Raw genomic sequence first — 132,672 nt, forward strand, 5'->3', positions numbered from 1 at the left:
AGTAATATAAACAGTACTCCTCCAGAACGTGCACCCGCGTGAAGAACTTGTCCAGCTGAGGATCCTACGGTGGCGCAAACATTACAAAAATAAATGAGAGGAACTTCATTCAAAAAGGGAAATATTAACTAACGCCAACCCTTTCCAAACAGGCTCTCCCTTATAGCTCAACAGTACACGTGGGGAATCTGAAGTCATATCCCATCGTTTGACATGAAATCTTATGCCGAAGCTCCACTGCAGCCATCTGGCGTCCGTCAGCGTTGCGTCATCGGAGTGAACGTTTCCTTTTTAATCAATGAAGGGTACTCCACCTTTCACATATTCACCACGCCGAGTGTGAACAGTCTTTCTGTACCTGAGTGTGAACAGTCTCTCTCTGTACCTGAGTGTGAACAGTCTCTCTGTACCTGAGTGTGAACAGTCTCTCTGTACCTGAGTGTGAACAGTCTCTCTGTACCTGAGTGTGAACAGTCTCTCTGTACCTGAGTGTGAACAGTCTCTCTGTACCTGAGTGTGAACAGTCTCTCTGTACCTGAGTGTGAACAGTCTCTCTGTACCTGAGTGTGAACAGTCTCTCTGTACCCGAGTGTGAACAGTCTCTCTGTACCTGAGTGTGAACAGTCTCTCTCTGTACCTGAGTGTGAACAGTCTCTCTCTGTACCCGAGTGTGAACAGTCTCTCTGTACCTGAGTGTGAACAGTCTCTCTCTGTACCCGAGTGTGAACAGTCTCTCTGTACCCGAGTGTGAACAGTCTCTCTCTGTACCCGAGTGTGAACAGTCTCTCTCTGTACCTGAGTGTGAACAGTCTCTCTCTGTACCTGAGTGTGAACAGTCTCTCTCTGTACCTGAGTGTGAACAGTCTCTCTCTGTACCTGAGTGTGAACTGTCTCTCTCTGTACCCGAGTGTGAACAGTCTCACCGTACCTGAGTGTGAACAGAGGACGCTGCCGTCACCTCCACGTTAAACACAGCCTTGTGATTATCCACCCACTTCATGCCAGGGAGCTGAACCTGGAATGGAGACACACAGACATTCAACACCGTCACACTCTGCCCGCTGCAGACAAACAGAGACCATTATGAGTCACGCGTTCGTCCGTGCGTCTCTCTCTCTCTCTCCGTTCCCCATGCACGCATGTCGCACGCACGCACGCTCACACACAGTCACACACTAAGGGGTGAGGACTTGCGCGCGCGCGCACGCACACACACACACACACACACACACACACACACACACACACACACACACACATCAGGGGTGAGGACGTGCACATACACACACTCACATCAGGGGTGAGGACGGAGTAGCTGGGCGGAGGCTTCTCCACAGAGACGGGCAGGCTGAAGGATCCGGTGCGTAGTCGACCATGCTGCATCAGAGGAATCCACTGTGGAGGGAAGGAACCAAGGAAACAAAGAAAGGATGTCTTTAACCTCTGGCAAGGCAACATTTTGGAAATATATAAATGGGAGTCAGGATGTGGGTGGCGCTATTGAATCTAGCCCCTCTCGAGGGCGATGGCAACAGTAGTGTACTTACAGTAGGACTAGGCAATTAACCAAATATATGTAATATGTAACGAATCCACACAAAAAGGTTCTAATATAGACAGTTGTAATAGATTTCTTAATATCACCTAAATTGGTTAGTCTTATTGACTAACCACTTGTATTATACTTTGTTGTACAATGGCAGCATGCAAATATAGTGAAAATAGCCTACATTTAAAAGAAGATTAATGGTTTTAAATGGTGGTCGTTTCATATGGCCCAGCAGGCATAACTCACAGTGTAGCCCACGGGCGCCTCCAGGGGGGTGTTCTGTTTGGGCTGGCAGCTGATGTGATAGAAGGTGAACAGCAGGTGGTGGTTGTCTGTCAGGTTGGCAGGAATCTTCATCTTCATCTCCTCGTAGAACTCTGGAGACCTGGTTAGACGGGAGAGGAGACAGTGCTGATCTGACAGGGGGAAACGGCTCGGGAAGTCTTTAACACCATAGCTGCTCAGTTCTCAAACTGTTTCATGTCAAGGAAACCTACATTTATGTTTTTTGGCAGCAGATATTCTTTGTAGAGACGTCATAAGAGAGGATTCTTAAAAAGTATTGTTTGTTTGTTTGGAATGTTTTAGAATTCTTCAAAAATAGCAGATCTACAATAGTACTCGTTGCATCGTGAGATGTTGTGAGCTTGTAGATCGGCTATATGTTTGAATAGCCAAGTATAATAAAAGGGAATCTTCAAAGATACCCTTTTATTATATGCACTTTTGTCCTACGCACCAGTCACCAACCTTTTGAGGTGTGCTGTGCATCAGTCTTTTTCTAAAATATAGGGTAAAAGTGGTTACATTGACTTTGATGCCATGCAAACTAATAGGTCTCCACTAGGTGGAAAGCATGGGGAGAGAGTATGTTTTGCCGTCCGTCCGTCCGTCTGTGAACAGCTAAATTTCCAGAACGGCCTGTTATAGCGCCACCAGGAGGCCGACGTTTTTATATTACTCCTCCAGATTCTGTCCAAAGATCGTTACACACCATCTCTATAGTCATGTGTTCAAGATGGATCTGTCCGATATTTCAAATTCCAACCTAATTGGCTAACATTGGCCTTCAACGTTTGCAGGATTGGCCCTTTGGGGAAAAAAAGCCTCAAATCATGAATCATGAAATGCTGGATGTGTGAGAACGTTCTCAAGCTAAATGAGGATAAGACAGAAGTTCTCATAATCGGTTCTAGTGAGCAGAAAGAATAATAATAAGCTGACTTGGCAACCTGGCTGTAGAAAGTAACAGTACAGTAAAGAACTTGGGGGTCATTGATTCTGAATTGAATTTTAATTCACACATTAATCATGTTACCAAGATTGCCTTTTTTCACCTTAGAAATATTGCACAAATCAGAAAAACGTTTTTTCTTGGCTTGATTACTGCAATGCACTTTTTTCTGGACTGCCTAAGAAAACAACTGACAGATTACAACTTGTCCAAAATGCAGCAGCCAGAGTTTTAACTAAAACTAACGTTTTTTTTTTTAAAGCTCTCAATGGTCTCGCACCTTCCTACCTACATCATAATGACTGCCTGCCTAAATGTGTCCCTAAGGTCTTCCACTGCTGGCCTGCTAAAAAATACGGTGAAGCAGCTTTTTGCTTCTACAGGCCGACGGCGTGGAACTCCCACTGTACCTTCGACAGGCAGCCTCTGTAGACCTTTTTAAAGCACAGCTCAAGACCCACTTCTACACTCTTGCTTTGAATTGATCTTTACATTTTTTTGTTATTCATGTCCTCACTGTATTGCATTACTGCTATTCTTTTTAATGTTTTATGCCTTGCTTTTCTTTTCTTTCTTTCTCCATTGCTCTGTAAAGCACTTTGAGCTGCATTTCATGTCATGAAAGGTGCTATACAAATAAAGTTTAAATATTATTATTATACTTCCAAGGACACCACTTTGAGAACCACGGGTCAAATGGGAGGCACAATGAATCCAGAGCCTTACTTGTCATGGTAGATGACAGGCGTGTAGGCCTCTTTCATGAACTCTGCACAGCTGGACTTCCCGAAGATGACCTGTTGTGACGACATATAACGGTTATATAATCACCAGAGGGGGCTCTCTATTGCAGTTTTTTACAATGGCTATCAATCCGTTTTTCTGTAGGGTTAGGGTTGTCTGTGGGCTATATAATTAATCTCTTGTTCCTTTGAAAATGCTTGAACTTTTACACACAAGCTCAACCAAGATGAAAACAATGGATCTTTACTGCCAAATATACAAATGCTGTCAAACCCTGTCAGAACAGAACTCTCTCAGAAGTTCATGTTCTAAACGTAACGTACAGTATAGGCTGCTATTGTGAATAACTGTTTTAAGGTATGCAAATAGACCAATCACAGTACTGCCAGGGTGGAAAAAGCATGTCAAAAGATTCTTCTCATAGTGCATTGTCAGAGAAGAAGATATACGGTGTGATGTGGATGAGAACATGTGGCCATATGGCATACGCAGAAGATTAGGAGAGGACTTTTTTTAAAATTCAATGCATTTCTCTGTTTGTATATTTAAGTTCCCCCCCCCCCCCCCCCCCAACAGTGGTGAAATATTGCATATTTTTGTTCTCTTTCATTCATTTCAGATTGCAAATAAAGCAATTAATGCAGCAATTCTGTGACTTACTGTCTTGTCTTCTCTTTTGCAAACTGTACATTCTATAAAGAGACACTGAGATGTGTCATTCACTTCTATTGAACAAACCACTGTAGGGAGACGCACACTAGAGCAGTGATCAATGTTTAGGGCCCCAGACAATTTTAGCCTGAATGACATAACATCATGACATCTGTTATTCAACAGCCAAACTTGGCTGAATTCACTTAACAGTTTGACTGGTTTAAACGTCTAACCCGCATTTTAATCAAAGTGGCAGTAAAACTGGTACAACCATCAAAACACATTTGTTGTCCTTTACTTTCACTCTCCCTGATACAACTAAAGCCTGATTTACAGTATTAGTGAGCACACTATGGTGTCGCTCACCGGAAATAGCAGACCTAGAAGCCGTATCCGCGATGCCTTGTGAGCTTGTAGATCTGCTATTTTCAGCATGGCTCACGAAGGACATAGATTTGAGCATGTTAATGCTGAAGAGAGGACATCATGTTTCAGGCCCAGGGCTGTTCTTTGTTAGGTGGGGATGCCATTGTCCTGAGTCAGTACTGTTGCGTGATGTTGTGGAGCGTGCGAACGCATGGAATAAAGCAAAATAAAATCTCATCGACATGACTGAAAGTTTATTAATGATGTTTAGGTATTATCATTCTTTGTTGCTGCTGTTCCACATAACAGCCAACCATTTGAAGAAAACACAGATTGAGGCTTTAAACCTTTGCCTTAATCACATCCATAGACACATTTATGTCTATGGAAGATGTTTCTAAAATAATGTATTCTGTTGCTAGTTGATCAGTTCAAATACTCGTAATAATCTTAAAATAACTAAGGCTAATCTTCAAATAACTAACAAACGAAAATAGCCAATCTATGAGCGACGTGAAATCAGTCTTGGCGACTGAGAACTGTAATCCAGGCGAACGGACTCACCGGCATCGCCAGGCTGCTGTCCTCTCCTGCCATGAACTGCACCTTCACAGCGATGTTCCTCACTGAGCCCTGGCGACTGCTGAAGTTCAGACTTTGTGGATACACGTACAGAATGTTCCTGAGCAGGACAAAGAACCATACAGAGGGCATATAAAGTAAGGAGGAGAACAAGGTGAGAAACACCCTATATGAATAATATAAACAAAATCCAGAGGGTCACATCACTCCAAATAATATTTAGAATATAATGTTAACTGGCAAGACATCCTGTTTCAGCATAACAGAATTATTACTTCTCTCACAATGAAGGTCATTGTGAATGTGAGCTAAACGTCTGTGCAGAAATGTTGGGAGGGAGTTGTGCACGGTCTTGGAATTTGTTGATGAGCCTATACTACAGTTCATAGTGGTTTCACCTTGCTTTGACTGCCAATTCTGTATCACAAATACACATAAATCTACATGTTATAAGAGGATACACAGCCACATGTGTGACATATATCATAATAAACTTGTGTCATTACTGGAGAAGACTTGATATTGACCTTTGAGTGTGCAGCCATTTTTAATGACATAGCATTGGCATGTTCATGGTGAGACTGACCTCAACTCTTATCCAAGTCAAACAAGAGAGGACAACTGATGTTCATAGTTTACAATGTTCAGTTGATTTTACTTAGTGAGAGGAGGACTGCAACTAAATTAAAATGAACCGTTAACTTTCCATATCAAACAATCACATTAAAACACATTATAAGCCACACCAGGTGATTAATAATTATAGTCTGGAAACCAGATGAATCTGCCAGTGCAAAAAGCAAAAAAAGCCCTCGGCACATTAGGTCTGGCCCCGCTCGGTGTTGAATGGATTTAGCTGCTCCCCCGAAGATGTGGGGAAACAATCAGGGCCAGCATCGAAATACCCGGCGGGTTTATCACCAGAGGCATTATTTTTAATCCGTCCCTTGGAAATGCAGGTTCCACAAAGCAGCGATATTAGTCTGGCCATGCCAGGCTCATTATAGTATTGCTCAAATGAAAACTTAAAAGTGTATGGATTTAATATAAAGAATAATAAAAGGGAGATTGTTATGTATGTCATGGATATTTGGGACATGAAAGACAAAAAGAGTACTTCAGGACCAAGGTCAGTGAGTGATTGGACCACAGCTGAGCTAATGTTTCACTATGGAGACACACACACACACACACACACACACACACACTATAAAGCACGGCACCTATCATCCAAACACAGGAAATGGGTATTATCACTGTGCAAACATCTGTGTGACTGATACACAGATAACTAGGAAAAGCAGAGCCTTTCTTCAACACTCTTGCAGAGTGACTGCACCAGGCGATCATTCTCCAGGGTCTGCTGGAAAGGATCAATTGCTTTTGAACTACAGAGTCAAACAGACAAGAGTTAAGCTGTCGAAATGCATTGGGACCTGTGTTTGCTGGTTTGTGCAGCCGTGTGTCTGAGGCAAGTCCCTGCAAGCCCAGTGCGGACGTTTACCAAAAAGGCAAACAGGGCCGCTCCACAAGATCAAGTCAACCTTCTGACGTATGGCGTGATACAGTTCAGAGAGACACTCAGTCATGTCTATGAGACCACCGAGGCTAAGATAGCTCAAATCAGTACATCTGTGAGGAGCCAGGAGGGGAGTCTGCAGCGGCTGGGCAAAGAGACCGAGAAGGCTGTGGAGGTGGAGAGACAGATCAAGGAGGTGCTGGGTCGGCTCCAGGTAACAAACGTGCAAACGTGTCAACCAGATGTTTTTCTTTCCACAGTAAAGATCTGATTATGACTGCTATTCTTATCCGCCTAGTATATCTGCATTTCTACAGGAGCAGACAGATGCTGGTGCTTCTGCTATGCAAAGTATTTTTGAAATCCCTGTTAGATAAGCCTCTGTTCATCTGGGGCACTTAGAGAGGGACACAGAGAAACTGTACAAGCAACTATTTGGGGTTTCCCACGGTCAGAATGGCCAATTAAAAACAACAATGTCTATGCTACAGTATGACTTCTTTTGATTCCCATGTAAGTACTTTGTGCAAGGTAACAATTTACATTGTTTGAAAAAAGAAAGCTTACACTCAGTAGAGTGCATACCATGCCAATACTAAGTATTTGTTAAGATTTACCCATTTCATTTTCCACCCGATGTGACTTGTGTTAATTCTGCCCTTGCTCTCGATTATGACCATGTACTGTACTTGAACCTTTTCCACCCAAAACGTAATCATCTTTTCTGGGCAGCCTAATGCTTATTCCCATCAAGTTGCATGACGAAACTCCACCAATCCGTTCTCGATTGTGACCTTAACCTTTGGCCCCAAAAGTGAATCATCTCTTCGGCTAAGCCCACTCGATCATTATCACCAAGTTTCATGAAAATGCAATCCGTTCTGGAGTTACTTTATAAACAACGCTGAGGAAGGACCGTCAGGCCGAAATACGTCCGTTGTCATTCAGATGTAAATTGAGATAAATAGACATGGACCAAGGACATTTCTTGTGTGCTGGCTATTCCTTCATTCCCATTTGTACCTTTGAGCCTGCAAATCTAATTTGGAGTGTTGCAGGCTTTCTGCTTGTGCAGTTTCTCCTTCTCTCAGTTACTTTATAAACAGACAAACAAAAGTACATTTTATCCGTCCCAGTGCAGAGTTGGAGGACAGTTTCTGTCCTCCAACTCGGATAGTCGGAACTGGAGCGGATAGTGTGTTCCTCTGCATGCGTTACGCCGGTTACGGCCTCCCGGTGACACTCCTCACTGTCAGGTGAAAAGAAGTACACGTAGCTGGCGACGCCATGTGTATCGGAGGAGACACGTGGTTGTCTGTCTACTCTACACCCTCCCAACAGACCAAACAGTAGGGGTTGGCAGCGACAAGGACAATACAACACACAGTGGTTGTGGCTGCCAGCTCCATGTGGTCAGTGGGAGGGAGTAGATGATGTACTGGGCAGATGTTTCTGTCGACAGGTCCAGATGGCAGGACTACAGGCTCAGACCAACGTGACTAAGCACAGGCTGACCTCCGTGGAGCAGGAGGAGGCATTGCTCAAGACCAAGGTGACGGATCTGGAGAAATATATCAACAACCCCTTACCCACTACCATCATAGAGCTGCAGGTAACAGACAGCTGACCCCCCCATTGTCTCTCCACGGGACAGCCATCTCTAACACTTTAACTGACGTGCGTAAAAAACTGTGTTTCATGCATGCATGTCCACCACGACCACACCACTGACAAAACGTCTATCTGATGAGATTACTTTCCTTTTTTCCCCCCCAAGTTTTCAAAACATAGCAGTGCTTAAAGTTCACAAGAACGCATCACAATGCCAGGCCTTGTAAACTGGTAGATTGGCTATAAACTACACCTGGCTATAACACCGTTGTAAAGTATAGAATAGTGGATAAGTGGTTAATCAGACTAATCATTTTACAGCCCTACTTTTCAGCACAACTTCTGCTGCGTTTCAGAGACACACAGAAGACTTCTCAGTTTTATGGCTGCTAATGGAGCATTAGCACCACATATTTAAGCTCTCAGAGATGTCAAAGGACACATACAGAATAGCTGTGGTTGACAGATAATAATTAAAGTGGGTGCTTTACGTTTTACAAATGCAAATGCAATGCGGGCATGCGGCATTAACCACATGAACCTTAGCCTCCCTATTCTAGGGAGAAAAATCTGCAAAAACAGAAGACCTACAAGCTCACAACTCATTGTTCGCTTGTAGATAAACTATTTTCGATTTGGTGCGGAGGTAAAAAAAAAAGGGGGGGGGAAATAAATGAGTGGATCTGGATCAAGTATACCTGGGGGACCAGGGACCCCAGTTAACGAAGTACAGTAAGCAGTGGTTTTCAACCAGTGGTCCTTGAGGGGGTTCCAGATGGTCCCCAGCTAAATGATGTAGAGTTGGTAACCCTAACCCTCCTTGAGGGGGTTCCAGGTGGTCCCCAGGTAAATGATGTAGAGTTGGTAACCCTAACCCTCCTTGAGGGGGTTCCAGGTGGTCCCCAGGTAAATGATGTAGAGTTGTTAACCAAATAGGACCCCTATAGAGGGTATGTGCGTGACATCATCGTCATAAGTGGAAGTTATGCAGGCTACCGAGTGGAAAATAACTACTTTCTGGGCTTGACAGCCCATACTGTACATCCATACAGAAAAGTCCTAACTGATTGCATTAAATGACATTAAATGGCCTTAAACTCACTCGATTTGACACTCACTTTTTACATGCGCTCTATTGTTAAACATCTGCATTACATCAACACTTTTGAGTCGAATGGAAGGAAAATAAAAGCCTGGGTACCGAGGCTACATCAACGGATTCAACGCCTGTTGTCTCTCCTATGGTACCACATCAATACAGCATGGAAATATGGACAAGAGGTCTGAGAGGCTAAATCTCATCAAATGGTCCGTGTGGCTCAAATGCCAAATAAATAATGGACCTTTATATGAAAAGGGCTGAAAACCCCTGCAGTACAGGATGAATGGGGCGGTTAAAATAACAGACTGTACTTTGTTTGATTTGTCTTGTTTAGGAGAGGGCAGAGCTGCACTCAAACATCCTGAACACTCTGCAGCATTTAACCGGCAAACAAAAGCAGAGCCTTGAGAGTCACAGCCATCATCTTTCCAGACTACAGAAAATGGTGCAAAAGGGTCGGCATTTCAGAACTCATAAAAAGGAACAGCAGCTAATGTAATGTCTTTAATTAAGTGCACCATGTTCTCATCCTGATCCAAGAGGGAAGCTACGTCAAGCTGATGCAGCACAGCTGAGGTCTCCATATCAACAGAGCCCTTAATGAATGATGTCATCGTTCTATCTGGACTTTAATGATGTCATCGCCTTATCTGGATTTTAATTTAATTGCACTCCCCTGGCAAGCCAAACATCTGATCAACCAACTGGGCTACAACATGAAATATTTCATCATGCTATGACACCAGATACTTCAATATCTATTAATACTAATACCAAAGTGTGTGGCTGGTTTTTGAATGGTAAGGTTTGTTTTACACAATGAGAGTCAAATAAATCTGTAGGTGGTATGTACGCATAGTGAGCTTCATGCATGCTGACCTGTAGGTGGTATGGGGCGTGTACACATAGCGAGCAGGGAACTCCAGAACGTCCTTGGTGGGACGGACACGCAGGTCAGGGTAGGGTTTCACATGGAGCAGTTCAGGAGAAAGACAGTAGTGAGGAGAGTCCGGGGCTGGAGAGATGTCGATCTTTAATTGGGCTGAGAGAGAGAGAGAGAGAGAGAGAGAGAGAGAGAGACACAAAGAATGACAGTCATATGCTTAACCGGTTTTAATAGGTTATACGCTATGGGCCTTATTTTCGTCACTGCCTTACCCCCTTATACCTACATTTATTTTCTTATTATTTAGAAAAACATTTTTGAATAGTTCAAATAACTGATCTACAAGCTCACAATGTGTCTAAAATGTTTTTCAAAATAGTAAAAAAAGAAAAAGGCAGTGACGAAAAAAGAGCCATTATATACTGTGCAGTGTGTTGACCAGTGTGCCACATGCACATGAGTGTGTCTATGTCTATGCACATGAGTGTGTCTATGTCTATGCACATGAGTGTGTCTATGTCTATGCACATGAGTGTGTCTATGTCTATGCACATGAGTATCTATGTCTATGCACATGAGTGTGTCTATGTCTATGCACATGAGTGTGTCTATGTCTATGCACATGAGTGTATCTATGTCTATGCACATGAGTATCTATGTCTATGCACATGAGTCTATCTATCTATCCTTACCAAATCGTTTTGCCGAAAATGGCTGATCTAGAGATGTAGACCTGCTATTCCAGCCTAATTGTTTGGCTTGAATGTTCAACTTTTAGGAGTTGACCAGAACAGGTGCTAGGATTCTCTGACAAAGCAGTGTGAACATGTACGACGTTGTGAATGTGTATTATTATGAGAGCTGCTCACCTGTGACGGGCCTCAGACGACGTAGTACAGAGGATGGCCTCCTCATGTCCGCCAGAAACTTGTAAAGGTCCTCGTCACTCAATCTGTCACCCTCCTTCATGGAGGTAAAATTCAGGGTGGAGATTATAGAATTTAAAATGTTATATATTATTAGGAATTAGGAATTATTTAAAAAAGTATAAGCATATACATATTTTCACTGATAATTGTGTTTTCTGAGTGAAATAACAAGCTGTGAGAATGATGTTACTTAAGCTTTTTTTAATCAATAGATCAAATGGAATTGAGTGACTATTGAAGGTTTGGGTACTGTTAAGTCATTTTGAAAATAATTGTGCCCATCACTGATCTATATTGTTGAGCCCTAACCAGACTGAAACTAGATGAAGCATACAGTTCTGAGACTAATTATTTTGTAAAGTATTTATTTACAATATCAGACAGATATAAGCCAGATTGTATGTAGAAAATCAGATCTATGCCCACCTGAAGAAAACTTCAGGTGGGGAGAGCCATTGTTTGAGGCATGTGAAAACTTCAGAATGCCTCAAACAATACATTGTTTCTCTCTGTACCTAAGTGCAACATTCAAGGATGTGGCCTGCACAAAATGTCTAGTACACAAGCATTTCTATCAACACCTGTAACATTTAATTACACAGTTCTGCTAGAATATGCCGCTATAAAACAAATAATTATTACCTTACCTTTATAGCAATAAAATAATTATTGTGTAATAATAATAAAAAGGCAGACTGCCGCAAGTTCCAGTTTTTAAATTAGCCATTGATTGTGTTTCCGACATCTAATGCCGACCCCTGTATTATAGGATGGTTATCTTTTAATAATTGCAAGTTTTGCAAGTGTGTTAACATGAAATGTATCTGCAGCTCCCGTAAACAATCAACGTTAGTTAGTACATGTACATCATTATGGCACCGCAGGTGGTAAACACACATTAACAGCCAAATTAACAATCATGGATGACTTTAATCCCCATTACCAGTAAGATGCCTGAGGGCGAGAAGCACGCATCTGCCTGGGTGACAGCAGACTGCTGGGCGAGCACTGGCAGTTTGGCATTAACTATGACATCAGGGATCTCCATCCCTGATGATGTCACATGATGTCATGAGACCTGGGCACCATAAGCCCCCATAGGGGATTTCCTATGTATGGGGATGTTGAGTGATAGATACACTGACTGTCTGACTGACTAAAATGTCTGATTTCATAGTAAATGTGACCTGTGGTCGCAATCTTTTTTTTATTGAAAAGTAATCTACCAGCTCACAACGATGCGACACGTTGTGAGCTTGTATAGATCTGCTATTTTATGTATTTATATTTATATTTAACTCGCTTATAATGGCATGTCCAAAATATGGACACAGTCTGACCTGCTTGAAGAAGTTGGTGACTGTGAGGGTGGCAGGACGGAAGGTGGCAAAGTTACACATGTCTTCTCCCACACTCATCCGCTCGAATCCCTTCTTCTTCCTCTCATTCCATGTCCCGTGGCCTTTCCGCTCTGTGCAGTGAGATAAAAAACATTATTAAGGACAGGTATGGGTGTTGGATGCAAGTAAGCTATTTATTAGGTGTGCGCAATTAATCGGCCATCATATCGTTATCGGCAATATCGGTATTGAAACAATATCAAAATAATATCGGTTTTAGCAGATATTCTATTTTATGATATTTATGTTTAAATGCGATGCTAAGGCTGCAGATTGGAATCAGTGTTTTATGGTGAAGCTTTTAAAAGCTAAGAAAATGGTGTCTGACCCGTCCCATGTATTATACCCCGATTATAGGTTCATTATTATTCAAATATTTGTATTGAACTTTTTCAATATAGTATAGGTTAATGCCGTCAGGTAGGAGGTAGGCGGTCCATGCGTGGAAATATAAATAAATAGGTAGAAACACTCAATTATACGCTTTCCCTACTGAAAACTTTTATTGCAATACCGGAATTGGCCGACTGGCGATTTGACAACGCAATTCATCAGTATTCTGATATCGGCCAATATTTAAATATTGTCCATTAGCCAGATGCAGTGTGTGTACAGGGATGTGTACTGTGTACAGGGATGAGAAACTGATGTAATCTGTACCAGAGTCTGAGTCTGGATCGGAGCGATCCAGGCCGCCAACGCTGCTGACGATGTTGAGAAGGTGAATGGCCGTCCAGGCAAAAGGCATGCGGAATCGGCCCAGACGGCTGCAAGACTGCTCTGCCTGCAAACGCAGCTTTTCCAGCTTCTCCTTGTGCTTTGCAGGGACAAATACAGACAAATATATATATTTTGCCAATTCCTGAAAAGTTATGGTTTTGGACATACAAGGTTTCCACCCAACAGCGATGATATACTAGCCTGGGTCAATTTAGGCATCTAGGAGACACTCGTATCCAGAGCAACTTTCAAGTGCGAAGTTAGAATGAGCAGAGTATAAGCATGAGCTTTAGTCAATAAACAACAAGGTAGTCACAGTGACATAAATACTGTAGAGTGCAAAACAAAGAAGAGAACAAAGTAGTGTCTCAAAGAAACTAGGACACCAAACAATGAATCTAGCTTTTGTCAAAGTAACATGGCGTCTAAGTCATTTTCTCAACATCTGCGGTCGAGAACAAGCAACTCCAAGAAACAAAACATGAGAACAAGTGACCAATAAACCACATCAGGGAATTTCTACTGCTCTGAAAGGGACAGTTATAAAGCAAACATCTGATTAAGGAAACGTAGTGGACAAATGGACCTGTCAAAAACAAACAGGACCGAAATATTGCAGCTGTCGAGACAGAATTGAGTAATGCTTGCTGTGCCCAAACATAACACACACAGTCACACATACAGTCTCGCATGCACATTGGCTGCTACCTCCGTGCCACTGCGTCAGTAAAACAAAAAGAAAAGAGAAATACTTTAGAAGTCTAGTTACCTTTGAGGAATCAGACTCCTTCATGATCATGTACGGCTCACAGCATTCCCCAATGTCTCCCTGTTGAAGGACTTTCTCAAGCTGCAACACACAAACACCAGACCACAATGCACCAAATGTCATATACAGTATATCTGAATCGGAACAATTCCAGAATACAAAGTAACTGCCACGACTGATATAAGTGATATAATGACATCTTATATAACGAAGAAATCAATACTTCTAATATGAATAAATAATTAAAATAAATATAATATGCAACTATCTGTAACTATGTATAGCTACAGCTCTTGTCAATAACCATGTCACAAAGGGCTTTAAATGATTAGTAAGATCCAATCAAATATAAACAAAGCAATGGGAAAATGAACCTGAACAGGGAACGTGTATGACACCTTCAGTGTTGCCAAGTCTGCTTATTTACCATAACTTTTGGCTTGTGTAAAGTTATAATAAATAATATAAACATAAATTATTATAGACCTTAGGCTACATAGTAATTATAATTATATAAGCATCTAATATTATTTTATTAGGAATATATGATCATAGTTTCGGGGTTTTTTGGATTGTTGGTGAGATTTGGCTTGCTGGAAAGCCAGGACAATTGTTAAAAACACTGATACATACTGTATATAATCTATAAAAGTACCAAAGTAGCATAACATTGGCCTCGCCCCATCATATCTAAAGTATACTGAAGCGTTGGGGTGCATTCCGGTGTGAGTCAGATGAGAACATCTGCATTTGTTGTGGGTAATAAACCATGCAGTTCATACCTTGATGACCAAGAAGATATCAGCAGAAGGGTACGTAATGGAGAAGATGGCGGAGCGGGCCAAGGTGGAGATGGCTGTGTGAGGTGTGTGTGGCTTCAACAGACCTTTCATCTGATCCGAGTTCAAGTCAAAGTGGAAGTCCTCTGAGATCTGCGGGTGGGGGAGGAGAGCGTTGAGATGCAGGGGTGAAGCGGGAGCGCAGATGAGAGTGGAAATGCATGTCAAGAAATTTTAATTCACTTTTGACTCTGTGATTTAGACCACAAGGCCACTTAAGCTTTCTGGGTCTGGGGGGGTAATTCAATTAGTCAAGCATGAGCTCAGCATTACTTCAGTACTTTAGAAAAAGATAAACACAGCAGATAAATAGTCCCCAGACTCCCCACCCGTTTCACACCAAAAACAGTGTCATGAAAAAAGGTACCTTTTTCTTTTCTTTGACATCATACAGTGCAAGTGTCCCGAATATTGGCTCAATCTCTATTTCAAATCTGAAAAGAAATGACAAAAGTGTGATGTTTTAGTGCGTGTACACTAGGACCACAATGGAAACAAGCACCTAGGGATTGTTATCCTTTTAGCATCATTGTAAAATGGTACCACTTGTATTATTTGCAAACTGTTGATAAAGTATTCAATCAATCAGAAATGTGCGTGAAGAAAAGGACAAACAGTTTGTCACATTTCAGATGCTACTCACTTGAGGGACAGACATTTGACCATGATCCTCTGCCCACAGTGTTCCTTGGGCACCTCAGGGACAGAGCACCTCTCTACCGCTTCATCCTGACACACACACACACACACACACACACACACACAGATGTCATGGCAACATAGACACCCCAGGCCAGTAGTGTGCACACAGTGGTAAAGAAAGGCAAATGAAGCCTGCTTTATACGTTGTTGCAGACCGGTGTCGCACACTGCAAAATCACGAGACATTGTGATCTTGTAGATCTTGTTTTATAGGTTTTTAATGATGTCCTAATTTGTCTGTGCACTGATGGCCGCCATTGATGCCCCGTTTGTTTGCAGTTTGGTCAGCTTTTAAATGTACTATATAAATAAAGTTTGATTTGATCTGCTATTTTCAGTGCACGACGGCACGCAACCAAGTATAAATCAGGCATGAGGAATATCTAATGAGCTGGAAGGTGGGGGGTGTGGCCCTAAAGAGGTCCCTGGGCATTGGATGGTTGCCAAACCATATTGACATCGTCTTTATGGGAACAGTCAGTGAGCGTGATCTGAACAAACAGCAACCGCACGGCAGGCCGGATTACCGATCCGCAAACGTGTGATATACGACACCCACCTCATCGGGCGGCGGGTAGAGGCCGAGCAGGTCGGGATGGCGCCCCTGCAGGCGGGCTTCTGCGTTGCGGCGGTCCATGTCCTCTGCCGCCGCGCGCTCCAGAACGGACGGCAGGAGGGCGTCCGGGGAGGAGTTCTTCAGGTCAAAGATACTGGAGGCCCAGCTGCCACGCGGTGTGTCATCAAGGGAGACGGACCGCCGCTTTGCATCATCCTAGAAACAGGCACGCACACACACACACACACACACACACACACACAAGGGAGTGGGCTGAGCTCATAGTATACTGTATCTTCCAGGCAGCGCTGTAATTTGTAAGCGTAATGATGACTCAGACTAATACAGCATAAGATGTTTTCATAGATGATGGGGAGAGATAGTGCAGATCCCATTAGTCGCAGTCAGTCACGAGCTGTACTGTCCGAGAGAACAGAATCCGTGGTCTGTTATTCAGACATTCCCCCATAGGATCAGCTTGGCAACCACAGACAGGGAATTCCACCGAGAGTGTCTTCCCCATGCTGCTAGAGTGGGAACTAGTCTGTGACAGACAGAAAAGTGCTAAATCAATTCTAATCAATTTGAAAACTGTAGACTTGATTCAGCTTTTTGAAAACTGATACAAAGTCAAATAATGGCCTATGAATCGGTCTGCCTCTACGTAAAAGCCATACATGACTGTCTGACTTTGGCTCCTAAAATCACTGCAAATGCTGCCCACATGATCCCACATGACATGTGATTGTTATCACTCTAATGTTATTTGTTTAACAAACTGTTTTGTTTTTTGCTTTGTCTGTTGTTTTTAACCTTGCACTGTACAGCACTTTGGAACTGCTTGTCGGGACGTACTCTAGTTCAGTGAACCTTTTAAATGTCTCACACTCAAGCACAGCTTGTGGCAGGATTCCACGTCCCTTGCCCTTGCTGATCGTGTCTATGGTAACTTGGCGTAAAGCATGTAATAGCGATTCATCTTCTGTAGCCAGTCCACCCCCACCCACAGACACATAATGTGTGTTTCATGGGGTTCCACATAGCAGAGCTAATGGCCGTGTAGCTCAGCAGAGACTGAAACCTAAAACCGGAGCTGAGCAAACAAGAGCTTACCCTGCAAGGTTGGTGGATTCAGGCCTCCAGCAACACAATCAAATGTCAAGTTTGATGAATAACTATGTATCCCATTTCTATACCGACTGCCTGTGGATATGTAGTGGTTTACTCTTGGTAACCACACGTAGTGTACTGCAGTGCTTCTCAATGTGCGGTTCGGGGACTGCAGGGGGTCCCCAGATACATTTGGCAGTTCAAAAATAGCAGATGTACAAGCTCACAGCACGTCAATTCGTGGTGCGCTGTGAGTTTGTACTTATTTTCTTACGTATTTTCGAATATTTAAAATCTAAATTCCAATTGTGTGAAGTTAAAGTGAGTTGCCTTTGGAAGGCACCCACGTCATAGTCAAAAGTCCATAGACTTGGCTGCGACACACACTACGTGTGGGGCACACACTAGGTCATAGTACCAGTAAGACGCCCTGAGGGCCTGCATCCGTCTGGGTGATGGCAGACTGCTGGGTGAGCGCTGGCGCTTTGGCATGGGGGGGTCAGATCAACATATGGAATTAATTCTGTACTGGCCATAATGGAGCATTTCTTGAGTGTACAGGATTTGATGAGGACAGATCAACATATGGAATCATTGGAATGTCAGAACAAGTCAGCTCCATAAATGGAGATCTGAGATCTGGCAGTGGGGGTAGTGTCTTGTGTACAGGGTTTGATGAGATCTGGCCATATATGGAGCGTGTCTTGAGTATACAGGGTTTGATGAGGTACAAGCTCATAGCGCGCCACCGAGTGGCACACTACGAGCTTGTAGGTCTGCTATTTTTGAATATCGTGTAACATTTTCAGATGGGGGTCTGTGGCCAAATACATATCAATTTGGGGGTCCTTAATATGAAAATGTTTGAGAACCACTGGTATGTGAATCATCCCATGAGAGATAGGATCCAAAAGGAAGCACGCACATCTCCAGAAATTCTACAGGTGCTGAACAAAAATATAATGAAATGTATCATCCCATCCCTCCCGGCTACCTGATCGTCGTGGCGTTCAGCAGCAGGAGCACTCTCGTCCAGTTCAAAGGTCTGTTTGACCAGCCCTCGCTGTCTCTCCCGCTGGCGCTCAGAACTGTGGGGTGTGTACGTGGCGCTGTAGCGGTGGTACCTAGCAGAAAACAGGAAGGAGCATTCTACCACAGGTCGTTTCGAGGAAGCAATCTGATTGGTTGAAACAGCCTTCTAGCTGTGGGTTAAACCAGCACCGTTCAACACCTAATCAAAACAAAGATTGCTCGGAAGATTGCTTGGAAACAAGCTGCTCTGTTCTCCAAGAGCGCTAGCAAACTCAGTGGCTAGGCTAGCTAGTTTCTTGGGACATTTGTGGTCGTAGTGACTACATCTGTCATTAAAAATATATATTCTTTCAGCGATTTTCTTAGTTTTAAGGGTAACTGTGGTAGAATTGCAATATTACACTCGAGGGTGTGGGTTAACGTCATTACTTACTTAATAATCACGTTAACCCACACATTCTCGTGTAATATTGCTTAATTATGCCACAGGGATACGATATTACTTTATTATCAGCTCACACTGAAATTTGACTTGCGAGTGCGACCCAACAGCCATGTATGCAACACATACTATATAATACACACATTTGGCATAACACAGAAACGGAACAAAATAAATTACATACATACAGTAAAAAACATGAAGAGCAATGTCCACTGCTCGGCCTACCCCTGGCCAGACTTTAGATTAAGCCTCAAAGTCGACTGATGGACAAAGGACTTCTTCAGTCTAACCGTATTGTATATTGGAACGCAGAATCCTTTCTGAAGGCAACAAGTTAGCAACCTATATTCCCCACACAAAACATGGCTAGTGTTTGAAGTGATATTCCCTGCCAACCTTAGCATATTGTAATTAATATGAGAGTCTCTCAAATGGCTGCCCGACAATCTTTGAACAAAATGTGTTCAGTTGTTGCAGCAGTTGTGACTTTAAAGCAACAGACAAACATGCATACCAGCAGGTGGTACTACAGTACAGAAGAACACTCATAATAACAGAAGTGATCCTGTTACTGTCAATCATTTCACACTGGAAATGGGCCAAGTGGTGCGTTATCCTCATTAAACAATAACTGACACATGTGGGTCATTACTTACTTTCTTTGAATGATGAGCCAGTCATCTGTGTAGACCGCCAAGGCATCTCTCACTCTGGGGTCTAGAGTGCTAACACAGAAAAAAAGACACATTAATTATTAAGCAAAGCGGTGTGTTTAATATTTATGTCTATATGATGTTACAGACGTGGAAATGGCTTCCTCGTATGTGGTGTGATGTGTGTCCTCCATTCTGTGTTTTTGTGAGAGAGCGTTGCAGACAGTGTGCATTGACTAAAGCAAAATCGTCTGAAAAATTGTGTACTAATATGATTTGTGAAAATCATATAGTACACACATTGTGCCGTTTCCTAAAAAACACAATATGTAAAATTAGGATGTTTTAGTAATATCAGTCTTGCTGTTCTACATACTGCTGCCAACCAGGTGAAGAAATCACAGATTGAGGCTTTTTTAACCTTGCTTTAACCTGCTTTTATGAATTATCTCAGACCATTAGGGATTTATGGAAGATGCTTCTGAACATATTGCTAGTTTGACCATTTTAAATGATCTAATCTTAAAATAATAACCAAATAATAACACATTGAGAGCTTGTAGATAGGCTATTTTCGCTGCGCTACATGCTTCCATAGATGTCATGCTAGCTTCTATGGAATCCAAATGTCTGGAAATCAGTAGTGGCGACTGAGAACCGAGTGTGAGACTCACTCCTCCTCAGGCAGCGGCGGCTCCAGTGTAGTACACTCTTTCTCCTGCTGGAGGAGCTCCAGGTCGTCCTGGGGGAACTCCATCAGCTGCCTCAGGGGGCCGGGCTCCGGCCCAGGAGCGTGACTGCTCACATACTCCTCAAAGTCCACGGGCTCCACCACCTCCGTCAGGGGCACCTGCCAGTCAACGATAATAACAAGACGTTACTAGACATCATAAAAGGTCCCTACACACCGGACACGTTTTCAGATTTTTTGCTGCGTTTCTCCATCGGTTTTCCGAAAAACGCGTCCAGTCTGCAACCACCTTAAAGGGACACTTCACCCTTTTTGCAAAAAAATATATGTTAATGACGTTTAGAAGCTTTAGATCACTTTCCTGGGGGTATTTATGTGTGTAATATGTGGTTTTAGATATTTTAAATTGTAGCAGTGAGCCTGTTGTCTCTGATGTCATGGACACTGGTCTCACTACCTTCCTGGACTACAATTCCCATAATTCTTTGGTGCACTGCTCCCCCTTGTGGATAGGGGGGAGAGCTGTCTTACTGAGACAACATGTAGTCCAGGAAGGAAGTGAGCCCAGTGTCCATGACATCAGAGACAACTGCTACAATCTAAAATATCTAAAACCACATATTACACACATAAAGACCCCCAGGAAAGTGTTCTAAAGCTCCTAAACGTCATTAACATGTCTTTTTTTGCAAAAAGGGTGAAGTGTCCCTTTAAGGGTCCTAAAAACATGTGCTAAAAAGAATACACCTCAAACATGTTGTACAAAGAGAAGTAAAGATTTTTTGCAGTTTCTGTCCTGAAATAGTGCTTGAATCTTAATAATACATTCTAGAAAACTGTGTTCATTCGTTTGTCATTTACTTCAAGAGTTATGGTATTTTCTGCTAGCTCCATTGTGTGGTTCATTTTGGGGATAGCTGCAAGAAAGGATTAAAAATAACCATGGGACATTAGTTTACCCGGGCAACAAGAAGAAATCATAACTAGACATCATAAGGATCCTGACCTAAAATAGGTTACGAAAACATGTCACTCGGATGCTGTGGGAGCCTCTCCCGTGCCCAACTATAATGCTATTAACGCACCAGTAGCTTTATGTGACATTCATTCACCCAGTTCATCTGATCTACAAGACTGAGCAGGCTTAGACTTAGCGGGAGCAACAGAGAGAGACGACGCTCTCATCTGTCAGGGATAGATTATTTTAATCTGATTAATGTGAGCGTCTTGGAACGACGTCGTTTAGCTGAGTGTCCATGTGAGCAGTTTGCTGAATGTCTGCTGATGACGCGCAGACCAATGTCAAATCTGTGTACGCACAGTCAAATAAATCTCTGTTGATTAAAGTCCAGGCACCTCACATAATACTTCCCCTTTCACTCTGCCCAGTTCTACCTAGGTGCCCCATCTCATGACATTGTGACAATATCAATTTCGTGACATTGTGACAATATCAATTTCACACCAACTCCATCTTAGAGAGAGAATGCTCCTGTGTCTCCATTTTATATTGGCTGAGCCACGGTCAGATTATTTATGAATCTGATAATCTGTCATGACGATAAAGCCTATTCTCTAGTTTTTAGACAATGTTGTAATTGGATTAGAAAACAGCAACACAATTATTTTACAAATGTTGCTTAATGTTGTTGAGCCAACAACAGCCTGCTGCTTCATGCAAATGGAGACTATCTGGACCATGGATTGCTGCTGGGCGTCGATACCTCAAATTATTAGTCTGCGTTTTGCAGCCTGCCTTCAACCTGTCAGTCTAATTTATAACAGTGTCATTACACAGCACTGCTCCCTCCACATGCTCACAATATCACAGCAACATGCTGAGTTCATATAAAGCTGCAATCTGCAAATTATTTTAGTGCACGAAATATCATTTTAATTAATCTGTATTGTATTGACATAGTATGTTTATGATGTTAATACAATATACAGTATTATATAACTAGAAGATCTGCAGTGGTTGGAGGTGGTCCCCAAGGATGGGACGATATGAAAATTGCAATAATACGATAACTGTGTCAAAGATAATGGTGATTAATGATATTATCACGATAATAAAAATTTGCTTAAAACTTAAAATGTCACTTTTGTGCACTTGACCACCCAGCTTCCCTATTCTGGGTGGGAAAATTTGCCAGAAATAAACGATCTACATACAAGCTCACAATGTGTATTTTTGGCGAATTGATTTGTGTTTAGAGTGAAATAGGAGTGTAGCAAATGTGATTTTTACAGTTCCGTTTTATCAAGTATAGAGTGGTACTGAATTTGCAGCTCAACAATTCCTCCTAGGCCCTGGTATGATGGAGGATTTATCACGATATTATCGTCTCATCCCTAGTCTCCCTAGTACTCTTCCACCCATTGATTCATTTAGAGACCCTGGTATCGGATAGGACACCCGCTGATTGACAGGTAGTACGGCATGAAGCTCATAAGAACAATAAAATAATATCTCCCCAGACACACCAGAGTACCCTCTTGAAAATGAGCCGTAGATATTCGGTTACCCATGTGGGATACATCTGTAATTCTTCTTCCTTTGGGTCCATGTTTACACTCTCAAGAGTTAAGTTATCACTGAGGTATCATCGCTAATGGTTACACAGTCAAGAAGTAAATTAACAATGAGGATTTGTACTATGTTTAAACTCGGAGTTAAATTAATTAACTCTAAGGATTTCACTGTGCACAATGCACAGCCATGACTTACAGACTGGTGTCCTCCACCTCGTTTCTTCGTCAGCTGAGGGGACCCATATTCCCGGGACACTTGCTTCCGGACCTCCGCAGCAACCGTCCTATGGGACATGGAGATTAAGATACTTTATTATGCAATCGAAAGGACATGATTGAATGCTGAGTTTAAGTGGATACCATCTCCTACGTATGTGATGCTCAAGGTTTTGAGGTCAAATTAAACCCATTTCACTGCACACGTTCTAGGCATGCGTACCTTGAATAATACAGCATGTATTCTCCTCTAAAACCAGGATCCAAAAAATAAAATCACTGCCAATACCATTGTTGGCTTAAGTGCAGCATTATTATGATGCACAAGTACTCCCTCCCTTCCAGCACATTCATCAGCAGTAGTGCCTATTACAACTAAGTCCAACATCTAAAAAATTGATTGCTTTGCACAGCAGTACATATACGGCCGTTAACTCCAGATGCTGAGCTTGCACCTCCTCGCTTCAGAGCTATGATGTCTTATGAAATGTGGGATGGCTTGGTTTCAGATTTCATCTTCCGAACCCTCTTAGCCAGGCTTCAACAGCAGTGGTGCTGAAGTCATTGTGAATGAGAGTCAAGTGTAGGACTTTAATGAGTCCGGCTCCTAAACGATTCCCTCTTAACGGTCCAATTCCACTTAACAGATTCCTATAGGAGGTTCTAAATGGACCCTTACAGGTCTGTAACTCTGAGAGTGTACAAATGGAAATCAAATGGACCCTCACGGATCCATTTGGTTCCATTTGTACACTTTCAGAGTCATATGGTGGTCGTGGTCCTTGAAATAAAAACAAATATATGAGAACCGCTGGTATTGTAATTGTATAGCAGAATCAAGCAGATGTGTCGTGAAGTCCACATACCAGCTCCAGAAACGGTTCTAAATGTGATGGAACCGATTTCGGTTCCTTGACATTGGATACGGTTTGTACGGTTCAGGATCCCAACCGTATCTCTCCGAGGTGGCGGGTCGGCTGTAGTGACTAGTGAGAGCCAGAACTCTTTCCATGGCCTTTATGGACCAGTGGCAAAAGACTGGCTTGCCGCTTAGAGGGGGACAAAGCGAAACAAACCCCCCAACCCTCTCACAGAGACAGCTTGCAGCTGCTCCTCTAGAAAACACTAAATGGCTGACCCTCACGCATGCACATAATACAGCTGCAAGGCCTTCAAACGTTCCCATGTCACCATCATCCTATAGAAAAGACCCATACATACACATACACCATGGTTGAAAAGACCCTACTACTGCCTACTGATTCCATACATACATACACCATGGTTGAAAAGACTCTACTGCCTACTGATTCCATACATACACATACAGTACACCATGGTTGAAAAGACCCTACTGCCTACTGATTCCATACATATAATACAATCGGATATCATACATCTAATCTCTAATACAGAGTTCAGCTATTTAGCCCTGCTAGAGGGGCACTCCCAATTATGTGACGTACTGCCTGCCATTACTACTTGGTCCCAAGCCACACAATGATCTAAAGAAATCGCACCTGTGTGAACTGAGCGGTGCAACTATACGTACTTATTAGCCCTCCTCCCTGGCCATGCTATCTAAGTCTACATAAAATGCTATCTAGTGCTCAGACATACAGACATACACAGAGAAAGACAGACATACTGTACATACATACACACATACACACATAGCTGCGTAATGGAGCGGTTAGGCACCGCTCAAAAACTACTGGCTGAGTTGCTATGGAATTTGCTGTGCCTCTTGCTGCTCCCAAGAGGATTGAACCCTACTGATATTGTTGACAGACACTATGACATTTCCTCTAGCACCATACTTTGGCCAAATGTTCCATGTCTTGCATACAATACAAGATATTTCAAAATCTAATGGTTGGATTGCAGGATGACCCCCCAACTGATGTTGGTGACCCCAATTCCTTTCCTTTAGTGTCTCCTTTACATTGAATATATCCCTGTCCCCAAAATTCTGGCTCGAATGCTGGATCTGCCTCTATTAATTATTTCTTTACGTGCACTATTATAGTGAGAGCGTGAGGCTCCAACAATGACGATGTCAGACGATTTAATTTAAACCACTTAAACCACTGGTATGCAAGGAGCAACACAACCTCTACGGGCCGGAATTTTAGACTTTTGGTCTCGTTACCTTCCCGATGAGGACATAAGTTGATTTGATTCACATTTATATTAGAGGCTTTTTACAGGCCTTTATAGTGACAGTGTAGACAGACAGGAAACAGGGAGAGAGCAGGGGAGTGACATGCAGCAAAACTGGTCCGCCCCGCCTGGGAGTCGAACCGGGGTCAGGCATTAGAACCTAAGTGGTACGCGGCTAACCATTGGACAATCAAGTGCCCCGATATTAGAGTTTTTTAAACTATGAGCTCACATTATCTTCTCACCTATCTTCCAATTTCAAAACAAAGATAAGGAAACTAGCATTTCTGTAGCTCCATACACCTCCCATTAAAACAGGAAAGATTTGCGCTTTCGACTCCAAGGGCAATAGCTGAACACCCCTACACACCCTTTCCTGCATCCTGGACTGGACAATGGACTGTGTCGTCCATTGAGGACTGGACAGGGTCAGGGAGGTATGAGGGAATGTGGCATGATGAGACTGCATAAGAAGTTGCAAAATAGATGTTGAACTTGTCAAGGCCGACCGTTCAGCTAAGCTGAGCATCAAGTTACTTTGAATAGTAGTGAATACCTATGGCATATAGCCAGGACATGACTGCTGAACTGGTAGCAACGATGGATTGTCCGTCAGAGGCTCTGACCATCCATCCGCTCAGAGCACAACTGTACTGTATTCCATCACGGACACCAGCACGAAATTGTGCAAACTTGCATGAAACTGTTATATGGCTTTATGGCTTATGATGAAGATGAAGCCTAGCCGACTGTTGTTTATATATCCTATTTATTACAGACACTAGAAACTTCACTATTACTATCACACTGTGACTGGAATAATGAACAGTCACTTACATGATAGTGACAAAAACACGTGTTAACTAACTGTAGTTCTGAGTTCTGACCAAATTCTGAAAATACTGAAAAAAGAGATGTAACCTTACATCATCATTAATTTAATGTGTTAAGTAATAAGTAGAGTTTGTGTCAAGCTGAGCTTCATCTCCCACAGGTGTCGATAGATACTGACAAATATCAACACATTTCGTGCACATTGTAAGTGACATGAAAACATTCAACGTGTTTCATTGTTTCTTGCTTTGTATCATTTTAAAATGTGTCTTCAATTTTAGTATGTGCACTTCTATGTCTGACGGAGTCTCGTGTTTGTCTATGTACAAAAAAACTAAAACTAAATAAAAAAGAACATTCAATGTTTCCACGTCACTTAAACTGGCATGTGCCAGGAAATGTGCCAGTCAAGGGGGCATCATTCATTGAGCTTCCTAATAGAAGCATGGTTGTACATTTTGTTTTTACAACCTGAAATCTGATCATCAGAAATTCAGAATGGAACAACCTGCTTTACAGGCTTCATCTCTATCAATATTGCAGTGGCATTTCTAGACATCATCAACATCATCACCACCACCACCACTCTGGTCAGACGTTGGCCCACACACACACACACACACACACACACACACACACACAAGCAGGGCGTACAGCATCGTATTGTTCGTGTGATTTAATCGGTGCAAGAATGTTGGGACCCATTGCCACTTGTTATGGTGTTTAGGACACAAGATTAGATTAGACCGAGCAATCGGCAGTTTGACACATTGGGAATTAGCCTCATGTTTTCACAATGGACGATACCATGGCAATAGTTGGATTTAAAAAAGCAAGATATTCAGGGATGACGGCCATTCTAAAAGCAATTTAACCTTTTCTAATTTATTTCGATTGTTACCCTACAGGGTTTCCCGGCTAATACATTAATAATAAAGGAGAAAAAAAACGAAATACTAGCACAGGCTACCCGGTTCCGTCAGTCCACTCCAGCGCGTCACGCAAAAAACTGTCGGCGCCTTAAAAAATATATACACACCACTTCTATTATACAAAATATGTCTCACCGGTTAATTTTGTGCGCAAACGCTCTCCTTTCGCTCGCTGTAGATGTCATTTTGTGTCTCCATGTAAAGGCGTATTCTCTTCGAACTCCAGTCCACAATTTCAAAAGTGTAAACTCCTCCAGTAGTCAGTCCTGTGGTTGTGGTGTGTTCACTGGCTGTGTTGCCAGATTGTGTGAGAGAAATAAGCAACCAGGTCTATGAAAACAAGCCCAAAAGAAGCCTGACTGGGCCATTTTCAAACAATCATGGAAAAAAATGTGACAAAATGTGGAAAATTCTTTGAAACATTTTAACAAGGTGCGGGGTCCCTGGCACAAAACAATTCTAGGTGTAGGGTCCGTATAGTTGTGAACTTGTGACAAATACATTAATCTGGAGGTCCTTGACATGAAAATGTGTGAGAATCACTTCACTGGTTACTAGGAAACAAGCCCAAATAAGCAACTACACTTTAGGAATAAGCCCAGAAAAACACAACCCACAACTACCACTTCTCTCTTGCCTACTAGTTCTCGGTCTGGGACCGACCCATGACCCATCTCTTCCCAACCCATTTTGACAGTCTAAACTGGCTCCGGGTATGCTCCGGGTAGAAGAGCCAGTATATACATATCAGTACCCGCATACCTGACTAACTAACTACCTCAAAAAAGTGAGTGACACCCACAGCCATGCACAATAGTAGAGGGAGCGGAAACAATAATCCAGTACCACGCACTTTCAAAACAAATATGGGTAAATTCTCCTTCTACAACACAGCCACCCATGCAGGCATGGGATGCCCCCCTTCCTCAAAAACTGCAGATCACTTACATCTTTATTTAAAACAGGCCTAAAAATCCTCCTTTCAGCAGGCCCAAGGGAGAGGAAATGATCCTTCCCCCTTTTCCTTATACTTTTTCCTGAAATGAAAAAATGATTTTGTTGTTGTTACTGATGTTATTATTCATGTCAAGTCTATGGCATAGGGCGGTTAGGGCCTAAATGGAAACAAGACGCAAATACTTTTTTGGTGCCTCCCTTTTGAACTGAGTGTTTGACTGTACTCTAGCTGTTGCTGTTTGCTGTTGAATAAACTATTCAAACAATCAATCAAACCAATATTTACATGCCCAAAGTCGCTTATAATAAGCCAACATGTCAACACTGGTCCTGGTGGAGCTGCTTCCTTTTCCACGCCGCCGTGCGTGGAGGAACCAGGAACACTGGAGTGATCCCCGTGTCCCCCTAGTGGCCGGGAGCTGCACTGCACCCGCACCACTGTACTCGTAGGCCTGGCTACTGTATGTTTAAGTAGCACTGTAAACTACGAATTATAAATTACTAATTTATTAGACAACAGACAAGTTACTAGTACATTACCTACTACTAGCCTACTAGTGTGTCCCGCACGACCGCACTACTATATAACCATGAATTGAACATGGTGGACCCTGTTGTAAACAATTAATGCTTAAGCTTAATTGGGTCGTCCACTCACAGTTAGCAGTCTTTGTATTGAGTTTGTGCTTGAAATGTACTGTAATTCTGCAAACTGTTAATAAATATTTCAATCAATCAATCAAACCATTGAGAGTGTCCGGCGACTCCCGCCTTATCTGTAGCCTACAGAGTAGACCTCTAGTCTAGAATAGCTCTGGTCCATACAATGCCGTTGCTGCTCTAATACTAGTACTAGTACTCCACTAGTAGACCAAAGTAGTAAGCTACCAAAGGACCCAATGGAAACAAGCCATATGCTTCTTGGGTTTAAATTATCTTAGTAGACCTTGTATTGAACTGTACTTTTCTCTGCAAATTGCTAATCAATCAATCAATCAATCAATCAATCAATCAATCAATCAATCAATCAATCAATCAATCAATCAACCTACTGCACATGATATAAACAGATAGCTGCTATCTTAAAACGCATTTTAAATTTGAGGATTTACCCCTTCTACAATCTGTTAATACACATTTCAATCAATCATATAATGTGACATGACATACACAACATTTATGCGCACTGTACCGTACAACTGTACTGACACTTGCTTGCTTGTGTGTGTGTGTGTGTGTGTGTGTGTGTGTGTGTGTGTGTGTGTGTGCGTGCGTGCGTGCGTGCGTGCGTGCGTGCGCGCGCGTGTGTGTGTGTGTGTGTGTGTACCGTGTACTGTCATGCACAGTTCTCAATCTCACCTGACCGGTTTGGATACTGACAAGTGACAACAGAGCAGACAATGGCACACATCCTCCTCTGTACTAGTTTAGGGTTACACACACTATAGTTTCATTTCAGCATAAAACGCCACAGACCATGCAGCTAAAAGGTTGCAGATCCCCCTTGTTCAAAAATATCTTACTTTGCTTTATGAACAGATGGAAGTCATACCTAGGCTTACACAGTTCATTAATCACTTATTGCAACTAAATAACATCAAGTGTTCGATTTAACGGCTTATATTTATATAGTTTATTATTTTCAACCTCTCGCAAATTAGGCCCTACTTGCCTACTTATACCTAAAATGCACTATATCACCATCTAGCGTCGAAGGAGTTGTACTGTACCTGGAGAGAGCAGAGAAGGAGACGCGTGTCACACCACCATTTAAACAGCAGATGGACCTGTTCACCGTGGATCGTTGAAGGAAAGCCTATATTTCTTTAATCCCCAGAGCTAATTTAAGATGCAGTCCTTATATATGACCTCTTGAAGGACAGTATGAAGCTAAAACCTTGTGTACCCTACTGCCTGACTGATCATTTTCTATGGATATACTGTAGATATTCATAGATCATTTTGGTGTTATGTGCAAAGCCCATATTATCTACATATCGCTATCTGGCATGCAGAAACCATGTATTTCCACATTGTTTTATTGTATTTTTGTTAAAATTATTATGAATGCCCTACTTTATCATACAAGTATGAAGTATCCCATGTACAAGTTCACAAAAAATGATTTTGAACATACAATGTTTCCACCCGACACAATGATAGGCTATAGATAGGGGCATAGTATATTATATATATATAGTATATATAGTGTATATATATATATATATATATATATATATATAGTATATATATATATATATATATATATATATATATATATATATATATATATATATATATATATATAGTAATTCACAGATTCTACATCATTCTTCTGTAATATCACTGTTGCACCTCCCCTCTCTATGCCCACCATTGCTCCCTACCCCCATGAGGAAATGCTAGCCTGCGCAGTCCCACCCACCCCCACTGCTCGCTCCCCCTGCCTGGCCCGCGGTCTCCTCAGCACCCTGGAGAGCTGCCGCAGGTAGTCAGTCAGATCAGACCAGCCTGTACTGCAAGATGGCTGAAGACTGGCGTGTGCCGTACACGGGACAGATATGAAAAATGGAGAGAGAGGGGGGGGGGGACTGAGGGGAAATTAACCTTGTCTGACAGAGGCTTGGCTGCTCCTCGGGAAGGACAGACATCTCAGGGATGTATGTTTATGCACAGAGCAGCACTCAGAGCAGCCCCAGAGCTCACACAGTAGGCACGAGTCTGGTCTATAGACAGTGTTAATGAAGATAAATGATGCTCAATTTCTCTTCTCTCCTCTATATAGGTCCACTGCCACTACCATGCCCAAAACCATCCCTCATTTTCCCTGCCGGCTCTAAAGGCTCTGCTAAGCAAAGCGTATTCTTACTTCTGCTTACATTGTAAAGATATGCGCTTGCTACATTAGAGCCAGCGAAAGACACATTATAACTGACATAAATGTCGCATTTTTGCAAATGTCAAATTTGTCTGGAGCTTTATAGCAGATAAAGCGGATAGCAGCTTTATTAATTGAAAAATGTGTTTCTATGTTGTCGTTCATATGTGCATACAACCCAGACAACTCTACCCACCTGACCTATAAGCAAATCAATATTTTGATGCATTTCTCAATGAAAGAACTATCAGTATAAACCGTGGAGTGAGATGTTTTCCTATGACATTGGGGTGTCCTTGCATTGTTGTGAAACCCTCCTTACTGTATGTGGACGCCGGAAGTCATGCAATAGCATGTCTATCCTCCGTTTCCCCACCTTCTGTGGTCTGCCTCCCTTCACGCCTCTCTGTTCATCGAAGGCTTTCAGTTCCTAGATCGGCACTATTGTCTGAGTGCCCAGCCCCCACAGCAGAGTACCCCCCTCACACCCCCCCCTCACCCCCACCACCACTGCTGCGTTACCAAAGAACAAAAGGGAGAGTGTCAGACACCACCCACTAGATCTCTTTCACACTGAAGCCCCCACCTCAGTTCCAGATGGGGCTGTGTTTTTTCAGGGTTTCTCTCAACCCCAAGAGTCCTCCAAAATGGATCCCCCTCCCCCCGAAGCCCACTCCTCAGCTGCCCGTCATCCACCTGCTCGCCACGCGCCCATGCGCCCACCCCCTCCCCTCTCTATCCCACCCCGACAGGGAGTCCCATTAAAATCATTAACCACTCTCTCAGGCTGTGGCCTGGCTCTAGGACATTGCTTCAGCTGCAATGAGGACTTTAACAACATCAAAGAAGGACAAGGAACACACACAAACTATATACTGAAAAAAACAAAGGTGACAGATTGCTTGGGTAAAACTGAGAAACACCTTCCCAGGGACCCAAAGATGTTCTAAAATAAAACAGGCATAATTCTGCAGATTTCCTTATGGTGCTGGCGGTTCAGCAGCTGTCTGTTGAGGGTGGAGGAATTACCCACACTGACAATAGCAATCAATAATGCTAATGCTAATCTCCCCTCCCTGTCATGGTGCATGGTGCCCTGTATGAGGGCCAGGCAGGCAGGCAGGCAGGCAGGCAGATGCCCATGTTAGCTGCCCTGAGAGTAGCAACATGTACCATCTTCAGGAGAGATTCCTCTTTAACCTCCACCCCTGCACTGACCTTTCCCCTCGAGGGACAGGGGGTGAAGTGTAGTGTCAGGACACATCTGCTCTGAGGCAGCTGTTGGTCTCCTAATGTAATTTATCCTACAGTTGAAAGGGTAGGGGGTTGATGGTAATCACTGTTGAATCATTCAAAATCAGCTTAATTCCTCTAGAACATCCAAATCTATACCTCTGGGTAGTGCCGGGCACCCACCCCTCCACTACACCCCAAACAGAACGTTGTGCTAATTAGACATTGAAAGTCATGGCTCATTACTGTGCAACATCTCACATCCTGTTTACAGATGATGCCTATTTGCTGTTGTACTGAAAATAACCTCACACCGATAAAATCCACGGTGCATCTTCTCAATGACGTCAGACAGTGCTTCAGTTACAGACCGGGCTTTGAAGCAGCTACCGATATGAAGAACCAGTCTATCTCCTGACTACATTACATGCATGGATGCATACAGTATATATATGCTACCCTGTCACTTACTAAACAGGATCCATGAACATATTCATTCCCAATTCCTGTATACCTCACATGAGCTATTTAAACAGTGCACTCCTCAGATTGCTGCATATTGCTGCTGCAGGAAATGACCAACACCCCCCCCCCCCCCCCCCGACCCCCCCCCCCCCCCCATATACACACATATTCGCCATTAGCACCACCCCATCCTCCTGCAGTCCCCGAGGGTTCAAGCACCCAAATCAATTGAAAGAAAGAGAAGTGCACTGTGTTCCTCCCCCTACATCTGTCAGGGAGGGAGAGCAGGAGGGGTTGGGACTCATGGGCCGTATAGGGGAACAATATCACTCCATCTGTCACAAACCGCCTCATCTCAGCTGAAATATAGCTCACATATTTATCTGCCAGTATATCATCTGTGTGTATTAGCTTACTGGTACCCAAGCCACCGGCAATTCCCAGCAGCATATACTGGCATTCTGTTTCACTTCACCCACCAGCCAGCCAACCAGAGTTCCCGACCACTGTTGCAAAATAATGCTTTTAAGCAAAGCAGCATGCGGAAATGGGAATTATTCCACTTTACATAGTGAATCCGGTTAATGAAAATACAGTAAGTAAGTAAAGTAAGTAAAGTACAGTAGCATGTGAAAGACATTTGCATGGAAAATGTCCTTGGATTAATGTACAGAGCAGTGGACTGGACAGCTTAATGAAAAGGACAGAAACACAATGTGCACAAAGGAAATATTGAAAACAGAAAGATGCAATCTGTTAACAACCAGAGAGCTCTTTCATATTCAAATGGATGCTGCTGTCTCTGTGTTTAGAGAGGATGGGTGTGGCTGTTATGATTCTCCTTGCCTCCTGAACCGTCGCATCGTTGTGACGTGCAAAGCGTTGTGAAGCGCCCGACCTGCCCGTCAACATTTGCCATGGCGCACACCGGCAATGATAAAACAACAATGGGCAGCCCAGTGGTTCCATATTCAATATTGCATTGCCAGAATTTTGAGTCTGATGCCGATCCTGATTTTGGGGAGTCCATTGACCACTGATTACCGATTTTGACCAATATTTTGTCAAAAAGTGCAACATGTTCTAAGCAATTTAGAAAAACATGTTTTATGATTTTCAATTTGATTTAACTATACATCTATTTAAACATGTACTACACCACTACAACATCAACAAGCTACGGTATTTTTTTAATGTTTTGAAAACTTTAAAATAATATTATATCAAGAATTTCGCTGAAGAGGTTGAAGGTCATTAAAAAATCAGGACACATTGCGGCATAACTGCATAAAAATGCAATAATGACCGATATATAATCAGAATGGCCTGTTTACTGGGAGAACAGCTAAACAAAAAAACATACATCCCAGTGGGCCGTCATGCATCTCTCACAGTATAGCAGGTACAGCCGCAATCTCAGTCATTCATATTTAATTCCTCTGGAGTTTCCGGACAGACTAATGTGCTATTGATTTCAAGTCTCCTATTACAGAAACAGGGGTAGGGCTGAGTGGGGGAGTGGGAGGAGGGGGGGGGGCAGAGAGGGGAGAGGGAGTGGAAGCAAAAGATTGAAAGAGGAGAGGAGGAGGGAGGAGGATGGACAGAAAGAGAGAGAAAATAGAGTGCAGTGGCTGAAATCTCTAGGAAACATTACCATGTTCCATCTCGCATGGCACTGTGTTCTCTGCGATATCTGGGTGATCTACTTTTTCCTGTTTTGACCACCATTTTGGATAAATTCAACATGAAAGTACAATGAGAACACATTGCAGGAAAGGTGTTTTTGGTATATAGTTTATTTCATTATCCACTTAAGCCCCATTTTATACCTCGGCGAAATAACTAAACATATCGACTTTCCTTTTTGTGTGCCTATAATGGCAAAATAGGGAATCCATGGTTAAATTCATATTTACACAAGCACTAAATCTCAATAGCCCCATCATTTTCTTGCACCCCTTCCAGTATAAACTTGTGTGCCAGAAAGGGGAAAAGGGAAGCAAAAGAAACACAGAAAGATTTTGTAAGAGCTTTGTGCATTTTAAGGTCACTCTCTTGACATCAAATCAGACGGGACATAATAAAAGATTGATAACTACATCTTTGTATTTAACGAGGCACAGAATAAAACATGTTCTCTGTACTATCCATGTTGATTCTCACACCATCTAAAGATAAACCTGTGTGTGCGCAGCCACTCTTGAACATGAACATGCGCACACACATATAGGTATATGTAGTGTTCTGAGCAGCCTATGGAAATGTTTACATGCACTATTAATGTGTGATTTCAGATACCGTACCCGTGAAGCATATGAACTTGATACATGTTATGCACTGATACATAAACATAAACCGTAGTAGCAGCACTCAACATACAGCTCTGCACAGGGAATTAAACAGCAACATGGATGGAAAGCAGATGATAATCAATAAGTAAAAAGATGACAAGAGGTGTCTACTTCATGCTCTTCCACCCACCAGTCTACTCTACTCTAATAATAGACCAGAGACAACACATCCAGACAGAGACAGGAGACAACACATCCAGACATAGAGGAGACAACACATCCAGACAGAGAGAGCGAGAGGGACAGAAGGAGACAGACAGACAGACAGACGGACAGACAGACGGACAGACAGACGGACGGACGGACGGACGGACGGACGGACGGACGGACGGACGGACGGACGGACGGACGGACGGACGGACGGACGGACGGACGGACGGACGGACAGACAGAGGGACAGGGAGAGGGACAGACAGGGAGAGGGACAGACACAGATAGAGGGAGAGACACAGGGAGTGAAAGCTAAAGAGAGGGGCGGCAGAAGGAGGAAAAAGAGAGAAAGAGGAGAGAGAGTGAGAGATGGAAAAGGAGAGGGAAAGAAAGAAAGAAAAGGTGTGAGAAAGTGAGATATGAGAGACAAAGAGAGAGCGGATTAGAAAGAGATACATGTATACGGGAGAGGAGGAGCGGGAGAGAGAGGGGGCGGGGGGTATCCACGAGGGAGAAAACTAGAAAAATGCCAAATAAAACATACAGGGTTGAATTAGGCCAGCAGCCATTATCAACAAATGTCCCTTTAAAAGGGAGGAAATGTAATTTTGGAGCCATTCCTAAAAGCAGTAGCCTATAACTGCTTCAGTGCATGCTGCCATACAATCCTAAATTGCCTAGAGCCAAGCCTAGATCACTGGATTAACCTGGGGCGTCCTGCACAGTCAAATCCTCAGTGTTCATACAACTCTGCATGGCAGTGTAGAAAATCTACCCGGAAGTTCATTTTGACACTGTCAGAGTTAAATTAACACTGAGGATTTTGTTGTGTATTCTTTCCCATCCCCCAGAAACATCCTCATAGTCTCTCTGTTTTACATGCGCGCCTGCACACACACACACACACACACACACACACACACACACACACACACACACACACACACACACACACACACACACACACACACACACCACAAGGCAATGGGTGTTGGTGAAATCCTTGCTATATTACACTGTTCAAGTGTAATAATGAATGCAACACTAATCAAGTAATTTGTTTTGTTATATAATAATCCCACAATTAGTATCACTTTGTGTGACTACAGCGTACCCCACCTTGTGCCAACATTAAAATCTATAAACGGATTTTCTCAATGCCGTGTCAAGTATTATAATTCATCAGTGTTGCTTACTGAAAATAGCAGTGCGGCTACTTTCGGCGGGCAACACTGCCGTAAGTGGAAGTATACGCTAGGCTACAAAAGCCAATGAGATTCTGTGATATGACCCGAGTAACTGGAAACCAACGCGTTAACCAATTATTGTAAGCCCTAGGTTATACTTTGGCTATTCAAAAAGAGCAGATCGAAAAGCTCACAAGTTGTGAGCTATTTTTTGTAGCTACTTTTATGTTTGAAAACATTCACCTATGACATGCCCAAAACAGGGATGCCAGGGTTAAAGTGGAAGAGCAGGAACACACTAAGGGATGCCAGCGGGTTTCTTCAGAACAAGAGGAATCACTAATCACCACTAGTGGTATAGAACCCCTCACAATAAGAAGATAATCAGTGGAATAACAAATAGGTTTTTAAGCAAAACGCAATGCTTGATCCTTTTGAGTCAGAATTGTACAATAGGTGCTTCAGATGCCCTTTTATCCACATGATAGATTCAGATGCCCCTGCTACCAACCAGCACTCTAATGAGGGGCCGCAATTAAGCCCATTTATTCACACCAAGTGTGAACTGTAAAGTGGGTGCTGCAGTCAGTTGAAAGACCTGGCCGCCTTTTGTGTTATAAGAGCCACTTTCATTCAAATCATTCTGTAAACAAAGCAGAAAAAAAACTACACAAGCACCTAATGACTAAATCTTGTGTGTGTGTGTGTGTGTGTGTGTGTGTGTGTGTGTGTGTGTGTGTGTGTGTGTGTGTGTGCGTGTGCGTGCATGTGTGCGCGCGCGCGCGCGCGTGTGTGTGTGTGTGTGTGTGTGTGTGTGTGTGTGTGTGTGTGTGTGTGTGTGTCTGTGGATTTTCACGTATAGCTGCTATACATCCACAGAAAAACACACAGACACACAAGGTAAATTCCCTATAGTGTTAATTGATTTCCTACCCTGAAAGTGTACAAATGTAACCAAATGGTCCGGTATATACACAGGGTCCCTTTGGTTACCATTAGTAGAGTTAAATGAACATGAAGGGTTTTAGTGTGCAGACTCCCTCTCGCTCAAACTAACTAACACACACATCCTGGCTGAGTTGAGTCAGTGCTTGACAGAAAACGTGGGGGCGGGGTTAAGACGGACTGACAGTGGGGCTCCATCTCTATCCTCTTATTAACGCTTAACGAGTGCTTTCCTCATGCAATATTCATCGCCACTAATATCAGCCGAGCTCCGCGAGTGGAGCTAGCTACTTATGTAAGGCAATTATGTAAAATATCAGACAGGGGCTCACATTCAGAAACTGACTGGGAGAGAGCTTCAGGACAACGACAAAGAGAAGCGAGAGGTAGACGGGTAGAGGGTGATTAGGTGGGGGGGGGGGGGGGGGGGGGGGGGAGGTAGAGCGAGAAAGCAAACATTAAAGAGAGATAAGAAGAACTGGAAAACATCTGGAGCTCCACGCTGTACGCAGGAAAGGAGTGTTGGGTGTAAAAAAATGGATCTGTATGGTTTTTCCCCAGCACGCCAAACTCCAACGTGCAGCTTTTCACATTCCCTGGATGTTGCTGTTGACATTCACATACAGTATGTAAACACCCTCACAGACATCCATCCATTCCACGTGTCCCAATACTCAGAGGCAAATACTTCACTGCAATTATTTGAAAACTTTAGTTACTAGTTACTTTGAAGATTTTGATTATTATTACAAGCTCACTGTACTTTTGGTACTTTAAGTACATTTTGATACCAATACTTTTGTACTTTTACTCAAGTACATTTTTAATTCCAGACTTTTACCTGTAATAGAGTATTTCTATATCAGTATTGATACTTTTACTCATGTTCAAAATGTGAGTATTCTTTTCCACCACTGCCAATACTTGACCAGCCAGCGGGGTCAATGATGTGATGCAACCATCATTCTTCACAGCCAGAGACATCCGAGGACTCCTCAAGGTCAACTCAGGAGAACGAGGCAAAGGACACCATTGTTGATCGTAGGAGGCCTCGCATCAGCACCGCTTACAACCCGCCCACCTACCCATCGCACACACACACACACACACACACACACGCACACACACACACACACACACACACACACACACACACACACACACACACACACACACACACACACACACACACACACACACACACACACACACACACACACACACGCACACGCACATGCACAATCTTAAGCAAATAAATAGACACACTGATTCATACACACTTGCACGCACACACCCCCCCAGGTCAAGGCCCTATGGGGGTCTGTACAGAAATAGGTCATTTGTCACACATGATGACCGCGGGCAGAGGATGCATTATAGATGAGACCAAACAGCCTGTACCACACAGCCAGGGAGTAGGAGGTGGAGCAAGAGCAATGACAAAACCCCTCCTCCAAAGAGGAGACAACTTCCTATAGTGAGATCATCTTACTCTGAGAGTGTATGAAAAATGAACAGCATTTGGTTACGTTTGTACACTCTCAGAGTTGGAAATGACAAATACCAAGGATTCAGGATTTGACAGTGTACAGCTTGAATAACAGAAACAAGTGCTGTGTCCGCATTAATCACAAATGACCTCAGAATCGCAACTCCACGTGTTACAGCTCACAATGAAATGTTCTTCCGCTAGACGTTTTTTCACCCCCAGCCTCGCCAAACCCCAACCCCAGTGTCCATTCAGAGCCATGTATACGCGGGGAATGGTACGCGGGTTAACACAGAGTCTGCCTAATTTGGTATTCTCCATGTCTGCACCTGACCCTGTAGTCAGCCATCTGCCTAGCATGTCAGACAGAGGGGCTAATAGGAAGGTGTGGACATTATCCACTTATTCATTCACCCCATTAGTCCGCTTTGCTGACTTCATGTGTTGTTTGTGGGGGGCACAACTCACTCACCAATTGTGCTAATATATATATTTTTCCATTACTTCTTTTGTTCCGGTGTTGCGTCAGGCAAATCAAAAGTGTGGCCATAAGGTGCCCACTGGTGTCCTCACACACACACACACACACACACACACACACACACACACACACACACACACACACACACACACACACACACACACACACACACACACACACACACACACACACACACACACACACACACACACACACACACACACACACACACACACACACACACACACTTTCATTTCTAAAGACAAAGACCCAAGTAGTGAATTTGTTTAGCGCCGCTCCATGGAAAGCGTAAATGGCGGACGAGGGAGAAAGGAAAGCGAGAGAGTCAGTCAGTGTGTGGAGAAAGTGTGTGGAATAAGAGACAAGGCTGCTGTCTTCTGCTGCACCCATCTGTTCTGAAAGTGCAGGTGGAGCCCTATTCACTCAGCTCTGCGTGCATGTGCGTGTGTGTGTTTGTGTGTGTGTGTGTGTGTGTGTGTGTGTGTGTGTGAGAGAGAGAGAGAGAGAGAGAGAGAGAGAGAGAGTGTGTGTGTGGGGGGGGGGGACAGGAAGAAAGGAAGGGCATGAGAGAAGAAGGAGGGAGCAGCGAGATGGAGGGGCAGGGATGGAGGAGGGGGCTCTGGGTGCTCTCTCTCTCCTGAAGGGGATAATGGGAGAGGAGCGCATACATATAGCAATGGCTGCCATGTAGTACCCTCCCTGCACAATTAGCCAATCAGCAGCCCGCTCTGCCAGCCAGAAGGACGCATAAAAGAAGAACATTGCAGCAGCGGCACATAAGGAGACTGCGAGAGTAGCAGGGAAATTGCACACGCACTCAACACACACACTATCGCAAACGCAGCCGAACCAGAACCCCCTCCCCTGGACACACCCTGCCAAGGATCACTGCTTCTTTTTTTTTTTTTTTCTTTTTTTTTCTCCTTCCTCCTCCTCCTCTCATCTGAACGGTCGCCCACGCCGCTCGGAGGAGAACGCTCTCCCCTCATCATCATCATCATCTTGAAGAAAAAGAGCCCTTTTCTCCTCATTTTCTCCCTACAGAGGACACCTACAATCTCAAAGGACTGAGATCCCCTGGCGAAGATTGTATTTTTTCCTTTTTTTTTCTTTTTTACCTTTTTCTTTTAAACTGGACACAACAACCGTATACGCAGAGCGTATAGGCCATATACACTAGGCCACATACAGACTCAACCTACAGCTTCAGGACCAGTGCAAATAAGGCGGACCTAGACCACTTTCATTGTACGTCAAGAATGGTTACTGTACGTATGCCTTTATTTCTCTTCTGTTTTCAAGGGGGATGTTCTAGCATTAGGGATACAATCTTCAATCCAGAATCTCTGTCTTTCTTGTATATGTGCAGTCTATATGTGCCATGCTACAAACATAATATATTTCATGTCTAAAGTCTACAAATATTTACATAAAATAACATCTAAAATAGGACTCAAGCTTCTTGTATTGAGAACACCAGCCAATTGCTTACACAAACAGCATAGATTGGATTAGGGATTAGTGGCCTAGGTTTTTGTCCAGTGCTGTATTACTATGACAAGATTAACGATCAATAGAGGCAATTGGTAATCTTATACTGAGTGATGCGCCAAGCGCGGCTATACACATGCATGCAGTCTGCGTTCAGCATCAGCGACCGCGATAACGACTTTCTCCTTCCATTTTACACAACACTTCACGTTTCTGCACCATCCAAATGTCGCAGTTTTGTAACGTTTGACTAAGCCGGTGGCACACGTAGGCTACACGGCGTCAGCGAAGGTGACTGCATTCCGCAGGAATAAAAGAGGAGGCATGAAGGGAAGGGCGTTGGGGCACATTGAGGCTCTGAGGCCCAATGAGCGACAGACAGAGGCGGAGGATACTGGCGCAGGCAGCACACATGAGCACAGGGATGCCGGAGACGGCTTTCAGAGACAAAACATGATGCCTTGGAGGCTGAGTGAGGGCCCATCGAGAGTAAAGCGAAGAAAAGGGTCGAGTCACTCAGAGATGGGGGGAGGGGGTGGAGAGAGAGAGAGAGAGAGAGAGAGAGAGAGAGAGAGAGAGAGAGAGAGAGAGAGTGAGTGATTGAGTGAGTGAGTGAGTGAGATTACGCATCCGATGGTTGGATTGAATCTGGCAAGTCAAAATTCCTAAGGGTTTCCCGTTGCGATGCAACCGAGTAAATGGGCTGGAAATTTCACAGGCTGCGAGATTAAGGACAGATATGGCCTTGTATCTCTGCAGTTTCGGTTTGTATATGGGGAACATTATTAAAGCACACATAGCAGTGATAAATGAGCGTTGCTCGCTCTGTGCCGACGGCTGAACTGGGCGTGTCTCTGCTCTGATCCTGAGCATCACATAATGATGATGGCACGCGCTGGGCTTCGGCCTCAGAGCCGATGTGAACAAACGCCCTACACAGGATTGACTAACTTGTAGACATAGAGGCCTATATTAGCTGCAGGTGGAATGCTTTATTTGGCTAGTCTAGACCTTGTGTTAAGGCTAAACTAAAAAGCACACTCCCAGTTACATTAAATGAATCGTTGATTGTTCAGCCACGGACTGAAATATCAACAAAGCGTGTGTTCACTGTTGTACACCCAACCACAGGCTGGCATCAGGCCTATACTGTGTTGGCTAGCGAATAATGCATGCTATTGCAAATAATTGCAATATATAGTAGCCTAAATCTCATGTGTTATATTAACTTCTTGAGGGGAATATCCAAATATACATTGGCAAAATAGAGTTGTGTACGATGCAAATAATCTTCATTAAGTAGGCTGCGTGCTACTCCATTCTGAAATAAATGCTATAGAATAACAGACTACAAAATGTGATTGAACAAATACGCATATAGAGTAGGCTTTTGTAGCCATGTAGGCCTATATAGGCTAACTTAAAACATGACTATTTTCAGAAGGTCATAAAACAATTCATATATGTGCTAGTGCTTCGATACTTGGAATGCATTGAGGCATTCCACTGTTCAACCTAAATGTATACAGTTAATTGTTGTATTCTAAACAGTAAACACCATATGTATGTTCTTTTGTCGCACCTCGCTTGCCTTCTTGAAGGCCGAGAGTGTCAGTCAGACGGGCATATCTCTGTCCACATGGTCCGCAGTCCTCCTCCATCGTGTCTGTACCGCAGTGCCAACAAATAAAACCGTTGAGTCAGACAACCTTTCCGAGGCACTTACACAACCCAAGGACAAGGACATGCAGCACACACATGCCATCAATGTAAACGGCTCAAAAACACGTCTGGTAGGCCGATCCTCCGCATGGAATCAATCATTTTTTGAGTGTTATTGCCAGGGTAGGCAGCCGATATTAAATGGCCCATGTCTTATGCATATTCAATTGGATCGTGTAGCAATATGTTTTGCCTGGTATGGTATATTGAGTATGGACCTTCACACTTTGCAGACAAAGCTAGACTGTCTAACAAATAGGCTATTAGGCATAGCCTATATACAATGCTGTTATGTAAGTCTGTAATTAGTAGTGTTTTGTATAGGCCTAAAGCTTACAAAGGCAGAGAGATGCAGGCCTATAGTGCAATCGCAGAGACCAGTTCATTTCTAACCTTTTAGGCTAACGATGTTGATAAGCAAAACAAAACACAACGTAGTATAGGCCAGTCATGTTAATAAAATAGTGGTAATAATTACCCTATTAGCATTTTATTTTTGGGGGGCTTTTCGACTTTCTCAAGGGAATCAGAGCTGGCAACTGTACCATGCATTGTTCCCGAAGCGCCCTGTCCTGCAGCCTGGCCGGCCGCGACACAAAGCGCCACTGTTGACATTAATATTCATAGTGCTGCCATAGTCTGTGCGCGACAGAAGAGGAGGAACGGGTGGCTCTTTTGTTTGGCCGTTTCAATACGTTTATTCAGCAAAAAGGCGCTTCGGTTTGTGAATACCCGCCGCAGAGCTCTGGATTTATAGGCTACTCGTTTCCAGTAAGAGAAGTATAGCCTAGGATTATTATTATTTAGGCTATTAAGCGACGAAATAAGCATTTATGAACACGCTGAGAAATTAAATCGTGTTTCTATAAAGCGCGTGATAAAGTTGAACAAAAAAAGCGACTCGACGGTGTTGAGATTTCACGGGTTATTTCTGCTCTCGTACAAAATAGCCAGAAAGCCACTCCCTTTTTCTCCTTCAGCACGCTGGATAGCGCCCCGCATGTCGCCATACTACTACGACTAGGCTACATTCTTCCCCTCGTCTGTCTGACGACGCCGTCTGCTTTGATCTGATCAATGGCTGTATGGGGAAAATAGAAATCTCCTTTTCTACGGAACCTGAGCACAAAGCGACGCCGGTGACAGTGACACTGACACGAGCTGTGACTCCTGTTGTTTTACAGCTGCCTGCCACCATGATCCTTTAAGCTGCAGGGAGTGTGGCTAATGCCCTTTGTTTAGGATAATCCCCTAATCTGTGTTATTTAGAAGGCCCATTTACATTTCAGACTTGTTCAAATATCATTCATGCCTCCTGGAAAATAATGTAGAGTATAGCCATAATAATTGTAATGAAATTATGTTCTGATATGACTGAAGAATATAGGATGCTACAATAACTGTTAGAATGTCTGTCTGTCTGTCTGTCTGTCTGTCTGTCTGTGTGCGTGTGCGTGTCTGTGCGTGCGTGTGCACACAGAGAGAGACACACACACTTGAAAAATATATTTAAATAATATATTTAAATCCTCCTTGTCAATTGATATAATTTACAATCACCGAAGCTCACAATAAGTAATCAATCAATACAAATTGTTTACTTGGGTGCAGATAGAAGGGTCTCGATCCCGAAAAATTACACAATCCCGGAAATAATTCACAAAACCCTAATATTCCCAAAGTAGGCCTACTCCTTTCTGTCCTGGTATTGATAGTTGCCATCTCTCAGGGTGTTTCTTAAATAGCTACTTTGTGTTGTTCATCACTCTTACTCTAGTGACAGTGCTATGCTCCGAATGTCATGGGATTATAAAGCCACTGTTCAGATACTACTACAACATTTCAAGCATACCAAGTGTAAGACTAACTTATTTACAACACAGCAAAATCCATGAGCTGGGTCCATTTTTACACTCAGAGTTAACATTAACTCTCAGGATTCCGCTGTGCAGTCATGTATAACGGTCTTGTTTTGTAATTGAAAAGTGCACAGTGTAGGTGGTACAGTATGTGTGCTTGGCAGAGAGGAGGCAGGCTCTTGTTTGCGTGCGAGTCTGGGTTCATGCATTTGGAAAGAGACAGGCAGCGCTGTGGTTGGCGTGCGAGTCTGGGCCCATGTGTAGGCGATGATGCTGATGCAATACATTAAATATTGAGGGAGATCTCTCAGACCCCTGAAATAGAAAAAGCACAGTTGGACAAAATGGTTGGCCCAACTACCTGAATCTGTCAAGAATTTTAAGTTGGCAATTTGTGTGTTCTCCAGGGGTTTTAGTGTCTAATGTGGCTGCATCCAGTGCCTGTGTATATGTGAGAGTAAATCTGTAATGCCTTGTACAGGCTGGCGTTTTTCAGCCTGTTTTTCGAGATTTCTCACAACACAACAAACGCTTATCGTCCGTCCCTTAATGCTTATATACAACAGTACAAGCTGTATCCATGGGCGTTGACGGTATTTATGATTAGTTTGGAAGATGGATTGGATGCTGTTTAACGAAACTTCAGCACCACCCACCAGTCCTCTATTTCTACATGACAATCTGAATTTTAAATGCAGTTTGTGTCAATCTGTGTAGCCAGGCACCCGTCAACTGCATGGCTCTGTGAATTATATAACCTACACTGCTCTGAGGATAGTGGTTTGTCATGCTGTGGTTTATTTCAGTTTGAGTCACATAACATTTGTTCTATTGTGGAGTTGTCATGTTAGGGACACATTGAAAATGGCTCAATATTGCATATCGTTGCTGGCGGGTAGAAACCTCATATGTCCAAAACTGTTACTTTTTATGATTCAAAATTTAAAATGGAAAAATATGGAGGTTTCTGTCTGTATTAATCATACCATTTAGTATAAAGAGTAAAGACACCTGCATATTTGAATACCGTTGCACATAGATAAGCAAGCATGTGAGCTATATTCACCACCACATGATTAATAGCCGTTCTACTATTCAGTGCCTTTGTGCACAGGTTTTAGCTTAAAGCGTTTTATTTTTAGCCTTTTTAGTCATAATTCACACTGTTCCACTTCTTTTCTCTGTGTGATGTTCTCACCATGTCAACATTAATTTGACTTAAAGATAACCCTGGTTCACACATACAGTACATACATACACACACACACACACACACACACACACACACACACACATAGATACGGGCACACATACATGTATGCACACGCACGCACTCCAACAGACAAGGACACTGCGCTCATTCAGGCATTAGAAATAACGCACCCTTTGTGGAGGTGTTACCTGGACAACTTGAGTGGAGAGGTCATGCTCAAAGCGAGAAGGCAGGTTAGAGCCCTGCAATCCACACAGGGATTTGAGAATAGCTTCAAAGCAACACAAGCTTTTAAGGCGCATGTGATCATACCACGAAGTGGAGATGGAAAATATTGTCAGATGGTTACAACAAAGAGACAGTGCATCAATTAGAGGAAGCTAAACTCAGGTAGACGTGATAGACGTGAACCAAAATGTAGAAATGTTATCTGCTTGTATTCTTCTCTGCACTGTTTGTATGTGGTAATTTGTAGCTAGAGGGACTACTGTCATACCTCCAAAAACAAATACAAAAAAATTAGACTATTCACTGTACTGTAGGTGTAGACATGCTTTAATGATGTCTGGGTGCCAGACATCAACTCAGTGCTTTCCTTCACAACCGAAAATCTTAAATAATTCTTCTATAGAAGACGCTTTAATTAAGTCCCTGGACTAAAGATACCTTTTGAGTGCCCATGAGATTCATGGGAGATTCATTTAGCCCCACTGACAGACATAACCAACCAGCTGTGAGACAGCAGCCACAACTCATTTCTAGAAACCAGCATAATAATATTATTCACCTTTGTGACCACACTATGAGTAATACACTGTACAGTACACATAGACACGGTATTAACTATGCAAAATAGTATAAGGCTTAGCACAACCGGGTCACCTTTACAGGTACTCGCCCCTGCATCATCGGTGAGTCAGTCTCCTTTTCCCTCACTCAAGGCACATTCCTCCAAACTGGGCCTGAGTTGAGTGGCTTCTGCAGGCTTAATCAATGTTTAGTTGATTATATGCATTGTATGTATATATATATATATATATATATATATATATATATATATATATATATATATATATATATATATATAAAATATATATATATAAATAAATGAAACTGGCACATTGTTTCAAAGATTAAATGTATCTTACCCACAAATTCCATAGTTACGTTCAGTCAGTCATTTTGACAGGTAACATGTATCTACTTTCACAGCTATTCATTCACTGTTATATATTTATTGTATTAATAAATATATAACAGTAATATATAACAGTGAATGTATAGCTGTGAAAGTAGATACATTTAGATTAATCCATAAATGCATTTACATAAATGTATCCTTCTTTGTCTCTGTCAACATCAGAGAATAGAATAGTATACAACTAAGCACGGAAATATCATTGTTTCAACTATTCAGGCACTTTGTCCAAATTGCTCATTGGACTAAGTCTTCACATCAGCATGCTGTAGATATATATATTATTTTATAACTTGTTTTGAGGTTAAAGTGTTCTCCTCTCATTAATGTAAAGTGCCTTATAGTAGTGTTGGTTATCGTATGGTTAAATTATTCTTTTAAGGCGTTTGTCCCTGAATTCAATAATACACTCTACTTCGTTTGAAGGTAAATGGATGATGGATGATCCAATCTAAAATGGTGGCATGGAGGTGACATTAATACAAACAATAAAACGACATGTTTTGAGTTTGAAGGTTAAAGGGGTAATTCACAGTTTCATCACACTGAGCAGCCATATACCGACTGTCCAGTGTCGGCAATGACATCAAGGTTTACAATTAAATGAGCCATGGAGAGACAAGAGAACTGGGTGTTGAATGAGAGGTCTAGAAACGGGAAAGAAAAGTAGAGCAGGAAGTTTTGTTTCTGCCGCTGCACACAGACGTTCCCTGAGAATCCCCAGTGGATCAAATGAAGCAACATGGTGTACACCGAGGCAACGCATCAAACACACTCGCCATTGCGCACTAGCCCACACTCAAACACACTCGTGAGAAAAGTAAAGGAAACCAAACAAAACTAGCTGAGCATCCCAAAAGTATTCCCAAATGATTTTTATTCCAAAGTCATATTCCTTATTCATGAATTAACCTGATTGATATTCTGCTGCCTTGTCTGTAACAGAACACCCCCACTGACCCCATGCCTACGCCACCATTATGATCATCCCTTGGTCTGTATAATGATGCGATGGCGTTTGACCCTGAAGAGAGTTGGGGGAGGGGACAGAAAAAAAGGGAAAGGGACTGTGACATCTGCAGGACCAGAGGCAGGGAGTGAGTGAGGAGGAAAGAGGGGGAGATGGGGGCAGGGAAATGGTCTGTGTTGCGTGTATGGCAAATCAAACCCTGTTTCCTGCTCCCTGCAAGCAAAGCTGATTCCTGACCTTTTCTCGTCATGACAGTGACAAAGTGGAGAGGGCTGTGTGTGTATGTGTGATTTATGTACATGTGCCTGTATTATATATTAGCTCATTATCAAATAGGGCAGGTGCACATTTCCATTGCGACATAACCACTATTTCCCACTTCCTCCCGATGTGTATTAGTGAGTGAGATCTAATTTCAGCCTTCTCCTCAGCAGATAATCAGTACGATGGAAACCCAGGTGTCCAACGGTCCGAGCGGAACCAGTCTGCCCAACGGCCCAGTCATCAGCACCAACGGTGCCACAGACGACAGCAAGACCAATCTCATTGTCAACTATCTGCCTCAGAACATGACCCAGGAGGAGTTCAAAAGTCTGTTTGGTAGCATCGGAGAGATCGAGTCCTGCAAACTAGTTAGAGACAAGATAACAGGTGCGTGGATAATTTGATACACATATTTCACTGCACTGCTTTGTCGTGACAAATTGTAGAGAAACACTGATGTTCTTATGTAGTATCCTTGTCTCCAGGTCAAAGTTTGGGTTATGGCTTCGTAAACTACGTAGATCCCAATGACGCAGATAAAGCTATCAACACACTCAACGGTCTAAAACTGCAGACCAAAACAATCAAGGTAAGAGGCCCTTTATTTCTCCCCCTCCTTCATCTACATACTTGACTTCTCTCTATCCTCTCACCCTCGTACTCATCCTGTGATTCAACACAGTGTGGAAAGACGAAAGAAAGGAAGTGGGGATTTCTGTAGCGAGAGGCAGAGACAGACGTGACAGTGGGAAGGGGGGGGGGGGGGGTGCGTGTGGTTGAGGGGAGCAGTGGCATGAACAAAGGAAGCAACAGAATTGGAAGAAAGAGAAGGAGAGAGTGGAGGTCAGAAAGCAAGGGGCGGGCAGCACGCAGAGGTGATTGTGATGGAAATGTAATTAGGAAGCCTGACTGTGGGGCAGCAGGGTCAGTCCAGGTTACCCCATCTGCCTGCAATCTGGGCTAATTAGGGGGCGTCTTTGTCCCGAAATCAGATGAGGGGAAAAGGGCTGGGTGGGGCAGATTAAACACTGCTGCCTCCCCTCCCCCCACCTGATCAAAGTGGATCAAATATTGTGACAAAGCGCAGGATTGAGAAATCGAATCTCTGAAAGACCAGAGCAGGAGATCCTGAAACAGCTGTCCATGGACAAGGAACTTATTGACTCATATGGCTTATCATACAACAAGCAATTGACATGTTATAGGCCTACAGAAACAAATACAGCACGTCTATAGGTGTATTCGAGAATAGTAAAAAGGAATGAATGTACTGTAGATTATATATTTATGGATAAAATAAAGATCCAATATGATTATTCTAAAGTATCGGTGGTTAATTAATCAGGCTGGTGTGTCTGTTATTTCACCATTTCACTGCACAATTACTTTTTCACTGAAGCACAAACAGCCACATTTGAAAATGTCACCCTAGTCCTACGTGATGTTTGTATAGTCGTTTGGGTAGATTATGACAAAGCAAATATCCGATTGTGCGTGGAGCCTCAATGGGGTGCAGTCCAGGGGGGGCGTAGGTTGGGGAGCAGAATGCCAATGACGGGATTAGAGGCCATATGGGCTGCAGGCACCATCTGCACTGTGGGAGCAGCAGGGAGAGGGTTAATTATAGGGCAGTCTCTGCTCCCCGAATGCAGCAACTCCCTCGACTCCTCCAGAACACCCTAATCACTGCAGCACACAACCCTCCCTCTGATGCACAGTCTGTCTGAATGTCTGTCTGTGCGCACAATGCACACACTGGTGCTCACTCGGCAGTGAACCCAACCACTGCATTGTTTGGTTAATAAGTAATATGCATGTCTCTTCATGTTTATAACACCACGGCCCATGCATGTGAAAGTTAAAAACATGATCCCTAGCGCTGATATTCTTGGACTGGAACATCAAATCTACAAGCGTACGATGTGTTGCAAAGATATTTGGTGGCTGTAGAGGTAGAGGGGAAAAAGGCAGAAGCCTAGTATAGAGCCCTGGGGTACTTGGGTGAACTACGTCTAGGAGGTGGTTAAAATATTCTGTATCAGAATTATTTGAATTTTGGTACACTTGCATTCATCCCTATCATCCCTATCATCATTCATATCTATGGTCCAGTGCATGCGAGTCAGGTGGCGTTTATAAAATGAGCGAGCAAGCGTGTTTTTATGAGTTGTTGTCAAGGACCCTGGCTGTCTTGTGATGTATTTACATTGTTTGCTGGTTGCCAGTGGAGCTGCTCTCCCCTAGAGGTCGGAGACAAAGGCAGGAGGCACGGGAGGGGCGGTGGTGGTGGCGAGGGGGGGCAGATCAGCCTATCTCAGACAACACTCACACTCTCTTCCTCCATCAGACACAAACACAACACTCCCCAACAATGCTTAGAGTCACACTATCTATCATACACATGATCACTCACTCGTTCCCATTCACACACATGCATGAATATGCATGAGTTCACAAGCAATCACACTCACACCATATCCCTCTCTAGAACACTAAAAAATGTACTCAAAAGTAGGCAGACACCAACAATAAATCACAACGTGCAGAGACACAGTGGCACCAGAAAACAACATTTCACGAATGAAACAGGTAGTAATGCTGCTGATGTTGGATGTACATGTAAACTTGTACAGTATCATCGGTGATGGTGAAAGTAAATATCTAGGTTTCTGATTGTCTGTGACAGAGTGGGTGAGAGCTCAAAGACACTGGCAAACACTTAGTTTCCATTGGCTGGGGGAGAAAAATAATCATGGAGATTATTTTTCTGAAAAATAATGAGGACAAGACAAACATAGGATACACAGGAAAGGTTAAGTGTAAAAATAAAATGCCATTAATAATAATAAGCAACTCCTGGGAGGCCACCATGAAATGTAATGGTTAGAGTAGAGAGAGCAATGGTCCCGGTTTGATTCCGGGTTGGGGAACTGCATTGTTTTCCTGTCTCTCTCGACTGCCCTGTCTACTCTACAATAAAGCACTTTGTAACTTTGTTGAGAGAAGTGCTATATAATATAAATAATGTTTCATCATAAAGCAAACATGTCCAAGAATATAATTATAAGAATAAAATAAATAAAAAACTATTCCCTCAGAGAATAGAGAGGGCGAAGGATGCAACACAGGTCTCCAGATGGAATCTAACCAAAACAACTTGCAATGAAGTAGCCAACAGAGCTGGTACAGAATGTGTCTGACTCCTTGCTGTGCTGTAGGTGTCGTACGCCCGGCCAAGCTCGGCTTCCATCCGTGATGCCAACCTTTATGTGAGTGGTCTCCCCAAGACCATGAGCCAGAAAGACATGGAGCAGCTGTTCTCCCAGTACGGTCGCATCATCACATCCCGAATCCTCGTGGACCAAGTCACAGGTACAGCCTCTTTAACTAGCTCACATTGTATTCTACTGCAGGGGTGGGCAGCCACCTCCTTCTGATCTACCAGTTGATGAGGTTAGGTTATTGACTTGTCAATTCAGTTGATCAAAAACAACCAATATTATATATTTTTTTTTACTTACATTTTTATCCCACGGTTTTTGTAACCCAAAAACAACCATTATTAACCATTATTGTTTGATGTGCAAAAATAAATTCTACTTACTATTTGTCATTCATATAAAATGATTGACTCCTTCTTTGTTAGTTAATTATGGACTCATTGTATTTTTTTATTCTAATTCTAATTAGCAGCTTTGTTATTAATTATTAAGGTGATTTCACGGTCTGCCTAGCCAGCCTTAAAAATGGCTAAGTGACCATGTGCCTGAAAAGGCTGCCTACCCCTGCTCTACTGCCGGTTTCACTGGGGCATTACATTTAGCCCAGGCCAGGCATGCCCATGTGACTACATAGCCAGTGAGTCAGTTCAGTCTTACCACCACCAAAACACCTCCCAGGTACTAACATTGGCCTGTTTTCTGAATCGGAGCAGGCGTATCGCGAGGAGTGGGCTTCATCCGGTTTGACAAGCGAAACGAGGCGGAGGAAGCCATCAAGGGCCTGAACGGGCAGAAACCCCTGGGTGCCGCAGAACCCATCACTGTCAAGTTCGCCAACAATCCCAGCCAGAAGACAGGACAGGCCTTATTGACCCAACTGTACCAGACAGCTGCCCGCCGATACACAGGCCCTCTGCACCACCAGACCCAACGTTTCAGGTACTGAACTCCCAAACCTATGTATTACAGCCATGTCAATGCCACCCCATCCTCCTAACGAGAACTGCACTGTGAAGGATAGATGTTGTTGAAGCATGTAATCAAATGTAATTGTCCTGTGCTGGGTCTTCGAAGCCAAACCAGTCTGCTAATGCGAATCAAAGCCACCATGCCATCGTTTGAACTGTTTTTAGAGGTTGTATCTAAAAATGCATGTGGAGAAGGAAGATATTATGAAAATACTATAACTTATACCAATTAAATATGCTGTTTTGATATTAGTTGTGTGAACATCTCACAGTTGGCTCTACAGTTACCGGTACATATTTAACTTTAATATCTTGAAAGTTGCTTCAGATAAATCTTCATTTGTGCAGAAATAAGTCAAATTATGGACTAGACATTTTCACAGTATGGGGGATAATTTTATAGTAACTTTAAAAAAAAGTCACTCTGTACCATCTGAAATAACTTCAATTTCATCTGTCACTGGTTTAGTTAAGTGAATACATTTATAAACTGTGTTATTTCTTCACAATGAAGCATTGAAGTCAAAACTATGGAATGTAAGTCAACACGACTGATTGAGTTGTCTAAAAGACATTAGAAAAGTTCATGACATTTCTTCTTACAGTGATAGAGTGAGCTCTGTGGCACTTACTGTATCTTTTTCCCTCTCACTTTTTCTTTTAAATTGCAGTATCATCCCTCCATTTGGAAAGGGACCAGATTCAAATAACGGCACAAAACCAATGTAAGAGACCACATTTTGCCAACCCTAATAAAAACTAAAGTGCCACACAAATCTTGGTTTAAAAAGAAGCATACTGACCCTTCAAACTCTCAGAGTAGATGTACATGTGCAGCATATTAATTATACAATAATCACATCTACAGTGCTCAATTTAAGATGGTTTGAAATTGAGATTGAAATATGTGTCCAATATCAAAGATATCATGCTAGATGACTTGTGGTTGTAAATAAAAGATGGCACAGCTTTTACTGTTGGTATACTGACAAAATGATAACAGGTTATCACAGACACAGATTGTAACATTATTAAGGAGAGAGAGATACTATATTAACCACATATTAGAAGCAGCAGCTAAAGATATGTGCATGACTGACCACAACAAAAGGACACAGATAAAGAAATCTATCCACTATTGGGGATTGCTACACCATCACCTTGTGATTGGCTGATTTGGCGCTGTTTGCAGTGAAGGCTGCCCTCTGGAGGCCAGCAGGTGAAGGAGCTGCATGTTGAACTGAAAAAGCCCTCCCTTCCTTGTAGATCTCACTACTAACTTCTCCATCCCCTTCATTCTCCCTCTTGCGTTGCAGACTCGACAATTTACTAAACGCCAGCTACGGAGTCAAGAGGTAATTTCCAACGGTGTACTTTCAAAAGCAAAAAAAAAAAAAACAGTCCTCAAACAAAGCGCCCGGAATACCGCCTGCTGACTTCATCATCTAAAAATTAAGACATTTCCCTGTTCACATTGCCCGGTGCCCAATCACATACAGTAAACAAGCCAAAAGAACAAACTACCGCCGTAGGCTTCTAACAGCAGGGTATTCTGGCATGGCTTTGTTTAACCTTTTTTCGTTCTTTTCGTTTTGATTAATTGAACTGATTTCTATGTATTTCTTTTATGAACTAACATTGTCAATTTCAGTTGCTTTAATGTCTAATTTTCTTTTCCCACCAGCATGGACATACCAGATTCCGTTTGCGTCTCCTCTGTTTGCGCCAGTTTTTTCTGTATGATTTGATTCCAATTTGCTTTTCATCCCCCTCTCTAGGTTTCTGTGTTTTTGTTCGATATTGTGACTTTTTTCCGTTGAACATTGTGATGTGTCTGATTCTTGCAGAGGCTTTTGGTCAGCAGAGAATTATGACTAAAATATGCAGTATGTGTGTATATGTGGGCGTTTGCTGTGTCATTTCGGGTGAAAGCAGGTAGTTTGGAGCCACTGTGGCGCCCACACATATATCAATCTACTTGGGGATGGAGACTCCATACCCAACTCCAGAAAGCTTTATGCTTTCTATTAACAGACAGTATAGAGTGGTGAATGCGGCGTGGAACTTCAGAATGACACCCATGGTAGTTCTCCTTCTCTCCTCCCCAGATTCTCGCCCATCACCATTGACAGCATGACCAGCCTGGCGGGGGTCAACCTCACTGGGCCCACCGGAGCCGGCTGGTGCATCTTTGTCTACAACCTGTCCCCGGAAGCGGACGAGAGCGTCCTGTGGCAGCTCTTTGGGCCATTCGGGGCCGTCACCAACGTCAAGGTCATCCGCGACTTCACCACCAACAAATGTAAGGGCTTTGGCTTCGTTACCATGACCAACTACGACGAGGCGGCCATGGCCATCGCTAGCCTCAACGGCTATCGCCTGGGCGACCGTGTGTTGCAGGTTTCCTTCAAGACCAGCAAGCAGCACAAAGCCTGAACGAGCGAGAGAGAGAGTGTGAGAGAGAGGGAGAGAGAGAGCGAGAGAGAGGAGTTGCTGGTGCCAGCACTTCACCCTGCAGGGAGAGTATATGAGCTCCCTGTGCCAACACCTCTACATGGGCCTGGACTGACTCTCTCTGACACACATTCATGACATATTATACGATCACGTACACATGACGCATACACGGACACATACACGCAAACACAATCAAACACATCCATACGCAAAACATAACACACAAGACGTCAGAGTTTAAAAACAAAAAATACACTAGTAGAGTTTTTCTTTTTCTCTTTAGACAACATGCTAGTCTTTCCCTACATTTGCCTGGATTGAATTAGTAGGGCTATACGTAGTCGGGTTTTTCGGAGGCAGGGGTGAGAGACCGAAGCGAGGGAGACAGTCTAACGAATGTGACAGAGAATGTGTGCCGAGTGCTTTGATTGAATTCAGGCAAATAATGACAAACTGCTGAACAAAATGATCAAAAATCTAAATGAACGAATATGTGCAATTTACCCAAACACTTACCCTACCATCTCTCCCCATTATCTTGCTGGAGAGGATGTAGTCACTTTTTTACACTTGGGCATTTTGAATCAGTGATTTTTTTAGATCAAAAGAAAAATAAAATTAAAAAACAGTGTTCTCTTATATACGTATATTAAAATATAACTATATATTCAATATTTAAGGTGGTTATAATAGCCGAGTATGTAAGCATTTTCTAGAAACTTTGACTACTGTTTCCTGACTGCATTAGGTGGTGCCTAGTTTCTCTACCCTATGCGAGCTTATAAGCTCAGAGCCAATATTATTTAGGTTAGCTAATGGATACTGGCCACAGAAATTAATAGCCTGAAGGCCATCAGAATCATGCTTCATTTATACTCCGTTTTATGATGAGGTATAAATCAGGCTTCACTATATTTCCCTCACTTTATTTGGTCTCACACCAAAAGACACGGCGACAGTACGCATACTGTACATTTGTCATCAAAATGCACATTTAACATGGTTCAATTATCAACTATAAGTATACGAGGGGGGGAGGGGAAGAGCCCTGTAATTTCAAACTGTATCCATCTACAGAATGTTTCCACCACAAGCTGTCTGTGATCTTAAGAGCGTTGTGGCTGTATTCCCACGTTGACAGTGTTCAATCACGTATCTAGGGAGCTATAGGGAGTGCTGGGTCTAAAGGGAAACCCATTCACCAAAAGACAGAAAACTTTAAAGGAAAATACCGGTGTTACCATTTGATCAGTGTACCTCGATCAGTATTACACATCGGACCGTTCTCTTTTGCGTGGCTTTGATGTACTGATATGAGGTGAGGTCTCATAACACATGACATTCTGTAGCCTATAATGGCTTCCGTAATAATAAACAGATTCCAGTCCCAATGTAATCTCTATTGTTCCAACTGAATGCTATGAATTCAGAAATGCTGTGAACACTATGAACTTGTTCCTGTTTATTACCGGACACGGGAAAGAAATTCACAGTCCAGGATTATGGCTTCCAACTGACAAGGACATCTGTCAGCAGGATATTAGTTCCAAAATAACTGCGACGCAGTGTTCTGCAGAAAGTAGCTTCTGTGTCACATGCTCCAGGCAGGCCCACGGTAGCATAGAAATAATAGAGATGAGCACATACACCTATCGTATATATTCATCTACAACACCGGTATTTTACTTTAAACTAACGCTCCCAAGAAAAGGTCTACATTTCAGCAGAAAACATCACTTCTCTATAATTCCAACCTGCATAGAGCAGATAGAGACTGCAGTTCCAATTATACTGAACACTTGAGACTGATTTAGAGTCATGGGTGTGAGCAATGTTACCTGGCAATGATCTCATTATCATTGAGCCTTAGAGGAGTCTGTTACCAATTCCTCCAGCTTTGCTAAATGCTCCTTAGTTTCATTTAAACTCCTTCCACTCAATCAAAAGGCTTCCCAGAACAAGCTTTTAACTCACTCCTGCCGTCCTAAATAGATGATTGTACAAAATCAGACCTTCATATAGTGTCAAAAATATATTTGCTTTGGACGTTGTTGGGCACTACCACCAAAATAGCATTTCTCAAAATATCCCCAACCCAGTTGCATGGAAATTATTTATGGCACCCTTGATAAAACATTTAAGACCAACGAAAACCTGTCTTGCTGAACTGTCTGTTAGAGACCTGACTTAAAATGTACCAAGGGGAGAGCAATTGCCTTCTAATATTGAGACATCTGCACATGATAATAGATGAAATAAGGTCAACTGTAAGCCTAATTTATATTTGGCAAGCGACACCGTCGCGATGAAGTATAAATTAGACTATAGTCAAGACATTCTTGCTTTTCTAAATGACGCTGTGTTAGCCAAAGAGGATGTCGATCTCTTTGAAAGGATTACATTAGAGATAAATCTATTTTTATACATACAAAAGAACAAGACCTTGTGCTGAATTTTTACAGATTCTTAAGCTTGGAAAAAATTGGGACATCGCATGGCTTTATATGAAACCCTCTGATCTTTGCAGAGAGAGGGCAAACAAGGCATGTGGTGTGAGGGAGGGGATTTAGGGAGGGGGCGAAGGAAAGTTGTATCTCATACAAACTTAACTGTTTTACCATATCGAAATGATTTAAATTGTCTTAACTGAAAACAAATTTGATGTAAAAAAAACTAAACAAAATAAAACTAGGAAAAAAGGCAAAATTAAACAGTTAGGGGGTATAATCTGACAGACACATCTGAGTGTGTAGACACACTCGTATCTCCTGTGCTGAGGTAGTGTACAGTGTTGCTTCAATGATAGTGCAGTGAAGTCAAGTGCTTTGACTTGTGAGTCCCAGAAACAGCTGCAGTGAGTCAGGCTCATTGCCCAGCTGGAAAATAAAAATCAATGACTGCTTGCAAACAGAAACATTAAAGTCACTTATATTATCCAGATTCTTATTGAACATCAATTAAAAAGATATGTATGATTAAATTAAAATTGATTTTATTTTAGCCAAAGAATTGTTGCAAGCCAGAACCAAGTAGGATAAATTTAAATTAGCTATATTATCTTCCCCAAGTAATTGCTCTATGAATCTTTGTCATTTATTGAATGGGGACCCTCTATAATTTTGGTTTATAATTATTATTTAATATCTTAGTTGTGCATATCAGTTTACATTTTGTAGCCTAAAAATCACCATAGTAAACGGACTAATATCACTAGACTGAATTAAATAGAAGCAAGCAAACTCATTTGCATGTTTTTTCAGCTATGTCAGTTAATGGAAATGGCATATCTCAAAACCATAATGGTGATGGATCAATTCATATCTTGGCAAAGGAAAAATATTATGCATCCATAGTGCATTCGCTCCAATCCTAACATCATCAATCCTAATAACAATCTGTGAACATTGCGCCACCTCAAATAACAACCCCAGTTCCTTTCAATATCTGACCCTTCATTCCCAAATATGCTCCAAAACGTTTGTGGTGTGTCCAGTCCAAACCACAAGCAGGACCTGTACAGGTCATAGATAGCTAGATCTTACCACCTAGCTATTTGATTTTATTTATTTATTCAGTTCCGGCCATTTGCACGAAAAAGGTAGCACAGCAGAACTGAGCACTTGATGAGTGGTAAAAACCATTAGGAACAACCAAGACAATAATAGGCCACGTTCAGCTGCAGCTGGAGTCGTTGACCTAGCCATGTCCAGTCTAGTGTAGTCAAACCATACCCCTGACCAACAGCCCTACAACGTGACCCTTCTCCCACACGCCTACAGTACAGTAGAGAGCCAAGGACAACAGTAGTACAACTGCTTCAGCAACAACAATAATCATTAAAAAAAGACAAAAAAACTTTCCTATGGAACAGTAAGTGCAATGTGCTTTGTTTTTATATTGACTGAGAACAAATGAATATATATTTTTTAAAAAGAAATTAAACGTCACACTGAAATGGTTTGCGGAATAGTGAAAGGATCAAATATGTTCAGAAAAATGAAGTGTTAAAAGAAACGGATTCATTAAGAGAATCAAAAGCAATGAGAGTTCTGATTTCTAAATGTCCATAATCCCTTCCCCCAGCCCCTGATTTGTGCTCTCACCATGCAAGCTGAAACAAACTGCATATTTGGCTGACATAATAGAGCAATTCTAAATGACCTTGAAAGGAATACTGTCTAATATATCATCAGTTTTAGCCCGTGTCAATTTCAAATATAATTTATTTCCTGTAATTTATTAATTTCTTTTTACATATCAAGACTCACTTGTTAAATTAACGTATTTTGTGTTGTTGACGTTGCCATAGAGGACACACATGGGTCAAATATTTTCTTTTGGTTGCTTTGATTGGGTACAATTTGTTATTTTTTTTCTTCCATTATTTAATTAGTTCTTACAGTGTATGCCGATTTTAGACTTAGTTAGATTTTTTTATTTCAATCAAACTGTGTTCAATTGTGTTTGTAAAAGTCTGTGGTAGCTTTTGTTGCAACATAAAAATAATTTAAACAGAAAAAATTCAAGATAGCGCCAACAAACTTGTATTATTTGGGCGACTTTAAGCTTGTAGTTTTAACTTATTGTTAACTTAAAAACTATTTATTATGATTATTATTATTGCCTCGTATAAAGTATGTTTTGTGTATATTTATGGTTTATTTCATTATATTTGCAAGTTTAAAAAGATTTTAAGTTTGCCAAAATTGTGATTACATCATTTCTTTTCTTAAAAAGGGGGACACATAGATAAAAAAAAACTGCTTTAGAAGTTCGATTTGGAAATGTTCTCCATAGTCAAAGAATGCACTGCTATATTTAACTAATTGAAGTGTATAAACATACATGCTGTGTGCTAGATGTTATGCCTTTACTGCCTGTGTTCTGTTTGTCTTGTTAAATGAAAAAATCTTTTGATTATTTAATCTAATCACAGTCTTGTTTTTTCAACCACTCCCAACAACCCCTGAGAGGACATTAAAGCCTGATTTATACTTGGTTGTGTGCCGTGTCTCACACCATTAATAGCGGATCTACAAGCTCAGTGTACAAATTGTGAGCTTGTAGATTGTCTATTTCCAGCACAAGACACGGGCACAGAACTAGGTATAAAGCCGGTGTTAGCAGGGTCTGGGGCGTGGCTGCTGTGGCCTATAAAAGTGTACCCAGTAAACAAGCCAGAAGATTGGCCAATGTCCAAGATGAGATGTGCTCTCAAGATACTTTCCAGTCTATTCTGATGGGTTAACATATATCATGGGTCGATTATGGATTGTTGGATTTCCCTAAAGACATCAGTGCTGAGATCATCTTGGTTCCAATCTATGTTAATGGTTCAAAGATGTTCTTGGTACAAAGATGCTTTTGTTAGTGCCCAGGCCAAAGCACCTGTTTAAACTAATCCAGCACTCCTAACAGCAGTCACAAAGGATTCTTGGGTAGGCAATGGGGTGAGTGGTTCCTCTGTTTCTCAACCAACTGTATTTTGTGTCTATTTATTTAGAAGAGGGGACACAGTAACTTAGTGATGTTTTTCTTACATTTTTCCTGGAATGGTAGAACAAATCAAAAGTGAAACGATCAAAACAGACCCACTGACATCCAACGTCGGTGGGGAGAAAAAAAACAAAATCTCATACTTCCAAAACATGACCAAATGAACAATGACAAAATGTAACAAAGAAAAAAATAAACCTTTCAGTTTAGTCTAGGATATTTATTACTGGGATTTCAGCTGAAGACGCTTGAAGACTTTTTCATGGAATTGTTTAATTATTTGTACTTTACATGCCGGAAAAAAATAAAAGTTACAAATCTGAGTGACCCAATTTCTTTTTCATGTAGTACCATACATGGTGTAAATGTTTCCCTTACTTACTTGGAAGACGACCTGCATTATTGCTTAGTCCAGTGTTTCAACGTGAGCTTGTAGATCACCTATTTCACTACGTTTTGAAATAGAAATACAATGTACTGTATTTTTGTAAGTTTTAAGATGACACATGTCTTTCGGAGTAGCCTTAATACGGCTATGGCTATCCAATAAATGTATTGGATAAAGCATTTGTTGTTGCTCTCATATCATCCAACCTCAGCCAAGTGCAACAAGCGTATACTTGGTTGGATAAGATGCCCAGGTGAAAATCTAAATTGATCTCAACAGGATATAAATAAGTCTAGTATACCATCATCTATTCATATTTTGCAGTAGTAAAAAGGAAGCGAGTTTAGAATCTGTTAAAAAGGAACTTTATTCGAAAAGAATGGAATGACAGTTTTTGACAAAATTCTAGCCCAAAACAAAAGGTACAAGACAGGCAATGGAAGTGCAGAGAGACCAAGACAAATTGGAATTTCACTTCTAGTCTCCATTATTAATAAAGATGAGTGTAGAAACTTGTTACAGCAGATCAGTTGCAGGAGGTTGAAATGGATCTGGTCCCTTAAAAACAGCCTGAAAGAGAGAGCATATGAATCCACATGAGTTTTTTGCTGAAGAGAATTGCGTAGCTGTAGCCCCCCAAGGTTTGATTTCAAAAGGGCGAAGTGCTAGTAATTTGATTTAAATCAAATACAAATGCAAACATAATCCCTCCCATCTGAAAGGCATTTACCTATGAACTAAGCATGTAAAAACAGAGCTATTACATGCTTGTATTAAGAATAAGAAACTTAATTCCAACAAATAGTACCTTGTTTTTTCTGTTCTGTTCTTCTTCTACTGGAAAAAATGTCTTCGCTTTTATTGCTGGTCTTATATGCTGAACCTACATTTAAGGAAGCCTTTACATTCAATATTTCAATGAGTCCGACTCTCCCAACACTTATTTAGTGGATGACTTCGATCCCCAACTGAAGTGGACAGGGATCAAAACGTTTATAAGTATGTTTATTCCAAGTAAATGTTGGCGCATTACACAAGACCTTCAAGGCCATCTTTTGTATTTGGAAATGTGGCAGACACAGTTTGGCTCAAAAGTAGAGCGCAGCATATGTGCAAGAATGATCACAACCATTTCAATTAGTGCCATGTAGAAAATACTGTAACTGTTGCCAGTTGACGATACAGAATTGTACTGTACTGCCAGTCGGATAGGTGCAAACCTACATCTAAAAAGCATGTTATAATTTCATGTTTGCCAGTATACTAATACTATTAGATGTTACTGTAAGCTAGCTACGCTAACACCTGTCCAACAAACAATGCTTTCTTTGTTTGAGATCCAGTAAAAAGAACAGAAGCTGATCCATGGTCCACCATTACTGTCATCAGTGTGTAACTGCCGCCACATGGTCGTTTAGGAACCGATATGAACTTACCATAACGAGTGAAGCTAGAGCTCTGTGTGTCCGTGATGTGTGGAATCCAGACTTTCAGGCTCGTGGCACACAGCAGGAGTGATGAACTCCATCAGGTATTCACATCGACTGGGCTCTGAGGTGGACACCACTACGGTCTCCTTTCCACACGTTAACTTCACCTGAAACGCATAGTGTAAACACAAACATGGTCTTAACACAAACATTGAATGCCATTGACAATAAATAGCTTTGAGTGTTTGTGTACTGTAAACACAAACATTGTGTAAATACAAACATTGAAGACGAAAGTGAGGATGCAGAATGTGATTGGCCGGAATGAGATGATGTATCACTTCACACAGGTGTGATTATTTTCTTTGTTAAATAATCAAACAGAGGTTCTGAAAAGCAGACTTACGGTGGTGGATCTGTTAGGGCCTTGCCAGCAGCCTGTTCCATGATCATACTTCATTATGGAGTAGATGTCACCTTCAGGTCCCGCCCAACTTCCCCAGGATCTAGAGAGAGAAAATGGAAGGATATTGTTGAGTAAAACCACAATTCAAATTTGCTATATAGCAAAACATAGGGACACTGTTAAGACCTGGAGTGCATCTGTGTCACCATTATTGTATACTTTAGCTTCTGAAAAATAGCATATATATGAGGTCTGGATAGGATTCCCCCACACCTCCCCCTTCCCTCGTTTATCTTTTTTAACCCTGTTGTATCCGTTATGTTTTGCTTTGTTTTTTTCTTAATAAAGTCTGTTCCTAGTGTTTCTATGTTTAGAAAAGCGCTATATAAATTTGAGCTATTATTATATATATATATATATATATATATATATATATATATATATGTTGTTTGTTTTTTTATCATGAAAATGTGTGCAAATCTTTTAATATATTATTCTTTCACAGAAGAGATGATGGTCTGCGGCCAAATACAGATCATTCTGTGGGTCCTTGACATGAAAAAGTTTGAGAACCACTGACATAGAAACATGTTTTTCAGAAAGCCGTTATGATTTAGAAGACATTTTGTAGAATCAGGTCTCAGGCCTTAATGGTTTAATATTGAGCTCACCCGAGGTTGGTCTCTGATCCGCCATACTTGGGTTTCTGGGACACACGGTTGAATGGACAAAGCCTGTAGATGTACCTGAGAATGACGGAGAGGTTTCTCAGCACTGATAATTCATACATAGACAAACGTGCAGGTTTGTTTGACTTCAGTGTGCACATACTCGCTGGTAGATAACTCGTAACACTGGCTGTAGAGGTGGGCAAACTCAGCACTGGGCCCAAAGTCAAAAGAGATCTCCTTCTCAAGGCTCCTGCAAATAAATCAAAACGGTTAAATTAGATGAGAGGAATCAGAACAGAATCAGATAGTTCTTACACAGACAATAAATGCTTCACATTGCTTTCTCATTTATAGCACCCATTACTCAATAAATATCTGAAATTATGGGCATTGTTGCATTCACATCAACTTCTACCCACTGCAGTGGTCAAAGCTAGCCTGTGAACTCCCTGAAACGATTAGTGGAAAAAGAAGTCTATTCACATTAAACTTACTTGATCTGATCATCTTCTTCCCTGAGACCTCTCTCAGCCTCGTCAAATTCATCCCTTGCTTTCTGAGCGGCTGAGAATGAGATGGATTTCATTGAGGAAATACTACTACTCCACAATAAAAATGGAAACATTGCAGGTGAGGGAAATAATGTTAATCGTAGGAGTTTCATTTACGTGTTTTAAGCTAAATACACGGGAGCTGTCCATGGTAATACATACTATAAACACTGATGAGAATTAGCATTCTTGTTAAATCCGGTGTATTTACATTGCATTTATGTAACGTCAATATGCATTATCCCGTCTAAAATAAACAAATAAAAGTAAACAATCATATTAATGTCATTGCCGTCAGTTTTGTTTACGGTCTATATACTCACCATCAATAAGCTTCTGTGTATCTTCATCAAAGGATGGCATAGCCTCGTCATCATCATCCTTCTTCTCTTGATGGAGGACTGGAGGAGGACTCTAAACACAGAGATGAGAGTTAGTCGCTAAGACAGACCATGGTTCTGTTACCACGCAAGCCCAGGGAGAGGAGAAGCTTGCCTTGTCATCATCCTCTTCTTGGTCGTCCTCATCATCTTCCTCGTCGTCGTCGTCCTCCTCCTCTGGGATGTCCTCCTCGGGATAGTGCTCAGAGTCACTGTCGGCGACGGGCTCCCTCGCCTCCTCCTGGGGCGGCTCTACCGCCACGGGGCTGTCAGCCTGAGTCTGTCAGAGATTGATGAATAGATCTAAGGCTGGCCCAATCGCATGCAGGGAGCACCCAAGAGAGGATTCTTAGATTATTCTTACCTCAGATATGTATTTTTCTTTGATGCTGCTCCACACCGTCTCAAATCCCACCGTGTCCACTTTGTCTGATCCCCCCAGCAATCCCTTATTAAACATGAGACACAGCAGCACCACGTGTTGTTTTATTCAGCTCCCAAAACCTTCTGTTAAAATTGCTCAAAAATAAAAAACTAAACAGCCAAAGGCTGCAGGAATATGTACTTGCTGCAAAATAATCTCTGCATTAAAGGAATAGTTCATTTCCAAAATGACTCTTTTTCCTATCGATTACTCACCCCATGGATTGGTCATTTGATGACCAGCAGTGGTTCCCTATGCAGACACAAAGGAGACTATTTGCGTCTCCATAGGGAACCACTGCTGGTCATCATGAATTCCAGTCTCCATGGGGTGAGTAATCTTTTTTTGGGGGTGAACTCTCTCTTTAACTAGGTACAATAACTGACATCCTACCTGCACCTCTGTCTCTGTCAAGGCCCCATCCGAATCTGGGTCGAGCTCAATGTGGGAGAGAAGCTCAGCCACTGAGACACTGAAATGGATACAAAGTACAACATGACTCACGATGATCACAATATGGGAATAAGCTCTGGAGCCTTTTTGTGTTTGATCCTTTTAACACATTAGCTGCCAGGTATTAATGAATTAATTCTTCCGCCACTGCCAGTCAGTGTTTTGCAACGAAGACCCTTATTTTGAAGGTGCACATGACCCGCAACGTGAACCTGCTGTAAACAAACGTTGTTTTGAGTGATGGACGAGGTATGAATAGGCCTTTAGCCTCGGCTACTGCAGTTTTCTCTCAGACAAATTCAAACCATTTGAGAGTTCAGGCAGTACAGTGCACGTGGGTCCCACTGAAACTAATGAACTAAAATTGTAAAGTAAGTAAGTATTGGCACAGCGGCCAAACAGTTCCACTATTTAAGGGCAAGACACAAGCAAGCTAAGTGAACTTCAATTAATAACTTCACATTATTGCAGGCAGTGACAGTACTGTAGCCTACCTGTTGATGGTTTTACCAGCATGAGACTTATACAATTAACTACTCACCTAATGCTGCAGCTCCATGTTTAACGTACTTCCAAAATGTGTACATTTTTTAAGTAAATATATTAAGTCATATTTTATATGAACTAAAAGCTTTAATCCATGTGGGTTCTTGTAATGTTTACTAATCTTGGTTAGACTACAGCGCTTGCCGACATCATAACAACTCTCATTGCAATTGACTCAATGGCTACAACCGAAACGGACTTCCTCTTCAAAATAAGAGCCACTTCTAATGATTAGTCAACACTAGTTTTATTTCTAAGTCTACTTACAGGACATAGATATTTGTAGAACCCTGAGATAATCTTTTCAATGGGCCTGCTGCCTGGCTTGTAAGGCGCGACCAAGTAAAGGTCTGTGACTGTGATCGTGATCATCTGGCAGCTGGAAGGCCAGACCCCAGGAGTCCCCAGGCCGGGAAACGGCCGTACGTCCAGCTCCCACTGACGGCCCGCCCCTGGTACAAATACTCCCCCCTACAGAGAGTACAAATACTCACAATCCATCTGCATCATCGTCCAGTTCCAGAAAAGCTTCGGCCATCCTAGCCTTGTCCTTCTCCTCCTGAATGAGAGCTTTTTGCTCTGAAAGAGAATGACAATTGTTATTCATTCCTTGATTAACAGTTAATAGCTTCCAATGTAGATTACCCTTCCTGCATGGCAGGGTCTGAAACTGAAACTGAAAATTACTCAAGAACGGATGGCCAGACTTTCATGAAACTTATATTAGCAGGAATTATCAGTAGGCTGCCTTGAAGAGAGGTAGCTTTTGCATTTAAAAGGTTGAAGTCAAAATGACAAAGGGTCATAGTAGGCTCCAATAGTTATGCTAAAGAAAGAAAAGAAAGCACCATCTCTATAGCATCCATAGTTCCATACTCAAAATGATCCAGGGATTAAACGGATGGGACGCCTACACACCACTTCATATTTACAGTTGCGCAAATTTGTCCTAATAATCGAAGCCTATATAAATTAGAAATGAAAATTCTAAAATAAAATGTAAATCTTTACATTCATTCAAGGTTCATTCATTCATACATTGGGAGGTGAAGCGGCGAACAGTCGTCGCCAGCATCCTCACTTCCCACATTCACTCACCAATGGTGGCAAGCTCACACCGACCAACTCATTGGAGGCAATGTAGTGTTCAGTGTCTTGGCCAAGGACACTTATGTGGACAGGAGGAGCCGGGATTCGAACCACCGACCCACAGATCATTGGACGACCTGCTCTACCTCCTGAGCCATATATACATATATACATACATAAATATATATACAATGCATATACATATATATTTGTACTAAGTGTGAACTTCCAGCATTCAATTGATTATTAGGCACTGTAAAAACATACAAAGGAATCCTCAAAGAATCAGGAACCCTTTCAGATGCATTACCTTCCCAAGCCTTCAGATGGCGATCTTTAGCTTCTTTCTCCGGGTTCTCTGCTGTCTCCTTTGCAGTTCTCAGAGCCTCCAGCTTTTCTTCCATGTTTTTCTTAGTAGCCTGATGCTCTGACAATTTGCCCTGTTGAGGTGTACAACAGATAAACTCTGAATATAGTCATATCGTAATTGAGTATTACATTGAATTGTTTATGGGTAAAAAATATATTTATGGGTAAAGAATATATACATTCCTTATCATATTATGTTAAAGAATATATAATGTATAATATATGAATTAAACACTATGCAATAAGGAGAACAGATTTAGCGTCATGCTTACTAGAATACTACAAACATTAACCTTGATTTGTATGTGGCATCTACTACTGGATGAGAGGTTCTAGCTGTAATAAGTCATTCATTATCAATTTAACTGCCAGATACATGTATTATCCATCTCTAAAACTGACATAAAACAGAAATAGCTTGCCAACAGTAGCAAGGTTGTCTTGCATTGGCTGCTGTATTAGGTATCACCCGATAGTGGCACATGCCAAAACAAACCGATTTTCAGCAATATAAATCAGGTTTTAATCATGCCAGAAAGAGCCGCAGGGGTTAGGGAAAGGACTGATGTGTTTTCAAACACAACAGCATGTTATAGAGGCTATGTGCGTGACATCATCGTACCAGGAAGTTATGCAGGAACTAAACTAAACTAAACTAACTAAACTAACCAACATGTCATGTGTAGTGTACAGAAAGCTTGAATTATCCTCTATATGCTATGTTTAATAGAAATCCACCATAGACATGGTCACCAGGTCATTATTCGTCAGAGTGTTTGGAAGCGCTCATCTTCAATAACACAACATCCTGATGCCTCCTGCATTACATGACATTTAGTAACAGGTGATAAGCAGGACCGTTGAGTGATTTCCAATGAGTGGTTCTAAACTGCAATGCTCCATGCTGCTCAATAGACTATATTCACATGGTGGCCATTTTGCTATTAAATTAATGAAACGCCACCCTGTTGCCACCCCGTTGTGCCACCGTCTACATGAGGGGGGGGGGCGTGTCCCAGTGGAAAAGTGATGCATGTGCATACTTTCCCTTGTTTCCCTTGTTTATCGGAAATGGCTGCAGATCGCACAACCAACCTCCAGACATTATTTTGTCATTCACAGTGAGTCACACCTGTTTTTCCTCCTGGCCCTTCTTGGCTTCATGTATCAGTTGTTGCTTAAGCAGAAAGCCTTCTTTAGCTATTTCTGCATTCTTCTGCAGGACTTCTCGCTCCTTGCGGCCCATATCCCTGATCACAGAAACACAATTATTTTAATAGAAATAGAAACCTTCACATATTAAAGTCATTTTTGCAAGTCCTGCTACTGTACATGTACACATCAATACAAGAAAGTGCCCTTCCATGGTTGAGGGAACAAACACAAAACAAAGCAGTGATTCTCTACCGTTTTCTTTCTTTTCCCCCCCCTTTTTTTCAAAGACCCCCAGCTTGATACAGGCCCATAAGGGTCCATTTAGTTCATAACTAAACAATCAATATTTTTTCCTGGGAGTGGGGACCCTCTGGAACCCTCTCAAAGACTGCTGGGGGGCTCTGGAACACACGTTTGTTGAGAATGCGACGTGCACAAAAGCATTTTCACCTGCAGGTGTTCTTGCATGATGCTCCACTGTTGTATTCATCTGTTGTGTCACAGCAATCTGGGATGGGAGAGAATGCATTACTCCAAAGTCAAAACACACTACCAAGCTTGAAGAAAGGCTTTCATTTCATGACATTTTGAGGATATTATTCTTACCACAGATTCCATCATTTATGCGGGAGGAAGGAATGAAGGCTGGTCTGAAACCTGCATTAGTGCAGTGGAAACTGCCATTGGGACAAGCAGCCGTGCCTAAAAGAAAATGACTATTAAAATATATACAACTCACTTGGGGGAAATATTATATATTGTATATTCTTTTTGAAAAATAGCAGATGTACAAGCTCGCAGCGTGGCACGAAGTGACGCACTGTGAGCTTGTAGATCTGCTACTTTTGAATAGCAGATGCTGAAATCTAAAAGGATGCTTTCCTGGTTTTAAATCAATAGGTTAATTACTGGTGATTTTACTGCAGTATAGTGGTGCATTCAATGAATCGATATGGCAATATATCGATCGAAAATCCTGACGATAGGTGAATCGATCGAGAGGCTGCTGTATGGATACAGCAATAAATGGCATGACTCATCTGGTTGACACAGTGCTGTTTAACGTAATCAACGCCCCCCTTGCAAGTTGCAAGGGGGGCCTGTATTTGTGCAACATGGTTATTATTTTGAATAAATGTTTAATCGAGATACCGTATATATATATTGTATTGTGGCCTCTGTATCGTGATACATATCTATCGTGAGATTGCAAGCAATATCCACCACTTCTGCAGTAGTGTGAGAAAACAGAACGTATGCAGGCTGTAAGAGCTTGTTGTCAGAATGTCATGCCGTTGACAACCCGACTATGTCCAGGGACTGCCATCAGTACCTGGCTCATCGGAGCCGTCCTTGCAGTCACAATAGTCGTCGTTGACCCTGTCAAAAGGAATGGTGCGAGAGCCGTCCAAGCAAGTGAACGGTTTGTTCTCCTCGTAGAACTGCCTCTCTGTTGGTGGTGAAGGAACAACACAGTCAGTGGCAATTAGACATCGCTGAGATTTAACAGAATGATTTTCTAACTTTCTTTTTTGGCTCAGGTCACCCCTGAAAATAACGTTATCATCCACGGCACCCCTGAATTGTTAAGTTTTAGAATCTTATGTCATATTGCGCTACATAAATATGTGAAACTTTCCCTCCAAGATCCGTACGTCATGAGGAAAATATCTTGTCAGGAGAGAATATCTGTTTCCATTATAGGACCAAACTTTTTTACTTTAAGCACTTGAAGGACTTGAATAGGACTATTCTTAAATTTTTAAGGATGGAGTGCCATGATTTTTGTACTTTGTGTCTATGGAGTTAACAGGTGTGGTTATAATATTCAAATGTCTTCCCTGTGTATTTTTGGTTTCTTCCTGAAAGCTGAAAGCCTTTGAGTGAAAAATTCCTAATCGAAAATACACCAGTTATAGTGTACATCCCTTTAATGTTGTTTTATGCCTTTGCTTTTCATTTTTTCTTCATTGCTCTGCAAAACACTGAGCTGCATTTCATGTCATGAAAGGTGCTGTACAAATGAAGTTATTATTATTATGGGGAGAACATTTGACAAAAATAGCCAATCTACGAGCTCACACCGCGTCACGTTGTGACACGTTGTGAGCTTGTAGATCTGCACATTTTGGTGAAGAGACTTTAGGCCTATTCATAGTCTGGATTTTCGGTGATGAGGTGACCACCGCTCCGGTGGTGAGCTGACCACCGGAGCTGAAATAACATTGAGCGGTGGTGAGTAAAAACAGAGAGATGGGCTGGAGCGGTGGCGGTGGTTTGCTCTTCACCGTGGCTTGTGACGTCATGTTGTAGTTCGGTGGTCACCTAACCACCGTAAATCCAGACTATGTATGAGCCTTTTGTGTACGATAGATTGAAAAAGAACGCACCAAGAACAGTGCGACTCACATCCATTTTCCAACGTCTATACGGTTAAATGGCAGTGCTAAGTATTCTGAGGAACCCCTGGACTTGCATCACGGCGGCAACTTTGAGAAACCCTGCTGCGTTACAGAACATACTTGATAAGGGAACACCGCGGGGGCGTTGAACCTCCACAGAGGAGACCACTCCCACGGTCAACAGCAACAGCAGGTACACACTGGACATGATCACTTCACGGCCGGCCAGGTCAGATAGATAGATAGATAGATGGGCAATGCTGGTATTCTATGAGCACCTGTCAATGAAATGAAAGAAAGCCACAACAAATGAAGCACGTCTAATTTTTTTTTTAATATTTCTATTTTTTTCTTCAAAAATGTAAAAATAATAATATATTTATATATATATATATTTATTTATTTATTTATTTTTTGCCACAAGCAAATTACACATATGCTTTTCTACAGCTAGACACAGAAAACTCTGACGGAACAGCTCGAGGTGATTAAATGACAATCCAATAAATGTTGACATTATTTTAAAATAAATTAGACTTTTTGACGGCTGCAGTCAGGCAGGCTACACGTTAGCCACATTAGCTAGAGCTAGAGGGATTTAATCGAAAAACACATACCGGTAAACGTTAACGTTACAATGCGAAAGCAATCAGCCGTTGTATGTATGCCTTAACAACAACCCTTCATTACCTCCTACAAACACGATAAACTAACACCAAATGTAAGTTCACTTACTTCAGGCAAATTGTTTTGTGGATAAATGGCTCAATCATTCAGCTCATTACCCTTTCCTGGTTCCCTGGCGCATGCGCAACTGTGTGGAGCGTGTTCCGTGTTGTTTCACTCTGATTTGACGGAACGTTTTTTTACGCGTCCTGATTGGTGGACACAATGGGGACGTCTGAACTTGAGCAGTGCACTGTGGGTATTGAAGTGCTGCTAAATGGATGCAAAGAGATGGATGCAGAGTGCAGACAATATGCAGCCATCTCGTGCAGGTGACAGGTGTTGCTGTAAAATAAAGCTTCGATCACATGATACCACATGTCTCGCTAGATTTGTTTGTTTTCCAATGTATCTGCCACTGTTGTCCTGCACTTTTTTGCCATGAGAAAATAATTGTGTTAAGTGTTGTTGCTGTTGTTGTAACCGTTTTTTTTATTTTTACTGTTGACAGCTGGGTTTCATCATTCAAATAAAATAGAATTCTGTCCATTTAGCTATAAAATTATGTCAGGGAATAGGGATACACAGTATATGTCTTTCATTTGCATTGCATCTCCCCCCCCCCCCCCAAGCTTTTATTTTCGTTCGAGTAATAGTACAACTCTAATAGTATTACTTATAATAATGTAATTAAAGATAACTTCATTCAGATTTATTTATTTTTATTTCATTTTCCAGATTTTTTTTCTTCTTTTTTTTAGATTTTCATTGGTGGGCCAGTCATAATGGTCAGGCCCGCGGGCCTGAGGTTGAGTATCACTGCAGTACAACTATGCGTAAACATCAGCAGGATTTAATATAAAAATCTTCCTTTATTTGTAATCTTAACACACTTTACAGTACTGAACAGTGAAATAAAAGAAAATATACTGATATATAATATTGTTTTATATATAGATGTTTGCTTATTAAATGCCTTTATTCACAAAATGACACATCAGCTATGTCAAGAGGAAAACCTTTCATAAAAATAATATAATAAAAAATAACTGGACACATTTTACACGTTACAGCAATATAATTTACAAATATTACAATCATTTCATGGTGTTTTTACCCCACTTATATAATCTTTCTATAGCTTGTGATTAAACACATGAATTAAAGCCCAGAGAATTATTCTCAGAGGGAGTCAGTCAGTGACAAAGTAACCTGATCGCAGCCATAGTGGGAACTAACTACTTAGGCTGGGACTGACATTCAGGCTACTAGTGATAAAAGTTACTAAGAATATTTCATTCTAGCAATGGCCAAGTCATCAAGGGACACAACCTGTATTATTCACTTGGTTTCACTGGGTCACATCACATCCCATGTGATTTAATCCACGTAAGTCAAAAATATACCCTCGCATCGGACATTAACAGAGAATAATTCTTTTGTTATACGTGTCTATAAACAGGGCAGGGTTTTTAACACAAGACTATTGCACAATGAGTGTTTAGGACTTGGCCTGATGGAATGTAATCAATGTGTGACCGCTAACGACCAAAATGTCCAACACAGACTGTCACTGTACACAACCTGAAACACATTTTCTGCCTCACAACCTGCTAACGTAAAGTGCTGGTACAAATATTATTTTCTTTATTTCAACAATAAATGTGCACGATTAAAATGTGACAAATGACAACAAGTTGAGTGAGACTGACAGGAGAATGACATAGCGAGGATGTGGCCTGCAGTGCTTAAGTTATTCAAATCACCCAACAACCTTAAGTGGTTATTTGTCAATTCTTATGACTGGGATAAATTCATAATTTACAATCCAATATTACACTATATACAAGGGTGATAATGCTTATAGTTATATCATCAATAAATGGTTAGATTTCCCGACTGTCCACAACAATGATACAAAAATAAACTGTACACAAACTTCAAAGAAAAGACCTGTGATAAATCCCATGGTTTTCTCTTCTTAATTTTTAAAAAGAATGGCAGCAATTAATCAATTGAATAATTTCTTATTAAGAAACAATTGCTACAGTATTGTGTTAGTATGGCAATTAAATATTAATACGTTTTCATAGCTCATGACATAAAGTGTGAAGCCACAAAAACAACATCTTGAAATCATAAGGCCCCATATGCATTGATATGGGAATCTTGTCATTTGGATTCCCATTCCACCTGGTGGTGTGGCCCCCGTGCAGAGCTCTGTTCCATCCAACGACAGAGCCAATTGGTCTGGCCCCCAGAGAGCTCAGCTCCATCCAACGACAGAGCCAATTGGTCTGGCCCCCAGAGAGCTCAGCTCCATCCAACGACAGAGCCAATTGGTCTGGCCCCCAGAGAGCTCAGCTCCATCCAACGACAGCACCTGTGGTGTGGCTCCCAGAGCTCAGCTCCATCCAACGACAGAGCCAATTGGTCTGGCTCCCAGAGCTCAGCTCCATCCAACGACAGAGCAGGTCAAACGACGCATAGGTGTCATCAATTAAGCTCAGTTGCTGACCTGCAGAAACTAGCGCTTGCCTACAAAACAGCCACACTTCTGTTTTTTACCCTGTGAAAAATGTCTAGAGTAGACCAACCGAAACCTATTGAAGCTGTGCTGAGCAAATCCTGAACATCGTTTATTATTTGGTGATGTTTGTGCGTGGACAAATGACACACAGTATAATGCGCTATATGGCGATGTCTTTCTTGTATTTTCCCACCAGGTCACTCACTCACTCATTCAATCGTTCAGTCACTCACTCATGCGCAGACGTCCACATGCAAACACACATGCACACCGTCAAATCCTTGGTGCTGACAAGCCAATACCTGCTCAGTTCCAATAACAGACAATGTCCTCATGTTTATCCATATTGCCCACTATATCCTCATTATTAATGGTTAATGGTTTATTTAATCTGCATCCTTTCGGGCACACTGTAAAAACCTTTTACAGTGTACAAATGTATCAATTTGTGAGGATTCTAATGTGCAGCTACGTATGCTAGTCCTTGTTCCTCCCTTCTGATTAAAACATTCTTTATGTTGGCCACAGCAGTGCAGCAACGTCTCCACTCACACTGCTGGATACATCGTGTATAGACATACCAATACTCACAGAAAGAAGACTACTGGCATGATATAAACATATAGGATATTGAATATATCATAAATCTACATAATAGCAGGTATGTATCCTGCATTTGACATTAAGGCAAAAAAGCATTGAACATAACAAGGATGATTAGGGACAGCCAGCCAAGACATCCTAGTGGCCAAGTTTACTCTCTCCCCTCACATTCTGCGTCCCTGATATTTCCTGCACCCCTGAAACCCTCCTCGCTGCACGAGCTATCTCTCTGCTCCCATTCAAAGTACTCCCTCCATTAATGTTTGGTCAAAATTATCCACAAGGACACATACAAAAACACACATGGCATCAGATGGCATATGACAGAATTCGCTATGCTAATGAAATTATTTCACAGCCACTCAACGCATAATTAGATACTCTGGTAAATAGAAAATAGGCAAAACATATGCTTCAAAGCATCACATGGCTTATCAGTAAGGAAAAAGAGTCCACTTGTGGTTGTGGTGGTGGTAGTGATTGCTCCATATACTAGAGTTCTGAGTTATTATATTACCAGAAGAGCAACAAAGGAAGACTTACAGCTGAAAAAAAAATAAAATAAAAAAATGTCACCACAGAAACCGAATGTGTCGATATACACTCCACTACATCATGAACGACAAGGATAGATCTGTAACGACAGACAATCGAAAAGTAGACGCTTCTCGTCCCATGATGCATTGCTTCACAACAGCTCCACCCAGGAAGCCGGTGTTTCAGAAAGGCACAGAGCCGCCTTGCACCAGTAGCACTCCTCGTAAAGGGAAAAAGGTGTGTGGGACCCGGTGTGGGTCCCTTCATCGCAGCATCTTCCTTTCATTAAACATCCTCCACTCTCCTCTCTCCTCCTCTGTCTCTTTCCGACAGAAATAGAAAAAAAGGTCACTTGGAACTGTAGCTTTTCTGAGGAGAACAGTTCCGGTTGTGATTCTAAAATGAAGTACTAATACTGAATGATACTAGTTGATACTCCTTTAAGAAATGGCTTTTTCCAAAGAGATTCATTACTCATCCACACCCAAATGCCTCCCCCACCCCCGGCACCACCACCACCCATGGGGGTATATGTTGCACGCACACACAAACACATGGGTAAGTGCAGCAGTAAAAGTATGCATGTGTTTGACGCGTGTGCATGAGTGCATGTGTGTGTGTGTGTGTGTGTGTGTGTGTGTATGTGTGTGTGTGTGTGTGTGTGTGTGTGTGCAATGTAGTCCAGAGAAAAGGGAGTGTGTGGATGGCATACAGTGTGAGCATACCCTCCATCCCGTGTATGTCTATTGTCATTTTTAACAATGAATGCATGTGTTTCAAGAATTAACTTGCATGTGATGGCGTGCATGCATTTCATTTCACTTCCCGGAGTGCTACGCTGTCTTCACTGGCCCGTCACAAATGCCTGATTTACACTTGGTTGCACATCGTGTCGCACACTGAAAACAGCAAATCTACAAGCAGCATTGTGCAGCCAAGTATACATTTTAAGGATCTCCTAAATCTCCTCTTATAGTCCCAAGTTCCTCTTTTTTTGAAAATTAGCATGAAGGACTCGTCACCCCTTCGAATCTACAGTTGCTGTGTAATAACTTGTCTTTGAAGCAATATATTTTATTCCCTTTTTTTTTCTTTTTTTTTTTTGAAAAATATATTTTAAGGTCTGTATTGTCAATGCAGTCTCATTTGTTCTCATTTAGTCTCTTATTTAGCCATCAAAAGGATGATCAAGAGAAGTGTGTGTGTGTGTGTGTGTGTGTGTGTGTGTGAGGACAGAGCGACACAGGAGCAGAACTCATGTGTCTTCGGCCGGCGAGGAAGAATCCTCCTCTTCCTCATCCGCCTCTTCCTCTTCGTCTACAGGACTCGTGTCAGAAAGTCTCTCCTTGGCGGCAACGCCCGCCTCCAGCCGCTGTGCTTTCGGCTGTTCCACCTCCATCGCCACCACGCCATCCACTTCTATCGTGTCCTCATTCTCCACTTCTGCCATGGCGTCTTCCTCCTCTTCTGCCTCCACCACCACGGTGGTTTCCGCGGCCGCCTCCTCCCCCTCGTCCGCCTGACAGCGGTCCTCCTGTGCCACGTGGTTGGGCGTGGGGCCGTGGCCTTCGTCATCGCCCTGACCCCCCTGCCCCCCCTCGGTGGAGTCCTCTAACGTGAGCTTGAACTGGAACTTGTCGATGCAGGAGTTCAGGTCCTTGTCCTGCACGGGGGACGGCGACGGGCTCTGTGGCATGGTGCTCTGGTACCAGTCCCTGTTGTCCTCCAGAGTGTCCAGGATGTCCTGGGCATCGGGGTGCACCAGGTCGCCCCACGTCTCCCACAGTGGGTGGACGATGTAGTCGATGAAGCCCACCTACACGCAGAGATAAGAGGTTAGGGGGCTGGTCCGACTGGTCCCTCACAGAAACAAGCTGGCATGCATGTACGGTACGTGAAACCTGAGTCTCCAGCATGGGAACCCAGACATCTACTATTCAGTCAAAGGGAAATCCTCTTTAGGCTTCTGGGCTTATAGACAGAAGCATAATATCTTAGTTTTTCTTTTCATGAAAAGGCTTAGTTTGAGTTTTGTATTAGTTTTGGAGTGTTAGTTCTTTATTGTATTATGGGTTATTTATCATGGATGAGATTAAAAAGTGTCAGAAAAAGTATTGCAGCTATTTACGGTTAAAACTGGCATAGATTTAATATCCACCCAAATTATTATTATGTATTAAATAAATTGATAAAGATGAAAACTACGGCCATTTCCTTCAGTTTCAGTTAATTATATAATACTAGTCCATACCCGGGGATATGCACACTCAAAGTATTTGCTTTGGGTTATGTGCTGTGTATACTGTATGCATTACATTTGTATTTCTGAACATCCCGAGAAAGAAGAAAGTAGTAGTAGAAACACACCATTTAGGTGAATGAGTTTTCTTTTTAGTTATGTATGGGCAGTAGTTATGTATGGCCCAGTCAAAGTATTTGCAGACTTTTAGTCATGTATGGGCAAGGTGTGTGTTCCTATCGGTCTGCTTATAGCTGCGACAGTTTCAACACACACACACCGATCAGCTCCACGCGTTGTGATTAAAAGATGGTAATTTTTTCATGCAGTGATTATTTATTTACCTGACTCTTCTCCACAGACGCAGTGTGTTTGTCACACATGGGGCTGATCTCCATCCCTCGCTCTCTCTCTTTGTCTCCTTGCCTGAAGAACTCTTCCATGATCCTCTCTGTCCATTGTCTGTATACATCTAGAGGCTTCGTAGGGTTGCTCAGGTCAGCACAGTGGACCATGTTCCTCAACACCTGCACAGGTAGCATACAGCGGTTCAACACCATGGCTAACATACAGCTGTTCTACACCTGCACCATGGCTAACATACAGCTGTTCTACACCTGCACCGTGGCTAACATAATGGACTGATAATTAATTCTGATAACATACTGATATGACTGATAACATAATGCGCTGATAATGGACACACAAATTTTCCTTGTGGATAATAAAGACATCTAATCTAATACAGCTGTTCTACACCTGCACCATGGCTAACATACAGCTGTTCAACACCTGCACAGCTGTTCAACACTTGCACAGGTAACATACAGCCACTGTACTGTTCGAACCTGCCTGCTGCACAGAGTGGCATATGCAGTCAAATCCTCAGTGTTTACGGGTCCATTTGATTTCATTTGTACACTCTCAGAGTTACAAATTGACAAGAACACTGACAATTTTACTATGTATATCCAGCTGAACAATGGAAAGGATTTTCCTTGGAAGGTCACAACTCACCTGTATGCGGTCAGTATAGTGGTCAAGCAGGAGCACCCCTGAACTTGTCACCTTTTTGGTCTCAACCATTGTCTTAAGATCAGCCAGCAAACTCATGTGTTTAGACATGTCTGTTGCCAAAACCTGTGAGGAAATATGGTCTCATTGTTACAATGCAGACCAAAAATCAGGATGGGAGAAATACATGATGGAGGGAAGGAAGCGAGGGAGCAAGTGAGGAAGGAAGGTAGGAAGGAAGGAAGGAAGGAAATGCACATGCAAGGAAGTAAGAGAGGAGGGAAAGGGAGAGAGGGACACATGCAGGAGGAAGGGGGTAGGACAGAAGGGAGGGAGGGAAGGAAGGAAGGAAGGAAGGAAGAGGGGAGTTATATTTGTGTCATGATGCAGTAAAGCTGCAGAGACAAACTCACCATGTCAATGACAAGCTTCCTTAGACTCTGTCTCTGCCTCTTGCTGAGGTTCTGGAAGATGTCACAGTTGTCCTCGTGGAGCAGCTTGAAGCCCACAGCCAGGTGGTGGTTCTCCAGCACTGACTCATCGTTGTACATGAGGGCTAACTCTGAGTCTGAGTGAGGGGAGCAACACACATCGTTGTACATGAGGGCTAACTCTGAGTCTGAGTGAGGGGAGCAACACACATCGTTGTACATGAGGGCTAACTCTGAGTCTGAGTGAGGGGAGCAACACACATCGTTGTACATGAGGGGAGCAACACACATTACAACAAATGCCTCAAAACACAGCAGGATCCGAGCATGATCATACGGTTTACGGTCGTGCTGTGCCATAAATATTAATTACCAACATGCTCAAAAATATCAAAGACAAAGCGGGACTTGATAATAATTTCAAAACAAACGTGAATACATTGAAGCCCACGGTGCAGTGGTGTTGTTATTTAGGCTCCTGGCATGTGCTGTTAGCCTGACACTCCAGAACATCTTTTTAATGGCCAAATAGTAATGTAGGGGCTGGAGCCAGGCTAATGTGCCTTTGCAGTTCATCCAGAATTTGACATTGTATGCCCACGGGGGCTTGCTAGCCGATATCATGGACAAAACAACAAAATATTTAAAAAAGGAATAATACAAAACATCTTATTTGGCAGCTCAAATCATACAAGGAATGGTGAAAATAGTTTACTTTCTTCACTGTCTTTCTGTTTTTTTTTTAAAACTTTTAATATTTTGAGTGTCAGCTATAATGACATAGGTACGTATGCCAAGTTGAAAGTGATAGAGAAAATAATCCACCAAATCCACACTTACTATCAATAATAATGAATGACTATTAATCAGATTTATCTATTTTATCCATTTTAATCTGCCTGGTGGTCATTCAAAAGCCTGGGATAGTTGACCAGTACAACTCAGGTGTCACAGCAGCATCAACAGTACAAGTGAAACAGGTAAGAGTAAATAAATAAATAAAACTAAAGAAAAACAAGAATGACTCAGTCATAACTGGCAGGTGCAACAAGTTCTTGTAGCACCCGTTTTTGTTCACTTCCAACGTTCTTTTGTTGGTTCACTCACTGTATTTTGTTATGGCTTTCCTCTAGCTCCAGTTGGCTCATAACATTAGTTTCTGTGGGCACTCGCTCCACTTTGCGGCGTTCAGAGTATGGGGTTTTATGACGTTCAGACTATGGGTTTTATGGGTAAGTCTCCCATTGGCTTAGGCAGCGAATCATGAAAAAGTGTTCACTACGGGCGTCTTTACGGTCGTCAGTAGTGGTGCGTGCAAATGTAGGCCAGCACCTGGCAAAAAGTAAAGTAAATAAGCGAATCCTTTGCATCTATAATGTCAACTCACTGGTGTTAATAAGGAACTGGTTGGACACCCCTGGATGGTCCACATCATGGATGGCAGCAGCAAACAATGCAGCTAGTATCTCCAGATCAGTAAACACAGCCTATCAGTGACAGAGACCAAACAACAACACTTGTGTCAGTCATTCTGTCATAAACCCTTCTGCTCAAAGCCCAAGGGTTATGTTCACATAGTTAGTATGACATTCTACCACACAGTAAATGTTTTATTTATTTTCTTCTGAGAGAGTGTCTTACATCCAGAGCCGGCGTGGAGAGGAGTACGTGCGTAGACTGTGTGACATCAGCTGCGTGGAGACTATTGTGGTAGGCCACGTTGGCATGGTAGTGGTCCTCCAGAGTCATCACGTAGGTGACAAAGGTGTCCACAGGGATCCGAAATGTATTGAACAGATCCCGCTCCTAATGATACAGTCACAAACCACAGGGTCAACAATATGGTCACCTAAATAATGCCAAGGACTGGCACAGAGAGATGTTTATAACTTAGCAGTATGAGTTTCAAAGTTTTAATACTGCTGCTATTCTTTGATTATCCCTTTCTTTATTTCCTTTATTATTATTATTGCTGCCGTTAGTGTAGAACCAGAACAAAATAATAGTTATTTTATGTACCTCGTATGTACTTGTGTCTTTTTACATACATGATTTATATTACATTTTGGTGATGATATTATATTTTGGTGTTATTTCTATGCTATGTTGATGAATTGAATACATATGACCACAATGGAAATTAAGTCCCCAGTACATTTTCTCAAATAGTGTGGTACAAGGCATCAAAACAAAAAACAGCTTCCGTATGAGTTTTGTGCTGAAATTGACTGTTTTTGGTTTTATAGGGACCAAACTGTCAGAAAATGATCGGTGTCAAATGTTCCCGAACATCAAAAAGGAAGAAGAAACATCTGCACACTAGTTTCTAGAGCTCCGCAAGAAACGTACTTTATTAAGACAAAAATGCAACGTCATCAGGCAAATATTATAATGACAGAAAACAAAACAAATACAAAAATCATTGATTAATGATCATGCATAACACCTGGGGGTGGGAAGGAACACAGCAACCCAAACCAATCCCAGGATAAGAACCTGTAAGTCTTCTCTGTGAAACCTTCCCGAACCCCACCACTTTGCGGCGGTCATCTATTTTGGGACCTCCCATAATAGTACGCCAAACAATAATGTATGATTTTCATAATATTAGGGTTGTTTTTTAGGTTTTCCAATATTCTGAGTTTATTTCTTACACTTTTTAAGATAATGGAGATTATTATTATACTGTACAAGGAGGAAGATTTTTTCAAAATAAGTGTACAGCATTTGATCAAATATTGTTTTTATGTGGACACGCCCACCAGTTCATTAAGTATGCCTGGTTTGTCTGGTGGGTGATGATGGGTGGTGATCCAGCTGAACTGAAGCCGCACCCACAGCTGTTGTTGTATGATAAAGGGGGAGCGGTTAGGGGAGTGGATGTCACTGTTTTTTTCATTGGCACGTATGACTGTCAAGTTTCAGCCTCCAGGAAGAAACCCTAAATACAAAGACATCACATCATTGCACATAAAAACCACACCAAGGGGTCTAATGAAGTACTGTCACCTCATAAACACATGAAAAACTGGAAAGAATAAAAAAATCACGGCACCCCATCTTTAAAAGTGTAAGAAATCAACTACAAAACAACCGTAATATTATAAAAATAGGACATTCATTGTCTGGCGTACTATTACGGGAGGTTCCAAATAGATGACCCCCCAGAAAAGGAGTTGGGGTCGGGAAAATCATTTTCTGACAGTTTGGTCCCTATAAAAGCCCTAACTGCAAAAAAACTATTTTAGCACAAAAATCCTATGGAAGTACACGTAATACCACACTAACATTTCTGACTATACCTCGTGCCAATCAATCAATCAATCAATCAATCAATCAATCAATCAATCAATCAATCAATCAATCAATCAATCAATCAATGTATACAAGATGTAACATAAAGGAAAGCTTGAAACGTTCACACTAAACTTGAATTAGTCAAGCAGTAATAATCACATCAAAACGTTATTTTATTTTTATTAACACAGTCTATAACTCACCTGAAAGATGGCGTACATGATGCAGCTGAGAGGTCTGTTATTAGAGTACTCCGCCACGTGAAAGATATTAAGGCCCCACTTATTCAGGTCATCCAGCTCCTGCCAGCACCACACAAAACACTCATTAAAGTTAACAACTAAGAGGTTAGGCCAGTACTGTATGTATACAGGCAGTGGTGTAATTAAGTAATTAAGTACTTTTACTTAATACTGTACTTAAGTACATTTTTTAGGTATTTGTACTTTACTCGAGTATTTCCAAATTCCAATACTTTTGCTTTTACTCCATTACATCTCAGAGGAAAGTATTGTACTTTTAGTCCAATTATGTAAAAACTTTAGTTACTATAGTCACTTTGTATATTTTGATTATTATTACAAAAATATATACATTAAAGCAGGGGTCCCATGAGCGCGACGTGGGCCACACAGTGGCCAGCGGAGAGCGGGGCTCATTATTGTTTAGTACAGTCAAACCAAGGCAAGCTTATACAAATCGTATGGAAATAAAATGTTTCACAAATATTGCCCAAAGATTCCCCAAAAATTCACAGAAAATGAGAGGTATTGTGTTGAGGCACAAAGAACACTTATTATTATTATTATAAATTTGCCCAGGGTCCACAGAGAGACCGCGGTCCGCCGATTGAGGACCCCTGCATTAAAGGATTCCATCATCGATGGGGAATCCAAGCTAATAGAAACTGCAGGCTTTCTATTCCTGAAAAGTTGCAATGCGAAAATGGAAGACTCTCACCATAATAACAATCTAAATATATGTATTTTTTAAAATCTTGTTTTAAAAATAATTGAAAAACGATGATGTCACTGGACGGGTTTCTGAACTGCCCACCACCCTCCTATGAGACACATAGAAGTAGAAAAAGATGGTGGTATTATCATGATCATTAGTGAATATGAAGATAGCTTGAAAAGTGGTGAAGTGGTCCTTTAACACACATTTCTGTATGTTGTTGTCACTGCTGTTGTATCCTACTGGCTCACCTGCCAGTGAGGAGCCCCCACCAGGAGGACATCCTACTCGTCCTACCCAACACTCCCCACTCACAGGTGTCGCCCCCAGCCTGTAGGATTACTTGCAGTGACAAATATCAACCTCTCTGTCCGGCTTTCCTCCGGCTTGTGTCCGTAGACACTCAACGAAGACAGATGCGCCACAGTGGATTCTAACCCCTAGACCAGTGGTTCTCAAACTTTTTCACGTTAAGGATGATGATGCAGTCACGTACCATGGCTAATGCGTCCTCCTGTTCGGTCTTGACGCCAAAGCGCGGCACGGTGGAGTTGGGCAGGCTAGTGCTGTGAGTGAGCTTCTTCACTCCGCTGATGTGACACATGGGCTTCTCTCTCTCCCTCAGGGTGGGCGATGGAATCTCCACATCGTTCTGTTTATCTGCATGGGGTCAGTAATGGAGGTGTCATGTTACTTACATCATCATTACATCCTATGCCTCCACCATTAGGAGCGATCATTAGCCGTCCCACCAACGAAAAAGAGGCTCACGGGCGACCGGCCACCGCGCCTTTGCTGTCACAGCCCTATACACTATGGAACATACACCCTATACACCTGTGTCATGCCTCGTGTCACGCCTCCATATGTGGTCACGCCCCGTGACATCACGCCTCTTGACACGTCACAGCACCATATATGGCCGTCTCCATATATGAAGATCACAAGTCACGACACTGACCTCATCAAACCCTGGATAGCATGGAAGAGAGGAGGATCATGTAGATCTGCATATGTGGAGCCAGCAACTCTAGATCTGACCTCAAACCCTTAGATCTCCATATATGGAGTTGACCTGTTCTGACATTCCATATGTTGATCCTACCTCACCTGTCCTTCCTCTTCGATATCTCTCTTTTGACTGATACCTGTCAATTCAAACTCTAGATTTAGATATGGCCCGAAAATTAAGGGCCTCTATCTGGGCCCTCATCAAACCCTGTACACCCAAGACTGCCCCCGCTGCCACCCTTAGATCTCCATATATGGAGCTGACCTGTTCTGACATTCCATATGTTGATCTGACCTCATCAAATCCTGTAAACTCAAGACATTCTCCAGTACATAATTAATTCTATATGTTGATCTGACCCCGCATGCCAAAGCGCCAGCGCTCGCCCAGCAGTATGCTTCTCAGTTTGATTGGATTTGGGTGGTATATGTCCATATATGGAGACCACTTTTATCTTCTTTCAAATCTAGATTTGAAGGCCATGTAACAATTTTCTATCTCTGGGACCCCAATATAAACTGTAAATCCCCAGAGTTCATTAACTCTGAGTCTGTGAGTGTTGAGTTCACTATGAGTGAACCCATTTGTACACTGTAGCTGCAGTTGAAGCCCGCTCAACTTGGATTGCAGCTTTGTAGATTTTGTTGCAGCTACTAACGTCGGGTGTCATGCTTTGTATCACATCGCTGGCTTCCATTGAAAATGAATGGTAAAATGTAGCTTTGTATTTGAGAGTGTGAATGCAGCATGGGGTTGTCAGGTGTCAGTTTGCTTTACCCAGAAAGGTAGTGGAGATGTATTCTGAAACCTGGTTCCCTGAGCGACTCATCTCAGACAAATGGGAGAGCTCCCTGTTCAGCATCCTCTTGAACTGAGGGGGAGACACACACACACAGAGAGAGAGAGAGAGAGAGAGAGAGAGAGAGAGAGAGAGAGAGAGAGAGAGAGAGACTTTAATATCATCATGGTTGGCCGGGAACCTTCTGAGACTGTTACTTAAACGGAAAATGTAGTCACTTGGTGAAAAAACACACAGACAGAATATGTTTCAAAAGTAGTATACTGTAGCATTATTTATACTGGTTATTTATTGCAGATAAAATTAAGGGTATATATACGATTTAGGTTGTCTTTACACAGTGGTAAGAACTTTTCACAGGTATGCTTTTCATGACATCGTTGGTCCTGGGAGGGGTGGGTGGGTTTGTTTGTTTCAATTTTTCTTATTTCTGTTACACTATGTGTAATGTATACATGTATCCAGTTTTTGTTTTTATTCATTCATAATGCCAGACTGGATACTGTTTTTGTTATGAATAAAAAACTGATAACCAAATTGATAACCAAAGAAATTGTTGCTCTAGTCTACATCAACAATATAGACAAATCCTTGGTGCCCTGTAGGCCAGGTGTAGGTAATCAATACTGACGTGTCAAGTTGCGCTAAATATGACACCTCAGCTATGGCTGTGCCCAGGGCACCCCTCTGTGGATTCGTCTATACAGAAAGTCCTGAAAGATCACTGATTGTTTGTTCTAACAGAGTACTAATGTGAGTTAGGTGTCAAAAAGAAGGATCACTCGGCAAGCCTTCACATACAGTTAATTTAACAAACAAATTAATCACGGTTATATTCCCTTACATTCATAAGATGTGTAGATGGGGAATGTTATTTACTATCAATGTAAATTTACAGCCCCCAAATACGTACAGAAAATGCAGTTTAAAAAGTATTATCTGTTGTCTGACCTTCAATCAACAACCAAGCCAATTATTTCAAGTCTTTCAAATAAACTCTGTCTGTATTCTGTCCTGGGGATCCTCACATGATTTTGGATTAAATGCATTTTAAACCTAAATGTCATAATTGTACATGAGGGATATGCAGATTCATAGTGGTGATATTGAAATTATTGTTAGAATATTTACCCATACCCATTGGAAAACATAGTCAAATTAAACTACTCCTCATTTGGCTGGCTACCCCAGGAACCCATGTTTCCATTGTTTGTTTGATTGGCTGATGTATGATGATGTATAATAATAAGATTTAAAAAATCAAAATGTCCTGTCTATGCTTTCTTTCAGATGAAAACCTTAAACTGTAATACTATTAAATATAACTGGAGCGGTGCCTGTTGGGCTCTGGCCTACATTGAACGATGCTGTTGGAAATTTGGAAATGGATGCACTATTTAGTATTTATCACCGGTGTCATTTCTCACTTCACTTGCCGTTGTTCTGTCCCCTGTACCATGTACCATGTCGATCTGTTCCTGTACTGTATTGTGTTTTTGTATGGGCAGAGGCTTTTGTGCTGGTTCTGGACAACCGGCTATCCGACGGACTTGACACCGGGCACTGCACTCCCTGTGGGGGTGTGGAACGTGTGTGTCAACAAGTCGGTGGGGAAAACGGTTCTCGAGTTATGTGGATTACAGACTATGTACACACTTACATAGACACACGAGACGTGGTGCATTTATATTTCAAAGTTCTTGGCAACTGTTTACAGTATATGCAGGTTCCAGGAATGAAAATGAAAAAAGGCAGATGTACCTATAGAGCGTACCAAAATCTCCTTGAGGGGGCGTCAACATATGTGTCACGTGGTAGCGGCCGCCATACTTGTTGGCTTGTCTGGTTTGTTTACATTGAGCGACTATCCGGTGTGCTTGTATACGTTCTTTTTTTAAACTGACCTCACAATGGTGGAGACTTGCTCAGTAAATAAGTGCCACAGCAGGTCACGTCGAGGGAATGAGCCAGAAAACAGAATTTGATTTTCAGCTTTCCAGCATGGAGACAGCATCAAGGAACACAGATTGACGAGTTTACAAAAAGACGTAGAATGGCTTGGATCTCGGCTGGATCTCGGCTGTACAGTGCACGGGCGGGAGACATAACGTTCAAAGTATCTAAGCACATCCGTGTTTGTTCACGACATTTTCCTTGTCCTTGTAAGGTATTTGGGCCCAACGTTCTTTCTATCCTGGTGTTGGTTCACTAAGTTGTCGCCAAGAACGAGCACAATATTTACAAAAAACATACCACCGTCCCTCTATTCTGAGTGATGTGGGCTAGAATTTAAAGCCCACAAGAATGGCGCCGCTAGCTTTTCAGACGCCGCCCCCTTCTTGGTGACATACACGCTTTTACACCCTATAGAAACATAACAACCTAAAATGACATGCCAAGACAAGTGGAATGGTTCCCATGCAGGCGAGCTTGTCACATGAAGGCGCAGTGCGATTCGGACAAGACCCCTCAGTCTGTGTCCTACTGACTGATCCTTCACACATAATAATCTCCATGGCAACCGGAGCGGTTGCCACGGTAACTGCCTCCTCACACGCAGCCCTTCAGCTTGGATGTGAGAGCAGCATCTGCTTGGGTGACAATCTGAGAGAGTGCGCAGGTGTCTTTGACCTTTACCAAGGTCAAACCCTCCCCTTCTCTTTGCTCGGCTCTGTCTGTCTGTCTGTGAGAGTGAGTCTCTCTCTCTCTCTCTCTCTCTGTCTCTCTCGTTTATGTCTTACAGCTCCCCACCCTTCTAAGTAAACAACACTAGCATTATGTCACTAGCACATAAGACTATAAGTCTATGCCATTCCAGTGATGTACCTCAAGTACAGTATTGCTACTTTCTTTCTATGCTACAGTATATGTATAAATGTACATTTCTCAGATTGTTTTTCGTTTTACCTGTCATTTTCCGTCCTTGCTCTCCCTCTCTCGGTAGCCCCCATGGCCTGAAAACGACGAATTTTGGAGCTTCCACAAATAATTCCTTAATTCTGAACCTCACACCTTTTTCCACTGAGGAACATTTATATACTTATTATTACACTGCCGTTCACTTTCTCTCTTTAATAACTCTATTTTGTGCACATATTGTGCATTATTACAGTAGTTAACAGCAGCATGACAACAAAACCATTAAGGCAGCCAGGAAGAATACGCCAGTGGTTACAGTACACTGTAAAGTCCTCAGTGTTAGTGTAACTCTGAGAGTGCCTGCATGTTGAGTGGCCTATTTGGACCCCTGGTCCAAACAGGTGGAATAACTGAAGTATCCAGTCAAACCTAATGGCACACATAAGCAGCAGACTCAGTCCAAAACCTTATGCCCCCCCCCCCCCCTCCCCTCTGACACTATAAAGCTGAGTCATACTGTAGCTACCAACCAACACTTCCACGGTGCCAGTCTGAGTGGCAGGATAAACAATGAAATACAATGCAAGCCCACACATAGGAGACACCTGCAGACGCACGCACACACGCACACGAGCGCGCGCACACACACACACACACACACACACACACACACACACACACACACACACACACACACACACACACACACACACACACACACACACACACACACACACACACACACACACACACACACACACACACACTCGTTGATGAGATGTGAAAAAATGTAGATAGCATGATATTTTAGACTGATGCTGTAGGTTCATTGTTTACCTGGTATCCTAGTTTCTTGAGGCACCTCACTGGTCTCTCTGCATTCTATGGTATGATTATTTACTGTGCTTATTGTATGTCAGTATGGATAGGAACATCTAGCTTTTTGATGAGAGCCACTGAGCTCTAACCTGTAAGCATTTCAAGTCCTTTGATGCCCTTCAATCTACACGCTTACAGCGCATTTCCACCTGACAAAGACAATGTGATAAAAAAATAAATAATAATAGAACATGGCTGTGGAAATGTATCAAGGTGAGTGAGCTGGTGCTTGTGGTGAGGTGAGGAGAGCTTGATTGCGGTGACAGAGATATGTTACGTTGTATGTCAGGAGACTGATAAACCAAAACAAAACTGTGCGCCTCCCCCTCCCGTGTTTAGAAAAACAAGTGCAGGATGATGATGGCACAACAAAGGAAAATGCTAGCGATAGCAACATAAACATGTTTTGATTGAAGCTTGATTTATACTTAGTTGTAGGACGGTGTCCCGAGCCAAACATAGCCGTTCTGGAAGCTCTGCTCCGCTATTGTCGATACAGAACACCGTTGTGCGACGGAGTATAAATTGGGCATAATGTCATGGAGGTAAACACTGACATTGGTTCATTACGCTAAGTGCCCTTCACTGATGATGCCTTTGCCAACTGAAAGTGTGTATTGAGCCTAACCCAGCCTCAGGTGAAGGACGCTGGCAGCAGGTGTGGAGAATGAAGATGGAGGTCATGCAACACTGTGATCTACTTGCAGAAAAACACAGCTATATTCTGGCTGACATCCACGAGACTACATCCTCACACGATGGGAAATCTGGCAAGTTGTGCACACAGATTCGTGCTTGTGGGAAGCAGGCCTTTATGCTCATTCAACCGTTTATTTTTCCAGTGTAGAAACTCTTGAGCTGGGTTAGGGCTATAATAAAGTGTGTGCCTCCTTGTCTGCTCCTCTTCGGTGTACAGATATATAAATAATGGATGAGGACAGAAAGAGTACAGGGAAATATAAACACACCCTCACCAGCATTCCAACCTCTCAGACAGACTCTCTCTGTTCCCCCAACACACATACCGTACCTCATTTCATCATCTACTTGTTTCTGCCACATAATATTCACTGCCTTTTCTTATATTTCAGTTAGAAATATGAAACTCATTATACTTGGTAAACTAAACACTTCTCTACACCAAACTGATATAGCCAATCTACAAGCTCTTGTACTGTAGATAGGCTATATTTTTGGCATACGTTTCCCCCAGAATGGGGATGCTATAGGGCTAGCTGCCCTGACTAATCCATGTCAACATAACACTGGAAGAGTTCACAACATCTAATCCAAGATGGCGGCCAGCGGGGTCACCTCCCTAAGCCCTACCTGGTCCCACCAGCCGATGAGCCAGGGCCTGGAGCAGGTCTCGCAGAACAGGTCCACGAAGGGGGTCCGGCGCTCCGCCGCCATGCCCCCCCCTTCGAGAACCCCTCCGGCATCAGCGCCGAGGTCCAGCTCTGCCCCCGTCCTCCCCTGCATCGGGCTGTAGCTGGAGGAGCGGGGCAGACGGAAGCCCCCCGGCACGGGGGAGGGGCAGGGCGACGGCGCCGGGTCAATGCCCATCTCCAGCTCCACCACCCCCATGCTGAGGGTGACGGGGGGCGATGGCCGCTGCTGGCACACGCAGGAGGTGCAGTAGTGGAGCGGCGTGGGGGCACTGGGCTCGCCCCAGTGGCATGAGGCCGTCGTCAGGGCGTGCGGGGAGAGGCCACAGCCAGCCAGGCCGGGACACTCCAGAGCGATCAGCAGTCCCGTGGAGGGGGATGACGGGGTTGGGGATAGTGGGAGGGGGGGGAGGGGAGTGGATGAGGGCTGAGGCCAAAGGCTGCTGGTGCTGGCTGTCTTTTTTCCCTACATGCAGCACATTGCAGCAGGCCGCCCGGTCAGTTCCAGCCTAGGCTCAGTCCAAAGACGAGGGTCCGTCCCGCAACGGGCAGGCCAGGAGCCCCCTGGATCTTGGCTGCCGGAGAGACTACATCTCATCGCATTTGCTGAGCAGAGCTGACCCGAATGTACGATAACCGCAGGGTGGGGGGGGGGTGAGGGAGGAGGTAGGGTGGAGGGGCAACAAAATAAGAGGGGTGGGCAGGAGAGGGGTGCAAGCGACTGTCTGAAGGGCACTGCGAGGAGTGACAGGGACAATGATGGAGGAGAGACAGGCAGAGAGAGATAGAGACGCTGATGAAGAACAGATGACCGTAGAGACGTAGAGTGACAGAAGAGGGAGAGGAGGAGGATGGAGGATACAGCAGAAAGGCAAGGGGGGGGGCGGGGGGTCTGAGGAGAAACAAGGACAGAAGAGAGAGAGCCAGGTAGAACGAGAGAGTGATGCAGGCAGGCCCTTGTAGCGGATGGTCAGGCCGGGAGAATCACGGGCGGAGAGAGAAGCGGTCTGGAAAAACAGGCTCCCACTCTCCCACCTGCGTCTGCTCCCCCTCCCCCACACCACCGATCCAGAGGCCTGGCCCGGTCCTACCAGTGCATCGGCCCGGCTCGCGCCACGTTGATCCCACAACAACACGAAGTCAGTCCACAGCCAGCCAGCCAGCCAGCCAGCCAGCTAGCCAGCCAGCCAGCCAGCCAGCCAGCTAGCTAGCCAGTCAGTCAGTCAGCCTTCCTCTCGACAGCCCCGGAGCTCCGTCTCTTGCTGCAAACTCCGTCCATCCGGCTCAGCTGGCTCAAGATGCTGGAGGTCTATAATCCTGCTCCCCTGTCCTCCGCTGCTTCCTTCCTTCCTGCCCTTCCTGTTCCTCCGGTGCTCTGCCTCTTGTGCCGTTTGTTTCCCTGGATGCTGTAGACAGCCCTTGCAAGCTAATCAGCGCTGTGTGGCTGCAGGCGCGTGCATGTGTGCATGCGTCTCTTGGCTGCTCGCTGCTGCTGCTCGCGGTACGAGTGCGCATGTGCTGCAGGTGGCATGTGCGTCTGTCGAAATAATATGTGCGGGCGAGGGTGTGAGGATGAGTGAGAGACTGTGTGGTGGTGATGCTGTGTGTGCGCGCGCATGTGTGTGTGTGTGTGTGTGTGTGTGTGTGTGTGTGTGTGCCTCCATATTGGCACAAAGTGGATGATATCTGTAGGTGAACAGCAGCTGCTTAAAAGAGCGTCAGACAGTAAAACCCACAAGTGTTGATTTAACTGAAGGATTTACTGTGTATTCACTGTCTCTGTTTACCCCATGAGACTGTCTCTCGACACAAACTGTATGTACACACACACACACACACACACACACACACACACACACACACACACACACACACACACAGAGTCACACACAAATATCCTTACAGACTTCTCACTTCTCCCTTCTATCACAATTGTAATGACAAATGATTGACTGCCTTGCCGTAAACTAAACATATAACATGATGCGAGAACGGAACGATGTCCCTTTAAGATGGAACACTACTGAGGCAGCGCTGCCTCGATCCCATTCGTCGGCGGCCACACCACGTGCTTTGCGGCGATAGAGGCGAGCCAATGAGTGAAGGGGAAGGGCAGAGCCTGCTGCTGTTCGATAGCAACCAAGGTTACAGCAGAGACATCAGCATCATGCAGGACCACTTCCCTCTGCCTTCAATGTCCTCCCACCCACAGACATCACCCCTCCTCTCTCTCCTCTCTCTCCAACTCTCCATCTCTCTCTCCCTCTTCTTTCTCTCTCTCTCTCCCCCCCTATCCCCCCCCTCTCTCTCTCTCTCTCTCTCTCTCTCCTCTCTCTCCACCCTACCCCCCCCTCTCTCTCTCTCTCTCTCCTCTCTCTCTCTCCCCTATCCCCCCCCCCTCTCTCTCTCCTCTCTCTCTCTCCCCTATCCCCCCCCCTCTCTCTCTCTCTCTCTCTCTCTCTCTCTCTCTCTCTCTTCTCGCTCACTTACAAATACATGCACACTTAAGAAGCCCAGCTATGCACACACTATGCATGGATGCAATACACAAATCCAACATTTTATATATTTGTACTGCAAAACAATTAAAATAAAACGCCCAGAAAACGGAACCGATATGATCTGACAAGCTCTATTCTCTAGGCCACCTCCTTTTTTGCCGTCAACAAGTTGCATTGTGAGCTTTTAGTCGTAAATCTGCTACTATAGGACGCTTCTTATTCATGTGGTTAAAACAAAATTACAAAACTCACTGCTAACCACATCTTCACAATAATACAGAGTAAAAACGATCCCAAAGTGCACACAAGTCAGGCATGAAATGAGCCTTTGACCTGAAACCTCAAAGCCTATGATTGCATGTACACCAGTGGTTCTCAACCAGTGGTCCTTGAAGGGATTCCAGGTGGTCCCCAGCTAAATGATGGGGTAACCAAATGGACCCTTATTGGATCCTTATTAGACCCTTATTAGATCTTGAGAGCGTAAAATGAAACCAAAAAAATTGTTGTTAAATTATCGTTAAACATCTGCATTATTTAATTTACAAGAATTCTCCACAAAATAGAGAACGTAGAAGATTTTTTATTTTGATCAACATTTGCCTGTTATCTCTCCTAATGGTACCAACATCAATACGGTATGGTATTGTGGACAAAATCTTGCTTGTCCAAGGACAAAAAATATTCCTTAGTTTTGGGTCTGAGAGGCTAAATCTCATCGAATGGTGGTCTGTGGCTCAAATTCAGACTGGCATTCTATGGTCTATGGCATTCTATGGTTCACAGACATGCCGGTCTGACAGACAGACAGCAGTCACGAGGGCTAATTCGCCCTATAAATCCACATTATGGCATCAGCGCGTGCAATTTGGCCAGTCAGTTTTAACTTTTAAATAGCTATATGCTATACGTGTCCATGATCAGAACAAATCCATTCTCCACATGGCATTCAGACAGATGACAGTGAGATGATATTAATCTATTCCCCACATGAATCAATGCAGCTCTGATAAAAAAAAAATCGGATATCTATTTTACTTCTGCAGGCGAGTGTTCTTTCTTTTTTTTATAACCCTGCAGTGCATTCATCAGTAAGGGCTTATCATTGCCGAGTTGTAATATAGCATTTGGTCGTGTGGTGAACAGTACAAATTAACTTCTTTCTCATTATGTGAAAGTAACTGTAAGATATCAGTTAACTTATTAACATTCTGACATTTAACAAGGAGTGAAGCAATGCGTGCCAAGTTGGCAAGTTTCGTTTATAATTATGTATATAACTCGCGCTGTTTGCTTGAAGATCTGTCCGTGCAGAGAACCTCCTATCAAAATGAACTACTCTACAAGCTCATCGCGCTGTTGTATAGAATTTTAAGTTTGGGAATCCTCTGTGCCGGCTATGATGACGTATTTCGAGATTTCCTGTTGCCTTATATGGTGTAGAATGGGCGTGGATGTTCCAACTAACCAGGCGACACCAGGCGAATCGCTTGGGAAAAATGCGGAAAGGATACACTCAGCAATCCGCACAAATGAAGTGATTACACCAGCTTCTCTGAATAACACGTCATCTCACCGTAGCTTGATCGGACGGATAAATACGATATCTGTTTCCGCCACCGTTACACTCTGGCATATTTATTGTTGGTGAATCGAGCCCCCAGTGTTCAATGGACACTGATGATGTTACTGTTTACACAAACTCAACAAGTTTGTACTAAACTCAAGTTTATACAACATTATGTCAAGACAATAGCAGTGTGAAGTTTGTCAGTTTGTCAGTGGTGGAAAACAGTACTAACATTAAAAATAAAAACATAAAATGTTTTAGTACTGTTTTACATAATGTTGTATAAACTTGTGTTGAGTTTGTGTAAACAGTAACATCATCAGTGTCCATTGAACACTGGGAGTGTACAATTCAAACCAAATGGACCCATAAGGCCTGACTCACACCTTTCGATCTAGCATACAACATTGATGCATGCTAGATGTAAGCAAGATGTAAGTGTCATGGCCGCCCCAATGCATTTCCAATGGAAGTCACATGGTTTGATAGAACATTTTGGACTACAAGCTGTTGTATGGCTTTCGGCTGTGTTTCGACTCCCCCCCCCCCCCCCCCTCATACAACACAAATGTTGTGTCAAACCATGACTCCCATTGGAAATGCAAGATTGTATACAACAAGCATACATCAGTCTGATGCGAAGGTGTGAGTGAGGCCTAAGGGTTCGTTTGTACTTGCTCCGAGTTACCATTGGATAAATTAGTATTTTAGTAGGTACTGTATTAGTATAGTGGTTTTCAACCTTTTTCACATAAAAATACATATATTTTCCCTTTAAGTATGAATACTGCAAAGTAGAAATACATTGCAGCAACAGTAGCCTACAACAAAAAGTATTCGCATTAAAATGTACTTAAAGTACCAACAGTAAAAGTACTCATTATGTGAAATGCACAGGACTGAATAAACATAAATTACCCACTTCAGCCCTCAGCCATTTGAAAATAGCCGATTAGCTACTTTCAAAATATTTTCAAACATTTTATACATTAGAAATGGGACCTTCTGCATAATGCCTTCTACTTTTGGTACTTTAAGTACATTTTGATACGTTTGCACTTTTTCTCGAGTACATTTTAGAATTTTGAATTGAGTATTTATATATCGCAATATTGATACTTTTACTCAAGTAAAAAATATAAACTAGTACTTTTTCCACCACTGTTGCGCTGCGGGGAGGGAACAAACATAGAGGTATCTACAACATAGAAATGTATAGAAATAAACATATGGGGGAGTGAGGGAGTAGGTGTGTGTGTGTGTGTGTGTGTGTGTGTGTGTGTGTGTGTGTGTGTGTGTGTGTGTACCTTGTTGGAGGCCATCTCACTGACAGAGCGGTGGGTCTGGATGGTCTCCAGCTGGTCCAGACACCAATCCAGCTCATCCAGAGTCTCCCGAGCCATCTGCTGGTACGTCTCCTCTGGAGGGTATACGCAAGAAGCACGCACGCACACATGCACGCACGCACGCACGCACGCACGCACACACACACACACACACACACACACACACACACACACACACACACACACACACACACACACACACACACACACACACACACACACACAGACAGACAGACAGACAGACAGACAGACACATTTTTGTTAGTTTTTTGCCTACTTTCATAGAATGGCAGACATTTCTAATTTAATTTATATATAATTATAATCTTTTTCCTTGGAAAGAGAATTGGGGAATCAGAGTACAGAAGTACAGTACTTAATAAATGTAGGCTACTTAGTTTCTTTCCACCACTTTGTGCGAGTATGTTTGTTAGAGAGAAGAAAATCTGTGAAATGTGAGTCCAGCAGTGTAATCAGAGTAAGCTGATTCAACATACCAGAGAGTGTAGCCTGAGGTACAGTGGGTTGGCTTGTCACTGGCGACCTCCTGTGGACAAATGGATCATTACATTAGATGTGAAACGATACGTTGCTGCCGCCTGCTGGTAACTTATTACTCCAGCTATTCCAGCAACAAAAGAACATTTCAGCAGCATGTATTTATTGCATCATGTTGTGCATAAAAAGAGATAATGTGCAGAGGGCTTTAAATATAATGAAAAATACACATTTGGTTTAAAATATCACATGTTTGAATACAGATAAACGGCCCCCGTTTTTAATCGCATGCATTCAAGTGGCCAAAAATAGTTTTTTTTACAGAGCCTCTGCTCAGCTCTCCTCCAGAAGTGGCTAGAATTTTCTCAGGTTTACACAATGAAACCCCCAGTGTTTTAATTTAAAAAAAAAATTGATAGTGGGTTTTACTGTGAATGAGGGAGGTATTTCCAGGGCATAGTGCTGCATAATTATAGAAGCTGGTAATTCCATGGAACAGTGTGTATGTGTGTGTGTGTGTGTGTGTGTGTGTGTGTGTGTGTGTGTGTGCGTGCGTGCGTGCATTATATAAATCCTATTGGTATATAACACTATTTTTTTTAAATATCCAATTTACAACTGGGTTGTAATATAATCGGGGACTAGACTATTTGACATTCAATGTTCTTTTTCTACAAATGATTCTTGAAAAATGGGGGTCGTCTTATTATCAGAGACGTCTTATATTCGGCACAATACGATATATATATAAAAGAATATATAAATATATATATATATACAGAATATATTGATGAAGTGCTAAAAGCCTGCCCTGTCTATTGAATTACAAAGGGAGGTAAATTTAGCACTATTGACCATCCCAATTGTCTGCATGCTGTGGGAGGTCGGGTGGGAAATACAACTCAGAGTGCAGTTTCAGGGGTTAGACACACGATGGCGCCCCTTGCTTTATTTCTCCAACAGGTTCAAACAAAGTCAGTTTTCACAAACAGAACTCAGACAGTAATATTCTTTGCATGAGGTCCCGGCTCCGAGGCGGGAGTCGTCACTGCAGAGGATGAGAGGGGATGTTAGCATACGGTCAGAGCACAAGGTAAGTACAAAGTTGGGGCCTGAGACACCCGGTCTAGGCAGTCTACCAACTGGACCTTTGTATAACTCTTCCTCTTCTTCTTTTCCAGGTTCCAGAGGAGGCCAGGAGGCTCCCCCGGAGGTAGGTAAGGGGGTGCGTATCTTTCTCTATCCACAAGGCACAGAAGAGTACTTTAGAGTAGAAGTACTCGGATACGGGGTGGTGAGTAATTAGAGTAAAAGTACTTGGTATGGTACCGGGCGGGGATGGTACGGAGGGCCCCTTAGGCTCGGCCAACAGGAAGATACACAAGCATTTATATTCTTATTTCTCTCTATCTACTGGGTGGCCGTGTCGGTACGACAACGGCAGTCAGGGGGTTAACACAAAGTAAGCGCTCTAGTTTCTAACGGTCTTCTTTCACCGGGCCTGGCGGCGCAAGCCAACTTAAAGTCTCTTCAAGGGTGAAATAAACATAACACGGGCCTGTCTTCTTTCACAGGGTGTACGTGACACTTTATCTAGAGCCTGCTAGCTTCCATTAGTCCCTACGGGGTTATCTTCATTCAACAATCTTCAGTGTACAACACCACGGTGACACTCTTCGTTCACAGTCTTCATTTAGCATCGACAGGGTGACTTCCTTCATTCACAATCTTCGTTATTATCCTTAGCTGCTCATTTGCCACTATGAGTGCCTCTTCTTAATAACACGGGTGATAGATAGTGAACGGTTTGTCTTACTGCGACCTTATGGAGCTGTGGGGCTGCCGTTTCCATACGGGGGTCCCGTCTTCCGCACTCGTCCCCGATACGAGCCAGGTGGGTCTCCAGTATGCATGCGGCTCTCCGTGTATACTTGTCTATGGGGGGCACACGCTCCTGCGTGTGCTTCCAGCCCCACTCCTACAAGCCTGGTGATGTGAGAATATAAGAGAGCAATTGAGTGGTGATACAAACAATCAAACAATAAACATAGTCCATACGTGAGAGTCCATAAGTGAGAGGAGTGTGGACTTACCATCCAACGCCGAGTGGACGGCATATGCTGCGCGAGCGTCTGTGTGTAGCAGGGATCTGATACTGCTAGGTGCGCAGGCTGTTTATAAAGGGCGCGGCTGACAGGCTGCGGCTGTCCTTAATTGCTAACCAGGGCGGCGGCCGGAATGAGGCGCAGCTGATTTAGAATTGCTCTGGGATAATACACTGAGTCTATGACCCGGCCATGGGCGTGCCTGGTTGTCATGGTAACTCGCCCCTCCCCCTGAGGTGAGACCTGACAGACTCCACACACTCCCCCCCTAAGTTTCTTGCTACCGCAAGGAGCTTGACTACTTCCCTCGTCTTCGTACAGTCTTGAGAGCGCGTCCGCGTGTTTCATCTTGGTCCCGGGCCGGTGCTCTATCTCGAACTTGTAGCTCTGGAGCTCGACGAACCAGCGGGTGACACGGTCGTTGCGGTCTTTGTTCGCCGCCATCCACTTGAGTGGCGCGTGGTCGGTCACGAGGGTGAACTGTCTGCCCCATAAGTAGTACCGGAGGTGATGGATGGCCCATTTCACGGCCAGGCACTCCTTCTCGACAGTGGAGTAGTTACGCTCGTGCTTCAGCAGCTTCCTGCTGATGTACAGTACGGGATGCTCATCTCCGTCTAGCGGCTGGGACAGGACAGCGCCGACCCCGGTGTTGGACGCATCCGTGGCGAGGATGAAGGGCCTTGTGAAGTCCGGCGCCACGAGCACCGGCTCGCTGCACAGGGCGGTCTTCAACGTGCGGAAGGCTTCGTCCGCCTCGTCCGTCCACTGGACGTGGTGGGGAAGGTTCTTCTTGGTCAAGTCGTGGAGGGGGGCCGCGATCGTGGCGAAGTTCTGGACGAACTTCTGGTAATAGGCGATCAGGCCGAGGAAGGACTTGACCTGCTTCTTGGTCACCGGGCGTGGCCAGGTCTGGATCTTCTCCACCTTCCTCGTCTGTGGTCGGATGCACCCTCGGCCGATGGTGTAGCCGAGGTAGTCCGTCTCGGTCCAACCAATGCGGCACTTCTTTGCGTTGGCGGTCAGGCCGGCCGCCCGTAGGGTGGCTAGGACTGTGTCGACCCGCTCCAGGTGCTGTCCCCAGGTGGCGCTGTGGATGATTACATCGTCCAGGTAGGCCGCCGCGAAGGCCTGGTGGGGTCGCAGTATTTGGTCCATCAGCCGTTGGAACGTGGCGGGGGCCCCGTGTACTCCGAAGGGCATCACTCGGTACTGGAAGAGTCCATCGGGAGTGATGAAGGCCGTCTTCTGCTTGGCTCTCTCCGTGAGGGGAACCTGCCAGTACCCTTTAGTCAGGTCGAGGGTACTGATGAACCGGGCGGGCCCCAGCCGGTCAATCAGCTCATCGACGCGGGCCATGGGATACGCGTCGAACACGGAGATCTCATTTAACTTCCGGAAATCATTGCAGAAGCGGAGTGTGCCGTCGGGTTTGGGGACAATCACGATCGGGCTCGACCAGGCACTGTGGGACTCCTCGATGACCCCCAGCTCGAGCATCTTCTGGACCTCTTCTCTGATTGCCTTCCTTCGTGCCTCCGGGATCCGGTACGGCCGTAGTCTCACTACCTGGCCGTTAGGGGTGTCGATGTCATGCTTTAGCACGGAGGTGTGGCCCGGTAACTCTGAGAATACGTCGCGGTTCCGATCGAGTAGCTCCCGCAAGTCCTGTGTCTGCTGGGGCGTCAGATCCTCACCAAGGGCCACGGCCGGGGCCTGCGGGGAGACAAAGGTTACTAAAGCGGGTAGGGGCACTTCCTCCGGCGTATGCCACCGTTTCAGTATGTTCACGTGGTAGATCTGGTGTCCGCGTCTTCTACCTGGCTGACTCACCCGGTAGTTCACGTCTCCTTTCCTCTCTACGACTTCATATGGGCCCTTCCATCGGGCCAGGAACTTACATTCGCTGGTGGGGACCAACACCAGCACTTTATCGCCGGGGGCGAACTCTCGGATCTTGGCACCCTTATTGTAGGTGCGCGCCTGGGCCGTCTGGGCTGCGGCCATGTGCTCTCTTACGATGGGCCAGATGCGTTTGGCGCGCTCCTGGAGCGCGTCGACGTGTTCGATGACGCTGCGGAGGGGGGACGGCTGGCTCTCCCAGGCTTCTTTAGCCAGGTCGAGGAGGCCACGCGGTTTCCTCCCGTACAGGAGCTCAAAGGGCGAAAACCCGGTTGACGCTTGGGGTACTTCGCGAATGGCGAAGAGTACAAACGGGATGAGGCGGTCCCAGTCTTTGGCGTCCTCTTCCGTGACGCGTTTTAACATTTTCTTTAGCGTTTGGTTGAACCGTTCGACCAAACCATCCGTCTCAGGGTGGTAGGCGGAGGTCCGTATACGCTTGACCTTCAGCCATTTATACAGGGATGCTAGGACTCTGGACATGAAGCACGTGCCCTGGTCGGTCAGGATTTCGTCCGCTATGCCGACGTGGCTGAATAGCATCAGCAGCTCGTGGGCGATGGCCCGGGCGTTGGCGGTGCGGAGGGGGATGGCCTCCGGATAGCGCGTCGCATAATCCATGATGACTAGGATGTACCGGTGGCCCCGGGCGGACTTAGGGAGGGGTCCGACAATATCCATGGCGATACGGGAGAACGGTACATCGATAATTGGCATTGGAATTAGGGGGCTATGGGGCACGCCGCGGGGGGCGGTTAGCTGACACTCGGCACAGGAGCGGCAAAACTCCTCAATGGCCTTCTTAACGCCTGGCCAATAGAAGCGGGCGGCGACCCGGTCGTAAGTCTTTTGTACGGCCAGGTGGGCCCCTAACTGGTGGGAGTGGGCGAGATACATTACTCGGGACACATACGGTTTGGGGACGAGTAATTGTTCGACGACCTCCCCAGCGGGGTCCTTGCAAGCGCGGTACAGCAAGTCGTGTTGGACGAAGAAGTGTGGGAAAGGTTTCTCACTCACCCCCGGGTTCAGCTTCCCGTCGACGGCCACGACGTTCCGCCTGGCGCCAGCCAGGTTGGGGTCGGCCCACTGAGCGGTGGCGAACGATCCTTGCCGCCGGGGGGGCGGCGCGTCTATTCTGGGGAACTCTAGGAAGGGGTCTTCACCGAGGGCCGGCGTGTCGTCTGCGTCGGAGGCCTCCGCTTCTTCCGGCCCGGGTTCTGGCTGGGGACTTCCTCGGCCGCTGCTGGTGGACGAGGTCCCGTCTTCGCGGAGGGCGGGGCAGGCGACGAGGGGTACGCTACTTCGGCGGCGTCGGCGGCGCCGCGTCCTGGGGGGCCCTCGTCGTCCCGGGTTCCAGTATTTCTCGAACAGCGGACAGTCCGTTCCGATCAAGAGGGGGACGGGGAGTTCGGGGACCACTCCGGCGGCGACCAACGCGGAGCCACGGGGGGTCTGTACGGTCACGTGGGCGACGGGGTACCGCCGGACATCTCCGTGGACACACGTGACCGGGATGGTGGGTCCATTGGTGGCGGAGGCGAGGTCACCCCGGACCAGCGTCACCACGCTGCCTGAGTCCAGCAAGGCATGGGTGTCGGTCCCATCAACCCGGGCGGGGAGGGTGGTCTGTCGTCGGCTCTCACTTCCGGTGTGGAGGCAGGGGCGGGGCCCTCTCATGCTGTCCGCGGAGGGCATGGAGACATCGGGGCCGGGGGGCCGCTCTGGGCAGGCCCAGGACAGGTGGTCCTCCCGATTACAGACGTAGCACCTGCGGATCCGCGGGCTGCGGTCGGGGGGGCCGGACCGGGGCCGGCGGGGTCGGCGGGGCTGGTCGGCGTCGGTCTCGGCGGTCGTCTGTCTTGGGGACGGCGTCGCTCTTGGTCTGGCGGAGCATATCCGAGCAGACGTGGTGGTTCTCCAGGAGGGCGATCAGGGCGTCCACGGATGTGGGGCTGACTCGGGCAACATATTTCTTGGCGTCGGATGGCAGGGCACGGACACACCGGTCTATGACTAATCTCTCAATCCACGGGGTCTCTCCGCCCGTGGTCAGCCAGCTCTGCGTCAGGCGGTAGAGGTCGGCGACCTGAGCGCGAGGGGGCTGGGCCTGCTGATAGGCCCACATGTGGTACCGCTGGGCCCGGGCGGGCAGGCTGTAGCCGAGGGTGGACAAGATGGCGGCCTTCAGCGTCTCGTAGTCTCGAGCGTCTCTGGCGGGAAGGTCCCGACATGCGCGTTGAGCCTCTCCCGAGAGGTAGGGCGCCAGTATGCCGGCCCAGTCGGCGGCGGGCCACTGCTCGCGGTCGGCGGTGCGTTCGAAGAGTTCGAGGTACGCCTCGATGTCATCCTCGGGGGTCTGCTTGGAGAGGACGGCGTTGGGGGTCCTAGGGACATCACCGTGTCGGTCTAGCCTGCGGACAACTTCACGCACAGCGTTCTGTAGTTCAGTCTGACTTCGGAGAAGGGCGGCCAATTCGGGGCTGGCCATGTTTAGGCGGTGGTTGAGATCAGATGAATACCCACATTCTCCACCATATGTGGGAGGTCGGGTGGGAAATACAACTCAGAGTGCAGTTTCAGGGGTTAGACACACGATGGCGCCCCTTGCTTTATTTCTCCAACAGGTTCAAACAAAGTCAGTTTTCACAAACAGAACTCAGACAGTAATATTCTTTGCATGAGGTCCCGGCTCCGAGGCGGGAGTCGTCACTGCAGAGGATGAGAGGGGATGTTAGCATACGGTCAGAGCACAAGGTAAGTACAAAGTTGGGGCCTGAGACACCCGGTCTAGGCAGTCTACCAACTGGACCTTTGTATAACTCTTCCTCTTCTTCTTTTCCAGGTTCCAGAGGAGGCCAGGAGGCTCCCCCGGAGGTAGGTAAGGGGGTGCGTATCTTTCTCTATCCACAAGGCACAGAAGAGTACTTTAGAGTAGAAGTACTCGGATACGGGGTGGTGAGTAATTAGAGTAAAAGTACTTGGTATGGTACCGGGCGGGGATGGTACGGAGGGCCCCTTAGGCTCGGCCAACAGGAAGATACACAAGCATTTATATTCTTATTTCTCTCTATCTACTGGGTGGCCGTGTCGGTACGACAACGGCAGTCAGGGGGTTAACACAAAGTAAGCGCTCTAGTTTCTAACGGTCTTCTTTCACCGGGCCTGGCGGCGCAAGCCAACTTAAAGTCTCTTCAAGGGTGAAATAAACATAACACGGGCCTGTCTTCTTTCACAGGGTGTACGTGACACTTTATCTAGAGCCTGCTAGCTTCCATTAGTCCCTACGGGGTTATCTTCATTCAACAATCTTCAGTGTACAACACCACGGTGACACTCTTCGTTCACAGTCTTCATTTAGCATCGACAGGGTGACTTCCTTCATTCACAATCTTCGTTATTATCCTTAGCTGCTCATTTGCCACTATGAGTGCCTCTTCTTAATAACACGGGTGATAGATAGTGAACGGTTTGTCTTACTGCGACCTTATGGAGCTGTGGGGCTGCCGTTTCCATACGGGGGTCCCGTCTTCCGCACTCGTCCCCGATACGAGCCAGGTGGGTCTCCAGTATGCATGCGGCTCTCCGTGTATACTTGTCTATGGGGGGCACACGCTCCTGCGTGTGCTTCCAGCCCCACTCCTACAAGCCTGGTGATGTGAGAATATAAGAGAGCAATTGAGTGGTGATACAAACAATCAAACAATAAACATAGTCCATACGTGAGAGTCCATAAGTGAGAGGAGTGTGGACTTACCATCCAACGCCGAGTGGACGGCATATGCTGCGCGAGCGTCTGTGTGTAGCAGGGATCTGATACTGCTAGGTGCGCAGGCTGTTTATAAAGGGCGCGGCTGACAGGCTGCGGCTGTCCTTAATTGCTAACCAGGGCGGCGGCCGGAATGAGGCGCAGCTGATTTAGAATTGCTCTGGGATAATACACTGAGTCTATGACCCGGCCATGGGCGTGCCTGGTTGTCATGGTAACTCGCCCCTCCCCCTGAGGTGAGACCTGACAGACTCCACACACTCCCCCCCTAAGTTTCTTGCTACCGCAAGGAGCTTGACTACTTCCCTCGTCTTCGTACAGTCTTGAGAGCGCGTCCGCGTGTTTCATCTTGGTCCCGGGCCGGTGCTCTATCTCGAACTTGTAGCTCTGGAGCTCGACGAACCAGCGGGTGACACGGTCGTTGCGGTCTTTGTTCGCCGCCATCCACTTGAGTGGCGCGTGGTCGGTCACGAGGGTGAACTGTCTGCCCCATAAGTAGTACCGGAGGTGATGGATGGCCCATTTCACGGCCAGGCACTCCTTCTCGACAGTGGAGTAGTTACGCTCGTGCTTCAGCAGCTTCCTGCTGATGTACAGTACGGGATGCTCATCTCCGTCTAGCGGCTGGGACAGGACAGCGCCGACCCCGGTGTTGGACGCATCCGTGGCGAGGATGAAGGGCCTTGTGAAGTCCGGCGCCACGAGCACCGGCTCGCTGCACAGGGCGGTCTTCAACGTGCGGAAGGCTTCGTCCGCCTCGTCCGTCCACTGGACGTGGTGGGGAAGGTTCTTCTTGGTCAAGTCGTGGAGGGGGGCCGCGATCGTGGCGAAGTTCTGGACGAACTTCTGGTAATAGGCGATCAGGCCGAGGAAGGACTTGACCTGCTTCTTGGTCACCGGGCGTGGCCAGGTCTGGATCTTCTCCACCTTCCTCGTCTGTGGTCGGATGCACCCTCGGCCGATGGTGTAGCCGAGGTAGTCCGTCTCGGTCCAACCAATGCGGCACTTCTTTGCGTTGGCGGTCAGGCCGGCCGCCCGTAGGGTGGCTAGGACTGTGTCGACCCGCTCCAGGTGCTGTCCCCAGGTGGCGCTGTGGATGATTACATCGTCCAGGTAGGCCGCCGCGAAGGCCTGGTGGGGTCGCAGTATTTGGTCCATCAGCCGTTGGAACGTGGCGGGGGCCCCGTGTACTCCGAAGGGCATCACTCGGTACTGGAAGAGTCCATCGGGAGTGATGAAGGCCGTCTTCTGCTTGGCTCTCTCCGTGAGGGGAACCTGCCAGTACCCTTTAGTCAGGTCGAGGGTACTGATGAACCGGGCGGGCCCCAGCCGGTCAATCAGCTCATCGACGCGGGCCATGGGATACGCGTCGAACACGGAGATCTCATTTAACTTCCGGAAATCATTGCAGAAGCGGAGTGTGCCGTCGGGTTTGGGGACAATCACGATCGGGCTCGACCAGGCACTGTGGGACTCCTCGATGACCCCCAGCTCGAGCATCTTCTGGACCTCTTCTCTGATTGCCTTCCTTCGTGCCTCCGGGATCCGGTACGGCCGTAGTCTCACTACCTGGCCGTTAGGGGTGTCGATGTCATGCTTTAGCACGGAGGTGTGGCCCGGTAACTCTGAGAATACGTCGCGGTTCCGATCGAGTAGCTCCCGCAAGTCCTGTGTCTGCTGGGGCGTCAGATCCTCACCAAGGGCCACGGCCGGGGCCTGCGGGGAGACAAAGGTTACTAAAGCGGGTAGGGGCACTTCCTCCGGCGTATGCCACCGTTTCAGTATGTTCACGTGGTAGATCTGGTGTCCGCGTCTTCTACCTGGCTGACTCACCCGGTAGTTCACGTCTCCTTTCCTCTCTACGACTTCATATGGGCCCTTCCATCGGGCCAGGAACTTACATTCGCTGGTGGGGACCAACACCAGCACTTTATCGCCGGGGGCGAACTCTCGGATCTTGGCACCCTTATTGTAGGTGCGCGCCTGGGCCGTCTGGGCTGCGGCCATGTGCTCTCTTACGATGGGCCAGATGCGTTTGGCGCGCTCCTGGAGCGCGTCGACGTGTTCGATGACGCTGCGGAGGGGGGACGGCTGGCTCTCCCAGGCTTCTTTAGCCAGGTCGAGGAGGCCACGCGGTTTCCTCCCGTACAGGAGCTCAAAGGGCGAAAACCCGGTTGACGCTTGGGGTACTTCGCGAATGGCGAAGAGTACAAACGGGATGAGGCGGTCCCAGTCTTTGGCGTCCTCTTCCGTGACGCGTTTTAACATTTTCTTTAGCGTTTGGTTGAACCGTTCGACCAAACCATCCGTCTCAGGGTGGTAGGCGGAGGTCCGTATACGCTTGACCTTCAGCCATTTATACAGGGATGCTAGGACTCTGGACATGAAGCACGTGCCCTGGTCGGTCAGGATTTCGTCCGCTATGCCGACGTGGCTGAATAGCATCAGCAGCTCGTGGGCGATGGCCCGGGCGTTGGCGGTGCGGAGGGGGATGGCCTCCGGATAGCGCGTCGCATAATCCATGATGACTAGGATGTACCGGTGGCCCCGGGCGGACTTAGGGAGGGGTCCGACAATATCCATGGCGATACGGGAGAACGGTACATCGATAATTGGCATTGGAATTAGGGGGCTATGGGGCACGCCGCGGGGGGCGGTTAGCTGACACTCGGCACAGGAGCGGCAAAACTCCTCAATGGCCTTCTTAACGCCTGGCCAATAGAAGCGGGCGGCGACCCGGTCGTAAGTCTTTTGTACGGCCAGGTGGGCCCCTAACTGGTGGGAGTGGGCGAGATACATTACTCGGGACACATACGGTTTGGGGACGAGTAATTGTTCGACGACCTCCCCAGCGGGGTCCTTGCAAGCGCGGTACAGCAAGTCGTGTTGGACGAAGAAGTGTGGGAAAGGTTTCTCACTCACCCCCGGGTTCAGCTTCCCGTCGACGGCCACGACGTTCCGCCTGGCGCCAGCCAGGTTGGGGTCGGCCCACTGAGCGGTGGCGAACGATCCTTGCCGCCGGGGGGGCGGCGCGTCTATTCTGGGGAACTCTAGGAAGGGGTCTTCACCGAGGGCCGGCGTGTCGTCTGCGTCGGAGGCCTCCGCTTCTTCCGGCCCGGGTTCTGGCTGGGGACTTCCTCGGCCGCTGCTGGTGGACGAGGTCCCGTCTTCGCGGAGGGCGGGGCAGGCGACGAGGGGTACGCTACTTCGGCGGCGTCGGCGGCGCCGCGTCCTGGGGGGCCCTCGTCGTCCCGGGTTCCAGTATTTCTCGAACAGCGGACAGTCCGTTCCGATCAAGAGGGGGACGGGGAGTTCGGGGACCACTCCGGCGGCGACCAACGCGGAGCCACGGGGGGTCTGTACGGTCACGTGGGCGACGGGGTACCGCCGGACATCTCCGTGGACACACGTGACCGGGATGGTGGGTCCATTGGTGGCGGAGGCGAGGTCACCCCGGACCAGCGTCACCACGCTGCCTGAGTCCAGCAAGGCATGGGTGTCGGTCCCATCAACCCGGGCGGGGAGGGTGGTCTGTCGTCGGCTCTCACTTCCGGTGTGGAGGCAGGGGCGGGGCCCTCTCATGCTGTCCGCGGAGGGCATGGAGACATCGGGGCCGGGGGGCCGCTCTGGGCAGGCCCAGGACAGGTGGTCCTCCCGATTACAGACGTAGCACCTGCGGATCCGCGGGCTGCGGTCGGGGGGGCCGGACCGGGGCCGGCGGGGTCGGCGGGGCTGGTCGGCGTCGGTCTCGGCGGTCGTCTGTCTTGGGGACGGCGTCGCTCTTGGTCTGGCGGAGCATATCCGAGCAGACGTGGTGGTTCTCCAGGAGGGCGATCAGGGCGTCCACGGATGTGGGGCTGACTCGGGCAACATATTTCTTGGCGTCGGATGGCAGGGCACGGACACACCGGTCTATGACTAATCTCTCAATCCACGGGGTCTCTCCGCCCGTGGTCAGCCAGCTCTGCGTCAGGCGGTAGAGGTCGGCGACCTGAGCGCGAGGGGGCTGGGCCTGCTGATAGGCCCACATGTGGTACCGCTGGGCCCGGGCGGGCAGGCTGTAGCCGAGGGTGGACAAGATGGCGGCCTTCAGCGTCTCGTAGTCTCGAGCGTCTCTGGCGGGAAGGTCCCGACATGCGCGTTGAGCCTCTCCCGAGAGGTAGGGCGCCAGTATGCCGGCCCAGTCGGCGGCGGGCCACTGCTCGCGGTCGGCGGTGCGTTCGAAGAGTTCGAGGTACGCCTCGATGTCATCCTCGGGGGTCTGCTTGGAGAGGACGGCGTTGGGGGTCCTAGGGACATCACCGTGTCGGTCTAGCCTGCGGACAACTTCACGCACAGCGTTCTGTAGTTCAGTCTGACTTCGGAGAAGGGCGGCCAATTCGGGGCTGGCCATGTTTAGGCGGTGGTTGAGATCAGATGAATACCCACATTCTCCACCATATGTGGGAGGTCGGGTGGGAAATACAACTCAGAGTGCAGTTTCAGGGGTTAGACACACGATGGCGCCCCTTGCTTTATTTCTCCAACAGGTTCAAACAAAGTCAGTTTTCACAAACAGAACTCAGACAGTAATATTCTTTGCATGAGGTCCCGGCTCCGAGGCGGGAGTCGTCACTGCAGAGGATGAGAGGGGATGTTAGCATACGGTCAGAGCACAAGGTAAGTACAAAGTTGGGGCCTGAGACACCCGGTCTAGGCAGTCTACCAACTGGACCTTTGTATAACTCTTCCTCTTCTTCTTTTCCAGGTTCCAGAGGAGGCCAGGAGGCTCCCCCGGAGGTAGGTAAGGGGGTGCGTATCTTTCTCTATCCACAAGGCACAGAAGAGTACTTTAGAGTAGAAGTACTCGGATACGGGGTGGTGAGTAATTAGAGTAAAAGTACTTGGTATGGTACCGGGCGGGGATGGTACGGAGGGCCCCTTAGGCTCGGCCAACAGGAAGATACACAAGCATTTATATTCTTATTTCTCTCTATCTACTGGGTGGCCGTGTCGGTACGACAACGGCAGTCAGGGGGTTAACACAAAGTAAGCGCTCTAGTTTCTAACGGTCTTCTTTCACCGGGCCTGGCGGCGCAAGCCAACTTAAAGTCTCTTCAAGGGTGAAATAAACATAACACGGGCCTGTCTTCTTTCACAGGGTGTACGTGACACTTTATCTAGAGCCTGCTAGCTTCCATTAGTCCCTACGGGGTTATCTTCATTCAACAATCTTCAGTGTACAACACCACGGTGACACTCTTCGTTCACAGTCTTCATTTAGCATCGACAGGGTGACTTCCTTCATTCACAATCTTCGTTATTATCCTTAGCTGCTCATTTGCCACTATGAGTGCCTCTTCTTAATAACACGGGTGATAGATAGTGAACGGTTTGTCTTACTGCGACCTTATGGAGCTGTGGGGCTGCCGTTTCCATACGGGGGTCCCGTCTTCCGCACTCGTCCCCGATACGAGCCAGGTGGGTCTCCAGTATGCATGCGGCTCTCCGTGTATACTTGTCTATGGGGGGCACACGCTCCTGCGTGTGCTTCCAGCCCCACTCCTACAAGCCTGGTGATGTGAGAATATAAGAGAGCAATTGAGTGGTGATACAAACAATCAAACAATAAACATAGTCCATACGTGAGAGTCCATAAGTGAGAGGAGTGTGGACTTACCATCCAACGCCGAGTGGACGGCATATGCTGCGCGAGCGTCTGTGTGTAGCAGGGATCTGATACTGCTAGGTGCGCAGGCTGTTTATAAAGGGCGCGGCTGACAGGCTGCGGCTGTCCTTAATTTCTAACCAGGGCGGCGGCCGGAATGAGGCGCAGCTGATTTAGAATTGCTCTGGGATAATACACTGAGTCTATGACCCGGCCATGGGCGTGCCTGGTTGTCATGGTAACTCGCCCCTCCCCCTGAGGTGAGACCTGACAGACTCCACAATGCATACAGACTCTGCATGAGATATACAGTACATTAGGGGGATATGCGGCGCTCGCACAGTACCGGGACAAACATATTGAAAACACCAAGCCAAATAACACCACTGATTTTCTCTCCTCTCGCACGGTCTTAACAGGAACGAGGATATCTGATACTGTTGGACGATAAATGCATTCCGGTGGGACCACAGACGGGCTAACACAAGCAGTGACACACTACTAAACAAATGGATCGGCATGACCAGAGTGATTTGGCAGGGCCGACGGCGGAGCTATGATGATGATACTGACTTGTTTGTGGGTGTCGTGACATTGGCGAGGATGGTGAAGTTGCTTCTTACAGTTCGTAGGCTGGCCAACACCTGGATAAGGGAGGGGGGAGGGGGCAGACAAGATAAAGTCACTGCACTTGTTAGACAGAAGTACCTGTTTATCACCAAGTGTCACCATAACGATAAAGCACAATGAATTGCCTTGTTGTTGAAAGGTGCTATAAAATACACCTTCCTTGCCTTGAGCAACGTTCAAACGTTGAATAATAGCTTGACCAGGAGTTTCTATACTTTCACAAGTACTGCGGTTGAGTACTTTTTTGTCCACCACTGCTAATTACCCAGACTTTCAAAGGCATTTACAACAACAATATTTGCCTTTTAAAGAGTATGGTAGGATATATGTAGTATTGTAGGATGTAGGCAGGCTACAACAGTATGTGTTTTCTGTCTTGAGTTGAGCTCTAAAAGATGTCCTATGCATTCATGCAAATGGAAAAAAAGTCTATTCTACTTTATTCTATTCTATTTTCATGACAGCCAAATTGGTATGAATTATGAAATAGTAGTGTAATGTTACTTGGTGTTATCAATGATCCTAATTAATTTAGCAGCACAGTGGACCTGAATGGAACACAACCTCCATCAATGCAACACCTGTGAAGAAAGTAACATTACACTGCCAAAAAACTGTTAACCATGCACTACACCCTGCCTACAGTATGTACTTAGTTGTTGTACGACAAACAGGCTGATGTAAAATGATCTAAAATAGATCACAACGCATTGTGAGCTTCTATTTTTATCACCTCATATACTGAATTTGAACATTATTTTGTTGAACATTTTCACCTATGACATGACATAGCTAGACCAGGGACGCCAGGTTGAACGTGGTAAGCACATACCTGAGCAAAAGGGGTGACTATCATGTCTTCGGCGTGGCTGTGGAGAGAGGGATGAAAACAAAGGAAAGCAAGTAAATATGAATGGGAGTGTTTAGGATGGACAAACACAGCTGCGTTGCTAAGTGCGTTAAGGTTGGTCGGTATAGCTGTGAAATGGATGTTTACGTGTAGGACTGTGTGAATCTAAACAGAGCAACGGTGCCGAAATTTACTGATGGAAGGTTCAGAGTCAGACGGTTGGAATTTACAGAGAGATGAGCCATGAAATACAGCTGAATGGCCAATGCTAACAGGATCTGGTATGATTTCATTAGCATAATTCTACTGTAATTACAATGTTATTCAATGTCAAGCAAGTGGGCTGTGATTGTTTAATGTGTGTGTGTGTGTGTGTGTGTGTGTGTGTGTGTGTGTGTGTGTGTGTGTGTGTGTGTGTGTGTGTGTGCAGGCTTGCATCAAATTATACTCTAAACCAGTGGTTCATTTTCAGGTCAAGGTCCACAGAATTCATATAATGTATTTGGCAGTGGACTGCAGTTTGAAAGGATTTGGTGCCAGTGACCCCATATTGAGAACCAGTGCTAGTCTAAACCACTGTTTCCCGGACCAATTTGTATGAGTCACGACTCGAGTAAAATCTTTTATATATATTTTTTTATTTTTTATTTTATACATTTTAAAACAAACAAACAAAAAAACACATCTAAGAAATTACAGAAATAAAAAAATATTATTGTGAAAATAGCCGATCTATAAAAGCTTGTTATATTCTGCTATTCTCACCAGTTTGGGTCCCGGGCAAATGTCTAATATCTCTTTTGGTTCTTGAGCTAAAAAGTTTGGGAAACTGCTCTCTAAACCACGCACCACAGGTGACCATGTTGTCCGTGTGATGGAGTTAGAACAAAGACATGGTACTCACCCCTCACTGTTGATGGAGTTAGAACAAAGACCTGGTACTCACCCCTCACTGTTGATGGAGTTGTTGCGTGACATGGTTTTGGGGGACATGTCATAGTCCGAGTCTGAGCGATACAGGAAGGACTCCCTGCGCTGGCTCTGGGGGAAGGAGGTGGGGTGCAGCACCAACCCAGGACCCGAGTGGGCGTCCATGGGACTGCGGCCAGGTGACGGACCATTCTCTGAGTCAAAGCTGAAGGGGACGAGAAGGTGTCAAATTAATTTAACCAATTTACACCAACAATCTTCACAGAGATTTAGGCAACGAGAAGTCCTGCGTGCTTCAGCCAGCAGAAGCTAGAAGGGCTGGTCGGTGCTCAACAGGAACAACTTGCATCAGAAAATATATAATACCTGGGCACTTCAGGAGACCCAAATAAAATTAACTGGAGCACTCGACTGGTCTGCACTTTCTTTATTGTTTTGCAGGGGTGACTGACGTTTCGACTTTCATCTTCCTCAGAATCAAACAGAACAATGGAATAAATCAGAGATTTGTATGCAGGAAAATTAAAGTAACTCAGGATTTAAGTCCAGTTGTATTTTTCTTTTCACGCCGACAGCCCCGGTGAATTCAATCTGAATGTGCAATCTCAATCTGCAAGTGTTTGTCGGCTATTAGGCCTGTATGGCGAGTGATTTCTAAAACTGAGGTGCCCAACTGCCCATTGTTGCCTCTGATAGCATTGTTCCTAAGGTGCCTGCAGGGTATTGGGTCCGTCAAAACCAATATGCATTTCAAACCGTAGAAACCTTGGCGTCAGTTTTGATCAGGCTATGCACCACGACACACACATCAAGTCGCTGACCCATATATGTCTCTTCCACCTGAGAAACACTGCAAAACTCAGTCAGTTGTCTCACACCCTCTGTGTTAGAGATGATTACCTGTATATCCATGCCTTTGTCTCCTCACGCTTGCAATATTGCAAATCACTTTTCACCTTCAGAGTGTATGTATTGTCTGCTGCCAGACTGTTAACCAGCTCCAGCAAAAGGAGTCACATTACATTACTCAGGTCCTGATGGCCTCAGGCTCTACATGTAGAGCTCTGCATGGCCAGGCACCTGAATATATCATTGACCTGCAGGAGCCTAAGGTCTGCTGAACAGTGTCTACTTGAAGTATTCCACTAAAAATAAAAGATGACTGAGCCTTTCATTCTCTAAGCTCCCAAATTTTGGCATGTCCTTCCACAGGTCTTAAGAACCATGAAAAGGCTACTGTTAAAACAAGCATTTGTGGAATTCCCTTGATTTGATGTGTGTAATGTGTCTGCTGTCTTAAAGGCGTAGTGAAACGGAAATGGTGGACATATTATTTTGAAGTTTCAGGCGGTTTCAAGTTGAAAAACTGCTATGAAGTTTCTGAACCAATCAGAGCGTCCCTTCAGGCGATGGGACGGTAGCTATGCTATGCAGGACAGCATGGAGTGTGTTTGTTTACAAGTCAGATGGTCGGCCAGCTGTACCAGTTTACTGATATGTGGCTTATTTCTACCCTATAATGTTTTCAGATACATCTTTTAGCGTGATGATTAAGTTGAAACCAAGTAATACACTGTCTGGATGTTATCTTGAATAGGAATAAAAACGGAGGATTTTTGTAATCAGTTAGCAGCTGTGCTGGACGCAGTGGACGGATGCACACATATGGGGAATTAAACAGGTAAGCTTAATTTTTATTGGCTTTTATCGATGTGGGCCTCGACACGTCATCACACAGTACATTTTCGTTTTCAGGAAGTAATAAAAATTATTATTTTTATGGACTTTTGATATATAAATACACAAAAATGAGAATTTGCCAATTATTTTGGCATCCATTGTTACGTATGCTCATATGATGACCACGGATATAGTCTAAAAGTTTCATTTCACTACACCTTTAACTTATGGTTTGGGCTGCTACCTGTATGTGTACGTGTAAAATGTACAGGTGCTTTCTTGATCTACACAAACCTTACAACCTGAGTAGTAGTTTGTTTGCCTTGCCCACCCGACCAGGAAGATAATTGGCCTAGGGCCCCTGTGAGTCTTAATCCGTCCCTGCTCCTACCAGGTTACAGTTGTTGTATTACTCAGGAAAGGAAGGTTGAAGGAGAAAGATATGACAGCTGTTTTTAATTAACATACAGACATTACAGGCTGCTGCGTGTATGTTCAGATAAGGCTATCTCTGGTCTCTGGAGGACCAGAGTTAAGATAAAACATGCTCAAAACGAACGTGTCGCACAGCGGCAGTTTCTGTTAGGTTGATGATGGCCTGTTGTTAAGACGTCGGGAGTGAAATGATTTGAGGGCACGACGAGACAGCTGTCCACACAGCATCAATACAGCACGGCGCTGATTGACACTGAGCCCATAATGCACTGGGGCCACCTCTGCCAGATCCGCTCGACAATGACCTTCTCACAAGATAACGGTAAACAAAGCCGAAAACAGAAAGGTCCTCCGCCAGGTCGCACCGTGAGCACTCCACTGTTGTTCACGCGACAAAGCAGTGTTTCCCCCTAAACAACAGCTCTTGAATTCAAACTAATTCACACCAATGTACTTCAATCTAAATGAATTATAAGGGCAGTGATATACGTTCTAGAATTGGCGAGGACTTAACTTCTAACTTAGTGAAAATAAAATGTTATGTTTTGAAGCAAATGTATTAGATTCTTCATTAGTCGTCCAAAAACTTCAAGCCAAGTCCTCAAACTTTTGGTTTCAACTTACTTTCAACCTGGTATCTCTATTTTGGGCATGTCATTAAACCGTACTGTAGGAGAAACAAAACAAATTATCTAAATCAAAAACATTTACAAATTTCATTTTTTTAAAATAAAATAGTAAAAATAGAAGCTCACGCCCGTGTTGCGATGGGACACGCTGTGAGCTTGAAATCACTTTTCACAATAGACCCGATTTCCAAACTCAAAGAACACAGCAATAACACAGCTATAAACTGTAGTGTGCATGTGCCTGAGGCATGCTGAGAAAGTCCATCTTCGTCACATTGGCAGACCAATTAAATTGAGAGCGACGCAGACTGTTGGTCCGAGTACTAGGAACCACTCTTAAGACATAGGAACAATATGTGAACATGGTCCCAGAGATCAAAGCTCTTTCCACAGTAATAATTAATCCCCATGTCTCAGTATCACCATTGTCGTTCTCAGACTTAGAGAGAGAAAGGTGCCCCCTTTCATTTGAAGATAATTACTTGCCTTTAACAGGAGTACGGCGTGTTAATCACATCTGATATTATAAAGACATGTAAAGACATGTTACTTAGATATAAAAATGATTTCCTGGTAAGCTCTGCTCTTGGAATAGGCCTAAGTATTGGCCAGCAGCACCACTACTGTGAGCTGACGAGCATGTACACCAGTGTGTGAGTGTGCATTTAATCGATTTCACTTTACGTTCTGTTCAAGCGATGTGCTGTGTGAATTATTTAATATTTTACATAGTATAAAAACCTCTTCTCTCGGGATGCTGGAAAATATATAGGCTGCGTTGTCCATATTTTCTGCAAAAGAGACACTGACGCGAGTAACGTTATAATCTGACATCCTTGCCTATGTCACAATCTGGGTTTAACGCTAACCCGAGTTCACAAGCATCTTTTTTAAATCCAGTGGTGAGTTTAGATGCGTCTACTCTCTATGATGTAAAACATATCACAAGTGTAAGTGTAAGCCCTCTGCAACCTTTATTCACTGACTAATCCATCAAACTTTCAGAGTAATTGATGAGAGTTTTAAGTCAGCATTTAATAATGCTGAATCTAATCTGCTCGTGACTGTAGGTATCTGTGGGAGTGACAGCATGTTGCAATAGGCCTGGTCTACAAGATTCTCTACACCACCAAAATACCCTTGTACTGTACCTGTCTAAATACGTCCTTAATTTCAAGGAAATTCACACTCACAACACCAGGGAGTTCAACAAACCACATGCAATGCAGATCCGGCTCAAACAAGGGATTAAATTAATTCCGCTCCTACGCCACTAAAATAAAAATGTAGAACGCCCTACCAACAGCCGTTAAGAAATGTGAATTACTTGACTCCTTCAAAACCGCTCTAAAAGAGCACCTATGGACGGCTGAAATTCGAAACTGGCTCCCGTAAAAAAATAAAAAGATCTGACTGACCCCCCCCCCTCCAAACCCTTTTTTCAATACTGTACATGTTTTTTCCCTTTTTTACTGTCTTTATATGATGATTTCCTGTTTTTTCATAGAATTGTATATTTGCATATCTTTAAATATTCTGTTGAATTGAAAATGGAGGACCCTGATGTAAACAAGTCTTAGTGCTTTTCATGGTTTTGTCCTCAAAGTAGCAGTTTTTGTATTGACCGTGTATAGCCTGTGCGTAAGAGACCAGAGTGTGCATTATTATCACCCCTATCTTTAATAATAATAAAAACATGACATTTATATTACTTTATATTACTAAGGATGTATCCATTATATTCACCACTATTCACTAATTCAGCTAGAACAACAAATTGCTGAAAGGTTTCATTAAATACGCCCTTGGGTAGCTCTTTGCAATAACAAAACAAATGTTTTTCTGCCTTGCTCTGTCTCACACACATGCACGCACACACTGGCTGGCACGCACGCACGCTGGCACGTACGGTCGCACGCTGACACACATTCATAGATACCACCCTAAAATCAAGTTAGCACTCCTCTGGACGTGTTCAAGGGACGGTGACAGCCAGGCAGCCAGGTCTATGAATCTGGACACAGAGAGTTACACACAGAGACACAGTGGGGTTGGACACATCGGGAGCTGTACATGTACCTGTAATAACAGTGAGACGACGAGCGCCTGCGCTCCTGAATGCTGCGGTTGAGTTTCATGCGGCGGAAGAGAGAGGAGCCCCCGTGTCCCCGAGGCTGGTCGGGGGACACGAGAGAGGCCTGGGTGGGGGCATTGGAGGTGGAGGTGGTGACAGGAGGGCACTCGTCGCTCTCCGAGAGGGTCAGCTGTCGTGTTAGCTTCTTCTGACTCATCTCTGCCGCTTTTGGTCCCAGCGGGGCAGAACAGTTCAAGAAAAAATTAAATCCCCCCCCACATGAGCACACACACACACACACACACACACACACACACACACACACACACACACAGTATTCAAACCACTTCAAAGTGGTTCAGATGTCTTAGATATAATGTGCTTTCTTCTCGCTCTCACCCCCTCCTATGCAGTCCCCTTCATCCCACTTTTAGCACCCCATCTCACGTCTCGTGCAGGAAGAGAGTCAGAAAAAAAGGGTTCCAAAATGGTCTACTATCAGTCCAAAATGGTCTACTATCAGATCCTGATCCTTGCCTTATAGTCCTGGTTTCCTAATCATCTGAAGAGTCAAAATGCACGCATTCCTGCAGGTGCTGAACTTCCAATTTCACCCTCTCACTATGTCCCCTATAGCCTTTACACAGATATCTGTGTTTGCAGGTCTGTTTGAGGCTCGCATGTCAGTGCGTGCAGTTCCTGTCTGAGCCAACCTCTTTTCAAGTTGGTGCTTCTGATATTTCACCACCTCGACTCTCGCTCTCTCTCAGCCCCGGCCGGGGAGAGGCCCCGTCACGTTTCTTGGCTGTCCTTGGTTCTCCACCTCACAGGTGGCTCCTCCCCCTCTCACCCATCATGCCACTGGCTCCTCCCCCTCTCACACATCATGCCACTGTCAGCATAGCATACATCCCAGATGGGCTGGTGGGTCATCATTTGGGAATGTTGCCTAATTTGCCTCTTTCTCCATTTGACTTTTTGGTATCTAGATCTGTTCATTTGCCCCTGTCCCTCACTCCCCTCAACCGCAAGCATGGGCCTCTCACACTCCTTATCTCGCACCTCGCAGTTCCTCTTGCAGTAACAGGAAGACAGTATACGGTACAGCAGACCAAACTACAGAGGATTTTGGATGGTAAGTAAGAAATCACCCCATAAGGCGGAAGAGAGAAAGCAGAGAAAATAAAGACAACAAAGATGGGTTGAGTCACAGCCCTGTGTAAATGTTTACATTTTCCACCAAAGTGCAGGCGAGGTTTGCGCCCAAAACATGTTGTATTTTGACATCAACAGCATTGCTCACTGACCGCACATTCCTTTGCCTTTGGATATGAACAGATTCAGACTCTCAATCTAGCGTACTGTACTGTGGGAAGGACAACTGGACCAATCTAGCGTACTGTACTGTGGGAAGGACAACTGGACCAATCTAGCGTACTGTACTGTGGGAAGGACAACTGGACCAATCTAGCGTACTGTACTGTGGGAAGGACAACTGGACCAATCTAGCGTACTGTACTGTGGGAAGGACAACTGGACCAATCTAGCGTACTGTACTGTGGGAAGGACAACTGGACCAATCTAGCGTACTGTACTGTGGGAAGGACAACTGGACCAATCTAGCGTACTGTACTGTGGGAAGGACAACTGGACCAATCTAGCGTACTGTACTGTGGGAAGGACAACTGGACCAATCTAGCGTACTATACTGTGGGAAGGACAATTAACTGGTCCATGAAATAGCTTGGAAGGAAGCACACAGGGTTTACCAAGCAGTGGTGGAAAGTAACTAAGTACATTTACTTAAAGGACCACTTTTCAACCTATCTTCATATAATAAGTGCTCACTAATAATCATGAAATAATCTGTCTGTGTCTCATATTAGGGCTGTGGGCAGTTCAGAAACTGTCTTCCAGTGACATCATCGATGGGGAATACAAGCTAATAAAAACTGCAGGCTTTCTAGTCCTGAAAAGTTGAAAAGCGAAAATGGAAGCCATCGTTCTCACGATAATGAAAATCTAAACATTTTTGTAAAAAAATCTTGTTTAAAAAATAATCTGCATAATGATGATGTCACTGGAAGACGGTTTCTAAACTTCCCACAGCCCTCCTATGAGACACAGACTTAGTAGGAAAAAATCGTGCCATTTTATCGTGATTATTAGTGAGGACCTATTATATGAAGATAGGTTGAAAAGTGGTGAAGTGTACTGTAGGCCTGGCCTCAAAATTAAAAAGAATCTTCTAAATCCTCCAGCAGACCTACAAGCTCGTAGCGCCACTCGGTGGCGCGCCATGAGCTTATAGATCTGCTATTTTTCAACAGATAAATTATAACATAATGTTTAAAACACCAAAAGAGGTTCCCGCCCAAAATGGGTTTAGTACCATTTTGAGGTATTTGTACTTGAGTCTACTCCACTACATCTCAGATCCAAATATTGTTACTAGTTACTTTGTAGATTTTGATTATGATTACAAAACATTGTACCCACTTCAGCCCTATACATTTCAGCCATTTTGAAATAGCAGATATACAAGCTCACAATGCAATTTTCAAGATATCTTTTTTATGTGAAATGAGACATTCTGCATAATGAGTACTTTCTACTTTTGGTACTTTAAGTATATTTTGATGCCAATACTTTTGTACTTTTACTCAAGTAAATTTAAATGTTTTGACTTTTACTTGTAGTATTTCTAAACTCAGCACAAAAAGTTCGTAAACTGGTCCATTATTTCTCTACTTTTATAATACCAATTGGTATTGTATTTTATATCATTTTAATCATTGATTAGTCACCTTTACAACGAGGTACAGCTTTTAGGCGTTCGTGGAATGAGCAACACTGCCAAACGTGTGTTGCACCCCCAAAACAATTGCCAAAATGGCAAATGTTTGGTATTCAAACCTTGCTTTGAGTTCAGTCAGAGAAGGTGTTTCCGTTGGTCACTCAGTCTCTAGCACGTACAGCACGTCCAAGCTGATCCCACAAGTGTTCAATTGGGTTGAGGTCTGGACTCACAGGCCATTCCATCCTGCACTCCCAAATTCTGAGTGGAGAGGTGAGTGCTGTCATGTCATCCTGGAGGATCATCAGATTAGGTCCCAGATTCTGAAGATATGGGATTGCCAGTTGCCACTCATGCCGATATCTCACTGCATTGAGATTGCCTTAAATGTTCTGTCTTGCCTGTGAGAGAGATACTGCCCCATACCATACCAAGCTGTTGTGGCTGTGTAGTGCGTATGGATCTTCCACACGCTACCGAGTTCCCTAACACTGAGAGCTCCATTTTGCGCCGCCCTTAACCCATAGCCATTTTTTACTGTTTTGAAAAACATTTTAAAATAGTTCAACTAGCCGAACTACATCGAGACATTGTGAGCTTGTAGATCGGCTATTTGAACTATTTTAAAAGGTTTTTTTTTTATAAAATAATTTAGGGATAAGGGATAAGATATAGCCCTGAGTGTAAAAGTGTAAAAATAGCCAATATGTGTTTGTTGTTTTTTCATTATTACTGTGGGAGAGTGCAACCATACAATCCACTAAGCAACTCAAAGCAAGGGTTGAATACCAAGCATTTTGCCATTTAGGCAACGTTTTTGGGGGTGCCGTGCAACGCACACGTTTATAACAGTGTTGCTCATGCCACGAACACCTGGCCCTTACAAGCCATATCGGCTTGTTGTAAAGGTGACTAATCAACGATTAAAATTATATAAAATATAATACCAATTGGTATTATAAAATGTATACAAAGTGAACATTTTTGGACCCTTTTATTTCCTGTCAAACTACTGTAAATCTATCCATAAAGTCTCTTTCCCCTTTTCCTGTCAAACTACTGTAAATCTATCCATAAAGTCTCTTTCCCCTTTTCCTGTCAAACTACTGTAGATCTATCCATAAAGTCTCTCTCCCCCTTTTCCTGTCAAACTACTGTAAATCTATCCATAAAGTCTCTTTCCCCTTTTCCTGTCAAACTACTGTAAATCTATCCATAAAGTATCCACCTTTTATTTCCTGTCAAAACTACTGTAAATCTATCCATAAAGTCTCTCTCTCCCTTTTCCTGTCAAACTACTGTAAATCTATCCATAAAGTCTCTCTCTCCCTTTTCCTGTCAAACTACTGTAAATCTATCCATAAAGTCTCTCTCCCCCTTTCCTGTCAAACTACTGTAAATCTATCAATAAAGGCAAAAAGCCCAAAACAATATCTACTGTAAGTAAAACATGTGAATACTTTTTTCCACCAGCGTTACTCCGTCTGTGCATCCATCCGTGTGCATCTGTGATTGACATTTCTAGCCCATTTAGACCTGAGGACGATCCTACAAATGTTTTCTAAATTATTTTCAAAACAGTATTCTGAAAAACCCATGTTTCTATGTCAGTCGTTCTCAAACATTTTCATGTCAAGGACCCCCAAAAATATATGTAATTGGCCGCCGACCCACATCTGAAAATACCGTATGTTGTTCCAGGGACCCCTCCAGAATCAAAGATTTTAGTTAAAAACGTTCACTGTGAAAGAATATATATTCAAAAGCTTGTAGATCTGCTATTTTTCAATAAAGTATAACATAATGCTCAAACACCAAAAGGGGTTCCCGTCCTGAATGGGCTAGAGACAAAGGGCAGATATTGAGATATAGAGGCTGACATACTCTCTTGTGTGTGAGTGTGCGAGACGCATGCCATCTTGCACAGGCACCAGCGCACATGCTCAAATAAAAAAGCTTGCAAATATTAGCAGCTTTTCTGTCCGCCTTCTTTGCAAGAGCTGAGCACCAAAGCGAGACCGACTGGCGTCTGATTCATCCTCCGTCGTACAGCGGTGCTATGCGCAGAAAATAACAGATGTTCAAGCTCACATCACAACACAGACGCAACATGCTGTGGGCTTGCAAATCGGTTATCTGTCATATAATGAAGTATAAATGGCACATGGATTCAGTGTTCCACCTTTCAATGAGCTGCACTGAAGAACAGAATGAAAATGACCCGTCTTGTCAAGTCCCTCTGCCCCCTCCCCCTCCTCCTCCTCCTTCCATCGTTTTCCATATTCAACAGTTCATGTCTTTTCTGTCACTCCCTTCTCCCTTTAAGCATGCAGGGGCGACGGAAAGCAAGGGCAGCCATGCTCAAAGTGACTCATGTTCTCACACACAGTCACACACACACACACACACACACACACACACACACACACACACACACATACACACACACACACAACAAATCTTTCATAGTGTAAAAATGTATCCGTAGGGGCCCATTTTTACACATGCGCACGCACGCGCACGCGCACACACTCAGGAAATCCTTACGGACTCAGTTAAACAAATACTGTGGATTTGGCAGTGCACACTCTGTATTTCTGCGGTGTGATTACAAGGCAGCTGGCTGTATGAAGCTCTGTTGGTTCCATGATGTAATGTACAGTCAGTGGAGTGCATCACAGTGGACAATGACATGATGATCATGATCACATGACAGTGTGTCATTTCATTATCCACCATAATCACTATTCAATACAATGACATGATGATCACATGACAGTGTGTCATTTCATTATCAATGACATGATGATCACATGACAGTGTGTCATTTCATTATCCACCATAATCACTATTCAATACAATGACATGATGATCACATGACAGTGTGTCATTTCATTATCAATGACATGATGATCACATGACAGTGTGTCATTTCATTATCAATGACATGATGATCACATGACAGTGTGTCATTTCATTATCAATGACATGATGATCACATGACAGTGTGTCATTTCATTATCAATGACATGATGATCACATGACAGTGTGTCATTTCATTATCCACCATTCATCACTATTCACTATTTGGAATAGCGTAATATCACAACCAATGTTTCTCTCTCACACGCATGCACGCACGGCAAGCACACCGATCTACAAGCATCCAGCTAGCAATTCTTGACCAATGACCCAATGCTGCTATTTCCCCGCCTAGAATATGGATGCTGGGGTTCAATTTAAGTGATTAAGTAAATCTTTGAAGTATAAGTAATTAACGAGTATTTGCATACATTTATACTTACTGTATGACTTGCATTACATTTAAGAGACAACTAACTGTATAGTGTATACTTTGACTTAAATAATGGGGTTGTGTACTTCGTCCATCACTGTCAGGATAGCAGAGGAGCAGATTAAAGCTATAGTGCGTGTCTGTCAAGTTGCTCTGAGCCGCTTGGGGACACATGACGCATATACTGTACATTCACCATCTGATCTGACTGGAGAGCGAGCTGCAATAATGGCCATATTTAAACAACACAGTTCTGGCTCATATACGTATACTGAGAGATGCAGCCATGCACTGACATGGAAAATGTACGAGCTCATTTATCGCTTGCACAACGGCCGCACGACATTCTGCTGAGTGGTATTTTGGCCAAGATATCGCATACAGCTGCATTATTCGGCCTGCGCTATCAAATTACTGAGAGAACTAGGTAAAAGAATATATCCCACATCTTCACAGGGGTGTGTGCCACAAAGATGAGGGAAAATTCAACGTTTAAATTGTCCTGCAGTTACACTTAAAGGCCAATGTGTCTTTAACTGGCATCTCCTGACAGCGTCGGGATATTAGAAGAAGTGGTACAGGCGGGCGCAACATGGGTTCAATTCCCAGGCCAGGTGGGCCATTTGTTGCATGTCTCAACAATCCCTCACCTGTCTTATCACAGTGCCACTGTCAATAAAGGCAGAAAAGACAGAAATGATTGTGTTCCATGAAGTGCCAAGTCTCTCTCTCTATTATTCACAAAACCTGATAGAGAGCTATTTATATATCTACCATTAGAAATAAAAGAATGTCTGTCATCTTAGCAATCGTGATGTTCTTTTGCCAGAGAGGAATGTATTCCACAAAGTAATTGTGCCTGTGAAGGGCTTTTTTTCTTTTGACCCCTTTTTCTCACAATTTAGTTCTTATTCCGCATTGGTGGGCAGGCATTTTACCACTGTGACACCCGAGCACGAGCACCCTGGTGCCTGCATGTCTTCATGTCGCTCTCCCTCTCTTTCTCTCTGTCCAAATTATTATTTACGGTTTACACAGGTCAAATGTGAGTGAATAGTGCATATGAGAAATCTGTATGATACAGTGATAATATTGAGTACAGATTTATGCAAGTTTTAGACAGAATCTGCAGTTTACATGAAACCACGCCACGTCGTGGAACAGCTTGAAGCCCACAGCCACAGTCAGCAATTAGTTCTCGTTTGTGGATGACTCTGTGTTCCTGGTCTCGGACAAGAGCAAATTGCAGGTTGAAAAAGCCCTTTATAGCTCCGAGCTTAAAAGGGTAGAAACTGTACACATCGCTGATAAGATAACAAACTGTTATTATAGGTAAATCTGAATCCATTCTTCTTTTTTTCTGTCCAGAATTTACCTCACTAAGGCCACAGACTTTACGATTATAGTGGGTGACAATGATCCCAAGAAAAGAAGAGATTACCTGCTATTTGGGTTGTATGTTAGATAACAATCTTTCCGGCAACAAAAGTAATCAAGAAAGTCAACAAAGGAATACAATTTCATTGGTCAGTAGGAATGAGGACAGCAGCTGGAGCACTCATTCAATGTAATTTGTCTTTGCATGCACGTCATGCAATAATACTACAGACCTCTCAAAACAAACTAGTCTACTACTAACTAGACCGTCACCTCACACAACCTAACCCCTGCTATCCCATGCACTATCCCAAGTACAGCAACTTGCAATGGGCCTGGTTTTCAAGATACTCAAGGGACCAGTGACCATGTACCTGTCACAACTACTTCAAAAGAGTGAAAAACGCCCACAAACACCAGAGGGAGCTCCAGTGACCCCCCCATATTCTGGGGTTATGCCACCAAAATATGGAATGCCCCATCACCAGCCATCAAAAGTGTGACTTTCAAAAACAAAAAAGGTAATAAAAGAGCACCTGTCTGCAATTTGCAACTCGACCTAGACGAGTAAGTCTTTAAGCTTGCCAAAATAAATTACCCCCCACTCTTTTTCTGTAAATATAATTTTACTGCTCCTAGTATTGATGTACTATATATGTATTTGTACATCCTTATGTCTAATATGGCTTGATTAATTGAATATATACTAGGACCACCGTGGAAATAAGCCCTCCTTTTTGTGTTATTCTTTTAGTATTATTGTATAACTGCCCCTCTGTACTGTAATCTGTTAATAAAGTATTCAATCAATCAAAGTAGTTGTAGCAAAACAACTACTTTGGCAGAAAGTTGAGTTAGTTGCCAAAACATTAAGTGGCCACCATGAGGCTGATTTGAGACCGCCGATCGGTCCAGCAGTGTCCCAGCTTAGCTGTACACAGAAAGACTCACGGACGGACGGACGGACACGTGACATGGACAGACGGACAAACACGGACAGGGGTGAAAACGTGACATCCGCCTCCCGGCCTATTGACCTGGCAGAGATAATTAGTTTTCTCTGCTTTGCACTCGCAAAAACTCAGAAAGACGATTTACACGTCATACACTGAAGCCTTCTCTAAATTGCTTTGAAGCCTGGCTCATTGCACTGATTAGTTTAATTAAACTGTGGAGGAGATTTGTTTTACAATCCCTGCTTTGACCCTTGCCAGACATTGATTATTCAGTAACAATAATAATCACAGAGACCCTGTCTGGGGTGAACTACTGCCACGTCAGCATTTCCTCCATAAAGTCCCATGTCAGCTGTAATCTGCCTGCACTGTACGGCATTATACTGCTGTTAATCAGGCTGTCCCTAGGGGGAGAGGATGAAGGAACCGTCCCTCGAATGAGCTATATCCCCGCTGCATCGCTCTCTTTTTCATTTGTTATTCAATCCAAGTTAATGATTAACCTGGCTTGGTCCATAAACCGGTCCTCAAACCACCCTTCACACGCGCACACACACACACACACACACACACACACACACACACACACACACACACACACACACACACACACACACACACACACACAGGGTCTGTGCTCTATAGCGGAGGATGACAATTTCCTGCGTGCAAACCACTTCCTCCTCTGTCAAACAACCACAGATGTTTATTTCTGTACGACCAATCTCAACCTAACTCCATTCTCCCATTGGGCCGCATGGCTCAGCCAGCCATTTAGCACCTGGCTGATTGTTACAGTATAGGGGGGGAGGTTGTAAAATGGAAGAGGGGGGCACGTGAAATATTGGAGAATGGTGCTACTTTTTTATGGGCTTGTCATACAATCACAGCTCTGCTGCCGTTTGAGTCGTACAGTCAAACAAGCGTCTGTAAGCGTCAGAGTAAAATTTACACTCAAGAATTTGCTTTATAGCATTTTTGTTTTGTTTTTTGTTTTCAATTGGAATCTCTTCATCCATGCATGGCAGGGCCATGCTTTCAGGGGGATTGACCTTTGACCCGTGAGCCGTGACTAATGGTTTTCAGATGACTCGGTTCAACGTGGGTTTGTAAAGTCTGCCTGCCTCAGCTCACCTTTAGTGCTTCTCAGTTCTCAGTCCCAGTGCAAGAAGGATAAAGGCCATACTTACAGCCTGCTCTCACTTTAATGGTGACATTAACATCACAGATCACAATATCCGAGAGGCTGCTGATCTGTCTGTGTGTGTGTGTGTGTGTGTGTGTGTGTGTGTGTGTGTGTGTGTGTGTGTGTGTGTGTGTGTGTGTGTGTGTGTGTGTGTGTGTGTGTGTGTGTGTGTGTGTGTGTGTGTGTGAGAGTTATTGCTTACGCGCCACAGCCATGGTGCCACATGGGCCCATACAGGACATCTGGCCATCAGAACCTCTGAGTGGGCCTGGGATGAACCATCAGAACCTCTGAGTGGGCCAGCTGGGAGGAACCAATATGAAATAAAAAGGCCAAGAGGAAAGAGCAGAGAGAGAGAGAGAGAGAGAGAGAGAGAGAGAGAGATGAGTGAAGTAGAAAGTGAGTGATGATAGGTCATTCCCAAAACAGCAGGCAATCCCTTGCCACTGTCTGCTACCACTGTCTGGCATTGTTGGGGAGAACCTCTCTGTGCTCTGTGGTCAGATAACGGAGCTGGGGGATTTACAGAAGATTATCCTGGCCGCAAGATCACTGATCCCGCTCTCTGTGGACCGCTATAAGCAACAACAGCCGAGTGCAGGCAGATCCCTTAGTTCGTAACTGGCAAAAATGAATGCACGTTGCACTTCTTGTTACAAACAGCTTTGCGTAATTAAAACATGATGCCAGGCCTGCCCTCTAATTGGGACAGAGCGATCCCCTAAAGCCATCTGAAAATATTGGTGTGTCACACAAATTACAAGTCACCCAGATTAATTGTCTCTGACAAGCTAAAAAGCATGGCCGAGACTATGTTTGGCACCCTGTCCGTCCATCAGTATACAGTCCTTCCATCTGTAAACAGCTAATCCCCTAGCACTGTTGACTTGTCGCAAAGACATATATATTAATGTGGTTTAGAAGATTTAGAACACTTTCCTGGGGTCTTTATGTGTGTACAGTAGGCGTCTAGGCGCAGCAATTTTCCTAATTACGATAGGTTTGGACACCATCTTGAAAATGACGCCTTTCCGGAAGTTACATTTTCCTAGATTATTTGTGTGCTTATTTAGCATGCCCAATAGTAACAAAATTTATCGAAAAAACCTTTTGTATGAGCCATCTAATATTGGAGTTAATGCATACCGGCCACTAGTGGGCCAGCACAACTTGTATGCAGGGTTTTTGAAAACCTTCCACCCACACCTAATACCATGGCAAAACTCTAAAACCTGTCACTAAGTGCACAATCTTTATAACTTTTGACATATTCCCTCCCAGATATTGCAGCCAGTGACCCAGCCAGCCAGACACACATTGCTGGACGATGGAGTGGCTGCACTCAAAAATACCAATTTGTGAAAATATCACTGTTGGCCCCTGGAGTACTAGGCCAAGAAGAAATGCCACTTGATTTTGTTTCAAATCAGCCTCATGGTGGTGCTATGAGGGTTTTTACCTATTTCTGCACCGATCCGTGTAGAAATGTGAATGCGCACTCCCCAGAGGCCAAGGAAAAACCTCAGGCCTGCATTTTTCATAATATGTGCCACCAGGCGAGCGACTTATGTAAAAAAAATAATATATATATATATATATATATATATATATATATATATATATATATATATATATATTACTCGTTAATATTTTATATTAACAATTATATATATATTTTATCCAAATTTCACACATCGGTACACATGATCGGCCAAATGCCGCAAATCATGAACGCAACGTCCGATTGCAGTGAAACTTTGCACGCACATTCACATTATGTTGAGGAACAAATGCCAGCCTTTTAACATTGCCCTACTGTAGAGCAAATTAATAATACAATTTTGTCTAAACATTACGCAAATCGGTACACATTATTAAGACAGATGCGTCATTTTTTTCATATTCCAGACTGATTGGTGACCATTTTCGTTTGATCTTTCTAAATACACTGTTTTGGGATTTAGCAGTGGGGAAGGGGTGTTCCCCCACTAAAGTTGGTATTTTGGTTACCTGTCTAAATCCCTAAAACACCTCCGTTACTGTTATATTATGCATAGGTGTGTTTTGGGTGTTACAATAATTAAACCAATCACTGTGCCACATTCCATTGCCTTTAAGAGATCCCTTATCCGTTGCCCGTTATGCCCCAGTGCTATTGCTTCATAGCCTTACGGTCTATAGCCCATGGAAGAGTGTTGCTCCTGCCTTGAAGTCTCACTTGTGCTGCGCACGCTGCACAAGTGAGACTTATATATACACACAATGTCCATGTCACGTGTCCGTCCGTGAGTCTTTCTGTGTACAGCTAAGCTGGGACACTGCTGGACCGATCGGCGGTCTCAAATCAGCCTCATGGTGGCCACTTAATGTTTTGGCAACTAACTCAACTTTCTGCCAAAGTAGTTGTTTTATATATACACACAATGGACACAAGGAAGTGGCAGGCAGTCGCTTCTGCTGATTATAGGAAAATTACAAAGAGATGCATAGGAGCATAAAGAGAGATGACGCAGCCTGCACTACGCGGACATATACATGCAGGCAAGCTCTGCTCTACCAAACTAATTTGGCATACGGCTTACGGCGTGCATATACCAGCACGCCCATGACCACACCTCTAGGCGCAAATACCAGTGTCGGCAAAACAGATAGCGGGTGATGCTGGACCAAAATACCATTTAGAGACAAAGCAAGCTCCTATACTTTTCGGGCAGCGGCTGAATTGCATTTAAATTCACACCGACACACATTAATACACCGATGGTGGAGGAAACCATGCAAGGCAACAACCTGCACATCGGGAGCAATTAGGGGTTCAGAGTCTTGCTCAAGGACACTTCAACACTAACTCTGTGGGAGCCCCGGATCGAACTGCTACTCGCTGCTTTACCCCTGAGCCACTGACGCCCCCGCCCCTGTGGAGGAAGACAGAAGAGGCGAGGATACTGCGGGCTCCTCCGACTGCGCTGCTGCTTATGAAAAGCCAACCGGGTCATATTTCGCCACAACGACCTACGGCCATTCTAACTCTATACCTACAGTGTCTTGACAGCAGTATACCTCACACGCCGTTTAAACTGTTCTGTTCACAAGTGTTCGTCTTCGTCTGTCTTTTCTCTTGGTCTGTGCTTCTTCTCTTCCTTTCGTTTCAATAGTGTGTCAGGCGCCATCAAACCACGTGACTCCTATTGAAAATGAATTGCGAGCCGTGCGACACACAGAGGACACAGGAGACATCGAGAAGACAGGATGTCGTTTATGTGTGAGAGGCGCCTAGGTGTTCTGTGGATCAGTTCTGTTGTCTTGGTGTTCTGTGGATCCTGATTATTACATCAAGGACCAACCCACCCTCCTCAACTTCCCACACACACACACACACACACACACACACACACACACACACACACACACACACACACACACACACACACACACACCTACCTCTGTCTCTCTCGTGCACCACTGAGTTCCCTAACCTTTCATAGTATGGAAATTACCCCTCCAAATCCTGGGGCTGTTTGGTGTGACCGAGAGGCAAGTACTTAAGAACCATTACTCCCATCCTGACATCCGCATCTTTAACTGCATCTATAACAAACGGCTTTACAGTGCTTGAATGTCAGGGGAAGACAGATAAAGTGTTTGTTTAATGAATGCTGGCTTCTTCAAAGAGCACAGTGTCGGATTTTGTGATCTGGTAAGGGAGCTGCATTTCCCCTCCTCTCGGTGATGGTGGGCAAGACCGAATGAACTGACATGAAGAACTGTCTGGAGAGAAAGACAGACAGACAGACAGTTCTGTCTATCTGTGCTCAACTGATGCTCTGCTTCAATTCTAGAAGAAGGAGAATACCAGCACTCATGGATTAGTCCTTTATAAGGCACTTTATTGTTTCATTCTAGTAAGGTGTGGTGCAAGCAGCACAACAACGAACGCGTTTCGGCCAACGGCCTTCATCAGCGTTGTATATGCTGTAAACAAGTGTCACCTTTATACTGTCCGTCGGTGCGACACCATCCCCTGCCCGGGTCAATACAAACAACATACAAGATAAAACCAGCTGAACCCAAAAGTGCAATCACAATTAATGTACATATTCATCAACAGCAAAAGAAATGTTTATCCATACGACTTAGAAAATTCATAAGGCACCAACTGTCAGTATCAGAGACTGTTAGCCAATATTACAGATACAAAATACATCACACAATATTAATTGAGCTCAACAGGCCCAACTGGCCGAGACCTTAAAGAGGCAGGGGAGAGTTAAGTACTCGGAAAAACTACAATGTGAATAGTAGAAAAACTCTAAGTGCCAAAGTGGCTACGACCAGGCTTATTCTTTGTTGAGAAGAGGTAGTTGAGAAGAGCGTAGACCTGACCCATCCTATTCAGCTATTAACACAGGAGGAAAATGTAATTTATTATTTGAATTGTTTTGTTTTTGTTCCATTCCTAAGCCAATTTTGCTGCTGCTCTGACGAAACTGTCTAATCAGCACAACTGATAATATTTCTAATGTGATTAATCCGTCCTCAAATCTTTTATTAATGGCTAGGTGTGCTGTCATAATCATTTCAGCACGGCTGGTCAGTCTAATTCAACAAATTGCTTGGTCAAGATAGAACTACCTGTAGCAATATACATATTTCTCTGATTTAATAAAGGGACAAAAGTAGCCTACACCTACACTATTCGTTCATTAGTGGCATCAAATATAGTATTAGAATAATACAATTCATAGAAGGAGCAACTCCAAGTTTTCTACTGCATAATATAAAACATTTTGGATACACTGTACACAAAAATACATCACATCAATTCATCATTCAATACATGCTGTAGGCACATGGAAAAGTAATACATTGATTGTCTCTATAGAAGGGCTACTGGGTCTTTAGTCCTCGGCTCGGAGTATCACTTGGTTGCTTGAAGTTCGAGAGTTCATAAAAAGTAAAAGCTATCGGCTTTGCTTCTGCCACTTTCATCCAGACGAACTACTGTAGCAGGTGTAGAACAAGGAACACAACAGTCATCTCTATGGCTACTTTCCCGGGCCATTGCCTGCCCAACCACAGCATAGTCTAGCGGTTTGAATCCGATGAGTGTCTAAATGAAAACAGTTGGCTGCACATGAGGATGGAAGCCCATGGGGATTTAGGGGAGGACATTAAGATTACTCTAAGTAAAGTACTAATACCGTAAAGTATTGTACCTAGTTACTTTCCACCACTGCCTACGGTTTAGGGCAGCGCGTGTCAGTGAGGAAGGTTGAACGGGTCGGGTAGAGTAGGATGGAGTCACTACGCCCCTCCGTTGGGGGCTCTTCTCAGGCAGGTGAGCCAGTGTACAACAGCAGGTGAGCCAGTGGACAACAGCAGGTGAGCCAGTGGACAACAGCAGGTGAGCCAGTGGCAACAGCAGTGGCAACACAGAAATGTGTGGGGAGGAATTAATTGGCAATGGCATATGACGAGGTCATATCACTGAGGTGATAGGAACAAAAAGGGTAAAATAATTGGCTACTATAAAAAAGAAAATCTCACCGGGATATTCCTAGAAAGTATAAAAGAGGCTTCCTGTGAGAGTGTACAGTAGGGCGCGGTAGGGAGCAGAAATGACGAGAAAAAGAAAACCAAGCAACGATGCCACAGCAAGCGTTCATTTACAGTAGCTCTGAGTGTGAAAATAAATGGACCCTTACGGGTCCAGATATCACTGTGCAGGAATGCAAGTGCATCACCGTTCCAACCAACCACAACACCAACCCCCCCGCCCCCCGAAACAAGCCCACACAAGAAGTGGTATTTTTAGCACATCAGCCTATCTCTGAGATGGAACACGCGTAACTCCCTCTCTGTAGGCTGGGGGCTACCAGGCCTCTTTTATTTGAATCCAGACTGGAGAGAGAGAGAGAGAGAGAGAGAGAGAGAGAGAGAGAGAGAGAAGCACAAACACAGGGGGAGAGTGAGTCATCCAGATCTACCTTTGTGTCACCGTGGCTCAGTTCCACTTCACCATATCAGTATCTCTCCCTCTCCATCTGTCTTTCTCTGTTTCTCTAGTTAGCACAGGAATGCACGTATTGTGTCTCTGCGCATGCATCCATCCATCCATCCACCAACATATTTATACAATCACTGTTCATGTTTCCTAAAAATGTCTAAATTCTGTCCCATATACAGTACTGTACTGTCTGTAATCCAGCCTAAAAGTGAGATGCAGACTAATGAGCAATAGTGCCACCCAATTTGTCACACAGATTTCCTTGCACAGATGATATGGTTGGCTGGGTATTAGCCTGAAATGATAGATAATTACTGATATAATATGCACCACACTAGCTAACACTGGGTAGTAGGGTGATGTCGACTAAGATAAGACAGTAATACAAGGTCGATATGCTATTTTGCTACAGTAGATGCTTCACGCTCATCCTCTCATTCAGGATGAGAGGATCTAAAATGGATCACCAAGTATATTCTTCCAAGGCTTCAGCATGATGTACTTTGTGATGACACCACAAGGGAATTCACGTTTACCCTGATTTAAATGAGACCAATTTGCTGAACTGAATCCTTCAGTTAAGGGAACAATGGTGAGATTGACATGATTATCCTACATAACAGAAAGATTGCCATTAGTGTAGCAAAGGGTGACATTATTGGTGAGAATTATTGTCCTAAAACTGGCAATCAGAGTGACTTTATCACAGGCTGGTAGCAGGGTATGTGACTGCCTGGCTAGTGGCTAATGATTCAAGCTCTCTGTCACTCATACCGTTGCCTCATTAGACTTTTGCTTTTAGGCATGAGCACTGTCATTTTAGACTTCAAAAATGCTGCGTTCCCTGCTTGCTGTCTCCTCACATCAAAGTATATTGTATTGACAAATTCTCCTCTGCCCGGTAGTCACACTGTATAGCTACAATAATCCTCCCAATCCGTTCTTGGTATGACATACTAGCAGATCTACAAGCTCGCCAGAGCTTATAGATCTACTACATTCGCTGAATACATTTGGTATAAAGGGAAAAAGGGGTTGGGGGCCAAGTACAGAGCCCGGGGGGGACCCTGGTCAATGACACATATATGGGTTTAAGTGGTTAAGCACCGCGCGCCTCTCTCAAGCACTCTGCAATATATGCAGGGAAGACCCAGCGTTCCCCATAGGTCTGTTTCATTATCACAGTAAAATGTGAGGACATAACCTTTCCCTCTTTCAGCACAT

General features: G+C 44.1%; 5 protein-coding genes across 9 annotated transcripts in view; 2 read left to right on the plus strand and 3 right to left on the minus strand.

Annotated features, from left to right (window-relative positions):
* The window catches only part of dock6 (dedicator of cytokinesis 6), a 54,069-nt gene extending 27,027 nt beyond the window's left edge, over window positions 1-27,042 (minus strand). For both annotated transcript variants that reach the window (XM_080776777.1, XM_080776776.1), the window contains exons 1-19: window positions 26,909-27,042; window positions 22,825-22,912; window positions 20,077-20,252; window positions 19,406-19,474; window positions 18,267-18,396; window positions 16,166-16,378; window positions 15,548-15,633; window positions 15,272-15,338; window positions 14,848-14,997; window positions 14,066-14,146; window positions 13,237-13,393; window positions 12,517-12,647; window positions 11,117-11,210; window positions 10,241-10,403; window positions 5,112-5,229; window positions 3,510-3,580; window positions 1,796-1,934; window positions 1,294-1,395; window positions 929-1,015 (exon numbers count right to left, since the gene is read on the minus strand). In XM_080776777.1, the coding sequence (XP_080632903.1) occupies window positions 929-1,015; window positions 1,294-1,395; window positions 1,796-1,934; window positions 3,510-3,580; window positions 5,112-5,229; window positions 10,241-10,403; window positions 11,117-11,210; window positions 12,517-12,647; window positions 13,237-13,393; window positions 14,066-14,146; window positions 14,848-14,997; window positions 15,272-15,338; window positions 15,548-15,633; window positions 16,166-16,378; window positions 18,267-18,396; window positions 19,406-19,474; window positions 20,077-20,252; window positions 22,825-22,912; window positions 26,909-26,958 (2,172 nt within the window). In that variant the 5' untranslated portion in view covers window positions 26,959-27,042. The remainder of the gene's footprint in view (window positions 1-928; window positions 1,016-1,293; window positions 1,396-1,795; window positions 1,935-3,509; window positions 3,581-5,111; window positions 5,230-10,240; window positions 10,404-11,116; window positions 11,211-12,516; window positions 12,648-13,236; window positions 13,394-14,065; window positions 14,147-14,847; window positions 14,998-15,271; window positions 15,339-15,547; window positions 15,634-16,165; window positions 16,379-18,266; window positions 18,397-19,405; window positions 19,475-20,076; window positions 20,253-22,824; window positions 22,913-26,908) is intronic.
* On the plus strand, window positions 6,554-9,860 carry angptl8 (angiopoietin like 8; the record flags this gene model as incomplete). Its single annotated transcript, XM_080776408.1, has 3 exons — window positions 6,554-6,862; window positions 8,111-8,260; window positions 9,696-9,860. 3 exons carry the CDS (start codon window positions 6,554-6,556, stop codon window positions 9,858-9,860), a joined length of 624 nt encoding a protein of 207 aa, XP_080632534.1.
* Window positions 27,043-39,222: 12,180 nt separating the features above from the next.
* elavl3 (ELAV like neuron-specific RNA binding protein 3) lies at window positions 39,223-54,272 on the plus strand (the record flags this gene model as incomplete). The annotated part of the gene is made up of 8 exons (XM_080775092.1): window positions 39,223-39,254; window positions 40,189-40,198; window positions 47,815-48,034; window positions 48,133-48,236; window positions 50,866-51,019; window positions 51,579-51,807; window positions 53,153-53,191; window positions 53,924-54,272. The coding sequence occupies 8 exons, from the start codon at window positions 39,223-39,225 to the stop codon at window positions 54,270-54,272; spliced, it is 1,137 nt and encodes a 378-aa protein (XP_080631218.1).
* A 6,253-nt stretch (window positions 54,273-60,525) lies between these two features.
* Window positions 60,526-70,861, minus strand: prkcsh (PRKCSH beta subunit of glucosidase II). Of its 2 annotated transcripts, none has more exons than XM_080775632.1 (18): window positions 70,789-70,861; window positions 70,174-70,331; window positions 68,985-69,101; window positions 68,258-68,353; window positions 68,102-68,159; window positions 67,629-67,746; window positions 66,438-66,567; window positions 65,533-65,617; window positions 64,433-64,511; window positions 63,980-64,063; window positions 63,731-63,895; window positions 63,559-63,649; window positions 63,179-63,248; window positions 62,845-62,934; window positions 62,685-62,759; window positions 62,014-62,113; window positions 61,614-61,774; window positions 60,526-60,747 (listed from the first exon to the last, which is right to left on the minus strand). In XM_080775632.1, the coding sequence occupies exons 2-17, from the start codon at window positions 70,259-70,261 to the stop codon at window positions 61,628-61,630; spliced, it is 1,593 nt and encodes a 530-aa protein (XP_080631758.1). In that variant the 5' UTR covers window positions 70,262-70,331; window positions 70,789-70,861; the 3' UTR covers window positions 60,526-60,747; window positions 61,614-61,627. The 2 variants fall into 2 exon arrangements, with proteins under 2 accessions (XP_080631758.1, XP_080631759.1); XM_080775633.1 differs by lacking the exon at window positions 60,526-60,747 and adding an exon at window positions 60,764-61,060.
* Window positions 70,862-71,618: 757 nt separating this feature from the next.
* pde4a (phosphodiesterase 4A, cAMP-specific) lies at window positions 71,619-116,765 on the minus strand. Of its 3 annotated transcripts, XM_080776633.1 has the most exons (15): window positions 115,836-116,765; window positions 111,029-111,217; window positions 110,065-110,101; window positions 109,176-109,246; window positions 95,179-95,228; window positions 94,643-94,755; window positions 84,117-84,210; window positions 82,824-82,987; window positions 81,574-81,672; window positions 79,715-79,879; window positions 79,461-79,560; window positions 78,056-78,210; window positions 77,646-77,768; window positions 76,973-77,155; window positions 71,619-76,205 (listed from the first exon to the last, which is right to left on the minus strand). In XM_080776633.1, exons 1-15 carry the CDS (start codon window positions 116,045-116,047, stop codon window positions 75,645-75,647), a joined length of 2,316 nt encoding a protein of 771 aa, XP_080632759.1. In that variant the 5' UTR covers window positions 116,048-116,765; the 3' UTR covers window positions 71,619-75,644. The 3 variants fall into 3 exon arrangements, with proteins under 3 accessions (XP_080632759.1, XP_080632760.1, XP_080632761.1); XM_080776634.1 differs by lacking the exons at window positions 111,029-111,217; window positions 115,836-116,765 and adding an exon at window positions 110,987-111,000; XM_080776635.1 differs by lacking the exons at window positions 94,643-94,755; window positions 95,179-95,228; window positions 109,176-109,246; ... (1 more) ...; window positions 111,029-111,217; window positions 115,836-116,765 and adding an exon at window positions 89,206-89,269.
* Window positions 116,766-132,672: the final 15,907 nt, after the last annotated feature.

This window comes from Protomyctophum bolini (assembly GCF_963924005.1).
Source record: "Protomyctophum bolini genome assembly, chromosome: 11".
NCBI classification, from domain to species: domain Eukaryota; kingdom Metazoa; phylum Chordata; class Actinopteri; order Myctophiformes; family Myctophidae; genus Protomyctophum; species Protomyctophum bolini.

Bases quoted from the DNA above. Each gene is read 5' to 3' on its own strand.
- prkcsh (XM_080775632.1), bottom strand. From the start codon at position 70,261: ATGTCCAGTGTGTACCTGCTGTTGCTGTTGACCGTGGGAGTGGTCTCC. The intron at 63,650-63,730 runs GCAAGCTTCTCC...CTCTGTGTTTAG, and splicing joins AAGAAGAGGATGATGACAAG to AGTCCTCCTCCAGTCCTCCA. The intron at 63,249-63,558 runs GTGAGTATATAG...TCTCATTCTCAG, and splicing joins TACACAGAAGCTTATTGATG to CCGCTCAGAAAGCAAGGGAT.
- pde4a (XM_080776633.1), bottom strand. From the start codon at position 116,047: ATGAGTCAGAAGAAGCTAACACGACAGCTGACCCTCTCGGAGAGCGAC. The intron at 77,769-78,055 runs GTGAGTTTGTCT...ATTTCCTCACAG, and splicing joins GGAAGCTTGTCATTGACATG to GTTTTGGCAACAGACATGTC. The intron at 77,156-77,645 runs GTGAGTTGTGAC...CTACCTGTGCAG, and splicing joins ACTATACTGACCGCATACAG to GTGTTGAGGAACATGGTCCA.